Here is a 144,179-nt window from a genome sequence, read left to right as displayed (position 1 = left end):
CTTGTCTCCAAGGGTCTATTGCTGCCTCGGGCACCTTATGGTCGTTCTCCTGTGAGTCTAAATTTTCGAATCCTACGCAAAAATGATAGTTAAATGTAACGTTCAGGGCCTTGTAATGACGATGGAACACTCAAATTGCATCGAGATTCAATACATCGGCCTCCAGCCGCCTTGTCTCCAAGGGTCTATTGCTGCCTCGGGCACCACATGGTCCTTCTCCTGCGAGTCTAGATTCTCGAATCCGACGCAAAAATGATAGTGAATTGTAACGTTTAGGGCCTCCTAATGACGATGGAACACTCACATTGCGTCGAGATTCAATACATCGGCCTCCAGCCGACTTGTCTCCAAGGGTCTGTTGCTGCCTTAGGCACCTCATGGTCTTTCTCCTGTGAGTCTAAATTTTCGAATCCGACGCAAAAATGATAGTTAAATGTAACGTTCAGGGCCTTGTAATGACGATGGAACACTCAAATTGCGTCGAGATTCAATACATCGGCCTCCAGCCGACTTGTCTCCAAGCGTCTGTTGCTGCCTCGGGCAGCTTATGGTCGTTTTCCTGTGAGTCTAGATTTTCGAATCCGACGCAAAAATGATAGTTAATTGTAACGTTCAGGGCCTCCTAATGCCGATGGAACACTCAAATTGCGTCGAGATCCAATACATCGGCCTCCAGCCGACTTGTCTCCAAGGGGATATTGCTGCCTCGGGCACCACATGGTCCGTCTCCGGTGAGTCTAGATTTTCGAATCCGACGCAAAAATGATAGTTAATTGGAACGTTCAGGGCCTCCTAATGCCGATGGAAGACTCAAATTGCGTCGAGATTCAAAACATCGGCCTCCAGCCGACTTGTCTAAAAGGGTCTGTTGCTGCCTTGGGCACCACATGGTCCTTCTCCTGTGAGTCTAGATTTTCGAATCCGACGCCAAAATGATAGTGAATTGTAACGTTCAGGGCCTCCTAATGACGATGGAACTCTCAAATTGCGTCGAGATTCAATACATCGGCCTCCAGCCGACTTGTCTCCAAGGGGATATCGCTGCCTCGGGCACCACATGGTCCGTCTCCGGTGAGTCTAGATTTTCGAATCCGACGCAAAAATGATAGTTAATTGTAACGTTCAGGGCCTCCTAATGCCGATGGAAAACTCAAATTGCGTCGAGATTCAATACATCGTCCTCCAGCCGACTTGTCTCCAAGGGTCTATTGCTGCCTCGGGCACCTTATGGTCGTTCTCCTGTGAGTCTAGATTTTCGAATCCGACGCAAAAATGATAGTTAATTGTAACGTTCAGGGCCTCCTAATGACGATGGAACACTCAAATTGCGTCGAGATTCAATACATCGGCCTCCAGCCGACTTGTCTCCAAGGGTCTGTTGCTGCCTCGGCACCTTATGGTCGTTCTCCTGTGAGTTTAGATTATCGAATCCGACGCAAAAATGATAGTTAATTGTAACGTTCAGGGCCTCCTAATGCCGATGGAACACTCAAATTGCGTCGAGATTCAATACATCGGCCTCCAGCCGGCTTGTCTCCAAGGGTCTATTGCTGCCTCGGGCACCTTATGGTCGTTCTCCTGTGAGTCTAGATTTTCGAATCCGACGCAAAAATGAAAGTTAATTGTAACGTTCAGGGCCTTGTAATGACGATGGACACTCAAATTGCGTCAAGATTCAATACATCGGCCTGCAGCCGACTTGTCTCCAAGGGTCTATTGCTGCCTCGGGCACCACATGGTCCTTCTCCTGTGAGTCTAGATTATCGAATCCGACGCAAAAATGATAGTTAATTGTAACGTTCAGGGCCTCCTAATGACGATGGAACACTCAAATTGCGTCGAGGTTCAATACATCGGCCTCCAGCCGACTTGTCTCCAAGGGTCTGTTGCTGCCTCGGCACCTTAAGGTCGTTCTCCTGTGAGTTTAGATTATCGAATCCGACGCAAAAATGATAGTGAATTGTAACGTTCGGCGCCTCCTAATGACGATAGAAGACTCAAATTGCGTCGAGATTCAATACATCGACCTCCAGTCGACTTGTATCCAAGAGGATATTGCAGTCTCAGGCACCTCATGGTCGTTCTCCTGTGAGTCTAGATTTTCGAATCCGACGCAAAAATGATAGTTAATTGTAACGTTCAGGGCCTCCTAATGCCGATGGAACACTCAAATTGCGTCGAGATTCAATACATCGGCCTCCAGCCGGCTTGTCTCCAAGGGTCTATTGCTGCCTCGGGCACCTTATGGTCGTTCTCCTGTGAGTCTAAATTTTCGAATCCTACGCAAAAATGATAGTTAAATGTAACGTTCAGGGCCTTGTAATGACGATGGAACACTCAAATTGCATCGAGATTCAATACATCGGCCTCCAGCCGACTTGTCTCCAAGGGTCTATTGCTGCCTCGGGCACCACATGGTCCTTCTCCTGCGAGTCTAGATTCTCGAATCCGACGCAAAAATGATAGTGAATTGTAACGTTTAGGGCCTCCTAATGACGATGGAACACTCACATTGCGTCGAGATTCAATACATCGGCCTCCAGCCGACTTGTCTCCAAGGGTCTGTTGCTGCCTCAGGCACCTCATGGTCTTTCTCCTGTGAGTCTAAATTTTCGAATCCGACGCAAAAATGATAGTTAAATGTAACGTTCAGGGCCTTGTAATGACGATGGAACACTCAAATTGCGTCGAGATTCAATACATCGGCCTCCAGCCGACATGTCTCCAAGCGTCTGTTGCTGCCTCGGGCACCTTATGGTCGTTTTCCTGTGAGTCTAGATTTTCGAATCCGACGCAAAAATGATAGTTAATTGTAACGTTCAGGGCCTCCTAATGCCGATGGAACACTCAAATTGCGTCGAGATCCAATACATCGGCCTCCAGCCGACTTGTCTCCAAGGGGATATTGCTGCCTCGGGCACCACATGGTCCGTCTCCGGTGAGTCTAGATTTTCGAATCCGACGCAAAAATGATAGTTAATTGGAACGTTCAGGGCCTCCTAATGCCGATGGAAGACTCAAATTGCGTCGAGATTCAAAACATCGGCCTCCAGCCGACTTGTCTAAAAGGGTCTGTTGCTGCCTCGGGCACCACATGGTCCTTCTCCTGTGAGTCTAGATTTTCGAATCCGACGCCAAAATGATAGTGAATTGTAACGTTCAGGGCCTCCTAATGACGATGGAACTCTCAAATTGCGTCGAGATTCAATACATCGGCCTCCAGCCGACTTGTCTCCAAGGGGATATCGCTGCCTCGGGCACCACATGGTCCGTCTCCGGTGAGTCTAGATTTTCGAATCCGACGCAAAAATGATAGTTAATTGTAACGTTCAGGGCCTCCTAATGCCGATGGAAAACTCAAATTGCGTCGAGATTCAATACATCGTCCTCCAGCCGACTTGTCTCCAAGGGTCTATTGCTGCCTCGGGCACCTTATGGTCGTTCTCCTGTGAGTCTAGATTTTCGAATCCGACGCAAAAATGATAGTTAATTGTAACGTTCAGGGCCTCCTAATGACGATGGAACACTCAAATTGCGTCGAGATTCAATACATCGGCCTCCAGCCGACTTGTCTCCAAGGGTCTGTTGCTGCCTCGGCACCTTATGGTCGTTCTCCTGTGAGTTTAGATTATCGAATCCGACGCAAAAATGATAGTTAATTGTAACGTTCAGGGCCTCCTAATGCCGATGGAACACTCAAATTGCGTCGAGATCCAATACATCGGCCTCCAGCCGACTTGTCTCCAAGGGGATATCGCTGCCTCGGGCACCACATGGTCCGTCTCCGGTGAGTCTAGATTTTCGAATCCGACGCAAAAATGATAGTTAATTGTAACGTTCAGGGCCTCCTAATGCCGATGGAACACTCAAATTGCGTCGAGATTCAATACATCGGCCTCCAGCTGACTTGTCTAAAAGGGTCTGTTGTTTCCTCGGGCACCACATGGTCCTTTTCCTCTGAGTCTAGATTTTCGAATCCGACGCAAAAATGATAGTGAATTGTAACGTTCAGGGCCTCCTAATGTCGATGGAACTCTCAAATTGCGTCGAGATTCAATACATCGGCCCCCAGCCGACTTGTCTCCAAGGGGATATCGCTGCCTCGGGCACCACATGGTCCGTCTCCGGTGAGTCTAGATTTTCGAATCCGACTCAAAAATGATAGTTAATTGTAACGTTCAGGGCCTCCTAATGCCGATGGAACACTCAAATTGCGTCGAGATTCAATACATCGGCCTCCAGCCGGCTTGTCTCCAAGGGTCTATTGCTGCCTCGGGCACCTTATGGTCGTTCTCCTGTGGGTCTAGATTTTCAAATCCGACGCAAAAATGATTGTTAATTGTAACGTTCAGGGCCTCCTAATGACGATGGAACTCTCAAATTGCGTCGAGATTCAATACATCGGCCTCCAGCCGACTTGTCTCCAAGGGGATATCGCTGCCTCGGGCACCACATGGTCCGTCTCCGGTGAGTCTAGATTTTCGAATCCGACGCAAAAATGATAGTTAATTGTAACGTTCAGGGCCTCCTAATGCCGATGGAACACTCAAATTGCGTCGAGATTCAATACATCGGCCTCCAGCCGACTTGTCTCCTAGGGTCTATTGCTGCCTCGGGCACCACATGGTCCTTCTCCTGTGAGTCTAGATTTTCGAATCCGTCGCAAAAATGATAGTGAATTGTAACGTTTAGGGCCTCCTAATGACGATGGAACACTCAAATTGCGTCGAGATTCAATACATCGGCCTCCAGCCGACTTGTCTCCAAGGGTCTGTTGCTGCCTCGGGCACCTTATGGTCGTACTCCTGTGAGTCTAGATTTTCGAATCCGACGCAAAAATGATAGATAATTGTACGTTCATGGCCTCCTAATGCCGATGGAACACTCAAATTGCGTCGAGATTCAATACATCGGCCTCCAGCCGACTTGTCTCCAAGGGTCTGTTGCTGCCTCGGGCACCTTATGGTCGTTCTCTTGTAAGTCTAGATTATCGAATCCGACGCAAAAATGATAGTTAATTGTAACGTTTAGGGCCTCCTAATGACGATGGAACACTCAAATTGCGTCGAGATTCAATACATCGGCCTCCAGCCGACTTGTCTCCAAGGGTCTAATGCTGCCTCGGGCACCTTATGGTCGTTCTCTTGTAAGTCTAGATTTTCGAATCCGACGCAAATATGATAGTTAATTGAAACGTTGAGGGCCTCGTAATGCCGATGGAACTCTCAAATTGCGTCGAGATTCAATACATCGGCCTCCAGCCGACTTGTCTCCAAGGGGATATCGCTGCCTCGGGCACCACTTGGTCCGTCTCCGGTAGGTCTAGATTTTCGAATCCGACGCAAAAATGATAGTTAATTGTAACGTTCAGGGCCTCCTAATGCCGATGGAAAACACAAATTGCGTCGAGATTCAATACATCGGCCTCCAGCCGACTTGTCTCCAAGGGTCTATTGCTGCCTCGGGCACCTTATGGTCGTCCTCCTGTGAGTCTAGATTTTCGAATCCGACGCAAAAATGATAGTTAATTGTAACGATCAGGGCCTTGTAATGACGATGGAACACTCAAATTGCGTCAAGATTCAATACATCGGCCTGCAGCCGACTTGTCTCCAATGGTCTATTGCTGCCTCGGGCACCACATGGTCCTTCTCCTGTGAGTCTAGATTTTCGAATCCGACGCAAAAATGATAGTGAATTGTAACGTTTAGGGCCTCCTAATGACGATGGAACACTCAAATTGCGTCGAGATTCAATACATCGGCCTCCAGCCGACTTGTCTCCAAGGGTCTGTTGCTGCCTCGGGCACCTTATGGTCGTTCTCCTGTGAGTCTAGATTTTCGAATCCGACGCAAAAATGATAGTTAATTGTAACGTTCAGGGCCTTGTATTGACGATGGAACACTCAAATTGCGTCAAGATTCAATACATCGGCCTGCAGCCGACTTGTCTCCAAGGGTGTATTGCTGCCTCGGGCACCACATGGTCCTTCTCCTGAGAGTCTAGATTTTCGAATCCGACGCAAAAATGATAGTTAATTGTAACGTTCAGGGCCTCCTAATGACGTTGGAACACTCAAATTGCGTCGAGATTCAATACATCGGCCTCCAGCCGAATTGTCTCCAAGGGTCTGTTGCTGCCTCGGCACCTCATAGTCGTTCTCCTGTGAGTTTAGATTATCGAATCCGACGCAAAAATGATAGTGAATTGTAACGTTCAGCCCCTCTTAATGACGATAGAAGACTCAAATTGCGTCGAGATTCAATACATCGACCTCCAGTCGACTTGTATCCAAGAGGATATTGCAGTCTCAGGCACCTCATGGTCGTTCTCTTGTAAGTCTGGATATTCGAATCCGACGCAAAAATGATAGTTAATTGTAACGTTCAGCGCCTTGTAATGACGATGGAACACTCAAATTGCGTCTAGATTCAATACATCGGCCTGCAGCCGACTTGTCTCCAAGGGTCTATTGCTGCCTCGGGCACCACATGGTCCTTCTCCTGCGAGTCTAGATTTTCGAATCCGACGCAAAAATGATAGTGAATTGTAACGTTTAGGGCCTCCTAATGACGATGGAACACTCAAATAGCGTCGAGATTCAATACATCGGCCTCCAGCCGACTTGTCTCCAAGGGTCTGTTGCTGCCTCAGGCACCTCATGGTCTTTCTCCTGTGAGTCTAAATTTTCGAATCCGACGCAAAAATGATAGGTGATTGTAACGTTCAGGGCCTTGTAATGACGATGGAACACTCAAATTGCGTCTAGATTCAATACATCGGCCTGCAGCCGACTTGTCTCCAAGGGTCTATTGCTGCCTCGGGCACCACATGGTCCTTCTCCTGCGAGTCTAGATTTTCGAATCCGACGCAAAAATGATAGTGAATTGTAACGTTTAGGGCCTCCTAATGACGATGGAACACTCAAATTGCGTCGAGATTCAATACATCGGCCTCCAGCCGACTTGTCTCCAAGGGTCTATTGCTGCCTCGGGCACCTCGTGGTCCTTCTCCTGTGAGTCTAGATTTTCGAATCCGACGCAAAAATGATAGTTAATTGTAACGTTCAGGGCCTTGTAGTGACGATGGAACACTCAAATTGCGTCGAGATTCAATACATCGGCCTGCAGCCGACTTGTCTCCAAGGGTCTGTTGCTGCCTCGGGCACCACATGGTCCTTCTCCTGTGAGTCTAGATTTTCGAATCCGACGCAAAAATGATAGTAAATTGTAACGTTCAGGGCCTCCTAATGCCGATGGAACACTCAAATTGCGTCGAGATCCAATACATCGGAATCCAGCCGACTTGTCTCCAAGGGTCTGTTGCTGCGTCGGGCACCTTATGGTCATTCTCTTGTATGTCTAGATTATCGATTTCGACGCAAAAATGATAGTTAATTGTAACGTTTAGTGCCTCCTAATGACGATGGAACTCACAGATTGCGTCGAGATTCAATACATCGGCCTCCAGCCGACTTGTCTCCAAGGGTCTATTGCTTCCTCGGGCACCTTATGGTCGTTCTCCTGTGAGTCTAGATTTTCAAATCCGACTCAAAAATGATTGTTAATTGTAACGTTCAGGGCCTCCTAATGACGATGGAACTCTCAAATTGCGTCGAGATTCAATACATCGGCCTCCAGCCGACTTGTCTCCAAGGGGATATCGCTGCCTCGGGCACCACATGGTCCGTCTCCGGTGAGTCTAGATTTTCGAATCCGACGCAAAAATGATAGTTAATTGTAACGTTCAGGGCCTCCTAATGCCGATGGAACACTCAAATTGCGTCGAGATTCAATACATCGGCCTCCGGCCGACTTGTCTCCAGGGGTCTGTTGCTGCCTCAGGCACCTCATGGTCTTTCTCCTGTGAGTCTAAATTTTCGAATCCGACGCAAAAACGATAGTTAATTGTAACGTTCAGGGCCTTGTAATGACGATGGAACACTCAAATTGCGTCTAGATTCAATACATCGGCCTGCAGCCGACTTGTCTCCAAGTTTCTATTGCTGCCTCGGGCACCACATGGTCCTTCTCCTGTGAGTCTAGATTTTCGGATCCGACGCAAAAATGATAGTGAATTGTAACGTTTAGGGCCTCCTAATGACGATGGAACACTCAAATTGCGTCGAGATTCAATACATCGGCCTCCAGCCGACTTGTCTCCAAGGGTCTCTTGCTGCCTCGGGCACCTCGTGGTCCTTCTCCTGTGAGTCTAGATTTTCGAATCCGACGCAAAAATGATAGTTAATTGTAACGTTCAGGGCCTTGTAGTGACGATGGAACACTCAAATTGCGTCGAGATTCAATACATCGGCCTCCAGCCGACTTGTCTCCAAGGGTCTGTTGCTGCCTCGGGCACCACATGCTCCTTCTCCTGTGAGTCTAGATTTTCGAATCCGACGCAAAAATGATAGTGAATTGTAACGTTTAGGGCCTCCTAATGCCGATGGAACACTCAAATTGCGTCGAGATCCAATACATCGGCCTCCAGCCGACTTGTCTCCAAGGGTCTGTTGCTGTGTCGGGCACCTTATGGTCATTCTCTTGTATGTCTAGATTATCGATTCCGACGCAAAAATGATAGTTAATTGTAACGTTTAGGGCCTCCTAATGACGATGGAACTCTCAGATTGCGTCGAGATTCAATACATCGTCCTCCAGCCGACTTGTCTCCAAGGGTCTATTGCTTCCTCGGGCACCTTACGGTCGTTCTCCTGTGAGTCTAGATTTTCAAATCCGACGCAAAAATGATTGTTAATTGTAACGTTCAGGGCCTCCTAATGTCGATGGAACTCTCAAATTGCGTCGAGATTCAATACATCGGCCTCCAGCCGACTTGTCTCCAAGGGGATATCGCTGCCTCGGGCACCACATGGTCCGTCTCCGGTGAGTGTAGATTTTCGAATCCGACGCAAAAATGACAGTTAATTGTAACGTTCAGGGCCTCCTAATGCCGATGGAACACTCAAATTGCGTCGAGATTCAATACATCGGCCTCCAGCCGACTTGTCTCCAAGGGTCTATTGCGGCCTCGGGCACCACATGGTCCTTCTCCTGTGAGTCTAGATTTTCGAATCCGTCGCAAAAATGATAGTGAATTGCAACGTTTAGGGCCTCCTAATGACGATGGAACACTCAAATTGCGTCGAGATTCAATACATCGGCCTCCAGCCGACTTGTCTCCAAGGGTCTGTTGCTGCCTCGGGCACCTTATGGTCGTTCTCCTGTGAGTCTAGATTTTCGAATCCGACGCAAAAATGATAGTTAATTGTAACGTTCATGGCCTCCTAATGCCGATGGAACACTCAAATTGCGTCGAGATTCAATACATCGGCCTCCAGCCGACTTGTCTCCAAGGGTCTGTTGCTGCCTCGGGCACCTTATGGTCGTTCTCTTGTAAGTCTAGATTATCGAATCCGACGCAAAAATGATAGTTAATTGTAACGTTTAGGGCCGCCTAATGACGATGGAACACTCAAATTGCGTCGAGGTTCAATACATCGGCCTCCAGCCGACTTGTCTCCAAGGGTCTAATGCTGCCTCGGGCACCTTATGGTCGTTCTCTTGTAAGTCTAGATTTTCGAATCCGACGCAAAAATGATAGTTAATTGAAACGTTGAGGGCCTCGTAATGCCGATGGAACTCTCAAATTGCGTCGAGATTCAATACATCGGCCTCTAGCCGACTTGTCTCCAAGGGGATATCGCTGCCTCGGGCACCACATGGTCCGTCTCCGGTGAGTCTAGATTTTCGAATCCGACGCAAAAATGATAGTTAATTGTAACGTTCAGGGCCTCCTAATTCCGATGGAACACTCAAATTGCGTCGAGATTCAATACATCGGCCTCCAGCCGACTTGTCTCCAAGGGTCTATTGCTGCCTCGGGCACCTTATGGTCGTTCTCCTGTGAGTCTAGATTTTCGAATCCGACGCAAAAATGATAGTTAATTGTAACGTTCAGCCCCTCCTAATGACGATAGAAGACTCAAATTGCGTCGAGATTCAATACATCGACCTCCAGTCGACTTGTATCCAAGAGGATATTGCAGTCTCAGGCACCTCATGGTCGTTCTCTTGTAAGTCTAGGTTTTCGAATCCGACGCAAAAATGATAGTTAATTGTAACGTTCAGGGCCTTGTAATGACGATGGAACACTCATATTGCGTCTAGATTCAATACATCGGCCTGCAGCCGACGTGTCTCCAAGGGTCTATTGCTGCCTCGGGCACCACATGGTCCTTCTCCTGCGAGTCTAGATTTTCGAATCCGACGCAAAAATGATAGTGAATTGTAACGTTTAGGGCCTCCTAATGACGATGGAACACTCAAATTGCGTCGAGATTCAATACATCGGCCTCCAGCCGACTTGTCTCCAAGGGTCTGTTGCTGCCTCAGGCACCTCATGGTCTTTCTCCTGTGAGTCTAAATTTTCGAATCCGACGCAAAAATGATAGTTAATTGTAACGTTTAGGGCCTCCTAATAACGATGGAACACTCAAATTGCGTCGAGATTCAATACATCGGCCTCCAGCCGACTTGTCTCCATGGGTCTATTGCTGCCTCGGGCACCACATGGTCCTTCTCCTGCGAGTCTAGATTTTCGAATCCGACGCAAAAATGATAGTGAATTGTAACGTTTAGGGCCTCCTAATGACGATGGAACACTCAAATTGCGTCGAGATTCAATACATCGGCCTCCAGCCAACTTGTCTCCAAGGGTCTACTGCTGCCTGAGGCACCTCATGGTCCTTCTCCTGTGAGTCTAGATTTTCGAATCCGACGCAAAAATGATAGTTAATTGTAACGATCAGGGCCTTGTAATGACGATGGAACACTCAAATTGCGTCAAGATTCAATACATCGGCCTGCAGCCGACTTGTCTCCAATGGTCTATTGCTGCCTCGGGCACCACATGGTCCTTCTCCTGTGAGTCTAGATTTTCGAATCCGACGCAAAAATGATAGTGAATTGTAACGTTTAGGGCCTCCTAATGACGATGGAACACTCAAATTGCGTCGAGATTCAATACATCGGCCTCCAGCCGACTTGTCTCCAAGGGTCTGTTGCTGCCTCGGGCACCTTATGGTCGTTCTCCTGTGAGTCTAGATTTTCGAATCCGACGCAAAAATGATAGTTAATTGTAACGTTCAGGGCCTTGTATTGACGATGGAACACTCAAATTGCGTCAAGATTCAATACATCGGCCTGCAGCCGACTTGTCTCCAAGGGTGTATTGCTGCCTCGGGCACCACATGGTCCTTCTCCTGAGAGTCTAGATTTTCGAATCCGACGCAAAAATGATAGTTAATTGTAACGTTCAGGGCCTCCTAATGACGTTGGAACACTCAAATTGCGTCGAGATTCAATACATCGGCCTCCAGCCGAATTGTCTCCAAGGGTCTGTTGCTGCCTCGGCACCTCATAGTCGTTCTCCTGTGAGTTTAGATTATCGAATCCGACGCAAAAATGATAGTGAATTGTAACGTTCAGCCCCTCTTAATGACGATAGAAGACTCAAATTGCGTCGAGATTCAATACATCGACCTCCAGTCGACTTGTATCCAAGAGGATATTGCAGTCTCAGGCACCTCATGGTCGTTCTCTTGTAAGTCTGGATATTCGAATCCGACGCAAAAATGATAGTTAATTGTAACGTTCAGCGCCTTGTAATGACGATGGAACACTCAAATTGCGTCTAGATTCAATACATCGGCCTGCAGCCGACTTGTCTCCAAGGGTCTATTGCTGCCTCGGGCACCACATGGTCCTTCTCCTGCGAGTCTAGATTTTCGAATCCGACGCAAAAATGATAGTGAATTGTAACGTTTAGGGCCTCCTAATGACGATGGAACACTCAAATAGCGTCGAGATTCAATACATCGGCCTCCAGCCGACTTGTCTCCAAGGGTCTGTTGCTGCCTCAGGCACCTCATGGTCTTTCTCCTGTGAGTCTAAATTTTCGAATCCGACGCAAAAATGATAGGTGATTGTAACGTTCAGGGCCTTGTAATGACGATGGAACACTCAAATTGCGTCTAGATTCAATACATCGGCCTGCAGCCGACTTGTCTCCAAGGGTCTATTGCTGCCTCGGGCACCACATGGTCCTTCTCCTGCGAGTCTAGATTTTCGAATCCGACGCAAAAATGATAGTGAATTGTAACGTTTAGGGCCTCCTAATGACGATGGAACACTCAAATTGCGTCGAGATTCAATACATCGGCCTCCAGCCGACTTGTCTCCAAGGGTCTATTGCTGCCTCGGGCACCTCGTGGTCCTTCTCCTGTGAGTCTAGATTTTCGAATCCGACGCAAAAATGATAGTTAATTGTAACGTTCAGGGCCTTGTAGTGACGATGGAACACTCAAATTGCGTCGAGATTCAATACATCGGCCTGCAGCCGACTTGTCTCCAAGGGTCTGTTGCTGCCTCGGGCACCACATGGTCCTTCTCCTGTGAGTCTAGATTTTCGAATCCGACGCAAAAATGATAGTAAATTGTAACGTTCAGGGCCTCCTAATGCCGATGGAACACTCAAATTGCGTCGAGATCCAATACATCGGAATCCAGCCGACTTGTCTCCAAGGGTCTGTTGCTGCGTCGGGCACCTTATGGTCATTCTCTTGTATGTCTAGATTATCGATTTCGACGCAAAAATGATAGTTAATTGTAACGTTTAGTGCCTCCTAATGACGATGGAACTCACAGATTGCGTCGAGATTCAATACATCGGCCTCCAGCCGACTTGTCTCCAAGGGTCTATTGCTTCCTCGGGCACCTTATGGTCGTTCTCCTGTGAGTCTAGATTTTCAAATCCGACTCAAAAATGATTGTTAATTGTAACGTTCAGGGCCTCCTAATGACGATGGAACTCTCAAATTGCGTCGAGATTCAATACATCGGCCTCCAGCCGACTTGTCTCCAAGGGGATATCGCTGCCTCGGGCACCACATGGTCCGTCTCCGGTGAGTCTAGATTTTCGAATCCGACGCAAAAATGATAGTTAATTGTAACGTTCAGGGCCTCCTAATGCCGATGGAACACTCAAATTGCGTCGAGATTCAATACATCGGCCTCCGGCCGACTTGTCTCCAGGGGTCTGTTGCTGCCTCAGGCACCTCATGGTCTTTCTCCTGTGAGTCTAAATTTTCGAATCCGACGCAAAAACGATAGTTAATTGTAACGTTCAGGGCCTTGTAATGACGATGGAACACTCAAATTGCGTCTAGATTCAATACATCGGCCTGCAGCCGACTTGTCTCCAAGTTTCTATTGCTGCCTCGGGCACCACATGGTCCTTCTCCTGTGAGTCTAGATTTTCGGATCCGACGCAAAAATGATAGTGAATTGTAACGTTTAGGGCCTCCTAATGACGATGGAACACTCAAATTGCGTCGAGATTCAATACATCGGCCTCCAGCCGACTTGTCTCCAAGGGTCTCTTGCTGCCTCGGGCACCTCGTGGTCCTTCTCCTGTGAGTCTAGATTTTCGAATCCGACGCAAAAATGATAGTTAATTGTAACGTTCAGGGCCTTGTAGTGACGATGGAACACTCAAATTGCGTCGAGATTCAATACATCGGCCTCCAGCCGACTTGTCTCCAAGGGTCTGTTGCTGCCTCGGGCACCACATGCTCCTTCTCCTGTGAGTCTAGATTTTCGAATCCGACGCAAAAATGATAGTGAATTGTAACGTTTAGGGCCTCCTAATGCCGATGGAACACTCAAATTGCGTCGAGATCCAATACATCGGCCTCCAGCCGACTTGTCTCCAAGGGTCTGTTGCTGTGTCGGGCACCTTATGGTCATTCTCTTGTATGTCTAGATTATCGATTCCGACGCAAAAATGATAGTTAATTGTAACGTTTAGGGCCTCCTAATGACGATGGAACTCTCAGATTGCGTCGAGATTCAATACATCGTCCTCCAGCCGACTTGTCTCCAAGGGTCTATTGCTTCCTCGGGCACCTTACGGTCGTTCTCCTGTGAGTCTAGATTTTCAAATCCGACGCAAAAATGATTGTTAATTGTAACGTTCAGGGCCTCCTAATGTCGATGGAACTCTCAAATTGCGTCGAGATTCAATACATCGGCCTCCAGCCGACTTGTCTCCAAGGGGATATCGCTGCCTCGGGCACCACATGGTCCGTCTCCGGTGAGTGTAGATTTTCGAATCCGACGCAAAAATGACAGTTAATTGTAACGTTCAGGGCCTCCTAATGCCGATGGAACACTCAAATTGCGTCGAGATTCAATACATCGGCCTCCAGCCGACTTGTCTCCAAGGGTCTATTGCGGCCTCGGGCACCACATGGTCCTTCTCCTGTGAGTCTAGATTTTCGAATCCGTCGCAAAAATGATAGTGAATTGCAACGTTTAGGGCCTCCTAATGACGATGGAACACTCAAATTGCGTCGAGATTCAATACATCGGCCTCCAGCCGACTTGTCTCCAAGGGTCTGTTGCTGCCTCGGGCACCTTATGGTCGTTCTCCTGTGAGTCTAGATTTTCGAATCCGACGCAAAAATGATAGTTAATTGTAACGTTCATGGCCTCCTAATGCCGATGGAACACTCAAATTGCGTCGAGATTCAATACATCGGCCTCCAGCCGACTTGTCTCCAAGGGTCTGTTGCTGCCTCGGGCACCTTATGGTCGTTCTCTTGTAAGTCTAGATTATCGAATCCGACGCAAAAATGATAGTTAATTGTAACGTTTAGGGCCGCCTAATGACGATGGAACACTCAAATTGCGTCGAGGTTCAATACATCGGCCTCCAGCCGACTTGTCTCCAAGGGTCTAATGCTGCCTCGGGCACCTTATGGTCGTTCTCTTGTAAGTCTAGATTTTCGAATCCGACGCAAAAATGATAGTTAATTGAAACGTTGAGGGCCTCGTAATGCCGATGGAACTCTCAAATTGCGTCGAGATTCAATACATCGGCCTCTAGCCGACTTGTCTCCAAGGGGATATCGCTGCCTCGGGCACCACATGGTCCGTCTCCGGTGAGTCTAGATTTTCGAATCCGACGCAAAAATGATAGTTAATTGTAACGTTCAGGGCCTCCTAATTCCGATGGAACACTCAAATTGCGTCGAGATTCAATACATCGCACTCCAGCCGACTTGTCTCCAAGGGGATATCGCTGCCTCGGGCACAACATGGTCCGTCTCCGGTGAGTCTAGATTTTCGAATCCGACGCAAAAATGATAGTCTATTGTAACGTTCAGGGCCTCCTAATGCCGATGGAACACTCAAATTGCGTCGAGATTCAATACATCAGCCTCCAGCCGACTTGTCTCCAAGGGTCTATTGCTGCCTCGATCACCTTATGGTCGTTCTCCTGTGAGTCTAGATTTTCGAATCCGACGCAAAAATGATAGTTAATTGTAACGATCAGGGCCTTGTAACGACGATGGAACACTCAAATTGCGTCAAGATTCAATACATCGGCCTGCAGCCGTCTTGTCTCCAAGGGTCTATTGCTGCCTCGGGCACCGCATGGTCCTTCTCCTGTGAGGCTAGATTTTCGAATCCGACGCCAAAATGATAGTGAATTGTAACGTTAAGGGCCTCCTAATGACGATGGAACACTCAAATTGCGTCGAGATTCAATACATCGGCCTCCAGCCGACTTGTCTCCAAGGGTCTGTTGCTGCCTCGGGCACCTTATGGTCGTTCTCCTGTGAGTCTAGATTTTCGAATCCGACGCAAAAATGATAGTAAAACGTTCATGGCCTCCTAATGCCGATGGAACACTCAAATTGCGTCGAGATTCAACACATCGGCCTCCAGCCGACTTGTCTCCAAGGGTCTGTTGCTGCCTCGGGCACCTTATGGTCGTTCTCTTGTAAGTCTAGATTATCGAATCCGACGCAAAAATGATAGTTAATTGTAACGTTTAGGGCCTCCTAATGACGATGGAACACTCAAATTGCGTCGAGATTCAATACATCGGCCTCCAGCCGACTTGTCTCCAGGAGTCTATTGCTGCCTTGGGCACCACATGGTCCTTCTCCTGTGAGTCTAGATTTTCGAACCCGACGCAAAACTGATAGTGAATTGTAACGTTTAGTTCCTCCTAATGACGATGGAACACTCAAATTGCGTCGAGATTCAATACATCGGCCTCCAGCCGACTTGTCTACAAGGGTCTGTTGCTGCCTCAGGCACCTCATGGTCTTTCTCCTGTGAGTCTAAATTTTCGAATCCGACGCAAAAATGATAGATGATTGTAACGTTCAGGGCCTTGTAATGACGATGGAACACTCAAATTGCGTCTAGATTCAATACATCGGCCTGCAGCCCACTTGTCTCCAAGGGTCTATTGCTGCCTCGGGCACCACATGGTCCCTCTCCTGCGAGTCTAGATTTTCGAATCCGACGCAAAAATGATAGTGAATTGTAACGTTTAGGGCCTCCTAATGCCGATGGAACACTCAAATTGCGTCGAGATTCAATACATCGGCCTCCAGCCGACTTGTCTCCAAGGGTCTATTGCTGCCTGGGGCACCTCATGGTCCTTCTCCTGTGAGTCTAGATTTTCGAATCCGACGCAAAAATGATAGTTAATTGTAACGTTCAGGGCCTTGTAGTGACGATGGAACAGTCAAATTGCGTCTAGATTCAATACATCGGCCTGCAGCCGACTTGTCTCCAAGGGTCTATTGCTGCCTCGGGCACCACATGGTCCTTCTCCTGCGAGTCTAGATTTTCGAATCCGACGCAAAAATGATAGATGATTGTAACGATCAGGGCCTTGTAATGACGATGGAACACTCAAATTGCGTCAAGATTCAATACATCGGCCTGCAGCCGACTTGTCTCCAAGGGGATATCGCTGCCTCGGGCACCACATGGTCCGTGTCCGGTGAGTCTAGATTTTCGAATCCGACGCAAAAATGATAGTGAATTGTAACGTTTAGGGCCTCCTAATGACGATGGAACACTCAAATTGCGTCGAGATTCAATACATCGGCCTCCAGCCGACTTGTCTCCAAGGGTCTAATGCTGCCTCGGGCACCATATGGTCGTTCTCTTGTAAGTCTAGATTTTCGAATCCGACGCAAAAATGATAGTTAATTGAAACGTTGAGGGCCTCGTAATGCCGATGGAACTCTCAAATTGCGTCGACATTCAATACATCGTCCTCCAGCCGACTTGTCTCCAAGGGGATATCGCTGCCTCGGGCACCACATGGTCCGTCTCCGGTGAGTCTAGATTTTCGAATCCGACGCAAAAATGATAGTTAATTGAAACGTTCAGGGCCTCCTAATGACGATGGGACACTCAAATTGCGTCAAGATTCAATACATCGGCCTGCAGCCGACTTGTCTCCAAGGGGATATCGCTGCCTCGGGCACCACATGGTCCGTGTCCGGTGAGTCTAGATTTTCGAATCCGACGCAAAAATGATAGTGAATTGTAACGTTTAGGGCCTCCTAATGACGATGGAACACTCAAATTGCGTCGAGATTCAATACATCGGCCTCCAGCCGACTTGTCTCCAAGGGTCTGTTGCTGCCTCGGGCACCTTATGGTCGTTCTCCTGTGAGTCTAGATTTTCGAATCCGACGCAAAAATGATAGTAAATTGTAACGTTCATGGCCTCCTAATGCCGATGGAACACTCAAATTGCGTCGAGATTCAATACATCGGCCACCGGCCGACTTGTCTCCAAGGGTCTGTTGCTGCCTCGGGCACCTTATGGTCGTTCTCTTGTAAGTCTAGATTATCGAATCCGACGCAAAAATGATAGTTAATTGTAACGTTTAGGGCCTCCTAATGACGATGGAACACTCAAATTGCGTCGAGATTCAATACATCGGTCTCCAGCCGACTTGTCTCCAAGGGTCTAATGCTGCCTCGGGAACCTTAAGTTCGTTCTCTTGTAAGTCTAGATTTTCGAATCCGACGCAAAAATGATTGTTAATTGTAACGTTCAGGGCTTCCTAATGCCGATGGAACACTAAAATTGCGTCGAGATTCAATACATCGGCCTCCAGCCGACTTGTCTACAAGGGTCTGTTGCTGCCTCAGGCACCTCATGGTCTTTCTCCTGTGAGTCTAAATTTTCGAATCCGACGCAAAAATCATAGTTAATTGTAACGTTCAGGGCCTTGTAATGACGATGGAACACTCAAATTGCGTCTAGATTCAATACATCGGCCTGCAGCCGACTTGTCTCCAAGGGTCTATTGCTGCCTCGGGCACCACATGGTCCTTCTCCTGCGAGTCTAGATTTTCGAATCCGACGCAAAAATGATAGTGAATTGTAACGTTTAGGGCCTCCTAATGACGATGGAACACTCAAATTGCGTCGAGATTCAATACATCGGCCTCCAGCCGACTTGTCTCCAAGGGTCTATTGCTGCCTCGGGCACCTCATGGTCCTTCTCCTGTGAGTCTAGATTTTCGAATCCGACGCAAAAATGATAGTTAATTGTAACGTTCAGGGCCTTGTAGTGACGATGGAACACTCAAATTGCGTCGAGATTCAATACATCGGCCTGCAGCCGACTTGTCTCCAAGGGTCTGTTGCTGCCTCGGGCACCACATGGTCCTTCTCCTGTGAGTCCAGATTTTCGAATCCGACGCAAAAATGATAGTGAATTGTAACGTTTAGGGCCTCCTAATGACGATGGAACACTCAAATTGCGTCGAGATTCAATACATCGGCCTCCAGCCGACTTGTCTCCAAGGGTCTGTTGCTGCCTCGGGCACCTTATGGTCGTTCTCCTGTGAGTCTAGATTTTCGAATCCGACGCAAAAATGATAATAAATTGTAACGTTCAGGGCCTCCTAGTGCCGATGGAACACTCAAATTGCGTCGAGATCCAATACATCGGCCTCCAGCCGACTTGTCTCCAAGGGTCTGTTGCAGCGTCGGGCACCTTATGGTCACTCTCTTGTATGTCTAGATTATCGATTCCGACGCAAAAATGACAGTTAATTGTAACGTTTAGGGCCTCCTAATGACGATGGAACTCTCAGATTGCGTCGAGATTCAATACATCGGCCTCCAGCCGACTTGTCTCCAAGGGTCTATTGCTGCCTCGGGCACCTTATGGTCGTTCTCCTGTGAGTCTAGATTTTTGAATCCGACGACAAAATGGTAGTTAATTGTAACGTTCAGGGCCTCCTAATGCCGATGGAACACTCAAATTGCGTCGAGATCCAATACATCGGCCTCCAGCCGACTTGTCTCCAAGGGTCTGTTGCTGCGTCGGGCACCTTATGGTCATTCTCTTGTATGTCTAGATTATCGATTCCGTCGCAAAAATGATAGTTAATTGTAACGTTTAGGGCCTCCTAATGACGATGGAACTCTCAGATTGCGTCGAGATTCAATACATCGGCCTCCAGCCGACTTGTCTCCAATGGTCTATTGCTGCCTCAGGCACCTTATGGTCGTTCTCCTGTGAGTCTAGATTTTCGAATCCGCCGCAAAAGTGATAGTTAATTGTAACGTTCAGGGCCTCCTAATGACGATGGAACTCTCAAATTGCGTCGAGATTCAATACATCGGCCTCCAGCCGACTTGTCTCCAAGGGGATATCGCTGCCTCGGGCACCACATGGTCCGTCTCCGGTGAGTCTAGATTTTCGAATCCGACGCAAAAATGATAGTGAATTGTAACGTTTAGGGCCTCCTAATGACGATGGAACACTCAAATTGCGTCGAGATTCAACACATCGGCCTCCAGCCGACTTGTCTCCAAGGGTCTGTTGCTGCCTCGGGCACCTTATGGTCGTTCTCCTGTGAGTCTAGATTTTCGAATCCGACGCAAAAATGATAGTAAATTGTAACGTTCATGGCCTCCTAATGCCGATGGAACACTCAAATTGCGTCGAGATTCAATACATCGTCCTCCAGCCGACTTGTCTCCAAGGGTCTGTTGCTGCCTCGGGCACCTTATGGTCGTTCTCTTGTAAGTCTAGATTATCGAATCCGACGCAAAAATGATAGTTAATTGTAACGTTTAGGGCCTCCTAATGACGATGGAACACTCAAATTGCGTCGAGATTCAATACATCGGCCTCCAGCCGACTTGTCTCCAAGGGTCTAATGCTGCCTCGGGCACCATATGGTCGTTCTCTTGTAAGTCTAGATTTTCGAATCCGACGCAAAAATGATAGTGAATTGTAACGTTTAGGGCCTCCTAATGACGATGGAACACTCAAATTGCGTCGAGATTCAATACATCGGCCTCCAGCCGACTTGTCTCCAAGGGTCTATTGCTGCCTCGGGCATCTCATGGTCCTTCTCCTGTGAGTCTAGATTTTCGAATCCGACTCAAAAATGATAGTTAATTGTAACGTTCAGGGCCTTGTAGTGACGATGGGACACTCAAATTGCGTCGAGATTCAATACATCGGCCTGCAGCCGACTTGTCTCCAAGGGTCTGTTGCTGCCTCGGGCACCACATGGTCCTTCTCCTGTGAGTCTAGATTTTCGAATCCGACGCAAAAATGATAGTTAATTCTAACGTTCATGGCCTCCTAATGCCGATGGAACACTCAAATTGCGTCGAGATTCAATACATCGGCCACCGGCCGACTTGTCTCCAAGGGTCTGTTGCTGCCTCGGGCACCTTATGGTCGTTCTCTTGTAAGTCTAGATTATCGAATCCGACGCAAAAATGATAGTTAATTGTAACGTTTAGGGCCTCCTAATGACGATGGAACACTCAAATTGCGTCGAGATTCAATACATCGGTCTCCAGCCGACTTGTCTCCAAGGGTCTAATGCTGCCTCGGGAACCTTAAGTTCGTTCTCTTGTAAGTCTAGATTTTCGAATCCGACGCAAAAATGATTGTTAATTGTAACGTTCAGGGCTTCCTAATGCCGATGGAACACTAAAATTGCGTCGAGATTCAATACATCGGCCTCCAGCCGACTTGTCTACAAGGGTCTGTTGCTGCCTCAGGCACCTCATGGTCTTTCTCCTGTGAGTCTAAATTTTCGAATCCGACGCAAAAATCATAGTTAATTGTAACGTTCAGGGCCTTGTAATGACGATGGAACACTCAAATTGCGTCTAGATTCAATACATCGGCCTGCAGCCGACTTGTCTCCAAGGGTCTATTGCTGCCTCGGGCACCACATGGTCCTTCTCCTGCGAGTCTAGATTTTCGAATCCGACGCAAAAATGATAGTGAATTGTAACGTTTAGGGCCTCCTAATGACGATGGAACACTCAAATTGCGTCGAGATTCAATACATCGGCCTCCAGCCGACTTGTCTCCAAGGGTCTATTGCTGCCTCGGGCACCTCATGGTCCTTCTCCTGTGAGTCTAGATTTTCGAATCCGACGCAAAAATGATAGTTAATTGTAACGTTCAGGGCCTTGTAGTGACGATGGAACACTCAAATTGCGTCGAGATTCAATACATCGGCCTGCAGCCGACTTGTCTCCAAGGGTCTGTTGCTGCCTCGGGCACCACATGGTCCTTCTCCTGTGAGTCCAGATTTTCGAATCCGACGCAAAAATGATAGTGAATTGTAACGTTTAGGGCCTCCTAATGACGATGGAACACTCAAATTGCGTCGAGATTCAATACATCGGCCTCCAGCCGACTTGTCTCCAAGGGTCTGTTGCTGCCTCGGGCACCTTATGGTCGTTCTCCTGTGAGTCTAGATTTTCGAATCCGACGCAAAAATGATAATAAATTGTAACGTTCAGGGCCTCCTAGTGCCGATGGAACACTCAAATTGCGTCGAGATCCAATACATCGGCCTCCAGCCGACTTGTCTCCAAGGGTCAGTTGCAGCGTCGGGCACCTTATGGTCACTCTCTTGTATGTCTAGATTATCGATTCCGACGCAAAAATGACAGTTAATTGTAACGTTTAGGGCCTCCTAATGACGATGGAACTCTCAGATTGCGTCGAGATTCAATACATCGGCCTCCAGCCGACTTGTCTCCAAGGGTCTATTGCTGCCTCGGGCACCTTATGGTCGTTCTCCTGTGAGTCTAGATTTTTGAATCCGACGACAAAATGGTAGTTAATTGTAACGTTCAGGGCCTCCTAATGCCGATGGAACACTCAAATTGCGTCGAGATCCAATACATCGGCCTCCAGCCGACTTGTCTCCAAGGGTCTGTTGCTGCGTCGGGCACCTTATGGTCATTCTCTTGTATGTCTAGATTATCGATTCCGTCGCAAAAATGATAGTTAATTGTAACGTTTAGGGCCTCCTAATGACGATGGAACTCTCAGATTGCGTCGAGATTCAATACATCGGCCTCCAGCCGACTTGTCTCCAATGGTCTATTGCTGCCTCAGGCACCTTATGGTCGTTCTCCTGTGAGTCTAGATTTTCGAATCCGCCGCAAAAGTGATAGTTAATTGTAACGTTCAGGGCCTCCTAATGACGATGGAACTCTCAAATTGCGTCGAGATTCAATACATCGGCCTCCAGCCGACTTGTCTCCAAGGGGATATCGCTGCCTCGGGCACCACATGGTCCGTCTCCGGTGAGTCTAGATTTTCGAATCCGACGCAAAAATGATAGTGAATTGTAACGTTTAGGGCCTCCTAATGACGATGGAACACTCAAATTGCGTCGAGATTCAACACATCGGCCTCCAGCCGACTTGTCTCCAAGGGTCTGTTGCTGCCTCGGGCACCTTATGGTCGTTCTCCTGTGAGTCTAGATTTTCGAATCCGACGCAAAAATGATAGTAAATTGTAACGTTCATGGCCTCCTAATGCCGATGGAACACTCAAATTGCGTCGAGATTCAATACATCGTCCTCCAGCCGACTTGTCTCCAAGGGTCTGTTGCTGCCTCGGGCACCTTATGGTCGTTCTCTTGTAAGTCTAGATTATCGAATCCGACGCAAAAATGATAGTTAATTGTAACGTTTAGGGCCTCCTAATGACGATGGAACACTCAAATTGCGTCGAGATTCAATACATCGGCCTCCAGCCGACTTGTCTCCAAGGGTCTAATGCTGCCTCGGGCACCATATGGTCGTTCTCTTGTAAGTCTAGATTTTCGAATCCGACGCAAAAATGATAGTGAATTGTAACGTTTAGGGCCTCCTAATGACGATGGAACACTCAAATTGCGTCGAGATTCAATACATCGGCCTCCAGCCGACTTGTCTCCAAGGGTCTATTGCTGCCTCGGGCATCTCATGGTCCTTCTCCTGTGAGTCTAGATTTTCGAATCCGACTCAAAAATGATAGTTAATTGTAACGTTCAGGGCCTTGTAGTGACGATGGGACACTCAAATTGCGTCGAGATTCAATACATCGGCCTGCAGCCGACTTGTCTCCAAGGGTCTGTTGCTGCCTCGGGCACCACATGGTCCTTCTCCTGTGAGTCTAGATTTTCGAATCCGACGCAAAAATGATAGTTAATTCTAACGTTCAGGGCCTTGTAGTGACGATGGAACACTCAAATTGCGTCGAGATTCAATACATCGGCCTGCAGCTGACTTGTCTCCAAGGGTCTGTTGCTGCCTCGGGCACCACATGGTCCTTCTCCTGTGAGTCTAGATTTTCGAATCCGACGCAAAAATGATAGTTAATTCTAACATTCAGGGCCTTGTAGTGACGATGGAACACTCAAATTGCGTCGAGATTCAATACATCGGCCTGCAGCTGACTTGTCTCCAAGGGTCTGTTGCTGCGTCGGGCACCTTATGGTCATTCTCTTGTATGTCTAGATTATCGATTCCGACGCAAAAATGATAGTTAATTGTAACGTTTAGGGCCTCCTAATGACGATGGAACTCTCAGATTGCGTCGAGATTCAATACATCGGCCTCCAGCCGACTTGTCTCCAAGGGTCTATTGCTGATTCGGGCACCTTATGGTCGTTCTCCTGTGAGTCTAGATTTTCGAATCCGACGCAAAATGATTGTTAATTGTAACGTTCAGGGCCTCCTAATGACGATGGAACTCTCAAATAGCGTCGAGATTCAATACATCGGCCTCCAGCCGACTTGTCTCCAAGGGGATATCGCTGCCTCGGGCACCACATGGTCCGTCTCCGGTGAGTCTAGATTTTCGAAACCGACGCAAAAATGATAGTTAATTGTAACGTTCAGGGCCTCCTAATGCCGATGGAACACTCAAATTGCGTCGAGATTCAATACATCGGCCTCCAGCCTACTTGTCTCCAAGGGTCTGTTGCTGCCTCGGGCACCTTATGGTTGTTCTCCTGTGATTTTAGATTATCGAATCCGACGCAATAATGATAGTTAATTGTAACGTTTAGGGCCTCCTAATGACGATGGGACACTCAAATTGCGTCGAGATTCAATACATCGTCCTCCAGCCGACTTGTCTCCAAGGGTCTAATGCTGCCTCGGGAACCTTACGTTCGTTCTCTTGTAAGTCTAGATTTTCGAATCCGGCGCAAAAAGTATTGTTAATTGCAACGTTCAGGGTCTCCTAATGACGATGGAACTCTCAAATTGCGTCGAGATTCAATACATCGGCCTCCAGCCGACTTGTCTCTAAGGGTATATTGCTGCCTCGGGCACCACATGGTCCTTCTCCTGTGAGTCTAGATTTTCGAAATCGACGCAAAACTGATAGTGAATTGTAACGTTTAGGGCCTCCTAATGACGATGGAACACTCAAATTGCGTCGAGATTCAATACATCGGCCTCCAGCCGACTTGTCTCCAAGGGTCTATTGCTGCCTCGGGCACCACATGGTCCTTCTCCTGTGAGTCTAGATTTTCGAACCCGACGCAAAACTGATAGTGAATTGTAACGTTTAGGGCCTCCTAATGACGATGGAACACTCAAATTGCGTCGAGATTCAATACATCGGCCTCCAGCCGACTTGTCTAAAAGGGTCTGTTGCTGCCTCGGGCACCACATGGTCCTTCTCCTGTGAGTCTAGATTTTCGAATCCGACGCAAAAATGATAGTGAATTGTAACGTTCAGGGCCTCCTAATGACGATGAACTCTCAATTTGCGTCGAGATTCAATACATCGGCCTCCAGCCGACTTGTCTCCAAGGGGATATCGCTGCCTCGGGCACCACATGGTCCGCTTCCGGTGAGTCTAGATTTTCGAATCCGACGCAAAAATGATAGTTAATTGTAACGTTCAGGGCCTCCTAATGCCGATGGAACACTCAAATTGCGTCGAGATTCAATACATCGGCCTCCAGCGGACTTGTCTCCAAGGGTCTATTGCTGCCTAGGGCACCTTATGGTCGTTCTCCTGTGAGTCTAGATTTTCGAATCCGACGCCAAAATGATAGTTAATTGTAACGTTCAGGGCCTTGTAATGACGATGGAACACTCAAATTGCGTCAAGATTCAATGCATCGGCCTGCAGCCGACTTGTCTCCAAGGGTCTATTGCTGCCTCGGGCACCACATGGTCCTTCTCCTGTGAGTCTAGATTTTCAAATCCGACGCAAAAATGATAGTTAATTGTAACGTTCAGGGCCTCCTAATGACGTTGGAACACTCATGTTGCGTCGAGATTCAATACATCGGCCTCCAACCGACTTGTCTCCAAGGGTCTGTTGCTGCCTCGGCACCTTATGGTCGTTCTCCTGTGAGTTTAGATTATCGAATCCGACGCAAAAATGATAGTGAATTGTAACGTTCAGCGCCTCCTAATGACGATAGAAGACTCAAATTGCGTCGAGATTCAATACATCGAACTCCAGTCGACTTGTATCCAAGAGGATATTGCAGTCTCAGGCACCTCATGGTCATTCTCTTGTAAGTCTAGATTTTCGAATCCGACGCAAAAATGATAGTTAATTGTAACGTTTAGGGCCTCCTAATGACGATGGAACACTCAAATTGCGTCGAGATTCAATACATCGGCCTCCAGCCGACTTGTCTCCAAGGGTCTAACGCTGCCTCGGGCAACTTATGGTCGTTTTCTTGTAAGTCTAGATTTTCGAATCCGACGCAAAAATGATAGTTAATTGAAACGTTCAGGGCCCCGTAAATCCGATGGAACTCTCAAATTGCGTCGAGATTCAATACATCGTCCTCCAGCCGACTTGTCTCCAAGGGTCTATTGCTGCCTCGGGCACCTTATGGTCGTTCTCCTGTGAGTCTAGATTTTCGAATCCGACGCAAAAATGATTGTTAATTGTAACGTTCAGGGCCTCCTAATGACGATGGAACTCTCAAATTGCGTCGAGATTCAATACATCGGCCTCCAGCCGACTTGTCTCCAAGGGGATATCGCTGCCTCGGGCACCACATGGTCCGTCTCCGGTGAGTCTAGATTTTCGAATCCGACGCAAAAATGATAGTTAATTGTAACGTTCAGGGCCTTGTAACGACGATGGAACACTCAAATTGCGTCGAGATTCAATACATCGGCCTCCAGCCGACTTGTCTCCAAGGGTCTATTGCTGCCTAGGGCACCTTATGGTCGTTCTCCTGTGAGTCTAGATTTTCGAATCCGACGCCAAAATGATAGTTCAGGGCCTTGTAATGACGATGGAACACTCAAATTGCGTGAAGATTCATTGCATCGGCCTGCAGCCGACTTGTCTCCAAGGGTCTATTGCTGCCTCGGGCACCACATGGTCCTTCTCCAGTGAGTCTAGATTTTCAAATCCGACGCAAAAATGATAGTTAATTGTAACGTTCAGGGCCTCCTAATGACGTTGGAACACTCATATTGCGTCGAGATTCAATACATCGGCCTCCAGCCGACTTGTCTCCAAGGGTCTCTTGCTGCCTCGGCACCTTATGGTCGTTCTCCTGTGAGTTTAGATTATCGAATCCGACGCAAAAATGATAGTGAATTGTAACGTTCAGCGCCTCCTAATGACGATAGAAGACTCAAATTGCGTCGAGATTCAATACATCGAACTCCAGTCGACTTGTATCCAAGAGGATATTGCAGTCTCAGGCACCTCATGGTCATTCTCTTGTAAGTCTAGATTTTCGAATCCGACGCAAAAATGATAGTTAATTGTAACGTTTAGGGCCTCCTAATGACGATGGAACACTCAAATTGCGTCGAGACTCAATACATCGGCCTCCAGCCGACTTGTCTCCAAGGGTCTAATGCTGCCTCGGGCAACTTATGGTCGTTTTCTTGTAAGTCTAGATTTTCGAATCCGACGCAAAAATGATAGTTAATTGAAACGTTCAGGGCCTCTTAATGCCGATGGAACTCTCAAATTGCGTCGAGATTCAATACATCGGCCTCCAGCCGACTTGTCTCCAAGGGTCTGTTGCTGCCTCGGGCACCTTATGGTCGTTCTCCTGTGAGTCTAGATTTTTGAATCCGACGCAAAAATGGTAGTTAATTGTAACGTTCAGGCCCTCCTAATGCCGATGGAACACTCAAATTGCGTCGAGATCCAATACATCGGCCTCCAGCCGACTTGTCTCCAAGGGTCTGTTGCTGCGTCGGGCACCTTATGGTCATTCTCTTGTATGTCTAGATTATCGATTCCGACGCAAAAATGATAGTTAATTGTAACGTTTAGGGCCTCCTAATGACGATGGAACTCTCAGATTGCGTCGAGATTCAATACATCGGCCTCCAGCCGACTTGTCTCCAAGGGTCTATTGCTGCCTCGGGCACCTTATGGTCGTTCTCCTGTGAGTCTAGATTTTCGAATCCGACGCAAAAATGATAGTTAATTGTAACGTTCAGGGCCTCCTAATGACGATGGAACTCTCAAATTGCGTCGAGATTCAATACATCGGCCTCCAGCCGACTTGTCTCCAAGGGGATATCGCTGCCTCGGGCACCACATGGTCCGTCTCCGGTGAGTGTAGATTTTCGAATCCGACGCAAAAATGATAGTTAATTGTAACGTTCAGGGCCTCCTAATGACGATGGAACACTCAAATTGCGTCGAGATTCAATACATCGGCCTCCAGCCGACTTGTCTCCAAGGGATATCGCTGCCTCGGGCACCACATGGTCCGTCTCCGGTGAGTCTAGATTTTCGAATCCGACGCAAAAATGATAGTTAATTGTAACGTTCAGGGCCTCCTAATGCCGATGGAACACTCAAATTGCGTCGAGATTCAATACATCGGCCTCCAGCCGACTTGTCTCCAAGGGTCTGTTGCTGCCTCGGCACCTTATGGTCGTTCTCCTGTGAGTTTAGATTATCGAATCCGACGCAAAAATGATAGTGAATTGCAACGTTCAGTGCCTCCTAATGACGATAGAAGACTCAAATTGCGTCGAGATTCAATACATCGATCTCCAGTCGACTTGTATCCAAGAGGATATTGCAGTCTCAGGCACCTCATGGTCGTTCTCTTGTAAGTCTAGATTTTCGAATCCGACGCAAAAATGATAGTTAATTGTAACGTTCATGGCCTCCTAATGCCGATGGAACACTCAAATTGCGTCGAGATTCAATACATCGGCCTCCAGCCGACTTGTCTCCAAGGGTCTAATGCTGCCTCGGGCACCTTATGGTCGTTTTCTTGCAAGTCTAGATTTTCGAATCCGACGCAAAAATGATAGTTAATTGAAACGTTCAGGGCCTCGTAATGCCGATGGAACCCTCAAATTGCGTCGAGATTCAATACATCGTCCTCCAGCCGACTTGTCTCCAAGGGTCTATTGCTGCCTCAGGCACCTTATGGTCGTTCTCCTTTGAGTCTAGATTTTCGAATCCGACGCAAAAATGATTGTTAATTGTAACGTTCAGGGCCTCCTAATGACGATGGAACTCTCAAATTGCGTCGAGATTCAATACATCGGCCTCCAGCCGACTTGTCTCCAAGGGGATATCGCTGCCTCGGGCACCACATGGTCCGTCTCCGGTGAGTCTAGATTTTCGAATCCGACGCAAAAATGATAGTTAATTGTAACGTTCAGGGACTTGTAATGACGATGGAACACTCAAATTGCGTCGAGATTCAATACATCGGCCTCCAGCCTACTTGTCTCCAAGGGTCTGTTACTGCCTCGGGCACCTTATGGTTGTTCTCCTGTGATTTTAGATCATCGAATCCGACGCAATAATGATAGTTAATTGTAACGTTTAGGGCCTCCTAAGACGATGGGACACTCAAATTGCGTCGAGATTCAATTCATCGTCCTCCAGCCGACTTGTCTCCAAGGGTCTAATGCTGCCTCGGGAACCTTACGTTCGTTCTCTTGTAAGTCTAGATTTTCTAATCCGACGCAAAAATGATTGTTAATTGTAACGTTCAGGGCCTCCTAATGACGATGGAACTCTCAAATTGCGTCGAGATTCAATACATCGGCCTCCAGCCGACTTGTCTCCAAGGGGATATCGCTGCCTCGGGCACCACATGGTCCGTCTCCGGTGAGTCTAGATTTTCGAATCCGACGCAAAAATGATAGTTAATTGTAACGTTCAGGGCCTCCTAATGACGATGGAACACTCAAATTGCGTCGAGATTCAATACATCGGCCTCCAGCCGACTTGTCTCCAAGGGTCTATTGCTGCCTTGGGCACCACATGCTCCTTCTCCTGTGAGTTTAGATTTTCGAACCCGACGCAAAACTGATAGTGAATTGTAACGTTTAGGGCCTCCTAATGACGATGGAACACTCAAATTGCGTCGAGATTCAATACATCGGCCTCCAGCCGACTTGTCTCCAAGGGTCTGTTGCTGCCTCAGGCACCTCATGGTCTTTCTCCTGTGAGTCTAAATTTTCGAATCCGACGCAAAAATGATAGTTAATTGTAACGTTCAGGGCCTTGTAATGACGATGGAACACTCAAATTGCGTCTAGATTCAATACATCGGCCTGCAGCCGACTTGTCTCCAAGGGTCTATTGCTGCCTCGGGCACCACATGGTCCTTCTCCTGCGAGTCTAGATTTTCGAATCCGACGCAAAAATGATAGTGAATTGTAACTTTCAGGGCCTCCTAATGCCGATGGAACACTCAAATTACGTCGAGATCCAATACATCGGCCTCCAGCCGACTTGTCTCCAAGGGTCTGTTGCTGCGTCGGGCACCTTATGGTCATTCTCTTGTATGTCTAGATTATCGATTCCGACGCAAAAATGATAGTTAATTGTAACGTTTAGGGCCTCCTAATGACGATGGAACTCTCAGATTGCGTCGAGATTCAATACATCGGCCTCCAGCCGACTCGTCTCCAATGGTCTATTGCTGCCTCGGGCACCTTATGGTCGCTCTCCTGTGAGTCTAGATTTTCGAATCCGACGCAAAAATGATAGTTAATTGTAACGTTTAGGGCCTCCTAATGACGATGGAACACTCAAATTGCGTCGAGATTCAATACATCGGCCTCCAGCCGACATGTCTCCAAGGGTCTAATGCTGCCTCGGGCACCTTATGGTCGTTCTCTTGTAAGCCTAGATTTTCGAATCCGACGCAAAAATGATAGTTAATTGAAACGTTCAGGGCCTCCTAATGCCGATGGAACTCTCAAATTGCGTCGAGATTCAATACATCGTCCTCCAGCCGACTTGTCTCCAAGGGTCTATTGCTGCCTCGGGCACCTTATGGTGGTTCTCCTGTGAGTCTAGATTTTCGAATCCGACGCAAAAATGATTGTTAATTGTAACTTTCAGGGCCTCCTAATGACGATGGAACTCTCAAATTGCGTCGAGATTCAATACATCGGCCTCCAGCCGACTTGTCTCCAAGGGGATATCGCTGTCTCGGGCACCACATGGTCGTTCTCCTGTGAGTCTATATTTTGAATCCGACGCAAAAATGATAGTGAATTGTAACGTTTAGGGCCTCCTAATGACGATGGAACACTCAAATTGCGTCGAGATTCAATACATCGGCCTCCAGCCGACTTGTCTCCAAGGGTCTGTTGCTGCCTCGGCACCTTATGGTCGTTCTCCTGTGAGTTTTGATTATCGAATCCGACGCAAAAATGATAGTGAATTGTGACGTTCAGCGCCTCCTAATGACGATAGAAGACTCAAATTGCGTCGAGATTCAATACATCGTCCTCCAGTCGACTTGTATCCAAGAGGATATTGCAGTCTCGGGCACCTCATGGTCGTTCTCTTGTAAGTCTAGATTTTCGAATCCGACGCAAAAATGATAGTTAATTGTAACGTTCAGGGCCTCCTAATGACGATGGAACACTCAAATTGCGTCGAGATTCAATACATCGGCCTCCAGCCGACTTGTCTCCAAGGGTCTATTGCTGCCTTGGGCACCACATGCCTCTTCTCCTGTGAGTTTAGATTTTCGAACCCGACGCAAAACTGATAGTGAATTGTAACGTTTAGGGCCTCCTAATGACGATGGAACACTCAAATTGCGTCGAGATTCAATACATCGGCCTCCAGCCGACTTGTCTCCAAGGGTCTGTTGCTGCCTCAGGCACCTCATGGTCTTTCTCCTGTGAGTCTAAATTTTCGAATCCGACGCAAAAATAATAGTTAATTGTAACGTTCAGGGCCTTGTAATGACGATGGAACACTCAAATTGCGTCTAGATTCAATACATCGGCCTGCAGCCGACTTGTCTCCAAGGGTCTATTGCTGCCTCGGGCACCACATGGTCCTTCTCCTGCGAGTCTAGATTTTCGAATCCGACGCAAAAATGATAGTGAATTGTAACGTTTAGGGCCTCCTAATGACAATGGAACACTAAAATTGCGTCGAGATTCAATACATCGGCCTCCAGCCGACTTGTCTCCTTGGTCTGTTGCTGCCTCGGGCACCTTATGGTCGTTCTCCTGGGAGTCTAGATTTTCGAATCCGACGCAAAAATGGTAGTTAATTGTTACGTTCAGGGCCTCCTAATGCCGATGGAACACTCAAATTGCGTCGAGATCCAATACATCGGCCTCCAGCCGATTTGTCTCCAAGGGTCTGTTGCTGCGTCGGGCACCTTATGGTCATTCTCTTGTATGTCTAGATTATCGATTCCGACGCAAAAATGATAGTTAATTGTAACGTTTAGGGCCTCCCAATGACGATGGAACTCTCAGATTGCGTCGAGATTCAATACATCGGCCTTTAGCCGACTCGTCTCCAATGGTCTATTGCTGCCTCGGGCACCTTATGGTCGTTCTCCTGTGAGTCTAGATTTTCGAATCCGACCCAAAAATGATAGTTAATTGTAACGTTCAGGGCCTCCTAATGACGATGGAACTCTCAAATTGCGTCGAGATTCAATACATCGGCCTCCAGCCGACTTGTCTCCAAGGGTCTATTGCTGCCTCGGGCACCACATGGTCCTTCTCCTGTGAGGCCAGATTTTCGAATCCGACGCAAAAATGATAGTTAATTGTAACTTTCAGGGCCTCCTAATGCCGATGGAACACTCAAATTACGTCGAGATCCAATACATCGGCCTCCAGCCGACTTGTCTCCAAGGGTCTGTTGCTGCGTCGGGCACCTTATGGTCATTCTCTTGTATGTCTAGATTATCGATTCCGACGCAAAAATGATAGTTAATTGTAACGTTTAGGGCCTCCTAATGACGATGGAACTCTCAGATTGCGTCGAGATTCAATACATCGGCCTCCAGCCGACTCGTCTCCAATGGTCTATTGCTGCCTCGGGCACCTTATGGTCGTTCTCCTGTGAGTCTAGATTTTCGAATCCGACGCAAAAATGATAGTTAATTGTAACGTTTAGGGCCTCCTAATGACGATGGAACACTCAAATTGCGTCGAGATTCAATACATCGGCCTCCAGCCGACATGTCTCCAAGGGTCTAATGCTGCCTCGGGCACCTTATGGTCGTTCTCTTGTAAGCCTAGATTTTAGAATCCGACGCAAAAATGATAGTTAATTGAAACGTTCAGGGCCTCCTAATGCCGATGGAACTCTCAAATTGCGTCGAGATTCAATACATCGTCCTCCAGCCGACTTGTCTCCAAGGGTCTATTGCTGCCTCGGGCACCTTATGGTGGTTCTCCTGTGAGTCTAGATTTTCGAATCCGACGCAAAAATGATTGTTAATTGTAACTTTCAGGGCCTCCTAATGACGATGGAACTCTCAAATTGCGTCGAGATTCAATACATCGGCCTCCAGCCGACTTGTCTCCAAGGGGATATCGCTGTCTCGGGCACCACATGGTCGTTCTCCTGTGAGTCTATATTTTGAATCCGACGCAAAAATGATAGTGAATTGTAACGTTTAGGGCCTCCTAATGACGATGGAACACTCAAATTGCGTCGAGATTCAATACATCGGCCTCCAGCCGACTTGTCTCCAAGGGTCTGTTGCTGCCTCGGCACCTTATGGTCGTTCTCCTGTGAGTTTAGATTATCGAATCCGACGCAAAAATGATAGTGAATTGTGACGTTCAGCGCCTCCTAATGACGATAGAAGACTCAAATTGCGTCGAGATTCAATACATCGTCCTCCAGTCGACTTGTATCCAAGAGGATATTGCAGTCTCGGGCACCTCATGGTCGTTCTCTTGTAAGTCTAGATTTTCGAATCCGACGCAAAAATGATAGTTAATTGTAACGTTCAGGGCCTCCTAATGACGATGGAACTCTCAAATTGGGTCGAGATTCAATACATCGTCCTCCAGCCGTTTTGTCTCCAAGGGTCTGTTGCTGCCTCGGATACCTTATGGTCGTTCTCTTGTAAGTCTAGATTATCGAATCCGACGCAAAAATGATAGTTAATTGTAACGTTTAGGGTCTCCTAATGACGATGGAACACTCAAATTGCGTCGAGATTCAATACATCGACCTCCAGCCCACTTCTCTCCAAGGGTCTAATGCTGCCTCGGGAACCTTATGGTCGTTCTCTTGTAAGTCTAGATTTCCGAATCCGACGCAAAAATGATAGTTAATTGAAACGTTCAGGGCCTCCTAATGCCGATGGAACTCTCAAATTGCGTCGAGATTCAATTCATCGTCCTCCGGCCGACTTGTCTCCAAGGGTCTATTGCTGCCTCGGTCACCTTTTGGTCGTTCTCCTGTGAGTCTAGATTTTCGAATCCGACGCAAAAATGATTGTTAATTGTAACGTTCAGGGCCTCCTAATGACGATGGAACTCTCAAATTGCGTCGAGATTCAATACATCGGCCTCCAGCCGACTTGTCTCCAAGGGGATATCGCTGCCTCGGGCACCACATGGTCCTTCTCGTGTGAGTCTAGAATTTCGAATCCGACGCAAAAATGATAATTAATTGTAACGTTCAGGGCCTCCTGATGCCGATGGAACACTCAAATTGGGTCGAGATCCAATACATCGGCCTCCAGCCGACTTGTCTCCAAGGGTCTGTTGCTGCCTCGGGCACATTATGGTCATTCTCTTGTATGTCTAGATTATCGAATCCGACGCAAAAGTGATAGTTAATTGTAACGATTAGGGTCTCCTAATGACGATGGAACACTCAAATTGCGTCGAGATTCAATACATCGACCTCCAGCCCACTTGCCTCAAAGGGTCTAATGCTGCCTCGGGTACCTTATGGTCGTTCTCTTGTAAGTCTAGATTTTCGAATCCGACGCAAAAATGATAGTTAATTGTAACGTTTAGGGCCTCCTAATGACGATGGAACACTCAAATTGCGTCGAGATTCAATACATGGGCCTCCAGCCGACTTGTCTCCAAGGGTCTGTTGCTGCGTCGGGCACCATATGGTCATTCTCTTGTATGTCTAGATTATCGCTTCCGACGCAAAAATGATAGTTAATTGTAACGTTTAGGGCCTCCTAATGACGATGGAACTCTCAGATTGCGTCGAGATTCAATACATCGGCCTGCAGCCGACTCGTCTCCAATGGTCTATTGCTGCCTCGGGCACCTTATGGTCGTTCTCCTGTGAGTCTAGATTTTCGAATCCGACGCAAAAATGATAGTTAACTGTAACGTTCAGGGCCTCCTAATGACGATGGAACTCTCAAATTGCGTCGAGATTCAATACATCGGCCTCCAGCCGACTTGTCTCCAAGGGATATCGCTGCCTCGGGCACCACATGGTCCGTCTCCAGTGAGTCTAGATTTTCGAATCCGACGCAAAAATGATAGTTAATTGTAACGTTCATGGCCTCCTAATGCCGATGGAACACTCAAATTGCGCCGAGATTCAATTCATCGGCCTCCAGCCGACTTGTCTCCAAGGGTCTGTTGCTGCCTCGGGCACCTTATGGTCGTTCTCTTGTAAGTCTAGATTATCGAATCCGACGCAAAAATGATAGTTAATTGTAACGTTTAGGGCCTCCTAATGACGATGGAACACTCAAATTCCGTCGAGATTCAATACATGGGCCTCAAGCCGACATGTCTCCAAGGGTCTAATGCTGCCTCGGGCACCTTATGGTCGTTCTCTTGTAAGTCTAGATTTTCGAATCCGACGCAAAAATGATAGTTAATTGAAACGTTCAGGGCCTCCTAATGCCGATGGAACTCTCAAATTGCGTCGAGATTCAATACATCGTCCTCCAGCCGACTTGTCTCCAAGGGTCTATTGCTGCCTCGGGCACCTTATGGTCGTTCTCCTGTGAGTCTAGATTTTCGAATCCGACGCAAAAATGATTGTTAATTGTAACTTTCAGGGCCTCCTAATGACGATGGAACTCTCAAATTGCGTCGAGATTTAATACATCGGCCTCCAGCCGACTTGTCTCCAAGGGGATATCGCTGTCTCGGGCACCACATGGTCGTTCTCCTGTGAGTCTATATTTTGAATCCGACGCAAAAATGATAGTGAATTGTAACGTTTAGGGCCTCCTAATGACGATGGAACACTCAAATTGCGTCGAGATTCAATACATGGGCCTCCAGCCGACTTGTCTCCAAGGGTCTATTGCTGCCTCGGGCACCTTATGGTCGTACTCCTGTGAGTTTAGATTTTCGAATCCGACGCAAAAATGATAGTTAATTGTAACGTTCAGGGCCTTGTAGTGACGATGGAACACTCAAATTGCGTCGAGATTCAATACATCGGCCTGCAGCCGACTTGTCTCCAAGGGTCTATTGCTGCCTCGGGCACCACATGGTCCTTCTCCTGTGAGTCTAGATTTTCGAATCCGACGCGAAAATGATAGTGAATTGTAACGTTTAATGCCTCCTAATGACGATGGAACACTCAAATTGCGTCGACATTCAATACATGGGCCTCCAGGGGACTTGTCTCCAAGGGTCTGTTGCTGCCTCGGGCACCTTATGGTCGTTCTCCTGTGAGTCTTGATTTTCGAATCCGACGCAAAAATGATAATTAATTGTAACGTTCAGGGCCTCCTAATGCCGATGGAACACTCAAATTGGGTCGAGATCCAATACATCGGCCTCCAGCCGACTTGTCTCCAAGGGTCTGTTGCTGCCTCGGGCACCTTATGGTCATTCTCTTGTATGTCTAGATTATCGAATCCGACGCAAAAGTGATAGTTAATTGTAACGATTAGGGTCTCCTAATGACGATGGAACACTCAAATTGCGTCGAGATTCAATACATCGACCTCCAGCCCACTTGTCTCAAAGGGTCTAATGCTGCCTCGGAAACCTTATGGTCGTTCTCTTGTAAGTCTAGATTTTCGAATCCGACGCAAAAATGGTAGTTAGTTGAAACGTTCAGGGCCTCCTAATGACGATGGAACTCTCAGATTGCGTCGAGATTCAATACATCGGCCTCCAGAAGACTCGTCTCCAATGGTCTATTGCTGCCTCGGGCACCTTATGGTCGTTCTCCTGTGAGTCTAGATTTTCGAATCCGTCGCAAAAATGATAGTTAATTGTAACGTTCAGGGCCTCCTAATGACGATGGAACTCTCAAATTGCGTCCAGATTCAATACATCGGCCTCCAGCCGACTTGTCTCCAAGGGTCTATTGCTGCCTCGGGCACCACATGGTCCTTCTCCTGTGAGGCTAGATTTTCGAATCCGACGCAAAAATGATAGTTAATTGTAACTTTCAGGGCCTCCTAATGCCGATGGAACACTCAAATTACGTCGAGATCCAATACATCGGCCTCCAGCCGACTTGTCTCCAAGGGTCTGTTGCTGCGTCGGGCACCTTATGGTCATTCTCTTGTATGTCTAGATTATCGATTCCGACGCAAAAATGATAGTTAATTGTAACGTTTAGGGCCTCCTAATGACGATGGAACTCTCAGATTGCGTCGAGATTCAATACATCGGCCTCCAGCCGACTCGTCTCCAATGGTCTATTGCTGCCTCGGGCACCTTATGGTCGTTCTCCTGTGAGTCTAGATTTTCGAATCCGACGCAAAAATGATAGTTAATTGTAACGTTCAGGGCCTCCTAATGACGTTGGAACACTCAAATTGCGTCGCGATTCAATACATCGGCCTGCAGCCGACTTGTCTCCAAGGGTCTGTTGCTGCCTCGGCACCTTATGGTCGTTCTCCTGTGAGTTTAGATTATCGAATCCGACGCAAAAATGATAGTGAATTGTAACGTTCAGCGCCTCCTAATGACGATAGAAGACTCAAATTGCGTCGAGATTCAATACATCGATCTCCAGTCGACTTGTATCCAACATGATATTGCAGTCTCAGGCACCTCATAGTCGTTCTCTTGTAAGTCTAGATTTTCGAATCCGACGCAAAAATGTTAGTTAATTGTAACGTTTAGGGCCTCCTAATGACGATGGAACACTCAAATTGCGTCGAGATTCAATACATCGCCCTCCAGCCGACTTGTCTCCAAGGGTCTACTGCTGCCTCGGGCACCTTATGGTCGTTTTCTTGTAAGTCTAGATTTTCGAATCCGACGCAAAAATGATAGTTAATTGAAACGTTCAGGGCCTCGTAATGCCGATGGAACCCTCAAATTGCGTCGAGATTCAATACATCGTCCTCCAGCCGACTTGTCTCCAAGGGTCTATTGCTGCCTCGGGCACCTTATGGTCGTTCTCCTGTGAGTCTAGATTTTCGAATCCGACGCAAAAATGATAGTTAATTGTAACGTTTAGGGCCTCCTAATGACGATGGAACACTCAAATTGCGTCGAGATTCAATACATCGGCCTCCAGCCGACATGTCTCCAAGGGTCTAATGCTGCCTCGGGCACCTTATGGTCGTTCTCTTGTAAGTCTAGATTTTCGAATCCGACGCAAAAATGATAGTTAATTGAAACGTTCAGGGCCTCCTAATGCCGATGGTACTCTCAAATTGCGTCGAGATTCAATACATGGGCCTCCAGCCGACTTGTCTCCAAGGGTCTATTGCTGCCTCGGGCACCTTATGGTGGTTCTCCTGTGAGTCTAGATTTTCGAATCCGACGCAAAAATGATAGTGAATTGTGACGTTCAGGGCCTCCTAATGACGATAGAAGACTCAAATTGCGTCGAGATTCAATACATCGACCTCCAGTCGACTTGTATCCAAGAGGATATTGCAGTCTCGGGCACCTCATGGTCGTTCTCTTGTAAGTCTAGATTTTCGAATCCGACGCAAAAATGATAGTTAATTGTAACGTTCAGGGCCTCCTAATGACGATGGAACTCTCAAATTGGGTCGAGATTCAATACATCGTCCTCCAGCCGTTTTGTCTCCAAGGGTCTGTTGCTGCCTCGGATACCTTATGGTCGTTCTCTTGTAAGTCTAGATTATCGAATCCGACGCAAAAATGATAGTTAATTGTAACGTTTAGGGTCTCCTAATGACGATGGAACTCTCAAATTGCGTCGAGATTCAATACATCGACCTCCAGCCCACTTCTCTCCAAGGGTCTAATGCTGCCTCGGGAACCTTATGGTCGTTCACTTGTAAGTCTAGATTTTCGAATCCGACGCAAAAATGATAGTTAATTGAAACGTTCAGGGCCTCCTAATGCCGATGGAACTCTCAAATTGCGTCGAGATTCAATTCATCGTCCTCCGGCCGACTTGTCTCCAAGGGTCTATTGCTGCCTCGGTCACCTTTTGGTCGTTCTCCTGTGAGACTAGATTTTCGAATCCGACGCAAAAATGATTGTTAATTGTAACGTTCAGGGCCTCCTAATGACGATGGAACTCTCAAATTGCGTCGAGATTCAATACATCGGCCTCCAGCCGACTTGTCTCCAAGGGGATATCGCTGCCTCGGGCACCACATGGTCCGTCTCCGGTGAGTCTAGATTTTCGAATCCGACGCAAAAATGATAGTTAATTGTAACGTTTAGGGCCTGCTAATGACGATGGAACACTCAAATTGCGTCGAGATTCAATACATGGGCCTCCAGCCGACTTGTCTCCAAGGGTCTATTGCTGCCTCGGGCACCTTATGGTCGTACTCCTGTGAGTCTAGATTTTCGAATCCGACGCAAAAATGATAGTTAATTGTAACGTTCAGGGCCTTGTAGTGACGATGGAACACTCAAATTGCGTCGAGATTCAATACATCGGCCTGCAGCCGACTTGTCTCCAAGGGTCTATTGCTGCCTCGGGCACCACATGGTCCTTCTCCTGTGAGTCTAGAATTTCGAATCCGACGCGAAAATGATAGTGAATTGTAACGTTTAGGGCCTCCTAATGTCGATGGAACACTCAAATTGCGTCGACATTCAATACATCGGCCTCCAGCCGACTTGTCTCCAAGGGTCTGTTGCTGCCTCGGGCACCTTATGGTCGTTCTCCTGTGAGTCTAGATTTTCGAATCCGACGCAAAAATGATAATTAATTGTAACGTTCAGGGCCTCCTGATGCCGATGGAACACTCAAATTGGGTCGAGATCCAATACATCGGCCTCCAGCCGACTTGTCTCCAAGGGTCTGTTGCTGTCTCGGGCACCTTACGGTCATTCTCTTGTATGTCTAGATTATCGAATCCGACGCAAAAGTGATAGTTAATTGTAACGATTAGGGTCTCCTAATGACGATGGAACACTCAAATTGCGTCGAGATTCAATACATCGACCTCCAGCCCACTTGCCTCAAAGGGTCTAATGCTGCCTCGGGAACCTTATGGTCGTTCTCTTGTAAGTCTAGATTTTCGAATCCGACGCAAAAATGATAGTTAATTGAAACGTTCAGGGCCTCCTAATGACGATGGAACTCTCAAATTGCCTCGAGATTCAATTCATCGTCCTCCAGCCGACTTGTCTCCAAGGGTCTATTGCTGCCTCGGGCACCTTATGGTCGTTCTCCTGTGAGTCTAGATTTTCGAATCCGACGCAAAAATGATTGTTAATTGTAACGTTCAGGGCCTCCTAATGACGATGGAACTCTCAAATTGCGTCGAGATTTAATACATCGGCCTCCAGCCGACTTGTCTCCAAGGGGATATCGCTGCCTCGGGCACCACATGGTCCGTCTCCGGTGAGTCTAGATTTTCGAATCCGACGCAAAAATGATAGTTAATTGTAACGTTTGGGGCCTCCTAATGACGATGGAACACTCAAATTGCGTCGAGATTCAATACATGGGCCTCCAGCCGACTTGTCTCCAAGGGTCTTTTGCTGCCTCGGGCACCTTATGGTCATTCTCTTGTATGTCTAGATTATCGAATCCGACGCAAAAATGATAGTTAATTGTATCGTTTAGGGCCACCTAATGACGATGGAACACTCAAATTGCGTCGAGATTCAATACATGGGCTTCCAGCCGACTTTTCTCCAAGGGTCTGTTGCTGCCTCGGGCACCTTATGGTCGTTCTCCTGTGAGTCTAGATTTCCGAATCCGACGCAAAAATTATTGTTAATTGTAACGTTCAGGGCCTCCTAATGACGATGGAACTCTCAAATTGCGTCGAGATTCAATACATCGGCCTCCAGCCGACTTGTCTCCAAGGGTCTGTTGCTGCGTCGGGCACCATATGGTCATTCTCTTGTATGTCTAGATTATCGATTCCGACGCAAAAATGATAGTTAATTGTAACGTTTAGGGCCTCCTAATGACGATGGAACTCTCAGATTGCGTCGAGATTCAATACATCGGCCTGCAGCCGACTCGTCTCCAATGGTCTATTGCTGCCTCGGGCACCTTATGGTCGTTCTCCTGTGAGTCTAGATTTTCGAATCCGACGCAAAAATGATAGTTAATTGTAACGTTCAGGGCCTTGTAATGACGATGGAACTCTCAAATTGCGTCGAGATTCAATACATCGGCCTCCAGCCGACTTGTCTCCAAGGGGATATCGCTGCCTCGGGCACCACATGGTCGTTCTCCTGTGAGTCTATATTTTGAATCCGACGCAAAAATGATAGTGAATTGTAACGTTTAGGGCCTCTTAATGACGATGGAACACTCAAATTGCGTCGAGATTCAATACATGGGCCTCCAGCCGACTTGTCTCCAAGGGTTTATTGCTGCCTCGGGCACCTTATGGTCGTACTCCTGTGAGTTTAGATTTTCGAATCCGACGCAAAAATGATAGTTAATTGTAACGTTCAGGGCCTTGTAGTGACGATGGAACACTCAAATTGCGTCGACATTCAATACATCGGCCTCCAGCCGATTTGTCTCCAAGGGTCTGTTGCTGCCTCGGGCACCTTATGGTCGTTCTCCTGTGAGTTTAGATTTTCGAATCCGACGCAAAAATGATAATTAATTGTAACGTTCAGGGCCTCCTAATGCCGATGGAACACTCAAATTGGGTCGAGATCCAATACATCGGCCTCCAGCCGACTTGTCTCCAAGGGTCTGTTGCTGCCTCGGGCACCTTATGGTCATTCTCTTGTATGTCTAGATTATCGAATCCGACGCAAAAGTGATAGTTAATTGTAACGATTAGGGTCTCCTAATGACGATGGAACACTCAAATTGCGTCGAGATTCAATACATCGACCTCCAGCCCACTTGTTTCAAAGGGTCTAATGCTGCCTCGGGAACCTTATGGTCGTTCTCTTGTAAGTCTAGATTTTCGAATCCGACGCAAAAATGGTAGTTAGTTGAAACGTTCAGGGCCTCCTAATGACGATGGAACTCTCAAATTGCGTCGAGATTCAATACATCGGCCTCCAGCCGACTTGTCTCCAAGGGGATATCGCTGCCTCGGGCACCACATGGTCCGTCTCCGGTGAGTCTAGATTTTCGAATCCGACGCAAAAATGATTGTTAATTGTAACGTTTAGGGCCTCCTAATGACGATGGAACACTCAAATTGCGTCGAGATTCAATACGTGGGCCTCGAGCCGTCTTGTCTCCAAGGGTCTGTTGCTGCCTCGGGCACCATATGGTCGTTCTCCTGTGAGTCTGAATTTTCGAATCCGACGCAAAAATGATAGTTAGTTGTAACGTTCAGGGCCTCCTAATGCCGATGGAACACTCAAATTGCGTCGAGTTCCTATACATCGGCCTCCAGCCGACTTGTCTCCAAGGGTCTGTTGCTGCCTCAAATACCTTATGGTCATTCTCTTGTATGTCTAGATTATCGAATCCGACGCAAAAATGATAGTTAATTGTATCGTTTAGGGCCTCCTAATGACGATGGAACTCTCAGATTGCGTCGAGAATCAATACATCGGCCTCCAGCCGACTTGTCTCCAAGGGAATATCGCTGCCTCGGCCACCACATGGTCCGTCTCCGGTGTGTCTAGATTTTCGAATCAGACGCAAAAATGATAGTTAATTGTAACGTTTAGGGCCTCCTAATGACGATGGAACACTCAAATTGCGTCGAGATTCAATACATGGGCCTCGAGCCGTCTTGTCTCCAAGGGTCTGTTGCTGCCTCGGGCACCTTATGGTCGTTCTCCTGTAAGTCTGAATTTTCGAATCCGACGCAAAAATGATAGTTAGTTGTAACGTTCAGGGCCTCCTAATGCCGATGGAACACTCAAATTGCGTCGAGTTCCAATACATCGGCCTCCAGCCGACTTGTCTCCAAGGGTCTGTTGCTGCCTCGGGCACCTTATGGTCATTCTCTTGTATGTCTAGATTATCGAATCCGACGCAAAAATGATAGTTAATTGTATCGTTTAGGGCCTCCTAATGACGATGGAACACTCAAATTGCGGCGAGATTCAATACATGGGCCTCCAGCCGACTTGTCTCCAAGGGTCTGTTGCTGCCTCGGGCACCTTATGGTCGTTCTCCTGTGAGTCTAGATTTCCGAATCCGACGCAAAAATTATTGTTAATTGTAACGTTCAGGGCCTCCTAATGACGATGGAACTCTCAAATTGCGTCGAGATTCAATACATCGGCCTCCAGCCGACTTGTCTCCAAGGGAATATCGCTGCCTCGGCCACCACATGGTCCGTCTCCGGTGTGTCTAGATTTTCGAATCAGACGCAAAAATGATAGTTAATTGTAACGTTCAGGGCCTCCTAATGCCGATGGAACACTCAAATTGCGTCGAGATTCAATACATCGGTCTCCGGCCGACTTGTCTCCAATGGTCTATTGCTGCCTCGGGCACCTTATGGTCGTTCTCCTGTGAGTCTAGATTTTCGAATCCGACGCAAAAATGATAGTTAATTGTAACGTTCAGGGCCTTGTAATGACGATGGAACACTCAAATTGCGTCGAGATACAATACATCGGCCTCCAGCCGACTTGTCTCCAAGGGTCTATTGCTGCCTCGGGCAACACATGGTCCTTCTCCTGTAAGTCTAGATTTTCAAATCCGACGCAAAAATGATAGTTAACTGTAACGTTCAGGGCCTCCTAATGACGTTGGAACACTCATATTGCGTCGAGATTCAATAAATCGGCCTCCAGCCGACTTGTCTCCAAGGGTCTGTTGCTGCCTCGGCACCTTATGGTCGTTCTCCTGTGAGTTTAGATTATCGAATCCGACGCAAAAATGATAGTGAATTGTAACGTTCAGCGCCTCCTAATGACGATAGAAGACTCAAATTGCGTCGAGATTCAATACATCGAACTCCAGTCGACTTGTATCCAAGAGGATATTGCAGTCTCAGGCACCTCATGGTCGTTCTCTTGTAAGTCTAGATTTTCGAATCCGACGCAAAAAGTGATAGTTAATTGTAACGTTTAGGGCCTCCTAATGAGGATGGAACACTCAAATTGCGTCGAGATTCAATACATCGGTCTCCAGCCGACTTGTATCCAAGGGTCTAATGCTGCCTCGGGCACCTTATGCTCGTTTTCTTGTAAGTCTAGATTTTCGAATCCGACGCAAAAATGATAGTTAATTGAAACGTTCAGGGCCTCCTAATGTCGATGGAACACTCAAATTGCGTCGACATTCAATACATCGGCCTCCAGCCCACTTGTCTCCAAGGGTCTGTTGCTGCCTCGGGCACCTTATGGTCGTTCTCCTGTGAGTCTAGATTTTCGAATCCGACGCAAAAATGATAATTAATTGTAACGTTCAGGGCCTCCTAATGCCGATGGAACACTCAATATTGGGTCGAGATCCAATACATCGGCCTCCAGCCGACTTGTCTCCAAGGGTCTGTTGCTGCCTCGGGCACCTTATGGTCACTCTCTTGTATGTCTAGATTATCGAATCCGACGCAAAAGTGATAGTTAATTGTAACGATTAGGGTCTCCTAATGACGATGGAACACTCAAATTGCGTCGAGATTCAATACATCGACCTCCAGCCCACTTGCCTCAAAGGGTCTAATGCTGCCTCGGGCACCTTATGGTCGTTCTCCTGTGAGTCTAGATTTTCGAATCCGACGCAAAAATGATTGTTAATTGTAACGTTCAGGGCCTCCTAATGACGATGGAACTCTCAAATTGCGTCGAGATTTAATACATCGGCCTCCAGCCGACTTGTCTCCAAGGGGATATCGCTGCCTCGGGCACCACATGGTCCGTCTCCGGTGAGTCTAGATTTTCGAATCCGACGCAAAAATGATAGTTAATTGTAACGTTTAGGGCCTCCTAATGACGATGGAACACTCAAATTGCGTCGAGATTCAATACATCGGCCTCCAGCCGACTTGTCTCCAAGGGTCTAATGCTGCCTCGGGCACCTTATGGTCGTTTTCTTGTAAGTCTAGATTTTCGAATCCGACGCAAAAATGATAGTTAGTTGAAACGTTCAGGGCCTCGTAATGCCGATGGAACTCTAAAATTGCGTCGAGATTCAATACATCGTCCTCCAGCCGACTTGTCTCCAAGGGTCTATTGCTGCCTCGGGCACCTTATGGTCGTTCTCCTGTGAGTCTAGATTTTCGAATCCGACGCAAAAATGATTGTTAATTGTAACGTTCAGGGCCTCCTAATGACGATCGAACTCTCAAATTGCGTCGAGATTCAATACATCGGCCTCCAGCCGACTTGTCTCCAAGGGTCTATTGCTTCCTCCGGCTCCTTATGGTCGTTCTCCTGTGAGTCTATATTTTCGAATCCGACGCAAAAATGATAGTTAATTGTAACATTCAGGGCCTTGTAATGACGATGGAACACTCAAATTGCGTCGAGATACAATACATCGGGCTGCAGCCGACTTGTCTCCAAGGGTCTATTGCTGCCTCGGGCAACACATGGTCCTTCTCCTGTGAGTCTAGATTTTCAAATCCGACGCAAAAATGATGGTTAATTGTAACGTTCAGGGCCTCCTAATGACGTTAGAACACTCATATTGCGTCGAGATTCAATACATCGGCCTCCAGCCGACTTGTCTCCAAGGGTCTGTTGCTGCCTCGGCACCTTATGGTCGTTCTCCTGTGAGTTTAGATTATCGAATCCGACGCAAAAATGATAGTGAATTGTAACGTTCAGCGCCTCCTAATGACGATAGAAGACTCAAATTGCGTCGAGATTCAATACATCGAACTCCAGTCGACTTGTATCCAAGAGGATATTGCAGTCTCATTCACCTCATGGTCGTTCTCTTGTAAGTCTAGATTTTCGAATCCGACGCAAAAAGTGATAGTTAATTGTAGCGTTTAGGGCCTCCTAATGACGATGGAACACTCAAATTGCGTCGAGATTCAATACATCGGTCTCCAGCCGACTTGTATCCAAGGGTCTAATGCTGCCTCGGGCACCTTATGGTCGTTTTCTTGTATGTCTAGATTTTCGAATCCGACGCAAAAATGATAGTTAATTGAAACGTTCAGGGCCTCCTAATGTCGATGGAACACTCAAATTGCGTCGACATTCAATACATCGGCCTCCAGCCGACTTGTCTCCAAGGGTCTGTTGCTGCCTCGGGCACCTTATGGTCGTTCTCCTGTGAGTCTAGATTTTCGAATCCGACGCAAAAATGATAATTAATTGTAACGTTCAGGGCCTCCTAATGCCGATGGAACACTCAAATTGGGTCGAGATCCAATACATCGGCCTCCAGCCGACTTGTCTCCAAGGGTCTGTTGCTGCCTCGGGCACCTTATGGTCATTCTCTGGTATGTCTAGATTATCGAATCCGACGCAAAAGTGATAGTTAATTGTAACGATTAGGGTCTCCTAATGACGATGGAACACTCAAATTGCGTCGAGATTCAATACATCGACCTCCAGCCCACTTGCCTCAAAGGGTCTAATGCTGCCTCGGGAACCTTATGGTCGTTCTCTTGTAAGTCTAGATTTTCGAATCCGACGCAAAAATGATAGTTAATTGAAACGTTCAGGGCCTCCTAATGACGATGGAACTCCCAAATTGCGTCGAGATTCAATTCATCGTCCTCCAGCCGACTTGTCTCCAAGGGTCTATTGCTGCCTCGGGCACCTTATGGTCGTTCTCCTGTGAGTCTAGATTTTCGAATCCAAGGCAAAAATGATAGTTAATTGTAACGTTCAGGGCCTCCTAATGACGATGGAACTCTCAAATTGCGTCGAGATTCAATACTTCGGCCTCCAGCCGACTTGTCTCCAAGGGGATATCGCTGCCTCGGGCACCACATGGTCCGTCTCCGGTGAGTCTAGATTTTCGAATCCGACGCAAAAATGATAGTTAATTGTAACGTTCAGGGCCTCCTAATGACGATGGAACACTCAAATTGCGTCGAGATTCAATACATCGGCCTCCAGCCGACATGTCTCCAAGGGTCTAATGCTGCCTCGAGCACCTTATGGTCGTTCTCTTGTAAGTCTAGATTTTCGAATCCGACGCAAAAATGATAGTTAATTGAAACGTTGAGGGCTTCCTAATGTCGATGGAACACTCAAATTGCGTCGACATTCAATACATCGGCCTCCAGCCGACTTGTCTCCAAGGGTCTGTTGCTGCCTCGGGCACCTTATGGTCGTTCTCCTGTGAGTCTAGATTTTCGAATCCGACGCAAAAATGATAATTAATTGTAACGTTCAGGGCCTCCTAATGCCGATGGAACACTCAAATTGGGTCGAGATCCAATACATCGGCCTCCAGCCGACTTGTCTCCAAGGGTCTGTTGCTGCCTCGGGCACCTTATGGTCATTCTCTTGTATGTCTAGATTATCGAATCCGACGCAAAAGTGATAGTTAATTGTAACGATTAGGGTCTCCTAATGACGATGGAACACTCAAATTGCGTCGAGATTCAATACATCGACCTCCAGCCCACTTGCCTCAAAGGGTCTAATGCTGCCTCGGGAACCTTATGGTCGTTCTCTTGTAAGTCTAGATTTTCGAATCCGACGCAAAAATGATAGTTAATTGAAACGTTCAGGGCCTCCTAATGACGATGGAACTCTCAAATTGCGTCGAGATTCAATTCATCGTCCTCCAGCCGACTTGTCTCCAAGGGTCTATTGCTGCCTCGGGCACCTTATGGTCGTTCTCCTGTGAGTCTAGATTTTCGAATCCGACGCAAAAATGATTGTTAATTGTAACGTTCAGGGCCTCCTAATGACGATGGAACTCTCAAATTGCGTCGAGATGTAATACATCGGCCTCCAGCCGACTTGTCTCCAAGGGGATATTGCTGCCTCGGGCACCACATGGTCCGTCTCCGGTGAGTCTAGATTTTCGAATCCGACGCAAAAATGATAGTTAATTGTAACGTTTAGGGCCTCCTAATGACGATGGAACACTCAAATTGCGTCGAGATTCAATATATGGGCCTCCAGCCGACTTGTCTCCAAGGGTGTGTTGCTGCCTCGGGCACCTTATGGTCATTCTCTTGTATGTGTAGATTATCGAATCCGACGCAAAAATGATAGTTAATTGTATCGTTTAGGGCCTCCTAATGACGATGGAACACTCAAATTGCGTCGAGATTCAATACATCGGCCTCCAGCCGACTTGTCTCCAAGGGTCTGTTGCTGCCTCGGGCACCTTATGGTCGTTCTCCTGTGAGTCTAGATTTCCGAATCCGACGCAAAAATTATTGTTAATTGTAACGTTCAGGGCCTCCTAATGACGATGGAACTCTCAAATTGCGTCGAGATTCAATACATCGGCCTCCAGCCGACTTGTCTCCAAGGGGATATCGCTGCCTCGGGCACCACATGGTCCGTCTCCGGTGAGTCTAGATTTTCGAATCCGACGCAAAAATGATAGTTAATTGTAACGTTCAGGGCCTCCTAATGACGATGGAACTCTCAAATTGCGTCGAGATTCAATACATCGGCCTCCAGCCGACATGTCTCCAAGGGTCTAATGCTGCCTCGGGCACCTTATGGTCGTTCTCTTGTAAGTCTAGATTTTCGAATCCGACGCAAAAATGATAGTTAATTGAAACGTTCAGGGCCTCCTAATGCCGATGGAACTCTCAAATTGCGTCGAGATTCAATACATCGTCCTCCAGCCGACTTGTCTCCAAGGGTCTATTGCTGCCTCGGGCACCTTATGGTCGTTCTCCTGTGAGTCTAGATTTTCGAATCCGACGCAAAAATGATAGTTAGTTGTAACGTTCAGGGCCTCCTAATGCCGATGGAACACTCAAATTGCGTCGAGTTCCAATACATCGGCCTCCAGCCGACTTGTCTCCAAGGGTCTGTTGCTGCCTCGGGTACCTTATGGTCATTCTCTTGTATGTCTAGATTATCGAATCCGACGCAAAAATGATAGTTAATTGTATCGTTTAGGGCCTCCTAATGACGATGGAACACTCAAATTGCGTCGAGATTCAATACATGGGCCTCCAGCCGACTTGTCTCCAAGGGTCTGTTGCTGCCTCGGGCACCTTATGGTCGTTCTCCTGTGAGTCTAGATTTCCGAATCCGACGCAAAAATTATTGTTAATTGTAACGTTCAGGGCCTCCTAATGACGATGGAACTCTCAAATTGCGTCGAGATTCAATACATCGGCCTCCAGCCGACTTGTCTCCAAGGGAATATCGCTGCCTCGGCCACCACATGGTCCGTCTCCGGTGTGTCTAGATTTTCGAATCAGACGCAAAAATGATAGTTAATTGTAACGTTCAGGGCCTCCTAATGCCGATGGAACACTCAAATTGCGTCGAGATTCAATACATCGGTCTCCGGCCGACTTGTCTCCAATGGTCTATTGCTGCCTCGGGCACCTTATGGTCGTTCTCCTGTGAGTCTAGATTTTCGAATCCGACGCAAAAATGATAGTTAATTGTAACGTTCAGGGCCTTGTAATGACGATGGAACACTCAAATTGCGTCAAGATTCAATACATCGGCCTGCAGCCGACCTGTCTCCAAGGGTCTATTGCTGCCTCGGGCACCTTATCGTCCTTCTCCTGTGAGTCTAGATTTTCGAATCCGACGCAAAAATGATAGTTAATTGTAACGTTCAGGGAGTCCTAATGACGATGGAACACTCAAATTGCGTGGAGATTCAATACATCGGTCTCCAGCCGACTTGTCTCCAAGGGTCTATTGCTTCCTCCGGCTCCTTATGGTCGTTCTCCTGTGAGTCTATATTTTCGAATCCGACGCAAAAATGATAGTTAATTGTAACGTTCAGGGCCTTGTAATGACGATGGAACACTCAAATTGCGTCGAGATACAATACATCGGGCTGCAGCCGACTTGTCTCCAAGGGTCTATTGCTGCCTCGGGCAACACATGGTCCTTCTCCTGTAAGTCTAGATTTTCAAATCCGACGCAAAAATGATAGTTAATTGTAACGTTCAGGGCCTCCTAATGACGTTGGAACACTCATATTGCGTCGAGATTCAATACATCGGCCTCCAGCCGACTTGTCTCCCAGGGTCTGTTGCTGCCTCGGCACCTTATGGTCGTTCTCCTGTGAGTTTGGATTATCGAATCCGACGCAAAAATGATAGTGAATTGTAACGTTTAGCGCCTCCTAATGACGATAGAAGACTCAAATTGCGTCGAGATTCAATACATCGAACTCCAGTCGACTTGTATCCAAGAGGATATTGCAGTCTCAGGCACCTCATGGTCGTTCTCTTGTAAGTCTAGATTTTCGAATCCGACGCAAAAATGATAGTTAATTGTAACGTTTAGGGCCTCCTAATGACGATGGAACACTCACATTGCGTCGAGATTCAATACATCGGCCTCCAGCCGACTTGTCTCCAAGGGTCTAATGCTGCCTCGGGCACCTTATGGTCGTTTTCTTGTCTAGATTTTCGAATCCGACGCAAAAATGATAGTTAATTGAAACGTTCAGGGCCTCGTAATGCCGATGGAACTCTCAAATTGCGTCGAGATTCAATACATCGTCCTCCAGCCGACTTGTCTCCAAGGGTCTATTGCTGCCTCGGGCACCTTATGGTCGTTCTCCTGTGAGTCTAGATTTTCGAATCCGACGCAAAAATGATTGTTAATTGTAACGTTCAGGGCCTCCTAATGACGATCGAACTCTCAAATTGCGTCGAGATTCAATACATCGGCCTCCAGCCGACTTGTCTCCAAGGGTCTATTGCTTCCTCCGGCTCCTTATGGTCGTTCTCCTGTGAGTCTATATTTTCGAATCCGACGCAAAAATGATAGTTAATTGTAACGTTCAGGGCCTTGTAATGACGATGGTACACTCAAATTGCGTCGAGATACAATACATCGGGCTGCAGCCGACTTGTCTCCAAGGGTCTATTGCTGCCTCGGGCAACACATGGTCCTTCTCCTGTGAGTCTAGATTTTCAAATCCGACGCAAAAATGATGGTTAATTGTAACGTTCAGGGCCTCCTAATGACGTTGGAACACTCATATTGCGTCGAGATTCAATACATCGGCCTCCAGCCGACTTGTCTCCAAGGGTCTGTTGCTGCCTCGGCACCTTATGGTCGTTCTCCTGTGAGTTTAGATTATCGAATCCGACGCAAAAATGATAGTGAATTGTAACGTTCAGCGCCTCCTAAAGACGATAGAAGACTCAAATTGCGTCGAGATTCAATACATCGAACTCCAGTCGACTTGTATCCAAGAGGATATTGCAGTCTCAGGCACCTCATGGTCGTTCTCTTGTAAGTCTAGATTTTCGAATCCGACGCAAAAAGTGATAGTTAATTGTAACGTTTAGGGCCTCCTAATGACGATGGAACACTCAAATTGCGTCGAGATTCAATACATCGTCCTCCAGCCCACTTGCCTCAAAGGGTCTAATGCTGCCTCGGGAACCTTATGGTCGTTCTCTTGTAAGTCTAGATTTTCGAATCCGACGCAAAAATGATAGTTAATTGAAACGTTCAGGGCCTCCTAATGACGATGGAACTCTCAAATTACGTCGAGATTCAATTCATCGTCCTCCAGCCGGTTTGTCTCCAAGGGTCTATTGCTGCCTCGGGCACCTTATGGTCGTTCTCCTGTGAGTCTAGATTTTCGAATCCGACGCAAAAATGATAGTTAATTGTAACGTTCAGGGCCTCCTAATGTCGATGGAACACTCAAATTGCGTCGACATTCAATACATCGGCCTGCAGCCGACTTGTCTCCAAGGGTCTGTTGCTGCCTCGGGCACCTTATGGTCGTTCTCCTGTGAGTCTAGATTTTCGAATCCGACGCAAAAATGATAATTAATTGTAACGTTCAGGGCCTCCTAATGCCGATGGAACACTCAAATTGGGTCGAGATCCAATACATCGGCCTCCAGCCGACTTGTCTCCAAGGGTCTGTTGCTGCCTCGGGCACCTTATGGTCATTCTCTTGTATGTCTAGATTATCGAATCCGACGCAAAAGTGATAGTTAATTGTAACGATTAGGGTCTCCTAATGACGATGGAACACTCAAATTGCGTCGAGATTCAATACATCGACCTCCAGCCCACTTGCCTCAAAGGTTCTAATGCTGCCTCGGGAACCTTATGGTCGTTCTCTTGTAAGTCTAGATTTTCGAATCCGACGCAAAAATGATAGTTAATTGAAACGTTCAGGGCCTCCTAATGACGATGGAACTCTCAAATTGCGTCGAGATTCAATTCATCGTCCTCCAGCCGACTTGTCTCCAAGGGTCTATTGCTGCCTCGGGCACCTTATGGTCGTTCTCCTGTGAGTCTAGATTTTCGAATCCGACGCAAAAATGACAGTTAATTGTATCGTTTAGGGCCTCCTAATGACGATGGAACACTCAAATTGCGTCGAGATTCAATACATGGGCCTCCAGCCGACTTGTCTCCAAGGGTCTGTTGCTGCCTCGGGCACCTTATGGTCGTTCTCCTGTGAGTCTAGATTTCCGAATCCGACGCAAAAATTATTGTTAATTGTAACGTTCAGGGCCCCCTAATGACGATGGAACTCTCAAATTGCGTCGAGATTCAATACATCGGCCTCCAGCCGACTTGTCTCCAAGGGAATATCGCTGCCTCGGCCACCACATGGTCCGTCTCCGGTGTGTCTAGATTTTCGAATCTGACGCAAAAATGATAGTTAATTGTAACGTTCAGGGCCTCCTAATGACGATGGAACTCTCAGATTGCGTCGAGAATCAATACATCGGCCTCCAGCCGACTTGTCTCCAAGGGTCTGTTGCCGCCTCGGGCACCTTATGGTCATTCTCTTGAATGTCTAGATTATCGAATCCGACGCAAAAATGATAGTTAATTGTATCGTTTAGGGCCTCCTAATGACGATGGAACACTCAAATTGCGTCGAGATTCAATACATGGGCCTCCAGCCGACTTGTCTCCAAGGGTCTGTTGCTGCCTCGGGCACCTTATGGTCGTTCTCCTGCGAGTCTAGATTTCCGAATCCGACGCAAAAATTATTGTTAATTGTAACGTTCAGGGCCTCCTAATGACGATGGAACTCTCAAATTGCGTCGAGATTCAATACATCTGCCTCCAGCCGACTTGTCTCCAAGGGAATATCGCTGCCTCGGCCACCACATGGTCCGTCTCCGGTGTGTCTAGATTTTCGAATCAGACGCAAAAATGATAGTTAATTGTAACGTTCAGGGCCTCCTAATGCCGATGGAACACTCAAATTGCGTCGAGATTCAATACATCGGTCTCCGGCCGACTTGTCTCCAATGGTCTATTGCTGCCTCGGGCACCTTATGGTCGTTCTCCTGTGAGTCTAGATTTTCGAATCCGACGCAAAAATGATAGTTAATTGTAACGTTCAGGGCCTTGTAATGACGATGGAACACTCAAATTGCGTCAAGATTCAATACATCGGCCTGCAGCCGACCTGTCTCCAAGGGTCTATTGCTGCCTCGGGCACCTTATCGTCCTTCTCCTGTGAGTCTAGATTTTCGAATCCGACGCAAAAATGATAGTTAATTGTAACGTTCAGGGAGTCCTAATGACGATGGAACACTCAAATTGCGTGGAGATTCAATACATCGGTCTCCAGCCGACTTGTCTCCAAGGGTCTATTGCTTCCTCCGGCTCCTTATGGTCGTTCTCCTGTGAGTCTATATTTTCGAATCCGACGCAAAAATGATAGTTAATTGTAACGTTCAGGGCCTTGTAATGACGATGGTACACTCAAATTGCGTCGAGATACAATACATCGGGCTGCAGCCGACTTGTCTCCAAGGGTCTATTGCTGCCTCGGGCAACACATGGTCCTTCTCCTGTAAGTCTAGATTTTCAAATCCGACGCAAAAATGATAGTTAATTGTAACGTTCAGGGCCTCCTAATGACGTTGGAACACTCATATTGCGTCGAGATTCAATACATCGGCCTCCAGCCGACTTGTCTCCAAGGGTCTGTTGCTGCCTCGGCACCTTATGGTCGTTCTCCTGTGAGTTTAGATTATCGAATCCGACGCAAAAATGATAGTGAATTGTAACGTTTAGCGCCTCCTAATGACGATAGAAGACTCAAATTGCGTCGAGATTCAATACATCGAACTCCAGTCGACTTGTATCCAAGAGGATATTGCAGTCTCAGGCACCTCATGGTCGTTCTCTTGTAAGTCTAGATTTTCGAATCCGACGCAAAAATGATAGTTAATTGTAACGTTTAGGGCCTCCTAATGACGATGGAACACTCAAATTGCGTCGAGATTCAATACATCGGCCTCCAGCCGACTTGTCTCCAAGGGTCTAATGCTGCCTCGGGCACCTTATGGTCGTTTTCTTGTCTAGATTTTCGAATCCGACGCAAAAATGATAGTTAATTAAAACGTTCAGGGCCTCGTAATGCCGATGGAACTCTCAAATTGCGTCGAGATTCAATACATCGTCCTCCAGCCGACTTGTCTCCAAGGGTCTATTGCTGCCTCGGGCACCTTATGGTCGTTCTCCTGTGAGTCTAGATTTTCGAATCCGACGCAAAAATGATTGTTAATTGTAACGTTCAGGGCCTCCTAATGACGATCGAACTCTCAAATTGCGTCGAGATTCAATACATCGGCCTCCAGCCGACTTGTCTCCAAGGGTCTATTGCTTCCTCCGGCTCCTTATGGTCGTTCTCCTGTGAGTCTATATTTTCGAATCCGACGCAAAAATGATAGTTAATTGTAATGTTCAGGGCCTTGTAATGACGATGGAACACTCAAATTACATCGAGATTCAATACATCGGCCTCCAGCCGACTTGTCTCCAAGGGTCTAATGCTGTCTCGGGCACCTTATGGTCGTTCTCCTGTGAGTTTAGATTATCGAGTCCGACGCAAATATGATAGTTAAATGTAACGTTCAGGGCCTCCTAATGCCGATGGAACACTCAAATTGCGTCGAGATTCAATACATCGTGCTCCAGCCGACTTGTCTCCAAGGGTCTAATGCTGCCTCGGGCTCCTTTGGTCCGTCTCCTGTGAGTCTAGATTTTCGAATTCGACGCGAAACTGATAGTAAATTGTAACGTTCAGGGCCTTGTAATGACGATGGAACACTCAAATTGCGTCGAGATTCAATACATCGTCCTCCAGCCGACTTGTCTCCATGGGGATATTACTGCCTCCGGCCTCTTATGTTCGCTCTCATGTGAGTCTAGATTTTCGAATCCGACGCGAAACTGAATGTTAATTGTAACGTTCAGGGCTTCCTAATGACGATGGAACTCTCAAATTGCGTCGAGATTCAATACATCGTCCTCCAGCCGACTTGTCTCCAAGGGACTATTGCTGTCTCGGGCACCTTATGGTCGTTCTCTTGTAAGTCTAGATTTTCGTATCCGACGCAAAAATGATAGTTAATTGTAACGTTCAGGGCTTCCTAATGACGATGGAACTCTCAAATTGCGTCGAGATTCAATACATCGTCCTCCAGCCGACTTGTCTCCAAGGGACTATTGCTGCCTCGGGCTCCATTGGTCCGTCTCCTGTGAGTCTAGATTTTCGAATTCGACGCGAAACTGATAGTTAATTGTAACGTTCAGGGCCTTGTAATGACGATGGAACACTCAAATTGCGTCGAGATTCAATACATCGGCCTCCAGCTGAATTGTCTCCAAGGGTCTATTGCTGCCTCGGGCACCACATGGTACTTCTCCTGTGAGTCTAGATTTTCGAATCCGACGCAAAAATGATTGTGAATTGTAACGTTCAGGGCCTCCTAATGACGATGGAACACTCAAATTGCGTCAAGAATCAATACATCGGTTTCCAGCCGACTTGTCTCCAAGGGTCTATTGCTGCCTCGGGCACCGTATGGTCGTTCTCCAGTGAGTCTAGATTTTAGAATCCGACGCAAAAGTGATAGCTAAATGTAATGCTCAGGGCCTCTTAATGAGGATGGAACACTCAAATTGCGTCGAGAGTCAATACATCTTCCTCCAGCCGACTTGTCTACAAGGGGATATTGCTGCCTCGGGCTCCATGTGGTCCGTCTCCTGTGAGTCTAGATTTTCGAATCCGACGCGAAACTGATAGTTAATTGTAAGGTTCAGGGCCTCCTAATGACGATGGAACACTCAAATTACGTAGAGATTCAATACATCGGCCTCCAGCGGACTTGTCTCCAAGGGGAAATTGCTGTCTCGGGCACTATATGATCCTTCTCCTGTGAGTCTAGATTTTCGAATCCGACGCAAAAATGATAGTGAATAGTAACGTTCAGCGCCTCCTGATGACGATAGAACTCTCAGATTGCGTCGAGATTCAATACATCGTCCTCCAGCTGATTTGTTTCCAAGGGGATATTGCTGCATCGGGCACCAAATGGTCCGTCTCCTGTGAGTCTGGATTTTCGAATCCGACGCGAAACTGATAGTTAATTGTAAGGTTCAGGGCCTCTTAATGACGATGGAACACTCAAATTGCGTCAAGAATCAATACATCGGCCTCCAGCCGACTTGTCTCCAAGGGTCTGTAGCTGCCTCGGGCACCTTATGGTCGTTCTCCTGTGTGTTTAGATTTTCGAATCCGACGCGAAACTGACAGTTAATTGTAAGGTTCAGGCCCTCCTAATGACGATGGAACACTCAAATTGCGTCGAGATTCAATACATCGGCCTCCAGCCGACTTGTCTCCATGGGGATATTACTGCCTCCGGCCTCTTATGTTCGCTCTCATGTGAGTCTAGATTTTCGAATCCGACGCGAAACTGAATGTTAATTGTAACGTTTAGGGCCTCCTAATGACGATGGAACACTCATTTTGCGTCGCGATCCAATACATCGGCCTCCAGCCGACTTGTCTCCAAGGGTCTATTGCTGCCTCGGGCACCTTATGGTCGTTCTCCAGTGAGTCTAGATTTTCGAATCCGACGCGAAACTAATAGTTAATTGTAACGTTCAGGGCCTCCTAATGACGATGGAACACTCAAATTGCGTCGAGATTCAATACATCGGCCTCTAGCCAACTTGTCTCCAAGGGTAATTGCTGTCTCGGGCACAATATGATCCATCTCCTGTGAGTCTAGATTTTCGAATCCGACGCAAAAATGATAGTTAATTGTAACGTTCAGGGCCTTGTAATGACGATGGAACACTTAAATTGCGTCGAGATTTAATACATCGGCCTCCAGACGACTTGTCTCCAAGGGTCTGTTGCGGCCTCGGGCACCTTATGGTCGTTCTCCTGTGAGTTTAGATTATCGAATCAGACGCAAAAATGATAGTTAATTGTAACGTTTAGGGCCTCCTAATGACGATGAAACACTCAAATTGCGTCGAGATTCAATACATCGGCCTCCAGCCGACTTGTCTCCTATGGTCTGTTGCTGCCTCGGGCACCTTATTGTCGTTCTCCTGCGAGTCCAGATTTTCGAATCCGACGATAAAATGATAGTTAATTGTAACGTTCAGGGCCTCCTAATGACGATGGAACACTCATTTCGCGTCGCGATCCAATACATCGTCCTCCAACCGACTTGTCTCCAAGGGTCAATAGCTGCCTCGGGCACCGTATGGTCGTTCCCCTGAGAGTCAACATTTTAGAATCCGACGCAAAACTGATAGTTAAATGTAATGCTCAGGGCCTCTTAGTGACGATGAAACTCTCAAATTGCGTCGAGAGTCAATACATCTTCCTCCAGCCGACTTGTCTACAAAGGGCTATTGCTGCCTCGGGCTCCATTTGTTTCGTCTCCTATGAGTCTAGATTTTCGAATCCGACGCGAAACTGATAGTTAATTGTAACGTTCAGGGCCTTGTAATGACGATGGAACACTCAAATTGCGTCGAGATTCAATACATCGGCCTCCAGCCGACTTGTCTCCAGGGGTCGGTAGCTGCCTCGGGCACCTTATGGTCGTTCTCCTGTGAGTCTAGATTTTGCAATCCGACGCAAAAATGATGGTTAATTGTAACGTGCAGGACCTAATAACGACGATGGAACACTCAAATTGCGTCGCGATCCAACACTTCGTCCTCCAGCCGACTTGTCTCCAAGGGTCTAATGCTGCCTCGGGCACCTTATGGTCGTTCTCTTGTAAGTCTAGATTTCCGAATCCGACGCAAAAATGATAGTTAATTGTAACGTTCAGGGCCTCCTAATGCCGATGGAACACTCAAATTGCGTCGAGATTCAATACATCGGCCTCCAGCCGACTTGTCTCCAAGGGTCGGTTGCTGCCACGGGCACATTATGGTCGTTCTCCTGTGAGTTTAGATTATCGAATCCGACGGAAAAATGATAGTTAATTGTAACGTTTAGTGCCTCCTAATGACGATGGGACACTCAAATTGCGTCGAGATTCAATATATCGTCCTCCAGCCGACTTGTCTCCATGGGGATATTACTGCCTCCGGCCTATTATGTTCGCTCTCATGTGAGTCTATATTTTCGAATCCGACACGAAACTGAATGTTAATTGTAACGTTCAGGGCTTCCTAATGACGATGTAACTCTCAAATTGCGTCGAGACTCAATACATCGTCCCCCAGCCGACTTGTCTCCAAGGGTCTATTGCTGCCTCGGGCACCTTATGGTCTTTCTCCTGTGAGTTTAGATTATCGAATCCGACGATAAAATGATAGTTAATTGTAACGTTCAGGGCCTCCTAATGACGATGGAACACTCATTTTGCGTCGCGATCCAATACATCGTCCTCCAACCGACTTGTCTCCAAGGGTCAATAGCTGCCTCGGGCACCGTATGGTCGTTCCCCTGAGAGTAAAAATTTTAGAATCCGACGCAAAACTGATAGTTAAATGTAATGCTCAGGGCCTCTTAGTGACGATGGAACACTCAAATTGCGTCGAGAGTCAATACATCTTCCTCCAGCCGACTTGTCTACGAGGGGCTATTGCTGCCTCGGGCTCTATGTGGTCCGTCTCCTTTGGGTCTAGATTTTCGAATCCGACGCGAAACTGATAGTTAATTGTAACGTTCAGGGCCTTGTAATGACGATAGAACACTCAAATTGCGTCGAGATTCAATACATCGGCCTCCAGCCGACTTGTCTCCAAGGGTCTATTGCTGCCTCGGGCACCACATGGTCCTTCTCCTGTGAGTGTAGATTTTCGAATCCGACGCAAAAATGATAGTTAATTGTAACGTTAAGGGCCTTGTAATGACGATGGAACACTCAAATTGCGTCGAGATTCAATACATCGGCCTCCAGCCGACTAGTCTCCAAGGGTCTAATGCTGCCTCGGGCACCTTATGGTCGTTCTCCTGTGAGTTTAGATTATCGAATCCGACGCAAATATGATAGTTAATTGTAACGTTCAGGGCCTCCTAATGTCGATGGAACACTCAAATTGCGTCGAGATTCAATACATCGTCCTCCAGCCGACTTGTCTCCATGGGGATATTACTGCCTCCGGCCTCTTATGTTCGCTCTCATGTCAGTCTAGATTTTCGAATCCGACACGAAACTGAATGTTAATTGTAACGTTCAGGGCTTCCTAATGACGATGGAACTCTCAAATTGCGTCGAGACTCAATACATCGTCCTCCAGCCGACTTGTCTCCAAGGGTCTATTGCTGCCTCGGGCACCTTATGGTCTTTCTCCTGTGAGTTTAGATTATCGAATCCGACGATAAAATGATAGTTAATTGTAACGTTCAGGGCCTCCTAATGACGATGGAACACTCATTTTGCGTCGCGATCCAATACATCGTCCTCCAACCGACTTGCCTCCAAGGGTCAATAGCTGCCTCGGGCACCGTATGGTCGTTCCCCTGAGAGTAAAAATTTTAGAATCCGACGCAAAACTGATAGTTAAATGTAATGCTCAGGGCCTCTTAGTGACGATGGAACACTCAAATTGCGTCGAGAGTCAATACATCTTCCTCCAGCCGACTTGTCTGCAAGGGGCTATTGCTGCCTCGGGCTCCACGTGGTCCGTCTCCTGTGGGTCTAGATTCTCGAATACGACGCGAAACTGATAGTTAATTGTAACGTTCAGGGCCTTGTAATGACGATAGAACACTCAAATTGCGTCGAGATTCAATACATCGGCCTCCAGCCGACTTGTCTCCAAGGGTCTATTGCTGCCTCGGGCACCACATGGTCCTTCTCCTGTGAGTCTAGATTTTCGAATCCGACGCAAAAATGATAGTGAATTGTAACGTTCAGGGCCTCCTAATGACGATGCAACACTCAAATTGCGTCAAGAATCAATACATCGGTTTCCAGCCGACTTGTCTCCAAGGGTCTATTGCTGCCTCGGGCACCTTGTGGTCGTTCTCCTGTGAGTCTAGATTTTGCAATCCGACGCAAAAATGATAGTTAATTGTAACGTTAAGGGGCTTGTAATGACGATGGAACACTCAAATTCCGTCGAGATTCAATACATCGGCCTCCAGCCGACTAGTCTCCAAGGGTCTAAAGCTGCCTCGGGCACCTTATGGTCGTTCTCCGTGAGTTTAGTTTATCGAATCCGACGCAAATATGATAGTTAATTGTAACGTTCAGAGCCTCCTAATGCCGATGGAACACTCAAATTGCGTCGAGATTCAATACATCGTCCTCCAGCCGACTTTTCTCCAAGGGTCTAATGCTGCCTTGGGCACCTTATGGTCGTTCTCTTGTAAGTCTACATTTTCGAATCCGACGCAAAAATGATAGTTAATTGTAACGTTTAGGGCCTCCTAATGACGATGGAACTCTCAAATTGCGTCGAGATTCAATACATCGTCCTCCAGCCGACTTGTCTCCAAGGGTCTATTGCTGCCTCGGGCACCGTATGGTCGTTCTCCTGTGAGTCTTGATTTTAGAATCCGACGCAAAAGTGATAGCTAAATGTAATGCTCAGGGCCTCTTAATGAGGATGGAACACTCAAATTGCGTCGAGAGTCAATACATCTTCCTCCAGCCGACTTGTGTACAAGGGGATATTGCTGCCTCGGGCTCCATGTGGTCCGTCTCCTGTGAGTCTAGATTTTCGAATCCGACGCGAAACTGATAGTGAATAGTAACGTTCAGCGCCTCCTGATGACGATAGAACTCTCAGATTGCGTCGAGATTCAATACATCGTCCTCCAGCTGATTTGTCTCCAAGGGGATATTGCTGCATCGGGCACCAAATGGTCCGTCTCCTGTGAGTCTGGATTTTTGAATCCGACGCGAAACTGATAATTAATTGTAAGGTTCAGGGCCTCTTAATGACGATGGAACACTCAAATTGCGTCAAGAATCAATACATCGGCCTCCAGCCGACTTGTATCCAAGGGGATATTGCAGTCTCGTGCACCATATGATCCTTCTCCTGTTAGTAGATTTTCGAATCCGACGCTAAAATGATAGTTAACTGCAACGTTCAGGGCCTCCTAATGCCGATGGAACACTCAAATTGCGTCGAGATTCAATACATCGGCCTCCAGCCGACTTTTCTCAAAGGGGATATTGCTGTCTCGGGCACCTTATGGTCGTTCTCCTGTGAGTCTAGATTTTCGAATCCGACGCAAAAATGATAGTCAATAGTAACGTTCAGGGTCTCCTAATGACGATAGAAGACTCAAATTGCGTCGAGATTCAATACATCGTCCTCCAGCCGATTTGTCTCCAAGAAGATATTGCTGCCTCGGGCACCAAATGGTCCGTCTGCTGTGAGTCTAGATTTTCGAATCCGACGAAAAACTGATTGTTAATTGTAACGTTTAGGGCCTCCCAATGACGATGGGATACTCAAATTGCGTCGAGATTCAATACATCGTCCTCCAGCCGACTTGTCTCCATGGGGATATTACTGCCTCCAGCCTCTTATGTTCGCTCTCATGTGAGTCTAGATTTTCGAATCCGACGCGAAACTGAATGTTAATTGTAACGTTCAGGGCTTCCTAATGACGATGGAACTCTCAAATTGCGTCGAGATTCAATACATCGTCCTCCAGCCGACTTGTATCCAAGGGACTATTGCTGCGTCGGGCACCTTATGGTCGTTCTCCTGTGAGTTTAGATTATCGAATCCGTCGCAAATATGATAGTTAAATGTAACGTTCAGGGCCTCCTAATGCCGATGGAACAATCAAATTGCGTCGAGATTCAATACATCGTCCTCCAGCCGATTTGTCTCCAAGGGTCTAATGCTGTCTCGGGCACCTTATGGTAGTTCTCTTGTAAGTTTAGATTTTCGAATCCGACGCAAAAATGATAGTTAATTGTAACGTTCAGGGCCTCCTAATGACGATGGAACACTCAAATTGCGTCGAGAGTCAATACATCTTCCTCCAGCCGACTTTTCTACAAGGGGCTAATGCTGCCTCGGGCTCCATTGGTCCGTCTCCTGTGAGTCTAGATTTTCGAATTCGACGCGAAACTGATAGTTAATTGTAACGTTCAGGGCCTTGTAATGACGATGGAACACTCAAATTGCGTCGAGATTCAATACATCGGCCTCCAGCTGAATTGTCTCCAAGGGTCTATTGCTGCCTCGGGCACCGTATGGTCGTTCTCCAGTGAGTCTAGATTTTAGAATCCGACGCAAAAGTGATAGCTAAATGTAATGCTCAGGGCCTCTTAATGAGGATGGAACACTCAAATTGCGTCGAGAGTCAATACATCTTCCTCCAGCCGACTTGTCTACAAGGGGATATTGCTGCCTCGGGCTCCATGTGGTCCGTCTCCTGTGAGTCTAGATTTTCAAATCCGACGCGAAACTGATAGTGAATAGTAACGTTCAGCGCCTCCTGATGACGATAGAACTCTCAGATTGCGTCGAGATTCAATACATCGTCCTCCAGCTGATTTGTCTCCAAGGGGATATTGCTGCATCGGGCACCAAATGGTCCGTCTCCTGTGAGTCTGGATTTTCGAATCCGACGCGAAACTGATAGTTAATTGTAAGGTTCAGGCCCTCCTAATGACGATGGAACACTCAAATTGTGTCGAGATTCAATACATCGGCCTCCAGCCGACTTGTCTCCATGGGGATATTACTGCCTCCGGCCTCTTATGTTCGCTCTCATGTGAGTCAAGATTTTCGAATCCGACGCGAAACTGAATGTTAATTGTAACGTTCAGGGCTTCCTAATGACGATGGAACTCTCAAATTGCGTCGAGATTCAATACATCGACCTCCAGCCGACTTGTATCCAAGGGTCTGTTGCTGCCTCGGGCACCTTATGGTCGTTCTCCTGTGAGTTTAGATTATCGAATCCGACGCAAAAATGATAGTTGATTGTAACGTTTAGGGCCTCCTAATGACGATGGAACACTCAAATTGCGTCGAGATTCAACACATCGGCCTCCAGCCGACTTGTCTCCAAGGGTCTATTGCTGCCTCGGGCACCTTATGGTCGTTCTCCAGTGAGTCTAGATTTTCGAATCCGACGCGAAACTGATAGTTAATTGTAACGTTCAGGGCCTCCTAATGACGATGGAACACTCAAATTGCGTCGAGATTCAATACATCGGCCTCCAGCCAACTTGTCTCCAAGGGTAATTGCTGTCTCGGGCACAATATGATCCATCTCCTGTGAGTCTAGATTTTCGAATCCGACGCAAAAATGATAGTTAATTGTAACGTTCAGGGCCTTGTAATGACGATGGAACACTTAAATTGCGTCGAGATTTAATACATCGGCCTCCAGACGACTTGTCTCCAAGGGTCTGTTGCTGCCTCGGGCACCTTATGGTCGATCTCCTGTGAGTTTAGATTATCGAATCAAACGCAAAAATGATAGTTAATTGTAACGTTTAGGGCCTCCTAATGACGATGAAACACTCAAATTGCGTCGAGATTCAATACATCGGCCTCCAGCCGACTTGTCTCCTATGGTCTTTTGCTGCCTCGGGCACCTTATTGTCGTTCTCCTGTGAGTCCAGATTTTCGAATCCGACGATAAAATGATAGTTAATTGTAACGTTCAGGGCCTCCTAATGACGATGGAACACTCATTTCGCGTCGCGATCCAATACATCGTCCTCCAACCGACTTGTCTCCAAGGGTCAATAGCTGCCTCGGGCACCGTATGGTCGTTCCCCTGAGAGTCAACATTTTAGAATCCGACGCAAAACTGATAGTTAAATGTAATGCTCAGGGCCTCTTAGTGACGATGAAACTCTCAAATTGCGTCGAGAGTCAATACATCTTCCTCCAGTCGACTTGTCTACAAAGGGCTATTGCTGCCTCGGGCTCCATTTGTTTCGTCTCCTATGAGTCTAGATTTTCGAATCCGACGCGAAACTGATAGTTAATTGTAACGTTCAGGGCCTTGTAATGACGATGGAACACTCAAATTGCGTCGAGATTCAATACATCGGCCTCCAGCCGACTTGTCTCCAAGGGTCGGTAGCTGCCTCGGGCACCTTATGGTCGTTCTCCTGTGAGTCTAGATTTTGCAATCCGACGCAAAAATGATGGTTAATTGTAACGTGCAGGACCTAATAACGACGATGGAACACTCAAATTGCGTCGCGATCCAACACTTCGTCCTCCAGCCGACTTGTCTCCAAGGGTCTAATGCTGCCTCGGGCACCTTATGGTCGTTCTCTTGTAAGTCTAGATTTTCGAATCCGACGCGAAACAGATAGTTAATTGTAACGTTCAGGGCCTTGTAATGACGATAGAACACTCAAATTGCGTCGAGATTCAATACATCGGCCTCCAGCCGACTTGTCTCCAAGGGTCTATTGCTGCCTCGGGCACCACATGGTCCTTCTCCTCTGAGTCTAGATTTTCGAATCCGACGCAAAAATGATAGTGAATTGTAACGTTCAGGGCCTCCTAATGACGATGCAACACTCAAATTGCGTCAAGAATCAATACATCGGTATCCAGCCGACTTGTCTCCAAGGGTCTATTGCTGCCTCGGGCACCTTATGGTCGTTCTCCTGTGAGTCTAGATTTTGCAATCCGACGCAAAAATGATAGTTAATTGTAACGTTAAGGGCCTTGTAATGACGAAGGAACACTCAAATTCCGTCGAGATTCAATACATCGGCCTCCAGCCGACTGGTCTCCAAGGGTCTAATGCTGCCTCGGGCACCTTATGGTCGTTCTCCGTGAGTTTAGATTATCGAATCCGACGCAAATATGATAGTTAATTGTAACGTTCAGGGCCTTGTAATGACGATAGAACACTCAAATTTCGTCGAGATTCAATACATCGGCCTCCAGCCGACTTGTCTCCAAGGGTCTATTGCTGCCTCGGGCACCACATGGTCCTTCTCCTGTGAGTCTAGATTTTCGAATCCGACGCAAAAATGATAGTGAATTGTAACGTTCAGGGCCTCCTAATGACGATGCAACACTCAAATTGCGTCAAGAATCAATACATCGGTTTCCAGCCGACTTCTCTCCAAGGGTCTATTGCTGCCTCGGGCACCTTATGGTCGTTCTCCTGTGAGTCTAGATTTTGCAATCCGACGCAAAAATGATAGTTAATTGTAACGTTAAGGGCCTTGTAATGACGATGGAACTCTCAAATTGCGTCGAGATTCAATACATCGGCCTCCAGCCGACTAGTCTCCAAGGGTCTAATGCTGCCTCGGGCACCTTATGGTCGTTCTCCTGTGAGTTTAGATTATCGAATCCGACGCAAATATGATAGTTAATTGTAACGTTCAGGGCCTCCTAATGCCGATGGAACACTCAAATTGCGTCGAGATTCAACACATCGTCCTCCAGCCGACTTGTCTTAATGGGGATATTACTGCCTCCGGCCTCTTATGTTCGCTCTCATGTGAGTCTAGATTTTCGAATCCGACACGAAACTGAATGTTAATTGTAACGTTCAGGGCTTCCTAATGACGATGGAACTCTCAAATTGCGTCGAGACTCAATACATCGTCCTCCAGCCGACTTGTCTCCAAGGGTCTATTGCTGCCTCGGGCACCTTATGGTCTTTCTCCTGTGAGTTTAGATTATTGAATCCGACGATAAAATGATAGTTAATTGTAACGTTCAGGGCCTCCTAATGACGATGGAACACTCATTTTGCGTCGCGATCCAATACATCGTCCTCCAACCGACTTGTCTCCAAGGGTCAATAGCTGCCTCGGTCACCGTATGGTCGTTCCCCTGAGAGTAAAAATTTTAGAATCCGACGCAGAACTGATAGTTAAATGTAATGCACAGGGCCTCTTAGTGACGATGGAACACTCAAATTGCGTCGAGAGTCAATACATCTTCCTCCAGCCGACTTGTCTACAAGGGGCTATTGCTGCCTCGGGCACCACATTGTCCTTCTCCTGTGAGTCTAGATTTTCGAATCCGGCGCAAAAATGATAGTGAATTGTAACGTTCAGGGCCTCCTAATGACGATGCAACACTCAAATTGCGTCAAGAATCAATACATCGGTTTCCAGCCGACTTGTCTCCAAGGGTCTATTGCTGCCTCGGGCACCTTATGGTCGTTCTCCTGTGAGTCTGGATTTTGCAATCCGACGCAAAAATGATAGTTAATTGTAACGTTAAGGGCCTTGTAATGACGATGGAACACTCAAATTGCGTCGAGATTCAATACATCGGCCTCCAGCCGACTAGTCTCCAAGGGTCTAATGCTGCCTCGGGCACCTTATGGTCGTTCTCCTGTGAGTTTAGATTATCGAATCCGACGCAAATATGATAGTTAATTGTAACGTTCAGGGCCTCCTAATGCCGATGGAACACTCAAATTGCGTCGAGATTCAATACATCGTCCTCCAGCCGACTTGTCTCCAAGGGTCTATTGCTGCCTCGGGCACCTTATGGTCGTTCTCCTGTGAGTCTAGATTTTGCAATCTGACGCAAAAATGATAGTTAATTGTAACGCTCAGGGCCTTGTAATGACGATGGAACACTCAAATTGCGTCGAGAATCAATACATCGGCCTCCAGCTGACTTGTCTCCAAGAGTCTAATGCTGCCTCTTGCACCTTATGGTCGTTCTCTTGTAAGTCTAGATTTTCGAATCCGACGCAAAAATGATAGTTAATTGTAACGTTCAGGGCCTCCTAATGACGATGGAACACTCAAATTGCGTCGCGATCCAATACATCGTCCTCCAGCCGACTAGTCTCCAAGGGTCTAATGCAGCCTCGGGCACCTTATGGTCGTTCTTTTGTAAGTCTAGATTTTCGAATCCGACGCAAATATGATAGTTAATTGTAACGTTCAGGGCCTCCTAATGACGATGGAACTCTCAAATTGCGTCGAGATTCAATACATCATCCTCCAGCCGACTTGTCTCCAAGGGTCTATTGCTGCCTCGGGCACCGTATGGTCGTTCCCCTGAGAGTAAAAATTTTAGAATCCGACGCAAAACTGACAGTTAAATGTAATGCTCAGGGCCTCTTAGTGACGATGAAACACTCAAATTGCGTCGAGAATCAATATATCTTCCTCCAGCCGACTTGTCTACAAGGGGCTATTGCTGCCTCGGGCTCCATGTGGTCCGTCTCCTGTGGGTCTAGATTTTCGAATCCGACGCGAAACTGATAGTTAATTGTAACGTTCAGGGCCTTCTAATGACGATAGAACACTCAAATTGCGTCGAGATTCAATACATCGGCCTCCAGCCGACTTGTCTCCAAGGGTCTATTGCTGCCTCGGGCACCACATGGTCCTTCTCCTGTGAGTCTAGATTTTCGAATCCGACGCAAAAATGATAGTGAATTGTAACGTTCAGGGCCTCCTAATGACGATGCAACACTCAAATTGCGTCAAGAATCAATACATCGGTATCCAGCCGACTTGTCTCCAAGGGTCTATTGCTGCCTCGGGCACCTTATGGTCGTTCTCCTGTGAGTCTAGATTTTGCAATCCGACGCAAAAATGATAGTTAATTGTAACGTTAAGGGCCTTGTAATGACGATGGAACACTCAAATTGCGTCGAGATTCAATACATCGGCCTCCAGCCGACTAGTCTCCAAGGGTCTAATGCTGCCTCGGGCACCTTATGGTCGTTCTCCTGTGAGTTTAGATTATCGAATCCGACGCAAATATGATAGTTAATTGTAACGTTCAGGGCCTCCTAATGCCGATGGAACACTCAAATTGCGTCGAGATTCAATACATCGTCCTCCAGCCGACTTGTCTCCATGGGGATATTACTGCCTCCGGCCTCTTATGTTCGCTCTCATGTGAGTCTAGATTTTCGAATCCGACACGAAACTGAATGTTAATTGTAACGTTCAGGGCTTCCTAATGACGATGGAACTCTCAAATTGCGTCGAGACTCAATACATCGCCCTCCAGCCGACTTGTCTCCAAGGGTCTATTGCTGCCTCGGGCAACTTTTGGTCTTTCTCCTGTGAGTTTAGATTATCGAATCCGACGATAAAATGATAGTTAATTGTAACGTTCAGGGCCTCCTAATGACGATGGAACACTCATTTTGCGTCGCGATCCAATACATCGTCCTCCAACCGACTTGTCTCCAAGGGTCAATAGCTGCCTCGGGCACCGTATGGTCGTTCCCCTGAGAGTAAAAATTTTAGAATCCGACGCAGAACTGACAGTTAAATGTAATGCTCAGGGCCTCTTAGTGACGATGGAACACTCAAATTGCATCGAGAGTCAATACATCTTCCTCCAGCCGACTTGTCTACAAGGGGCTATTGCTGCCTCGGGCTCCATGTGGTCCGTCTCCTGTGGGTCTAGATTTTCGAATCCGACGCGAAACTGATAGTTAATTGTAACGTTCAGGGCCTTGTAATGACGATAGAACACTCAAATTGCGTCGAGATTCAATACATCGGCCTCCAGCCGACTTGTCTCCAAGGGTCTATTGCTGCCTCGGGCACCACATGGTCCTTCTCCTGTGAGTCTAGATTTTCGAATCCGACGCAAAAATGATAGTGAATTGTAACGTTCAGGGCCGCCTAATGACGATGCAACACTCAAATTGCGTCAAGAATTAATACATCGGTTTCCACCCGACTTGTCTCCAAGGGTCTATTGCTGCCTCGGGCACCTTATGGTCGTTCTCCTGTGAGTCTAGATTTTGCAATCCGACGCAAAAATGATAGTTAATTGTAACGTTCAGAGCCTTGTAATGACGATGGAACACTCAAATTGCGTCGAGAATCAATACATCGACCTCCAGCCGACTTGTCTCCAAGCGTCTAATGCTGCCTCTTGCACCTTATGGTCGTTCTCTTGTAAGTCTAGATTTTCGAATCCGACGCAAAAATGATAGTTAATTGTAACGTTCAGGGCCTCCTAATGAGATTCAATACATCGGCCTCCAGCCGACTAGTCTCCAAGGGTCTAATGCTGCCTCGGGCACCTTATGGTCGTTCTCCTGTGAGTTTAGATTATCGAATCCGACGCAAATATGATAGTTAATTGTAACGTTCAGGGCCTCCTAATGCCGATGGAACACTCAAATTGCGTCGAGATTCAATACATCGTCCTCCAGCCGACTTGTCTCCAAGCGTCTAATGCTGCCTCTTGCACCTTATGGTCGTTCTCTTGTAAGTCTAGATTTTCGAATCCGACGCAAAAATGATAGTTAATTGTAACGTTCAGGGCCTCCTAATGAGATTCAATACATCGGCCTCCAGCCGACTAGTCTCCAAGGGTCTAATGCTGCCTCGGGCACCTTATGGTCGCTCTCCTGTGAGTTTAGATTATCGAATCCGACGCAAATATGATAGTTAATTGTAACGTTCAGGGCCTCCTAATGCCGATGGAACACTCAAATTGCGTCGAGATTCAATACATCGTCCTCCAGCCGACTTGTCTCCATGGGGATATTACTGCCTCCGGCCTCTTATGTTCGCTCTCATGTGAGTCTAGATTTTCGAATCCGACACGAAACTGAATGTTAATTGTAACGTTCAGGGCTTCCTAATGACGATGGAACTCTCAAATTGCGTCGAGACTCAATACATCGTCCTCCAGCCGACTTGTCTCCAAGGGTCTATTGCTGCCTCGGGCACCTTATGGTCTTTCTCCTGTGAGTTTAGATTATCGAATCCGACGATAAAATGATAGTTAATTGTAACGTTCAGGGCCTCCTAATGACGATGGAACACTCATTTTGCGTCGCGATCCAATACATCGTCCTCCAACCGACTTGTCTCCAAGGGTCAATAGCTGCCTCGGTCACCGTATGGTCGTTCCCCTGAGAGTAAAAATTTTAGAATCCGACGCAGAACTGACAGTTAAATGTAATGCTCAGGGCCTCTAAGTGACGATGGAACACTCAAATTGCGTCGAGAGTCAATACATCTTCCTCCAGCCGACTTGTCTACAAGGGGCTATTGCTGCCTCGGGCTCCATGTGGTCCGTCTCCTGTGGGTCTAGATTTTCGAATCCGACGCGAAACTGATAGTTAATTGTAACGTTCAGGGCCTTGTAATGACGATAGAACACTCAAATTGCGTCGAGATTCAACACATCGGCCTCCAGCCGACTTGTCTCCAAGGGTCTATTGCTGCCTCGGGCACCACATGGTCCTCCTCCTGTGAGTCTAGATTTTCGAATCCGACGCAAAAATGATAGTGAATTGTAACGTTCAGGGCCGCCTAATGACGATGCAACACTCAAATTGCGTCAAGAATTAATACATCGGTTTCCACCCGACTTGTCTCCAAAGGTCTATTGCTGCCTCGGGCACCTTATGGTCGTTCTCCTGTGAGTCTAGATTTTGCAATCCGACGCAAAAATGATAGTTAATTGTAAAGTTCAGGGCCTTGTAATGACGATGGAACACTCAAATTGCGTCGAGATTCAATACATCGTCCTCCAGCCGACTTGTCTCCAAGAGTCTAATGCTGCCTCTTGCACCTTATGGTCGTTCTCTTGTAAGTCTAGATTTTCGAATCCGACGCAAAAATGATAGTTAATTGTAACGTTCAGGGCCTCCTAATGACGATGGAACACTTAAATTGCGTCGCGATCCAATACATCGTCCTCCAGCCGACTTGTCTCCAAGGGTCTAATGCAGCCTCGGGCACCTTATGGTCGTTCTCTTGTAAGTCTAGATTTTCGAATCCGACGCAAATATGATAGTTAATTGTAACGTTCAGGGCCTCCTAATGACGATGGAACTCTCAAATTGCGTCGAGATTCAATACTTCGTCCTCCAGCCGACTTGTCTCCAAGGGTCTATTGCTGCCTCGGGCACCGTATGGTCGTTCTCCTGTGAGTCTAGATTTTAGAATCCGACGCAAAACTGATAGTTAAATGTAAGGTTCAGGGCCTCTTAATGACGATGGAACACTCAAATTGCGTCAAGAATCAATACATCGGCCTCCAGCCGACTTGTCTCCAAGGGTCTGTTGCTGCCTCGGGCACCTTATGGTCGTTCTCCTGTGAGTCTAGATTTTGCAATCCGACGCAAAAATAATAGTTAATTGTAAAGTTCAGGGCCTTGTAATGACGAAGGAACACTCAAATTGCGTCGAGATTCAATACATCGTCCTCCAGCCGACTTGTCTCCAAGGGTCCCATGCTGCCTCGGGCACCACATTGTCCTTCTCCTGTGAGTCTAGATTTTCGAATCCGACGCAAAAATTATAGTGAATTGTAACGTTCAGGGCCTCCTAATGACGATGGAACACTCAAATTGCGTCAAGAATTATTACATCGGTTTCCAGCCGACTTGTCTCCAAGGGTCTATTGCTGCCTCGGGCACCTTATGGTCGTTCTCCTGTGAGTCTAGATTTTGCAATCCGACGCAAAAATGATAGTTAATTGTAACGTTCAGGGCCTTGTAATGACGATGGAACACTCAAATTGCGTCGAGAATCAATACATCGGCCTCCAGCCGACTTGTCTCCAAGGGTCTAATGCTGCTCTTGCACCTTATGGTCGTTCTCTTGTAAGTCTAGATTTTCGAATCCGACGCAAAAATGATAGTTAATTGTAACGTTCAGGGCCTCCTAATGACGATGGAACACTCAAATTGCGTCGCGATCCAATACATCGTCCTCCAGCCGACTTGTCTCCAAGGGTCTAATGCAGCCTCGGGCACCTTATGGTCGTTCTCTAGTAAGTCTAGATTTTCGAATCCGACGCAAATATGATAGTTAATTGTAACGTTCAGGGCCTCCTAATGACGATGGAACTCTCAAATTGCGTCGAGATTCAATACTTCGTCCTCCAGCCGACTTGTCTCCAAGGGTCTATTGCTGCCTCTGGCACCGTATGGTCGTTCTCCTGTGAGTCTAGATTTTAGAAACCGACGCAAAACTGATAGTTAAATGTAATGCTCAGGGCCTCTTAATGACGATGGAACTTTCAAATTGTGTCAAGAATCAATACATCGGCCTCCAGCCGACTTGTCTCCAAGGGTCTGTTGCTGCCTCGGGCACCTTATGGTCGTTCTCCTGTGAGTTTAGATTATCGAATCCGACGATAAAATGATAGTTAATTGTAACGTTCAGGGCCTCCTAATGACGATGGAACACTCATTTTGCGTCGCGATCCAATACATCGTCCTCCAACCGACGTGTCTCCAAGGGTCAATAGCTGCCTCGGGCACCGTATGGTCGTTCCCCTGAGAGTAAAAATTCTAGAATCCGACGCAAAACTGATAGTTAAATGTAATGCTCAGGGCCTTTTAGTGACGATGGAACACTCAAATTGCGTCGAGAGTCAATACATCTTCCTCCAGCCGTCTTGTCTACAAGGGGCTACTGCTACCTCGGGCTCCATGTGGCCCGTCTCCTGTGGGTCTAGATTTTCGAATCCGACGCGAAACTGATAGTTAATTGTAACGTTAAGGGCCTTGTAATGACGATGGAACACTCAAATTGCGTCGAGAATCAATACATCGGCCTCCAGCCGACTAGTCTCCAAGGGTCTAATGCTGCCTCGGGCACCTTATGGTCGTTCTCCTGTGAGTTTAGATTATCGAATCCGACGCAAATATGATAGTTAATTGTAACGTTCAGGGCCTCCTAATGCCGATGGAACACTCAAATTGCGTCGAGATTCAATACATCGTCCTCCAGCCGACTTGTCTCCAAGGGTCTATTGCTGCCTCGGGCACCTTATGGTCGTTCTCCTGTGAGTCTAGATTTTGCAATCCGACGCAAAACTGATAGCTAAATGTAATGCTCAGGGCCTCTTAATGACGATGGAACACTCAAATTGTGTCAAGAATCAATACATCGGCCTCCAGCCGACTTGTCTCCAAGGGTCTGTTGCTGCCTCGGGCCCCTTATGGTCGTTCTCCTGTGAGTCTAGATTTTGCAATCCGACGCAAAAATGATAGTTAATTGGAAAGTTCAGGGCCTTGTAATGACTATGGAACACTCAAATTGCGTCGAGATTCAATACATCGGCCTCCAGCCGACTTGTCTCCAAGGGTCTAATGCTGCCTCTTGCACCTTATGGTCGTTCTCTTGTAAGTCTAGATTTTCCAATCCGACGCAAAAATGATAGTTAATTGTAACGTTCAGGGCCTCCTAATAACGATGGAACACTCAAATTGCGTCGCGATCCAATACATCGTCCTCCAGCCGTCTTGTCTCCAAGGTTCTATTGCTGCCTCGGGCGCCTTATGGTCGTTCTCTTGTAAGTCTAGATTTTCGAATCCGACGCAAATATGATAGTTAATTGAAACGTTCAGGGCCTCCTAATGACGATGGAACTCTCAAATTGCGTCGAGATTCAATACATCGTCCTCCAGCCGACTTGTCTCCAAGGGTCTATATCTGCCTCGGGCACCGTATGGTCTTCTCCTGTGAGTCTAGATTTTAGAATCCGACGCAAAACTGATAGTTAAATGTAATGCTCAGGGCCTCTTAACGACGATGGAACACTCAAATTGTGTCAAGAATCAATACATCTGCCTCCAGCCGACTTGTCTCCAAGGGTCTGTTGCTGCCTCGGGCACCTTATGGTCGTTCTCCTGTGAGTCTAGATTTTGCAATCCGACGCAAAAATGATAGTTAATTGTAAAGTTCAAGGCCTTGTAATGACTATGGAACACTCAAATTGCGTCGAGATTCAATACATCGGCCTCCAGCCGACTTGTCTCCAAGGGTCTAATGCTGCCTCGGGCACCTTATGGTCGTTTTCTTGTAAGTCTAGATTTTCGAATCCGACGCAAAAATGATAGTTAATTGTAACGTTCAGGGCCTCCTTATGACGATGGAACTCTCAAATTGCGTCGACATTCAATACATCGTCCTCCATCCGACTTGACTCCAAGCGTCCATTGCTGCCTCGGGCACCTTATGGTCGTTCTCCTGTGAGTCTAGATTTTCGAATCCGACGCAAATATGATAGTTAATTGTAACGTTCAGGGCCTCCTAATGCCGATGGAACACTCAAATTGCGTCGAGATTCAATACATCGTCCTCCGGCCGACTAGTCTCCAAGGGCCTATTGCTGCCTCGGGCACCACATTGTCCTTCTCCTGTGAGTCTAGATTTTCGAATCCGACGCAAAAATGATAGTTAATTGTAACGTTCAGGGCCTTGTAATGACGATGGAACACTCAATTTGCGTCAAGAATCAATACATCGGCCTCCAGCCGACTTGTCTCCAAGGGTCTGTTGCTGCCTCGGGCACCTTATGGTCATTCTCCTGTGTGTTTAGATTTTCGAATCCGACGCGAAACTGATAGTTAATTGTAAGGTTAAGGGCCTCCTATTGACGATGGAACACTCAAATTGCGTCGAGATTCAATACATCGGCCTCCAGCCGACTTGTATCCAAGGGGATATTGCAGTCTCGTGCACCTTATGGTCGTTCTCCTGTGAGCCTAGATTTTCGAATCCGAAGCAAAAATGATAGTTAATTGTAACGTTCAGGGCCTCCTATTGGCGATGGAACACTCAAATTGCGTTGAGATTCAATACATCGGCCTCCAGGCGACTTGTCTCCTATGGTCTGTTGCTGCCTCGGGCACCTTATGGTCGTTCTCCTGTGAGTCCAGATTTTCGAATCCGACGATAAAATGATAGTTAATTGTAACGTTCAGAGCCTCCTAATGACGATGGAACACTCATTTTGCGTCGCGATCCAATACATCGTCCTCCAACCGACTTGTCTCCAAGGGTCAATAGCAGCCTCGGGCACCGTATGGTCGTTCCCCTGAGAGTCAACATTTTAGAATCCGACGCAAAACTGATAGTTAAATGTAAAGCTCAGGGCCTCTTAGTGTGGACGGAACACTCAAATTGCGTCGAGAGTCAATACATCTTCCTCCAGCCGACTTGTCTACAAGGGGCTATTGCTGCCTCGGGCTCCATGTGGTCCGTTTCCTGTGAGTCTAGATTTTCGAATCCGACGCGAAACTGATAGTTAATTGTAACGTTCAGGGGCTTGTAATGACGATGGAACACTCAAATTGCGTCGAGATTCAATACATCGGCCTCCAGCCGACTTGTCTCCATGGGTCTAATGCTGCCTCGGGCACCTTATGGTCGTTCTCCTGTGAGTTTAGATTATCGAATCCGACGCAAATATGATAGTTAATTGTAGCGTTCAGGGCCTTGTAATGACGATGGAACACTCAAATTGCGTCGAGATACAACACATCGGCCTCCAGCTGACTTGTCTCCAAGGGTCTATTGCTGCCTCGGGCACCACATGGTCCTTCTCCTGTGAGTGTAGATTATCGAATCCGACGCAAAAAAGATAGTTAATTGTAACGTTCAGGGCCTCCTAATGACGATGGAACTCTCAAATTGCGTCGAGATTCAATACATCGTCCTCCAGCCGACTTGTCTCCAAGGGTCTATTGCTGCCTCGGGCACCGTATGGTCGTTCTCCTGTGAGTCTAGATTTTAGAATCCGACACAAAACTGATAGTTAAATGTAATGCTCAGGGCCTCTTAATGACGATGGAACACTCAAATTGCGTCGAGAGTCAATACATCTTCCTCCAGCCGACTTGTCTACAAGGGGATATTGCTGCCTCGGGCTCCATGTGGTCCGTCTCTTGTGAGTCTAGATTTTCGAATCCGACGCGAAACTGATAGTTAATTGTAAGATTCAGGGCCTCCTAATGACGATGGAACACTCAAATTGCGCCGAGATTCAATACATCGGCCTCCAGCGGACTTGTCCCCAAGGGGATATTGCTGTCTCGGGCATCAAATGGTCCGCCTCCTGTGAGTCTGGATTTTTGGAACCGACGCGAATCTGATAGTTATTTGTAAGTTTCAGGGCCTCTTAATGACGATGGAACACTCAAATTGCGTCAAGAATCAATACCTCGGCCTCCAGCCGACTTGTCTCCAAGGGTCTGTTGCTGTCTCGGGCACCTTATGGTCGTTCTCCTGTGTGTTTAGATTTTCGAATCCGACGCGAAACTGATAGTTAATTGTAAGGTTCAGGGCCTCCTAATGACGAAAGAAGACTCAAATTGCGTCGAGATTCAATACGTCGTCCTCCAGCCGATTTGTCTCCAAGAGGATATTGCTGCCTCGGGCACCAAATGGTCCGTCTGCTGTGAGTCTAGATTTTCGAATCCGACGAAAAACTGATAGTTAATTGTAACGTTTAGGGCCTCCTAATGACGATGGGACACTCAAATTGCGTCGAGATTCAATACATCGTCCACCAGCCGACTTGTCTCCATGGGGATATTACTGCCTCCGGCCTCTAATGTTCGCTCTCATGTGAGTCTAGATTTTCGAATCCGACGCGAAACTGATAGTTAATTGTAAGATTCAGGGCCTCCTAATGACGATGGAACACTCAAATTGCGTCGAGATTCAATACATCGGCCTCCAGCGGACTTGTCCCCAAGGGGATATTGCTGTCTCGGGCATCAAATGGTCCGCCTCCTGTGAGTCTGGATTTTTGGAACCGACGCGAATCTGATAGTTATTTGTAAGTTTCAGGGCCTCTTAATGACGATGGAACACTCAAATTGCGTCAAGAATCAATACCTCGGCCTCCAGCCGACTTGTCTCCAAGGGTCTGTTGCTGTCTCGGGCACCTTATGGTCGTTCTATTGTGTGTTTAGATTTTCGAATCCGACGCGAAACTGATAGTTAATTGTAAGGTTCAGGGCCTCCTAATGACGAAAGAAGACTCAAATTGCGTCGAGATTCAATACGTCGTCCTCCAGCCGATTTGTCTCCAAGAGGATATTGCTGCCTCGGGCACCAAATGGTCCGTCTGCTGTGAGTCTAGATTTTCGAATCCGACGAAAAACTGATAGTTAATTGTAACGTTTAGGGCCTCCTAATGACGATGGGACACTCAAATTGCGTCGAGATTCAATACATCGTCCACCAGCCGACTTGTCTCCATGGGGATATTACTGCCTCCGGCCTCTAATGTTCGCTCTCATGTGAGTCTAGATTTTCGAATCCGACGCGAAACTGATAGTTAATTGTAAGGTTCAGGGCCTCCTAATGACGAAAGAAGACGCAAATTGCGTCGAGATCCAATACATCGTCCTCCAACCGACTTGTCTCCAAGGGTCAATAGCTGCCTCGGGCACCGTACGGTCGTTCCCCTGAGAGTCAACATTTTAGAATCCGACGCAAAACTGATAGTTAAATGTAATGCTCAGGGCCTCTTAGTGACGATGGAACACTCAAATTGCGTCGAGAGTCAATACATCTTCCTCCAGCCGACTTGTCTACAAGGGGCTATTGCTGCCTCGGGCTCCATGTGGTTCGTCCCCTGTGAGTCTAGATTTTCGAATCCGACGCGAAACTGATAGTTAATTGTAACGTTCAGGGCCTTGTAATGACGATGGAACACTCAAATTGCGTCGAGATTCAATACATCGGCCTCCAGCCGACTTGTCTTCAATGGTCTAATGCTGCCTCGGGCACCTTATGGTCGTTCTCCTGTGAGTTTAGATTATCGAATCCGTCGCAAATATGATAGTTAATTGTAACGTTCAGGGCCTCCTAATGCCGATGGAACACTCAAATTGCGTCGAGATTCAATACATCGTCCTCCAGCCGACTTGTTTCCAAGTGTCTAATGCTGCCTCGGGCACCTAATGGTCGTTCTCTTGTAAGTCTAGATTTTCGAATCCGACGCAATAATGATAGTTAATTGTAACGTTCAGGGCCTCCTAATGACGGTGGAACACTCAAATTGCGTCGTGAGTCAATACATCTTCCTCCAGCCGACTTGTCTACAAGGGGCTATTGCTGCCTCGGGCTCCATGTGGTTCGTCTCCTGTGAGTCTAGATTTTCGAATCCGACGCGAAACTGATAGTTAATTGTAACGTTCAGGGCCTTGTAATGACGATGGAACACTCAAATTGCGTCGAGATTCAATACATCGGCCTCCAGCCGACTTGTCTCCAAGGGTCTATTGCTGCCTCGGGCACCACATGGTCCTTCTCCTGTGAGTCTAGATTTTCGAATCCGACGCAAAAATGATAGTGAATTGTAACGTTCAGGGCCTCCTAATGACGATGGAACACTCAAATTGCGTCAAGAATTAATACATCGGTCTCCAGCCGACTTGTCTCCAAGGGTCTATTGCTGCCTCGGGCACCTTATGGTCGTTCTCCTGTGAGTCTAGATTTTAGAATCCGACGCAAAAATGATAGTTAATTGTAACGTTCAGGGCCTCCTAATGACGATGGAACTCTCAAATTTCGTTGAGATTCAATACATCGTCCTCCAGCCGACTTGTCTCCAAGGGTCTATTGCTGCCTCGGGCACCGTGTGGTCGTCCTCCTGTGAGTCTAGATTTTCGAATCCGACGCAAAACTGATAGTTAAATGTAATGCTCAGGGCCTCTTAATGACGATGGAACACTCAAATTGCGTCGAGAGTCAATACATCTTTCTCCAGCAGCCTTGTCTACAAGGGGATATTGCTGCCTCGGGATCCATGTGGTCTGTCTCCTGTGAGTCTAGATTTTCGAATCCGACGCGAAACTGATAGTTAATTGTAAGGTTCAGGGCCTCCTAATGACGATGGAACACTCAAATTGCGTCGAGATTCAATACATCGGCCTCCAGCCGACTTGTATCCAAGGGGATATTGCAGTCTCGTGCACCATATGATCCTTCTCCTGTTAGTAGATTTTCGAATCCGACGCTAAAATGATAGTTAACTGTAACGTTCAGGGCTTCGTAATGGCGAGGGAACACTCACATTGCGTCGAGATTCAATACATCGGCCTCCAGCCGACTTGTCTCCAAGGGTCTATTGCTGCCTCGGGCACCACATGGTCCTTCTCCTGTGAGTCTAGATTTTAGAATCCGACGCAAAACTGATAGTGAATTGTAACGTTCAGGGCCTCCTAATGACGATGGAACACTCAAATTGCGTCAAGAATTAATACATCGGTCTCCAGCCGACTTGTCTCCAAGGGTCTATTGCTGCCTCGGGCACCTTATGGTCGTTCTCCTGTGAGTCTAGATTTTAGAATCCGACGCAAAAATGATAGTTAATTGTAACGTTAAGGGCCTTGTAATGACGATGGAACACTCAAATTGCGTCGAGATTCAATACATCGGCCTCCAGCCGACTAGTCTCCAAGGGTCTAATGCTGCCTCGGGCACCTTATGGTCGTTCTCCTGTGAGTTTAGATTATCGAATCCGACGCAAATATGATAGTTAATTGTAACGTTCAGGGCCTCCTAATGCCGATGGAACACTCAAATTGCGTCGAGATTCAATACATCGTCCTCCAGCCGACTTGTCTCCAAGGGTCTATTGCTGCCTCGGGCACCACATTGTCCTTCTCCTGTGAGTCTAGATTTTCGAATCCGACGCAAAAATGATAGTGAATTGTAACGTTCAGGGCCTCCTAATGACGATGGAACACTCAAATTGCGTCAAGAATTAATACATCGGTTTCCAGCCGACTTGTCTCCAAGGGTCTATTGCTGCCTCGGGCACCTTATGGTCGTTCTCCTGTGAGTCTAGATTTTGCAATCTGACGCAAAAATGATAGTTAATTGTAACGCTCAGGGCCTTGTAATGACGATGGAACACTCAAATTGCGTCGAGAATCAATACATCGGCCTCCAGCTGACTTGTCTCCAAGGGTCTAATGCTGCCTCTTGCACCTTATGGTCGTTCTCTTGTAAGTCTAGATTTTCGAATCCGACGCAAAAATGATAGTTAATTGTAACGTTCAGGGCCTCCTAATGACGATGGAACACTCAAATTGCGTCGCGATCCAATACATCGTCCTCCAGCCGACTAGTCTCCAAGGGTCTAATGCAGCCTCGGGCACCTTATGGTCGTTCTTTTGTAAGTCTAGATTTTCGAATCCGACGCAAATATGATAGTTAATTGTAACGTTCAGGGCCTCCTAATGACGATGGAACTCTCAAATTGCGTCGAGATTCAATACATCATCCTCCAGCCGACTTGTCTCCAAGGGTCTATTGCTGCCTCGGGCACCGTATGGTCGTTCTCCTGTGAGTCTAGATTTTAGAATCCGACGCAAAACTGATAGTTAAATGTAATGCTCAGGGCCTCTTAATGACGATGGAACACTCAAATTGTGTCAAGAATCAATACATCGGCCTCCAGCCGACTTGTCTCCAAGGGTCTGTTGCTGCCTCGGGCACCTTATGGTCGTTCTCCTGTGAGTTTAGATTATCGAATCCGACGATAAAATGATAGTTAATTGTAACGTTCAGGGCCTCCTAATGACGATGGAACACTCATTTTGCGTCGCGATCCAATACATCGTCCTCCAACCGACTTGTCTCCAAGGGTCAATAGCTGCCTCGGGCACCGTATGGTCGTTCCCCTGAGAGTAAAAATTTTAGAATCCGACGCAAAACTGACAGTTAAATGTAATGCTCAGGGCCTCTTAGTGACGATGAAACACTCAAATTGCGTCGAGAATCAATATATCTTCCTCCAGCCGACTTGTCTACAAGGGGCTATTGCTGCCTCGGGCTCCATGTGGTCCGTCTCCTGTGGGTCTAGATTTTCGAATCCGACGCGAAACTGATAGTTAATTGTAACGTTCAGGGCCTTCTAATGACGATAGAACACTCAAATTGCGTCGAGATTCAATACATCGGCCTCTAGCCGACTTGTCTCCAAGGGTCTATTGCTGCCTCGGGCACCACATGGTCCTTCTCCTGTGAGTCTAGATTTTCGAATCCGACGCAAAAATGATAGTGAATTGTAACGTTCAGGGCCTCCTAATGACGATGCAACACTCAAATTGCGTCAAGAATCAATACATCGGTATCCAGCCGACTTGTCTCCAAGGGTCTATTGCTGCCTCGGGCACCTTACGGTCGTTCTCCTGTGAGTCTAGATTTTGCAATCCGACGCAAAAATGATAGTTAATTGTAACGTTAAGGGCCTTGTAATGACGATGGAACACTCAAATTGCGTCGAGATTCAATACATCGGCCTCCAGCCGACTAGTCTCCAAGGGTCTAATGCTGCCTCGGGCACCTTATGGTCGTTCTCCTGTGAGTTTAGATTATCGAATCCGACGCAAATATGATAGTTAATTGTAACGTTCAGGGCCTCCTAATGCCGATGGAACACTCAAATTGCGTCGAGATTCAATACATCGTCCTCCAGCCGACTTGTCTCCAAGGGTCTATTGCTGCCTCGGGCAACTTTTGGTCTTTCTCCTGTGAGTTTAGATTATCGAATCCGACGATAAAATGATAGTTAATTGTAACGTTCAGGGCCTCCTAATGACGATGGAACACTCATTTTGCGTCGCGATCCAATACATCGTCCTCCAACCGACTTGTCTCCAAGGGTCAATAGCTGCCTCGGGCACCGTATGGTCGTTCCCCTGAGAGTAAAAATTTTAGAATCCGACGCAGAACTGACAGTTAAATGTAATGCTCAGGGCCTCTTAGTGGCGATGGAACACACAAATTGCATCGAGAGTCAATACATCTTCCTCCAGCCGACTTGTCTACAAGGGGCTATTGCTGCCTCGGGCTCCATGTGGTCCGTCTCCTGTGGGTCTAGATTTTCGAATCCGACGCGAAACTGATAGTTAATTGCAACGTTCAGGGCCTTGTAATGACGATAGAACACTCAAATTGCGTCGAGATTCAATACATCGGCCTCCAGCCGACTTGTCTCCAAGGGCCTATTGCTGCCTCGGGCACCACATGGTCCTTCTCCTGTGAGTCTAGATTTTCGAATCCGACGCAAAAATGATAGTGAATTGTAACGTTCAGGGCCGCCTAATGACGATGCAACACTCAAATTGCGTCAAGAATTAATACATCGGTTTCCACCCGACTTGTCTCCAAGGGTCTATTGCTGCCTCGGGCACCTTATGGTCGTTCTCCTGTGAGTCTAGATTTTGCAATCCGACGCAAAAATGATAGTTAATTGTAACGTTCAGGGCCTTGTAATGACGATGGAACACTCAAATTGCGTCGAGAATCAATACATCGACCTCCAGCCGACTTGTCTCCAAGCGTCTAATGCTGCCTCTTGCACGTTATGGTCGTTCTCTTGTAAGTCTAGATTTTCGAATCCGACGCAAAAATGATAGTTAATTGTAACGTTCAGGGCCTCCTAATGAGATTCAATACATCGGCCTCCAGCCGACTAGTCTCCAAGGGTCTAATGCTGCCTCGGGCACCTTATGGTCGTTCTCCTGTGAGTTTAGATTATCGAATCCGACGCAAATATGATAGTTAATTGTAACGTTCAGGGCCTCCTAATGCCGATGGAACACTCAAATTGCGTCGAGATTCAATACATCGTCCTCCAGCCGACTTGTCTCCAAGCGTCTAATGCTGCCTCTTGCACCTTATGGTCGTTCTCTTGTAAGTCTAGATTTTCGAATCCGACGCAAAAATGATAGTTAATTGTAACGTTCAGGGCCTCCTAATGAGATTCAATACATCGGCCTCCAGCCGACTTGTCTCCAAGGGTCTATTGCTGCCTCGGGCACCTTATGGTCTTTCTCCTGTGAGTTTAGATTATCGAATCCGACGATAAAATGATAGTTAATTGTAACGTTCAGGGCCTCCTAATGACGATGGAACACTCATTTTGCGTCGCGATCCAATACATCGTCCTCCAACCGACTTGTCTCCAAGGGTCAATAGCTGCCTCGGTCACCGTATGGTCGTTCCCCTGAGAGTAAAAATTTTAGAATCCGACGCAGAACTGACAGTTAAATGTAATGCTCAGGGCCTCTTAGTGACGATGGAACACTCAAATTGCGTCGAGAGTCAATACATCTTCCTCCAGCCGACTTGTCTACAAGGAGCTATTGCTGCCTCGGGCTCCATGTGGTCCGTCTCCTGTGGGTCTAGATTTTCGAATCCGACGCGAAACTGATAGTTAATTGTAACGTTCAGGGCCTTGTAATGACGATAGAACACTCAAATTGCGTCGAGATTCAACACATCGGCCTCCAGCCGACTTGTCTCCAAGGGTCTATTGCTGCCTCGGGCACCACATGGTCCACCTCCTGTGAGTCTAGATTTTCGAATCCGACGCAAAAGTGATAGTGAATTGTAACGTTCAGGGCCGCCTAATGACGATGCAACACTCAAATTGCGTCAAGAATTAATACATCGGTTTCCACCCGACTTGTCTCCAAAGGTCTATTGCTGCCTCGGGCACCTTATGGTCGTTCTCCTGTGAGTCTAGATTTTGCAATCCGACGCAAAAATGATAGTTAATTGTAAAGTTCAGGGCCTTGTAATGACGATGGAACACTCAAATTGCGTCGAGATTCAATACATCGTCCTCCAGCCGACTTGTCTCCAAGCGTCTAATGCTGCCTCTTGCACCTTATGGTCGTTCTCTTGTAAGTCTAGATTTTCGAATCCGACGCAAAAATGATAGTTAATTGTAACGTTCAGGGCCTCCTAATGACGATGGAACACTCAAATTGCGTCGCGATCCAATACATCGTCCTCCAGCCGACTTGTCTCCAAGGGTCTAATGCAGCCTCGGGCACCTTATGGTCGTTCTCTTGTAAGTCTAGATTTTCGAATCCGACGCAAATATGATAGTTAATTGTAACGTTCAGGGCCTCCTAATGACGATGGAACTCTCAAATTGCGTCGAGATTCAATACTTCGTCCTCCAGCCGACTTGTTTCCAAGGGTCTATTGCTGCCTCGGGCACCGTATGGTCGTTCTCCTGTGAGTCTAGATTTTAGAATCCGACGCAAAACTGATAGTTAAATGTAATGCTCAGGGCTTCTTAATGACGATGGAACACTCAAATTGTGTCAAGAATCAATACATCGGCCTCCAGCCGACTTGTCTCCAAGGGTCTGTTGCTGCCTCGGGCACCTTATGGTCGTTCTCCTGTGAGTCTAGATTTTGCAATCCGACGCAAAAATGATAGTTAATTGGAAAGTTCAGGGCCTTGTAATGACTATGGAACACTTAATTTGCGTCGAGATTCAATACATCGGCCACCAGCGGACTTGTCTCCACGGGGATATTGCTGTCTCGGGCACCATATGATCCTTCTCCTGTGAGTCTAGATTTTCGAATCCGACGCAAAAATGATAGTGAATAGTAACGTTCAGCGCCTCCTGATGACGATAGAACTCTCAAATTGCGTCGAGAATCAATACATCGTCCTCCAGCTGATTTGTCTCCAAGGGGATATTACTGCATCGGGCACCAAATGGTCCGTCTCCTGTGAGTCTGGATTTTTGAATCCGACGCGAAACTGATAGTTAATTGTAAGGTTCAGGGCCTCTTAATGACGATGGAACACTCAAATTGCGTCAAGAATCAATACATCGGCCTCCAGCCGACTTGTCTCCAAGGGTCTGTTGCTGCCTCGGGCACCTTATGGTCGTTCTCCTGTGAGTCTAGATTTTGCAATCCGACGCAAAAATGATAGTTAATTGTAAAGTTCAGGGCCTTGTAATGACGATGGAACACTCAAATTGCGTCGAGATTCAATACATCGTCCTCCAGCCGACTTGTCTCCAAGGGTCCCATGCTGCCTCGGGCACCACATTGTCCTTCTCCTGTGAGTCTAGATTTTCGAATCCGACGCAAAAATTATAGTGAATTGTAACGTTCAGGGCCTCCTAATGACGATGGAACACTCAAATTGCGTCAAGAATTATTACATCGGTTTCCAGCCGACTTGTCTCCAAGGGTCTATTGCTGCCTCGGGCACCTTATGGTCGTTCTCCTGTGAGTCTAGATTTTGCAATCCGACGCAAAAATGATAGTTAATTGTAACGTTCAGGGCCTTGTAATGACGATGGAACACTCAAATTGCGTCGAGAATCAATACATCGGCCTCCAGCCGACTTGTCTCCAAGGGTCTAATGCTGCTCTTGCACCTTATGGTCGTTCTCTAGTAAGTCTAGATTTTCGAATCCGACGCAAATATGATAGTTAATTTTAACGTTCAGGGCCTCCTAATGACGATGGAACTCTCAAATTGCGTCGAGATTCAATACTTCGTCCTCCAGCCGACTTGTCTCCAAGGGTCTATTGCTGCCTCTGGCACCGTATGGTCGTTCTCCTGTGAGTCTAGATTTTAGAATCCGACGCAAAACTGATAGTTAAATGTAATGCTCAGGGCCTCTTAATGACGATGGAACTTTCAAATTGTGTCAAGAATCAATACATCGGCCTCCAGCCGACTTGTCTCCAAGGGTCTGTTGCTGCCTCGGGCACCTTATGGTCGTTCTCCTGTGAGTTTAGATTATCGAATCCGACGATAAAATGATAGTTAATTGTAACGTTCAGGGCCTCCTAATGACGATGGAACGCTCATTTTGCGTCGCGATCCAATACATCGTCCTCCAACCGACGTGTCTCCAAGGGTCAATAGCTGCCTCGGGCACCGTATGGTCGTTCCCCTGAGAGTAAAAATTCTAGAATCCGACGCAAAACTGATAGTTAAATGTAATGCTCAGGGCCTCTTAGTGACGATGGAACACTCAAATTGCGTCGAGAGTCAATACATCTTCCTCCAGCCGTCTTGTCTACAAGGGGCTATTGCTACCTCGGGCTCCATGTGGTCCGTCTCCTGTGGGTCTAGATTTTCGAATCCGACGCGAAACTGATAGTTAATTGTAACGTTAAGGGCCTTGTAATGACGATGGAACACTCAAATTGCGTCGAGAATCAATACATCGGCCTCCAGCCGACTAGTCTCCAAGGGTCTAATGCTGCCTCGGGCACCTTATGGTCGTTCTCCTGTGAGTTTAGATTATCGAATCCGACGCAAATATGATAGTTAATTGTAACGTTCAGGGCCTCCTAATGCCGATGGAACACTCAAATTGCGTCGAGATTCAATACATCGTCCTCCAGCCGACTTGTCTCCAAGGGTCTATTGCTGCCTCGGGCACCACATTGTCCTTCTCCTGTGAGTCTAGATTTTCAAATCCGACGCAAAAATGATAGTGAATTGTAACGTTCAGGGCCTCCTAATGACGATGGAACACTCAAATTGCGTCAAGAATTATTACATCGGTTTCCAGCCGACTTGTCTCCAAGGGTCTATTGCTGCCTCGGGCACCTTATGGTCGTTCTCCTGTGAGTCTAGATTTTCCAATCCGACGCAAAACTGATAGTTAAATGTAATGCTCAGGGCCTCTTAATGACGATGGAACACTCAAATTGTGTCAAGAATCAATACATCGGCCTCCAGCCGACTTGTCTCCAAGGGTCTGTTGCTGCCTCGGGCCCCTTATGGTCGTTCTCCTGTGAGTCTAGATTTTGCAATCCGACGCAAAAATGATAGTTAATTGGAAAGTTCAGGGCCTTTTAATGACTATGGAACACTCAAATTGCGTCGAGATTCAATACATCGGCCTCCAGCCGACTTGTCTCCAAGGGTCTAATGCTGCCTCTTGCACCTTATGGTCGTTCTCTTGTAAGTCTAGATTTTCCAATCCGACGCAAAAATGATAGTTAATTGTAACGTTCAGGGCCTCCTAATAACGATGGAACACTCAAATTGCGTCGCGATCCAATACATCGTCCTCCAGCCGTCTTGTCTCCAAGGTTCTATTGCTGCCTCGGGCGCCTTATGGTCGTTCTCTTGTAAGTCTAGATTTTCGAATCCGACGCAAATATGATAGTTAATTGAAACGTTCAGGGCCTCCTAATGACGATGGAACTCTCAAATTGCGTCGAGATTCAATACATCGTGCTCCAGCCGACTTGTCTCCAAGGGTCAATATCTGCCTCGGGCACCGTATGGTCTTCTCCTGTGAGTCTAGATTTTAGAATCCGACGCAAAACTGATAGTTAAATGTAATGCTCAGGGCCTCTTAACGACGATGGAACACTCAAATTGTGTCAAGAATCAATACATCTGCCTCCAGCCGACTTGTCTCCAAGGGTCTGTTGCTGCCTCGGGCACCTTATGGTCGTTCTCCTGTGAGTCTAGATTTTGCAATCCGACGCAAAAATGATAGTTAATTGTAAAGTTCAAGGCCTTGTAATGACTATGGAACACTCAAATTGCGTCGAGATTCAATACATCGGCCTCCAGCCGACTTGTCTCCAAGGATCTAATGCTGCCCCAGGCACCTTATGGTCGTTCTCCTGTGAGTTTAGATTATCGAGTCCGACGCAAATATGATAGTTAATTGTAACGTTCAGGGCCTCCTAATGCCGATGGAACACTCAAATTGCGTCGAGATTCAATACATCGTCCTCCAGCCGACTTGTCTCCAAGGGCCTATTGCTGCCTCGGGCACCACATTGTCCTTCTCCTGTGAGTCTAGATTTTCGAATCCGACGCAAAAATGATAGTTAATTGTAACGTTCAGGGCCTTGTAATGACGATGGAACACTCAATTTGCGTCAAGAATCAATACATCGGCCTCCAGCCGACTTGTCTCCAAGGGTCTGTTGCTGCCTCGGGCACCTTATGGTCGTTCTCCTGTGTGTTTAGATTTTCGAATCCGACGCGAAACTGATAGTTAATTGTAAGGTTAAGGGCCTCCTAATGACGATGGAACACTCAAATTGCGTCGAGATTCAATACATCGGCCTCCAGCCGACTTGTATCCAAGGGGATATTGCAGTCTCGTGCACCTTATGGTCGTTCTCCTGTGAGCCTAGATTTTCGAATCCGAAGCAAAAATGATAGTTAATTGTAACGTTCAGGGCCTCCTATTGGCGATGGAACACTCAAAATGCGGTTAGATTCAATACATCGGCCTCCAGGCGACTTGTCTCCTATGGTCTGTTGCTGCCTCGGGCACCTTATGGTCGTTCTCCTGTGAGTCCAGATTTTCGAATCCGACGATAAAATGATAGTTAATTGTAACGTTCAGAGCCTCCTAATGACGATGGAACACTCATTTTGCGTCGCGATCCAATACATCGTCCTCCAACCGACTTGTCTCCAAGGGTCAATAGCAGCCTCGGGCACCGTATGGTCGTTCCCCTGAGAGTCAACATTTTAGAATCCGACGCAAAACTGATAATTAAATGTAAAGCTCAGGGCCTCTTAGTGTGGACGGAACACTCAAATTGCGTCGAGAGTCAATACATCTTCCTCCAGCCGACTTGTCTACAAGGGGCTATTGCTGCCTCGGGCTCCATGTGGTCCGTTTCCTGTGAGTCTAGATTTTCGAATCCGACGCGAAACTGATAGTTAATTGTAACGTTCAGGGGCTTGTAATGACGATGGAACACTCAAATTGCGTCGAGATTCAATACATCGGCCTCCAGCCGACTTGTCTCCATGGGTCTAATGCTGCCTCGGGCACCTTATGGTCGTTCTCCTGTGAGTTTAGATTATCGAATCCGACGCAAATATGATAGTTAATTGTAGCGTTCAGGGACTTGTAATGACGATGGAACACTCAAATTGCGTCGAGATACAACACATCGGCCTCCAGCTGACTTGTCTCCAAGGGTCTATTGCTGCCTCGGGCACCACATGGTCCTTCTCCTGTGAGTCTAGATTATCGAATCCGACGCAAAAAAGATAGTTAATTGTAACGTTCAGGGCCTCCTAATGACGATGGAACTCTCAAATTGCGTCGAGATTCAATACATCGTCCTCCAGCCGACTTGTCTCCAAGGGTCTATTGCTGCCTCGGGCACCGTATGGTCGTTCTCCTGTGAGTCTAGATTTTAGAATCCGACACAAAACTGATAGTTAAATGTAATGCTCAGGGCCTCTTAATGACGATGGAACACTCAAATTGCGTCGAGAGTCAATACATCTTCCTCCAGCCGACTTGTCTACAAGGGGATATTGCTGCCTCGGGCTCCATGTGGTCCGTCTCTTGTGAGTCTAGATTTTCGAATCCGACGCGAAACTGATAGTTAATTGTAAGATTCAGGGCCTCCTAATGACGATGGAACACTCAAATTGCGTCGAGATTCAATACATCGGCCTCCAGCGGACTTGTCCCCAAGGGGATATTGCTGTCTCGGTCATCAAATGGTCCGTCTCCTGTGAGTCTGGATTTTTGGAACCGACGCGAATCTGATAGTTATTTGTAAGTTTCAGGGCCTCTTAATGACGATGGAACACTCAAATTGCGTCAAGAATCAATACCTCGGCCTCCAGCCGACTTGTCTCCAAGGGTCTGTTGCTGTCTCGGGCACCTTATGGTCGTTCTCCTGTGTGTTTAGATTTTCGAATCCGACGCGAAACTGATAGTTAATTGTAAGGTTCAGGGCCTCCTAATGACGAAAGAAGACTCAAATTGCGTCGAGATTCAGTACGTCGTCCTCCAGCCGATTTGTCTCCAAGAGGATATTGCTGCCTCGGGCACCAAATGGTCCGTCTGCTGTGAGTCTAGATTTTCGAATCCGACGAAAAACTGATAGTTAATTGTAACGTTTAGGGCCTCCTAATGACGATGGGACACTCAAATTGCGTCGAGATTCAATACATCGTCCACCAGCCGACTTGTCTCCATGGGGATATTACTGCCTCCGGCCTCTAATGTTCGCTCTCATGTGAGTCTAGATTTTCGAATCCGACGCGAAACTGATAGTTAATTGTAAGGTTCAGGGCCTCCTAATGACGAAAGAAGACTCAAATTGCGTCGAGATTCAATACATCGTCCTCCAGCCGACTTGTCTCCAAGGGTCTATTGCTGCCTCGGGCACCTTATGGTCTCTCTCCTGTGAGTTTAGATTATCGAATCCGACGCAAGAATGATAGTTGATTGTAACGTTTAGGGCCTCCTAATGACGATGGAACACTCAAATTGCGTCGACATTCAACACATCGGCCTCAAGCCGACTTGTCTCCAAGGGTCTATTGCTGCCTCGGGCACCTTATGGTCGTTCTCCTGTGAGTCTAGATTTTCGAATCCGACGTGAAACTGATAGTTAATTGAAACGTTCAGGGCCTCCTAATGACGATGGAACACTTAAATTGCGTCGAGATTCAATACATCGGCCTCCAGCCGACTTGTCTCCAAGGGTCTGTTGCTGCCTCGGGCACCTTACGGTCGTTCTCCTGTGAGTTTAGATTATCGAATCAGACGCAAAAATGATAGTTAATTGTAACGTTTAGGGCCTCCTAATGACGATGGAACACTCAAATTGCGTGGAGATTCAATTCATCGGCCTCCAGCCGACTTGTCTCCTATGGTCTGTTGCTGCCTCGGGCACCTTATTGTCGTTCTCCTGTGAGTCCTGATTTTCGAATCCGACGATAAAATGATAGTAAATTGTAACGTTCAGTTCCTCCTAATGACGATGGAACACTCATTTTGCGTCGCGATCCAATACATCGTCCTCCAACCGACTTGTCTCCAAGGGTCAATAGCTGCCTCGGGCACCGTACGGTCGTTCCCCTGAGAGTCAACATTTTAGAATCCGACGCAAAACTGATAGTTAAATGTAATGCTCAGGGCCTCTTAGTGACGATGGAACACTCAAACTGCGTCGAGAGTCAATACATCTTCCTCCAGCCGACTTGTCTACAAGGGGCTATTGCTGCCTCGGGCTCCATGTGGTTCGTCCCCTGTGAGTCTAGATTTTCGAATCCGACGCGAAACTGATAGTTAATTGTAACGTTCAGGGCCTTGTAATGACGATGGAACACTCAAATTGCGTCGAGATTCAATACATCGGCCTCCAGCCGACTTGTCTTCAATGGTCTAATGCTGCCTCGGGCACCTTATGGTCGTTCTCCTGTGAGTTTAGATTATCGAATCCGTCGCAAATATGATAGTTAATTGTAACGTTCAGGGCCTCCTAATGCCGATGGAACACTCAAATTGCGTCGAGATTCAATACATCGTCCTCCAGCCGACTTGTTTCCAAGTGTCTAATGCTGCCTCGGGCACCTAATGGTCGTTCTCTTGTAAGTCTAGATTTTCGAATCCGACGCAATAATGATAGTTAATTGTAACGTTCAGGGCCTCCTAATGACGGTGGAACACTCAAATTGCGTCGTGAGTCAATACATCTTCCTCCAGCCGACTTGTCTAAAAGGGGCTATTGCTGCCTCGGGCTCCATGTGGTTCGTCTCCTGTGAGTCTAGATTTTCGAATCCGACGCGAAACTGATAGTTAATTGTAACGTTCAGGGCCTTGTAATGACGATGGAACACTCAAATTGCGTCGAGATTCAATACATCGGCCTCCAGCCGACTTGTCTCCAAGGGTCTATTGCTGCCTCGGGCACCACATGGTCCTTCTCCTGTGAGTCTAGATTTTCGAATCCGACGCAAAAATGATAGTGAATTGTAACGTTCAGGGCCTCCTAATGACGATGGAACACTCAAATTGCGTCAAGAATTAATACATCGGTCTCCAGCCGACTTGTCTCCAAGGGTCTATTGCTGCCTCGGGCACCTTATGGTCGTTCTCCTGTGAGTCTAGATTTTAGAATCCGACGCAAAAATGATAGTTAATTGTAACGTTCAGGGCCTCCTAACGACGATGGAACTCTCAAATTTCGTCGAGATTCAATACATCGGCCTCCAGCCGACTTTTCTCCAAGGTTCTATTGCTGCCTCGGGCACCTTATGGTCGTTCTCCTGTGAGTCTAGATTTTCGAATCCGACGCAAAAATGATAGCTAATTGTAACGTTCAGGGCCCTGTAATGACGATGGAACACTCAAATTGCGTCGAGATTCAATACATCGGCCTCAAGCCGACTTGTCTCCAAGGGTCTAATGCTGCGTCGGGCACCTTATGGTCGTTCTCCTGTGAGTTTAGATTATCGAATCCGACGCAAAAATGATAGTTAATTGTAACGTCCAGGGCCTCCTAATGCCGATGGAACACTCAAATTTCGTTGAGATTCAATACATCGTCCTCCAGCCGACTTGTCTCCAAGGGTCTATTGCTGCCTCGGGCACCGTGTGGTCGTCCTCCTGTGAGTCTAGATTTTCGAATCCGACGCAAAACTGATAGTTAAATGTAATGCTCAGGGCCTCTTAATGACGATGGAACACTCAAATTGCGTCGAGAGTCAATACATCTTTCTCCAGCAGCCTTGTCTACAAGGGGATATTGCTGCCTCGGGATCCATGTGGTCTGTCTCCTGTGAGTCTAGATTTTCGAATCCGACGCGAAACTGATAGTTAATTGTAAGGTTCAGGGCCTCCTAATGACGATGGAACACTCAAATTGCGTCGAGATTCAATACATCGATCTCCAGCCGACTTGTATCCAAGGGGATATTGCAGTCTCGTGCACCATATGATCCTTCTCCTGTTAGTAGATTTTCGAATCCGACGCTAAAATGATAGTTAACTGTAACGTTCAGGGCTTCGTAATGGCGATGGAACACTCACATTGCGTCGAGATTCAATACATCGGCCTCCAGCCGACTTGTCTCCAAGGGTCTATTGCTGCCTCGGGCACCACATGGTCCTTCTCCTGTGAGTCTAGATTTTAGAATCCGACGCAAAACTGATAGTGAATTGTAACGTTCAGGGCCTCCTAATGACGATGGAACACTCAAATTGCGTCAAGAATTAATACATCGGTCTCCAGCCGACTTGTCTCCAAGGGTCTATTGCTGCCTCGGGCACCTTATGGTCGTTCTCCTGTGAGTCTAGATTTTAGAATCCGACGCAAAAATGATAGTTAATTGTAACGTTCAGGGCCTCCTAACGACGATGGAACTCTCAAATTTCGTCGAGATTCAATACATCGGCCTCCAGCCGACTTTTCTCCAAGGTTCTATTGCTGCCTCGGGCACCTTATGGTCGTTCTCCTGTGAGTCTAGATTTTCGAATCCGACGCAAAAATGATAGCTAATTGTAACGTTCAGGGCCCTGTAATGACGATGGAACACTCAAATTGCGTCGAGATTCAATACATCGGCCTCAAGCCGACTTGTCTCCAAGGGTCTAATGCTGCGTCGGGCACCTTATGGTCGTTCTCCTGTGAGTTTAGATTATCGAATCCGACGCAAAAATGATAGTTAATTGTAACGTCCAGGGCCTCCTAATGCCGATGGAACACTCAAATTGCGTCGAGATTCAATACATCGGCCTCCAGCCGACTTGTCTCCAAGCGTCGGTTGCTGCAACGGGCACCTTATGGTCGTTCTCCTGTGAGTTTAGATTATCGAATCCGACGAAAAAATGATAGTTAATTGTAACGTTTAGGGCCTCCTAATGACGATGGGACACTCAAATTGCGTCGAGATTCAATACATCGTCCTCCAGCCGACTTGTCTCCATGGGGATATTACTGCCTCCGGCCTCTTATGTTCGCTCTCATGTGAGTCTAGATTTTCGAATCCGACGCGAGACTGAATGTTAATTGTAACGTTCAGGGCTTCCTAATGACGATGGAACTCTCAAATTGCGTCGAGATTCAATACATCGTCCTCCAGCCAACTTGTCTCCAAGGGTCTATTGCTGCCTCGGGCACCTTATGGTCTTTCTCCTGTGAGTTTAGATTATCGAATCCGACGATAAAATGATAGTTAATTGTAACGTTCAGGGCCTCCTAATGACGATGGAACACTCATTTTGCGTCGCGATCCAATACATCGTCCTCCAACCGACTTGTCTCCAAGGGTCCATAGCTGCCTCGGTCACCGTATGGTCGTTCCCCTGAGAGTCAAAATTTTAGAATCCGACGCAAAACTGATAGTTAAATGTAATGCTCAGGGCCTCTTAGTGACGATGGAACACTCAAATTGCGTCGAGAGTCAATACATCTTCCTCCAGCCGACTTGTCCACAAGGGGCTATTGCTGCCTCGGGCTCCATGTGGTCCGTCTCCTGTGGGTCTAGATTTTCGATTCCGACGCGAAACTGATAGTTAATTGTAACGTTCAGGGCCTTGTAATGACGATGGAACACTCAAATTGCGTCGAGATTCAATACATCGGCCTCTAGCCGACTTGTCTCCAAGGGTCTATTGCTGCCTCGGGCACCACATGGTCCTTCTCCTGTGAGTCTAGATTTTCGAATCCGACGCAAAAATGATTGTGAATTGTAACGTTCAGGGCCTCCTAATGACGATGCAACACGCAAATTGCGTCAACAATCAATACATCGGTTTCCAGCCGACTTGTCTCCAAGGGTCTATTGCTGCCTCGGGCACCTTATGGTCGTTCTCCTGTGAGTCTACATTTTGCAATCCGACGCAAAAATGATAGTTAATTGTAACGTTAAGGGCCTTGTAATGACGATGGAACACTCAAATTCGTCGAGATTCAATACATCGGCCTCCAGCCGACTAGTCTCCAAGGGACTAATGCTGCCTCGGGCACCTTATGGTCGTTCTCCTGTGAGTTTACATTATGGAATCAACGCAAATATGATTGTTAATTGTAACGTTCAGGGCCTCCTAATGCCGATGGAACACTCAAATTGCGTCGAGATTCAATACATCGTCCTCCAGCCGACTTGTCTCCAATTGTCTAATGCTGCCACGGGCACCTTATGGTCGTTCCCTTGTAAGTCTAGATTTTCGAATCCGACGCAAAAATGATAGTTAATTGTAACGTTCAGGGCCTCCTAATGACGATGGGACACTCAAATTGCGTCGAGAGTCAATATATCTTCCTCCAGCCGACTTGTCTACAAGGGGCTATTGCTGCCTCGGGCTCCATGTAGTCCGTATCCAGTGAGTCTAGATTTTCGAATCCGACGCGAAACTGATAGTTAATTGTAACGTTCAGGGCCTTGTAATGACGATGGAAAACTCAAATTGCGTCGAGATTCAATACATCGGCCTTCAGCCGACTTGTCTCCAAGGGTCTATTGCTGCCTCGGGCACCACATTGTCCTTCTCCTGTGAGTCTAGATTTTCGAATCCGACGCAAAAATTATAGTGAATTGCAACGTTCAGGGCCTCCTAATGACGATGGAACACTCAAATTGCGTCAAGAATCAATACATCGGTTTCCAGCCGACTTGTCTCCAAGGGTCTATTGCTGCCTCGGGCACCTTATGGTCGTTCTCCTGTGAGTCTAGATTTTGCAATCCGACGAAAAATGATAGTTAATTGTAACGTTCAGGGCCTTGTAATGACGATGGAACACTCAAATTGCGTCGAGATTCAATACATCGGCCTCCAGGCGACTTGTCTCCAAGGGTCTAATGCTGCCTCTTGCACCTTATGGTCGTTCCCTTGTAAGTCTAGATTTTCGAATCCGACGCAAAAATGATAGTTAATTGTAACGTTCAGGGCCTCCTAATGACGATGGAACACTCAAATTGCGTCGCGATCCAATACATCGTCCTCCAGCCGACTTGTGTCCAAGGGTCTATTGCTGCCTCGGGCACCTTATGGTCGTTCTCTTGTAAGTCTAGACTTTCGAATCCGACGCAAATATGATAGTTAATTGTAACGTTCAGGGCCTTCTAATGACGATGGAACTCTCAAATTGCGTCGAGATTCAATACATCGTCCTCCAGCTGACTTGTCTCCAAGGGTCTATTGCTGCCTCGGGCACCGTATGGTCGTTCTCCTGTGAGTCTAGATTTTAGAATCCGACGCAAAACTGATAGTTAAATGTAATGCTCAGGGCCTCTTAATGACGATGGAACACTCAAATTGTGTCAAGAATCAATACATCGGTTTCCAGCCGACTTGTCTCCAAGGGTCTATTGCTGCCTCGGGCACCTTATGGTCGTTCTCCTGTGAGTTTAGATTATCGAATCCGACGCAAAAATGATAGTTAATTGTAACGTTTAGGGCCTCCTAATGACGATGGGACACTCAAATTGCGTCGAGATTCAATACATCGTCCACCAGCCGACTTGTCTCCATGGGGATATTACTGCCTCCGGCCTCTTATGTTCGCTGTTATGTGAGTCTAGATTTTCGAATCCGACGCGAAACTGAATGTTAATTGTAACGTTCAGGGCCTCCTAATGACGATGGAACACTCAAATTGCGTCGAGAGTCAATATATCTTCCTCCAGCCGACTTGTCTACAAGGGGCTATTGCTGCCTCGGGCTCCATGTGGTCCGTATCCTGTGAGTCTAGATTTTCGAATCCGACGCGAAACTGATAGTTAATAGTAACGTTCAGGGCCTTGTAATGACGATGGAACACTCAAATTGCTTCGAGATTCAATACATCGGCCTCCAGCCGACTTGTCTCCAAGGGTCTATTGCTGCCTCGGGCACCACATTGTCCTTCTCCTGTGAGTCTAGATTTTCGAATCCGACGCAAAAATGATAGTGAATTGTAACGTTCAGGGCCTCCTAATGACGATGGAACACTCAAATTGCGTCAAGAATCAATACATCGGTTTCCAGCCGGCTTGTCTCCAAGGGTCTATTGCTGCCTCGGGCACCTTATGGTCGTTCTCCTGTGAGTCTAGATTTTGCAATCCACGCAAAAATGATAGTTAATTGTAACGTTCAGGGCCTTGTAATGACGATGGAACACTCAAATTGCGTCGAGATTCAATACATCGGCCTCCAGCCGACTTGTCTCCAAGGGTCTAATGCTGCCTCTTGCACCTTATGGTCGTTCCCTTGTAAGTCTAGATTTTCGAATCCGACGCAAAAATGATAGTTAATTGTAACGTTCAGGGCCTCCTAATGACGATGGAACTCTCAAATTGCGTCGAGATTCAATACATCGTCCTCCAGCCGACTTGTCTCCTAGGGTCTATTGCTGCCTCGGGAACCGTATGTTCGTTCTCCTGTGAGTCTAGATTTTAGAATCCGACGCAAAACTGATAGTTAAATGTAATGCTCAGGGCCTCTTAATGACGATGGAACACTCAAATTGTGTCAAGAATCAATACATCGGCCTCCAGCCGACTTGTCTCCAAGGGTCTGTTGCTGCCTCGGGCACCTTATGGTCGTTCTCCTGTGTGTTTAGATTTTCGAATTCGACGCGAAACTTAAAGTTAATTGTAAGGTTCAGGGCCTCCTAATGACGATGGAAAACTCAAATTGCGTCGAGATTCAATACATCGGCCTTAAGCCGACTTGTATCCTAGGGGATATTGCAGTCTCGTGCACCATATGATCCTTCTCCTGTTAGTAGATTTTCGAATCCGACGCTAAAATGATAGTTAACTGTAACGTTCAGGGCCTCCTAATGCCGATGGAACACTCAAATTGCGTCGAGATTCAATACATCGGCCTCCAGCCGACTTGTCTCAAAGGGGATATTGCTGTCTCGGGCACCTAATGGTCGTTCTCCTGTGAGTCTAGATTTTCGAATCCGACGCAAAAATGATAGTGAATAGTAACGTTCAGGGCCTCCTAATGCCGATGGAACACTCAAATTGCGTCGAGATTCAGTACATCGGCCTGCAGCCGACTTGTCTCCAAAGGTCTATTGCTGCCTCGGGCACCACATTGTCCTTCTCCTGTGAGTCTAGATTTTCGAATCCGACGCAAAAATGATAGTGAATTGCAACGTTCAGGGCCTCCTAATGACGATGGAACACTCAAATTGCGTCAAGAATCAATACATCGGTTTCCAGCCAACTTGTCTCCAAGGGTCTATTGCTGCCTCGGGCACCTTATGGTCGTTCTCCTGTGAGTCTAGATTTTGCAATCCGACGCAAAAATGATAGTTAATTGTAACGTACAGGGCCTTGTAATGACGATGGAACACTCAAATTGCGTCGAGATTCAATACATCGGCCTCCAGGCGACTTGTCTCCAAGGGTCTAATGCTGCCTCTTGCAGCTTATGGTCGTTCTCTTGTAAGTCTAGATTTTCGAATCCGACGCAAAAATGATAGTTAATTGTAACGTTCAGGGCCTCCTAATGACGATGGAACACTCAAATTGCGTCGCGATCCAATACATCGTCCTCCAGCCGACTTGTGTCCAAGGGTCTAATGCTGCCTCGGGCACCTTATGGTCGTTCTCTTGTAAGTCTAGACTTTCGAATCCGACGCAAATATGATAGTTAATTGTAACGTTCAGGGCCTTCTAATGACGATGGAACTCTCAAATTGCGTCGAGATTCAATACATCGTCCTCCAGCCGACTTGTCTCCAAGGGTCTGTTGCTGCCTCGGGCACCGTATGGTCGTTCTCCTGTGAGTCTAGATTTTAGAATCCGACGCAAAACTGATAGTTAAATGTAATGCTCAGGGCCTCTTAATGACGATGGAACACTCAAATTGCGTCGAGATTCAATACATCGGCCTCCAGCCGACTTGTCTCCAAGGGTTGGTTGCTGCAACGGGCACCTTATGGTCGTTCTCCTGTGAGTTTAGATTATCGAATCCGACGCAAAAATGATAGTTAATTGTAACGTTTAGGGCCTTGTAATGACGATGGAACACTCAAATTGCGTCGAGAGTCAATATATCTTCCTCCAGCCGACTTGTCTACAAGGGGCTATTGCTGCCTCGGGCTCCATGTGGTCCGTATCCTGTGAGTCTAGATTTTCGAATCCGACGCGAAACTGATAGTTAATTGTAACGTTCAGGGCCTTGTAATGACGATGGAACACTCAAATTGCGTCGAGATTCAATACATCGGCCTCCAACCGACTTGTCTCCAAGGGTCTATTGCTGCCTCGGGCACCACATTGTCCTTCTCCTGTGAGTCTAGATTTTCGAATCCGACGCAAAAATGATAGTGAATTGTAACGTTCAGGGCCTCCTAATGACGATGGAACACTCAAATTGCGTCAAGAATCAATACATCGGTTTCCAGCCGGCTTGTCTCCAAGGGTCTATTGCTGCCTCGGGCACCTTATGGTCGTTCTCCTGTGAGTCTAGATTTTGCAATCCGACGCAAAAATGATAGTTAATTGTAACGTTCAGGGCCTTGTAATGACGATGGAACACTCAAATTGCGTCGAGATTCAATACATCGGCCACCAGCCGACTTGTCTCCAAAGGTCTAATGCTGCCTCTTGCACCTTATGGTCGTTCTCTTGTAAGTCTAGATTTTCGAATCCGACGCAAAAATGATAGTTAATTGTAACGTTCAGGGCCTCCTAATGACGATGGAACTCTCAAATTGCGTCGAGATTCAATGCATCGTCCTCCAGCCGACTTGTCTCCAAGGGTCTATTGCTGCCTCGGGAACCGTATGGACGTTCTCCTGTGAGTCTAGATTTTAGAATCCGACGCAGAACTGATAGTTAAATGTAATGCTCAAGGCCTCTTAATGACGATGGAACACTCAAATTGTGTCAAGAATCAATACATCGGCCTCCACCCGACTTGTCTCCAAGGGTCTGTTGCTGCCTCGGGCACCTTATGGTCGTTCTCCTGTGTGTTTAGATTTTCGAATCCGACGCGAAACTGATAGTTAATTGTAAGATTCAGGGTCTCCTAATGACGATGGAACACTCAAATTGCGTCGAGATTCAATACATCGGCCTTAAGCCGACTTGTATCCAAGGGGATATTGCAGTCTCGTGCACCATATGATCCTTCTCCTGTTAGTAGATTTTCGAATCCGACGCTAAAATGATAGTTAACTGTAACGTTCAGGGCCTCCTAATGCCGATGGAACACTCAAATTGCGTCGAGATTCAATACATCGGCCTCCAGCCGACTTGTCTCAAAGGGGATATTGCTGTCTCGGGCACCTTATGGTCGTTCTCCTGTGAGTCTAGATTTTCGAATCCGACGCAAAAATGATAGTGAATAGTAACGTTCAGGGCCTCCTAATGACGATAGAAGACTCAAATTGCGTCGAGATTCAATACATCGACCTCTAGCCGATTTGTCTCCAAGGGGATATTGCTGCCTCGGGCACCAAATGGTCCGTCTGCTGTGAGTCTAGATTTTCGAATCCGACGAAAAACTGATAGTTAATTGTAACATTCAGGGCCTCCTAATGACGATGGAACACTCAAATTGCGCCGCGACTAATACATCGACCTCCAGCCGACTTTTCTCCAAGGGTCTATTGCTGCCTCGGGCACCTTATGGTCGTTCTCCTGTGAGTCTATATTTTCGAATCCGACGCAAAAATGATAGTTAATTGTAACGGTCAGGGCCCTGTAATGACGACGGAACACCCAAATTGCGTCGAGATCCAATACATCGCCCTCCAACCGACTTGTCTCCAAGGGTCAATAGCTGCCTCGGGCACCGTATGGTCGTTCCCCTGAGAGTCAAAATTTTAGAATCCGACGCAAAACTGGAAGTTAAATGTAATGCTCAGGGCCTCTTAGTGACGATGGAACACTCAAATTGCGTCGAGAGTCAATACATCTTCCTCCAGCCGACTTGTCTCCGAGGGTCTATTGCTGCCTCGGGCACCGTATGGTCGTCCTCCTGTGAGTTTAGATTATCGAATACGACGCAAAAATGATAGTTAATTGTAACGTTTAGGGCCTCCTAATGCCGATGGAACACTCAAATTGCGTCGAGATTCAGTACATCGGCCTCCAGCCGACTTGTCTCCAAGGGTCGGTTGCTGCCTCGGGCACCTTATGGTCGTTCTCCTGTGAGTTTAGATGATCGAATACGACGCAAAAATGATAGTTAATTGTAACGTTCAGGGCCTCCTAATGCCGATAGAACACTCTAATTGCGTCGAGATTCAATACATCGGCCTCCAGCCGACTTGTATCAAAGGGGATATTGCAGTCTCGTGCACCATATGATCCTTCTCCTGCTAGTAGATTTTCGAATCCGACGCAAAAATGATAGTTAATTGTAACGTCCAGGGCCCTGTAATGACGATGGAACACCCAAATTGCGTCGAGATTTAATACATCGGCCTCCAGCCGACTTGTCTCCAATGGTTTAATGCTGCCCCGGGCACCTTATGGTCGTTCTCCTGTGAGTTTAGATTATCGAATCCGACGCAAAAATGATAGTTAATTGTAACGTTCAGGGCCTCCTAATGCCGATGGAACACTCAAATTGCGTCGAGATTCAATACATCGGCCTCCAGCCGACTTGTCTCCAAGGGTCGGTTGCTGCCTCGGGCTTCTTATGGTCGTTCTCCTGTGAGTTTAGATTATCGAATCCGACGCAAAAATGATAGTCAATCGTAACGTTTTGGGCCTCCTAATGACGATGGAACACTCAAATTGAGTCGAGATTCAATACATCGGCCTCCAGCCGACTTGTCTCCAAGGGGATATTGCTGCCTCGGGCACCTTATGGTCGTTCTCCTGTGAGTCTAGATTTTCGAATCCGACGCAAAAATGATAGTTAATTGTAACGTTCAGAGCCACCTAATGACGATGGGACACTCAAATTGCGTCGAGATTCAATACATCGTCCTCCAGCCGACTTGTCTCCATGGGGATATTACTGCCTCCGGCCTCTTATGTTCGCTCTCATGTGAGTTCAGATATTCGAATCCGACGCGAAACTGAATGTTAATTGTAACGTTCAGGGCTTCCTAATGACGATGGAACTCTCAAATTGCGTCGAGATTCAATACATCGTCCTCCAGCCGACTACTCTCCAAGGGTCCATTGCTGCCTCGGGCCCCTTATGGTCTTTCTCCTGTGAGTTTAGATTATCGAATCCGACGCAAATATGATAGTTAATTGTAACGTTTAGGGCCTCCTAATGACGATGAAACACTCAAATTGCGTCGAGATTCAATACATCGGCCTCCAGCCGACTTGTCTCCAAAGGTGTATTGCTGCTTCGGGCACCTTATGGTCCTTCTCCTGTGAGTCTAGATTTTCGATTCCGACGCGAAACTGATAGTTAATTGTAACGTTCAGGGCCTCCTAATGACGATGGAACACTCAAATTGCGTCGAGATTCAGTACATCGGCCTCCAGCCGACTTGTCTCCAAGGGTAATTGCTGTCTCGGGCACAATATAATCCTTCTCCTGTGAGTCTAGATTTTCGAATCCGACGCAAAAATGATAGTTAATTGTAACGTTCAGGGCCCTGTAATGACGATGGAACACTCAAATTGCGTCGAGATTCATTACATCGGCCTCCAGCCGACTTGTCTCCAAGTGTCTGTTGCCGCCTCGGGCACCTTATGGTCGTTCTCCTGTGAGTTTAGATTATCGAATCCGACGCAAAAATGATAGTTAATTGTAACGTTTAGGGCCTCCTAATGACGATAGAAGACTCAAATTGCGTCGAGATTCAATACATCGGCCTCCAGCCGACTTGTCTCCAAGGGTAATTGCCGACTCGGGCACAATATGATCCTTCTCCTGTGAGTCTAGATTTTCGAATCCGACCAAAAATGATAGTTAATTGTAACGTTTAGGGCCTCCTAATGACGATGGGACACTCAAATTGCTTCGAGATTCAATACATCGTCCTCCAGCCGACTTGTCTCCATGGGGATATTACTGCCTCCGGCCTCTTATGTTCGCTCTCATGTGAGTCTAGATTTTCGAATCCGACGCGAAACTGATAGTTAATTGTAACGTTCAGGGCCTCCTAATGGCGATGGAACACTCAAATTGCGTCGAGATTCAATACATCGGCCTCCAGCCGACTTGTCTCCAAGGGTAATTGCTGTCTCGGGCAGAATATGATCCTTCTCCTGTGAGTCTAGATTTTCGAATCCGACCAAAAATGATAGTTAATTGTAACGTTCAGGGCCTTGTAATGACGAAGGAACACTCAAATTGCGTCGAGATTCAATACATCGGCCTCCAGCCGACTTGTCTCCAAGGGTCTGTTGCTGCCTCGGGCACCTTATGGTCGTTCTCCTGTGAGTTTAGATTATCGAATCCGACGCAAAAATGATAGTTAATTGTAACGTTTAGGGCCTCCTAATGACGATGGAACACTCAAATTGCGTCGAGATTCAATACATCGGCCTCCAGCCGACTTGTCTCCAAGGGTCTAATGATGCCTCGGGCACCTTATGGTCGTTGTCTTGTAAGTCTAGATTTTCGAATCCGACGCAAAAATGATAGTTAATTGTAACGATCAGGGCCTCCTAGTGACGGTGGAACACTCAAATTGCGTCGGGAGTCAATACATCTTCCTCCAGCCGACTTGTCTACAAGGGGCTATTGCTGCCTCGGGCTCCATGTGGTCCGTCTCCTGTGAGTCTAGATTTTCGAATCCGACGCGAAACTGATAGATAATTGTATCGTTCAGGGCCTTGTAATGACGATGAAACACTCAAATTGCGTCGAGATTCAATACATCGGTCTCCAGCCGACTTGTCTCCAAGGCTCTATTGCTGCCTCGGGCACCACATGGTCCTTCTCCTGTGAGTCTAGATTTTCGAATCCGACGCAAAAATGATAGTGAATTGTAACGTTCAGGGCCTCCTAATGACGATGGAACACTCAAATTGCGTCGAGATTCAATACATCGGCCTCCAGCCGATTTGTCTCCAAGGGTCTAATGCTGCCTCTTGCACCTTATGGTCGTTCTCTTGTAAGTGTAGATTTTCGAATCCGACGCAAAAATGATAGTTAATTGTAACGTTCAGGGCCTCCTAATGACGATGGAACTCTCAAATTGCGTCGAGATTCAATACATCGGCCTCCAGCCGACTTGTCTCCAAGGGTCTATTGCTGCCTCTGGCACCGTATGGTCGTTCTCCTGTGAGTCTTGATTTTAGAATCCGACGCAAAACTGATAGTTAAATGTAATGCTCAGGGCCTCTTAATGACGATGGAACACTCAAATTGCGTCGAGAGTCAATACATCGGCCTCCAGCGGACTTGTCTCCAAGGGGATATTGCTGTCTCGGGCACCACATGATCCTTCTCCTGTGAGTCTAGATTTTCGAATCCGACGCAAAAATGATAGTGAATAGTAACGTTCAGCGCCTCCTGATGACGATAGAACTCTCAAATTGCGTCAAGATTCAATACATCGTCCTCCAGCTGATTTGCCTCCAAGGGGATATTGCTGCCTCGGGCACCAAATGGTCCGTCTCCTGTGAGTCTGGATTTTTGAAACCGACGCGAAACTGATAGTTAATTGTGACGTTCAGGGCCTCCTAATGACGATGGAACACACAAATTGCGTCGAGATTCATACATCGGCCTCCAGCGGACTTGTCTCTAAGGGGATATTGCTGTCTCGAGCACCGTAAGAACTTCTCCTGTGAGTAGATTATCGAATCCGACGCAAAAATGATAGTTAATTGTAACGTTTAGGGCATCCTAATGACGATGGGACACTCAAATTGCGTCGAGATTCAATACATCGGCCTCCAGCCGACTTGTCTCCAAGGGTCTATTGCTGCCTCGGGCACCTTATGGTCGTTCTCCTGTGAGTTTAGATTATCGAATCCGACTCAAAAATGATAGTTAATTGTAACGTTTAGGGCCTCCTATTGGCGATGGAATACTCAAATTGCGTCGAGATTCAATACATCGGCCTCCAGCCGACTTGTCTCCTATGGTCTGTTGCTGATTGGGACACCTTATGGTCGTTCTCCTGTGAGTCCAGATTTTCGAATCCGACGATAAAATGATAATTAATTGTAACGTTCAGGGCCTCCTAATGACGATGGAACATTCATTTTGCGTCGCGTTCCAATACATCGTCCTCCAACCGACTTGTCTCCAAGGGTCAATAGCAGCCTCGGGCACTGTATGGTCGTTCCCCTGAGAGTCAACATTTTAGAATCCGATGCAAAACTGATAGTTAAATGTAATTCTCAGGGCCTCTTAGTGACGATGGAACACTCAAATTGCGTCGAGAGTCAATACATCTTCCCCCAGCCGACTTGTCTACAAAGGTAATTGCTGTCTCGGGCACAATATGATCCTTCTCCTGTGAGTCTAGATTTTCGAATCCGACGCAAAAATGATAGTGAATTGTAACGTTCAGGGCCTCCTAATGACGATGTAACACTCAAATTCCGTCAAGAATCAATACATCGGTTCCCAGCCGACTTGTCTCCAAGGGTCTATTGCTACCTCGGGCACCTTATGGTCGTTGTCCTGTGAGTCTAGATTTTGCAATCCGACGCAAAAATGATAGTTAATTGTAACGTTCAGGGCCTTGTAATGACGATGGAACACTCAAATTGCGTCGAGATTCATTACATCGGCCTCCAGCCGACTTGTCTCTAAGGGTCTAATGCTGCCTCGGGCACCTTATGGTCGTTCTCTTGTAACTCTAGATTTTCGAATCCGACGCAAAAATGATAGTTAATTGTAACGTTCAGGGCCTCCTAGTGACGATGGAACACTCAAATTGCGTCGGGAGTCAATACATCTTCCTCCAGCCGACTTGTCTACAAGGGGCTATTGCTGCCTCGGGCTCCATGTGGTCCGTCTCCTGTGAGTCTAGATTTTCGAATCCGACGCGAAACTGATAGTTAATTGTAACGTTCAGGGCCTTGTAATGACGATGGAACACTTAAATTGCGTCGAGATTCAATACATCGGCCTCCAGCCGACTTGTCTCCAAGGGTCTATTGCTGCCTCGGGCACCACATGGTCCTTCTCCTGTGAGTCTAGATTTTCGAATCCGACGCAAAAATGATAGTGAATTGTAACGCTCAGGGCCACCTAATGACGATGGAACGCTCAAATTCCGTCGAGATTCAATACATCGGCCTCCAGCCGACTTGTCTCCGAAGGGTCTAATGCTGCCTCGGGCACCTTATTGTCGTTCTCTTGTAAGTCTAAATTTTCGAATCCGACGCAAAAATGATAGTTAATTGTAACGTTCAGGGCCTTGTAATGACGATGGAACACTCAAATTGCGTCGAGATTTAATACATCGGCCTCCAGACGACTTGTCTCCAAGGGTAATTGCTGTCTCGGGCACAATATGATCCTTCTCCTGTGCGTCTAGATTTTCGAATCCGACGCAAAAATGATAGTTAATTGTAACGTTCAGGGCCTTGTAAGGACGATGGAACACTCAAATTGCGTCGAGAGTCAATACATCGACCTCCAGTCGACTTGTATCCAAGGGGATATTGCAGTCTCGGGCACAATAAGATCTTTCTCCTGTGAGTCTAGATTTTCGAATCCGACGCAAAAAAGATAGTGAATTGTAACGTTCAGGGACTCCTAAAGACGATGGAACACTCAAATTGCGTCGAGAGTCAATACATCGATCTCCAGTCGACTTGTATCCAAGGGGATATTGCAGTCTCGTGCACCATATGATCCTACTCCTGTTAGTAGATGTCGAATCCGACGCTAAAATGATAGTTAACTGTAACGTTCAGGGCCTCCTAATGCCGATGGAACACACTAATTGCGTCGAGATTCAATACATCCGCCTCGAGCCGACTTGTCTCCAAGGGTCTATTGCTACCTCGGGCACCTTATGGTCGTTGTTCTGTGAGTCTAGATTTTGCAATCCGACGCAAAAATGATAGTTAATTGTAACGTTCAGGGCCTTGTAATGACGATGGAACACTCAAATTGCGTCGAGATTCATTACATCGGCCTCCAGCCGACTTGTCTCTAAGGGTCTAATGCTGCCTCGGGCACCTTATGGTCGTTCTCTTGTAACTCTAGATTTTCGAATCCGACGCAAAAATGATAGTTAATTGTAACGTTCAGGGCCTCCTAGTGACGATGGAACACTCAAATTGCGTCGGGAGTCAATACAACTTCCTCCAGCCGACTTGTCTACAAGGGGCTATTGCTGCCTCGGGCTCCATGTGGTCCGTCTCCTGTGAGTCTAGATTTTCGAATCCGACGCGAAACTGATAGTTAATTGTAACGTTCAGGGCCTTGTAATGACGATGGAACACTCAAATTGCGTCGTGATTCAATACATCGGCCTCCAGCCGACTTGTTTCCAAGGGTCTATTGCTGCCTCGGGCACCATATGGTCCTTCTCCTGTGAGTCTAGATTTTCGAATCCGACGCAAAAATGATAATGAATTGTAACGTTCAGGGCCACCTAATGACGATGGAACACTCAAATTCCGTCGAGATTCAATACATCGGCCTCCAGCCGACTTGTCTCCAAGGGTCTAATGCTGCCTCGGGCACCTTATTGTCGTTCTCTTGTAAGTCTAAATTTTCGAATCCGACACAAAAATGATAGTTAATTGTAACGTTCAGGGCCTCCTAGTGACGATGGAACACTCAAATTGCGTCGGGAGTCTATACATCTTCCTCCAGCCGACATGTCTACAAGGGGCTATTGCTGCCTCGGGCTCCATGTGGTCCGTCTCCTGTGAGTCTAGATTTTCGAATCCGACGCGAAACTGATAGTTAATTGTAAGATTCAGGGCCTTGTAATGACGATGGAACACTCAAATTGCGTCGAGAGTTAATACATCTTCCTCCAGCCGACTTGTCTACAAGGGGATATTGCTGCCTCGGGTTCCATGTGGTCCGTCTCCTGTGAGTCTAGATTTTCGAATACGACGCGAAACTGGTAGTTAATTGTAAGATTCAGGGCCTCCTAATGACGATGGAACACTCAAATTGCGTCGAGATTCAATACATCGGTTCCCAGCCGACTTGTCTCCAAGGGCCTATTGCTGCCTCGGGCACCTTATGGTCGTTCTCCTGTGAGTCTAGATTTTGCAATCCGACGCAAAAATGATAGTTAATTGTAGCGTTCAGGGCCTTGTAATGACGATGGAACACTCAAATTGCGTCGAGATTCATTACATCGGCCTCCAGCCGACTTGTCTTCAAGGGTCTAATGCTGCCTCGGGCACCTTATGGTCGTTCTGCTGTGAGTTTAGATTATCGAATCCGACGCAAATATGATAGTTAACTGTAACGTTCAGGGCCTCGTAATGCCGATGGAATACACTAATTGCGTCGAGATTCAATACATCCGCCTCGAGCCGACTTGTCTCCAAGGGTCTATTGCTGCCTCGGGCACCTTATGGTCGTTCTCCTGTGAGTCTAGATTTTCGAATCCGACGCAAAAATGATAGTTAATTGTAACGTTCAGGGCCTTGTAATGACGATGGAACACTCAAATTGCGTCGAGATTCATTACATCGGCCTCCAGTCGACTTGTCTCCAAGGGTCTAATGCTGCCTCGGGCACCGTATGGTCGTTCTCCTGTGAGTCTAGATTTTAGAATCCGACGGAAACTGATAGTTAAATGTAATGCTCAGGGAATCTTAATGACGATGGAACACTCAAATTGCGTCGAGAGTCAATACATCTTCCTCCAGCCGACTTGTCTACAAGGGGATATTGCTGCCTCGGGTTCCATGTGGTCCGTCTCCTGTGAGTCTAGGTTTTCGAATACGACGCGAAACTGGTAGTTAATTGTAAGATTCAGGGCCTCCTAATGACGATGGAACACTCAAATTGCGTCGAGATTCAATACATCGGCCTCCAGCGGACTTGTCTCCAAGGGGATATTGCTGTCTCGGGCACCATATGATCCTTCTCCTGTGAGTCTAGATTTTCGAATCCGACGCAAAAATGATAGTTAATTGTAACGTTCAGGGCCTTGTAATGACGATGGAACACTCAAATTGCGTCGAGAGTCAATACATCGACCTCCAGTCGACTTGTATCCAAGGGGATACTGCAGTCTCGTGCACCATATGATCCTTCTCCTGTTAGTAGATGTCGAATCCGACGCTAAAATGATAGTTAACTGTAACGTTCAGGGCCTCCTAATGCCGATGGAACACTCTAATTGCGTCGAGATTCAATACATCGGCCTCGAGCCGACTTGTCTCCAAGGGTCTATTGCTGCCTCGGGCACCTTATGGTCGTTCTCCTGTGAGTCTAGATTTTCGAATCCGACGCAAAAATGATAGTTAATTGTAACGTTCAGGGCCTCCTATTGGCGATGGAACACTCATTTTGCGTCGCGATCCAATACATCGTCCTCCAACCGACTTGTCTCCAAAGGTCAATAGCTGCCTCGGGCACCGTATGGTCGTTCCCCTGAGAGTCAACATTTTAGAATCCGACGCAAAACTGATAGGTAAATGTAATGCTCAGGGCCTCTTAGTGACGATGGAACACTCAAATTGCGTCGAGAGTCAATACATCTTCCTCCAGCCGACTTGTCTACAAGGGGCTATTGCTACCTCGGGCTCCATGTGGTCCGTCTCCTGTGAGTCTAGATTTTCGAATCCGACGCGAAACTGATAGTTAATTGTAACGTTCAGGGCCTTGTAATGACGATGGAACACTCAAATTGCGTCGAGATTCAATACATCGGCCTCCAGCCGACTTGTCTCCAAGGGTCTATTGCTGCCTCGGGCACCACAGGGTCCTTCTCCTGTGAGTCTAGATTTTCGAATCGGACGCAAAACTGATAGTGAATTGTAACGTTCAGGGCCTCCTAATGACGATGTAACACTCAAATTCCGTCAAGAATCAGTACATCGGTTCCCAGCCGACTTGTCTCCAAGGGTCTAATGTTGCCTCGGGCACCTTATGGTCGTTCTCTTGTAAGTCTAGATTTTCGAATCCGACGCAAAAATGATAGTTAATTGTAACGGTCAATGCCTCCTAGTGACGATGGAACACTCAAATTGCGTCGGGAGTCAATACATCTTCCTCCAGCCGACTTGTCTACAAGGGGCTATTGCTGCCTCGGGCTCCATGTGGTCCGTCTCCTGTGAGTCTAGATTTTCGAATCCGACGCAAAAATGATAGTGAATTGTAACGTTCAGGGCCTCCTAATGACGATGGAACACTCCAATTGCGTCGAGATTCAATACATCGGCCTCCAGCCGATTTGTCTCCAAGGGTCTAATGCTGCCTCTTGCACCTTATGGTCGATCTCTTGTAAGTCTAGATTTTCGAATCCGACGCAAAAATGATAGTTAATTGTAACGTTCAGGGCCTCCTAATGACGATGGAACTCTCAAATTGCGTCGAGATTCAATACATCGTCCTCCAGCCGACTTGTCTCCAAGGGGATAAGCTGTCTCGAGCACCGTATGAACTTCTCCTGTGAGTAGATTATCGAATCCGACGGAAAAATGATAGTTAATTGTAACGTTTAGGGCCTCCTAATGACGATGGGACACTCAAATAGCGTCGAGATTCAATACATCGGCCTCCAGCCGACTTGTCTCCAAGGGTCTATTGCTGCCTCGGGCACCTTATGGTCGTTCTCCTGTGAGTTTAGATTATCGAATCCGACGCAAAAATGATAGTTAATTGTAACGTTCAGGGCCTCCTAATGCCGATGGAACACTCAAATTGCGTCGAGATTCAATACATCGGCCTCCAGCCGACTTCTCTCCAAGGGTCTATTGCTGCCTCGGGCACCTTATGGTCGTTCTCCTGTGAGTCTAGATATTCGAATCCGACTCGAAACTGATAGTTAATTGTAACGTTCAGGGCCTCCTAATGCCGATGGAACACTCAAATTGCGTCGAGATTCAATACATCGTCCTCCAGCCGACTTGTCTCCAAGGGTCTAATGCTGCCTCGGGCACCTTATGGTCGTTCTCTTGTAAGTCTAGATTTTCGAATCCGACGGAAAAATGATAGTTAATTGTAACGTTCAGGGCCTCCTAATGACGAAGGAACACTCAAATTGCGTCGAGATTCAATACATCTTCCTCCTGCCGACTTGTCTCCTAGGGTCTACTGCTGCCTCAGGCACCACATGGTCCTTCTCCTGTGAGTCTAGATTTTCGAATCCGACGCAAAAATGATAGTGAATTGTAACGTTCAGGGCCTCCTAATAACGATGGGACACTCAAAATGCATCGAGATTCAATTCATCGGCCTCCAGCCGACTTGTCTCCAAGGGTCTAATGCTGCCTCTTGCACCTTATGGTCGTTCTCTTGTAAGTCTAGATTTTCGAATCCGACGCAAAAATGATAGTTAATTGTAACGTTTAGGGCCTCCTAATGACGATGGAACTCTCAAATTGCGTCGAGATTCAATACATCGTCCTCCAGCCGACTTGTCTCCAAGGGTCTATTGCTGCCTCGGGCACCGTATGGTCGTTCTCCTGTGAGTCTAGATTTTAGAATCCGACGCAAAACTGATAGTTAAACGTAATGCTCAGGGCCCCTTAATGACGATGGAACACTCAAATTGCGTCGAGAGTCAATACATCTTCCTCCAGCCGTCTTGTCTACAAGGGGATATTGCTGCCTCGGGCTCAATGTGGTCCGTCTCCTGTGAGTCTAGATTTTCGAATCCGACGCGAAACTGATAGTTAATTGTAAGGTTCAGGGCCTCCTAATGACGATGGAACACTCAAATTGCGTCGAGATTCAATACATCGGCCTCCAGCGGACTTGTCTCCAAGGGGATATTGCTGTCTCGGGCACCATTTGATCCTTCTCCTGTCAGTCTAGATTTTCGAATCCAACGCAAAAATGATAGTGAATAGTAACGTTCAGCGCCTCCTGATGACGATAAAACTCTCAAATTGCTTCGAGATTCAATACATCGTCCTCCAGCTGATTTGTCTCCAAGGGGATATTGCTGCCTCGGGCACCAAATGGTCCGTCTCCTGTGAGTCTAGATTTTCGAATCCGACGCAAAAATGATAGTTAATTGTAACGTTCAGGGCCTTGTAATGACGATGGAACAATTAAATTGCGTCGAGATGTAATACATCGGCCTCCAGCCGACTTGTCTCCAAGGGTCTAATGCTGCCTCTTCCACCTTATGGTCGTTCTCTTGTAAGTCTAGATTTTCCAATCCGACGCAAAAATGATAGTTAATTGTAACGTTCAGGGCCTCCTAATAACGATGGGACACTCAAATAGCGTCGAGATTCAATACATCGGCCTCCAGCCGACTTGTCTCCAAGGGTCTGTTGCTGCCTCGGGCACCTTATGGTCGTTCTCCTGTGAGTTTAGATTATCGAATCCGACGCAAAAATGATAGTTAATTCTAAGGATTAGGACCTCCTAATGACGATGGAACACTCAAATTGCGTCGAGATTCAATACATTGGCCTCCAGCCGACTTGTATCCAAGTGGTTATTGCAGTCTCGTGCACCATATGATCCTTCTCCTGTTAGTAGATTTTCGATTCCGACGCTAAAATGATAGTTAACTGTAACGTTCAGGGCCTCCTAATGCCGATGGAACACTCAAATTGCGTCGAGATTCAATACATCTTCCTCCAGCCGACTTGTCTACAAGGGGCTATTGCTGCCTCGGGCTCCATGTGGTCCGTCTCCTGTGAGTCTAGATTTTCGAATCCGACGCGAAACTGATAGTTAATTGTAACGTTCAGGGCCTTGTAATGACGATGGAACACTCAAATTGCGTCGAGATTCAATACATCGGTTCCCAGCCGACTTGTCTCCAAGGGTCTATTGCTGGCTCGGGCACCTTATGGTCGTTCTCCTGTGAGTCTAGATTTTGCAATCCGACGCAAAAATGATAGTTAATTGTAACGTTCAGGGCCTTGTAATGACGATGGAACACTCAAATTGCGTCGAGATTCAATACATCGGCCTCCAGCCGACTTGTCTCCAAGGGTCTATTGCTGCCTCGGGCACCACATGGTCCTTCTCCTGTGAGTCTAGATTTTCGAATCCGACGTAAAAATGATAGTGAATTGTAACGTTCAGGGCCTCCTAATGACGATGGAACACTCAAATTGCGTCGAGACTCAATACATCGGCCTCCAGCCGACTTGTCTCCAAGGGTCTAATGCTGCCTCTTGCACCTTATGGTCGTTCTCTTGTAAGGCTAGATTTTCGAATCCGACGCAAAAATGATAGTTAATTGTAACGTTCAGGGCCTCCTAATGACGATGGAACACTCAAATTGCGTCGCGATCCAATACATCGTCCTCCAGCCGATGTGTCTACAAGGGTCTAATGCTGCCTCGGGCACCTTATGGTCGTTCTCTTGTAAGACTAGATTTTCGAATCCGACGCAAAAATGATAGTTAATTGTAACGTTCAGGGCCTCCTAATGACGATGGAACTCTCAAATTGCGTCGAGATTCAATACATCGTCCTCCAGCCGACTTGTCTCCAAGGGTCTATTGCTGCCTCGGGCACCGTATGGTCGTTCTCCTGAGAGTCAACATTTTAGAATCCGACGCAAAACTGATTGTTAAATGTAATGCTCAGGGCCCCTTAGTGACGATGGAACACTCAAATTGCGTCGAGAGTCAATACATCGTCCTCCAGCCAACTTGTCTCCAAGGGTCTATTGCTGCCTCGGGTACCGTATGGTCGTTCTCCTGTGAGTCTAGATTTTAGAATCCGACGCAAAACTGATAGTTAAACGTAATGCTCAGGGCCCCTTAATGACGATGGAACACTCAAATTGCGTCGAGAGTCAATACATCTTCCTCCAGCCGTCTTGTCTACAAGGGGATATTGCTGCCTCGGGCTCAATGTGGTCCGTCTCCTGTGAGTCTAGATTTTCGAATCCGACGCGAAACTGATAGTTAATTGTAAGGTTCAGGGCCTCCTAATGACGATGGAACACTCAAATTGCGTCAAGAATCAATACATCGGCCTCAAGCCGACTTGTCTCCAAGGGTCTGTTGCTGCCAAGGGCACCTTATGGTCGTTCTCCTGTGAGTTTAGATTATCGAATCCGACGCGAAACTGATAGTTAATTGTAACGTTCAGGGCCTCCTAATGACGATGGAACACTCAAATTGCGTCGAGTTTCAATACATCGGCCTCCAGCCGACTTGTCTCCAAGGGTAATTGCTGTCTCGGGCACAATATGATCCTTCTCCTGTGAGTCTAGATTTTCGAATCCGACGCAAAAATGATAGTTAATTGTAACGTTCAGGGCCTTGTAATGACGATGGAACACTTAAATTGCGGCGAGATTTAATACATCGGCCTCCAGCCGACTTGTCTCCAAGGGTCTAATGCTGCCTCTTGCACCTTATGGTCGTTCTCTTGTAAGTCTAGATTTTCCAATCCGACGCAAAAATGATAGTTAATTGTAACGTTCAGGGCCTCCTAATGACGATGGAACACTCAAATTGCGTCGCGATCCAATACATCGTCCTCCAGCCGACTTGTTTCCAAGGGTCTAATGCTGCCTCGGGCACCTTATGGTCGTTCTCTTGTAAGTCTAGATTTTCGAATCCGACGCAAAAATGATAGTTAATTGTAACGTTCAGGGCCTCCTAATGACGATGGAACACTCAAATTGCGTCGCGATCCAATACATCGTCCTCCAGGAGACTTGTCTCCAAGGGTCTATTGCTGCCTCGGGCACGGATATGGTCGTTCCCCTGAGAGTCAACATTTTAGAATCCGACGCAAAACTGATAGTTAAATGTAATGCTCAAATCCTCTTAGTGACGATGGAACACTCAAATTGCGTCGAGAGTCAATACATCTTCCTCCAGCCGACTTGTCTACAAGGGGCTATTGCTGCCTCGGGCTCCACGTGGTCCGTCTCCTGTGAGTCTAGACTTTCGAATCCGACGCGAAACTGATAGTTAATTGTAACGTTCAGGGCCTTGTAATGACGATGGAACACTCAAATTGCGTCGAGATTCAATACATCGGCCTCCAGCCGACTTGTCTCCAAGGGCTCTATTGCTGCCTCTTGCACCACATGGTCCTTCTCCTGTGAGTCTAGATTTTCGAATCCGACGCAAAAATGATAGTGAATTGTAACGTTCAGGGCCTCCTAATGACGATGGCACACTCAAATTGCGTCAAGAATCAATGCATCGGTTCCCAGCCGACTTGTCTCCAAGGGACTATTGCTGCCTCGTGCTCCTTATGGTCGTTCTCCTGTGAGTCTAGATTTTGCAAACCGACGCAAAAATGATCGTTAATTGTAACGTTCAGGGCCTTGTAATGACGATGGAACACTCAAATTGCGTCGAGATTCAATACATCGGCCTCCAGCCGACTTGTCTCCAAGGGTCTAATGCTGCCTCGGGCACCTTTTGGTCCTTCTCCTGTGAGTCTAGATTTTCGAATCCGACGCAAAAAGTGATAGTGAATTGTAACGTTCAGGGCCTCCTAATGCCGATGGAACACTCAAATTGCGTCGAGATTCAATACATCGTCCTCCAGTCGACTTGTCTCCATGGGGATATTACTGCCTCCGGCCTCTTATGTTCGCTCTCATGTGAGTATAGATTTTCGAATCCGACGCGAAACTGATAGTTAATTGTAACGTTCAGGGCATCCTAATGTCGAAGGAACACTCAAATTGCGTCGAGATTCAATACATCGGCCTCCAGCCGACTTGTCTCCAAGGGTAATTGCTATCTCGGGCACAATATGATCCTTCTCCTGTGAGTCTAGATTTTCGAATCCGACGCAAAAATGATAGTTAATTGTAACGTTCAGGGCCTTGTAATGAAGATGGAACACTCAAATAGCGTCGAGATTCAATACATCGGCCTCCAGCCGACTTGTCTCCAAGGGTCTGTTGCTGCCTCGGGCACCTTATGGTCGTTCTCCTGTGAGTTTAGATTATCGAATGCGACGCAAAAATGATAGTTAATTCTAAGGATGAGGACCTCCTAATGACGATGGAACACTCAAATTGCGTCGAGATTCAATACATCGGCCTCCAGCCGACTTGTATCCAAGTGGTTATTGCAGTCTCGTGCACCATATGATCCTTCTCCTGTTAGTAGATTTTCGAATCCGACGCTAAAATGATAGTTAACTGTAATGTTCAGGGCCTCCTAATGCCGATGGAACACTCAAATTGCGTCGAGAGTCAATACGTCGACCTCCAGTCGACTTGTATCCAAGGGGATATTGAAGTCTCGGGCACAATATGATCATTTTCCTGTGAGTCTAGATTTTCGAATCCGACGCAAAAATGATAGTGAATTGTAACGTTCAGGGACTCCTAAAGACGAAGGAACACTCAAATTGCGTCGAGAGTCAATACATCGACCTCCAGTCGACTTGTATCCAAGGGAATATTGCAGACTCGTGCACCATATGATCCTTCTCCTGTTAGTAGATTTTTGATTCCGACGCTAAAATGATAGTTAACTGTAACGTTCAGGGCCTCCTAATGCCGATGGAACACTCAAATTGCGTCGAGATTCAATACATTTTCCTCCAGCCGACTTGTCTCCAAGGGGCTATTGCTGCCTCGGGCTCCATGTGGTCCGTCTCCTGTGAGTCTAGATTTTCGAATCCGACGCGAAACTGATAGTTAATTGTAACGTTCAGGGCCTTGTAATGACGATGGAACACTCAAATTGCGTCGAGATTCAATACATCGGTTCCCAGCCGACTTGTCTCCAAGGGACTATTGCTGCCTCGGGCACCTTATGGTCGTTCTCCTGTGAGTCTAGATTTTGCAATCCGACGCAAAAATGATAGTTAATTGTAACGTTCAGGGCCTTGTAATGACGATGGAACACTCAAATTGCGTCGAGATTCAATACATCGGCCTCCAGCCGACTTGTCTCCAAGGGTCTACTGCTGCCTCAGGCACCACATGGTCCTTCTCCTGTGAGTCTAGATTTTCGAATCCGACGCAAAAATGATAGTGAATTGTAACGTTCAGGGCCTCCTAATAACGATGGAACACTCAAAATGCATCGAGATTCAATACATCGGCCTCCAGCCGACTTGTCTCCAAGGGTCTAATGCTGCCTCTTGCACCTTATGGTCGTTCTCTTGTAAGTCTAGATTTTCGAATCCGACGCAAAAATGATAGTTAATTGTGACGTTCAGGGCCTCCTAATCACGATGGAACACTCAAATTGCGTCGCGATCCAATACATCGTCCTCCAGCCGACTTGTCTCCAAGGGTCTAATGCTGCCTCGGGCACCGTATGGTCGTTCCCCTGAGAGTCAACATTTTAGAATCCGACGCAAAACTGATAGTTAAACGTAATGCTCAGGGCCCCTTAATGACGATGGAACACTCAAATTGCGTCGAGAGTCAATATATCTTCCTCCAGCCGTCTTGTCTACAAGGGGATATTGCTGCCTCGGGCTCAATGTGGTCCGTCTCCTGTGAGTCTAGATTTTCGAATCCGACGTGAAACTGATAGTTAAATGTAAGGTTTAGGGCCTCCTAATGACGATGGAACACTCAAATTGCGTCAAGAATCAATACATCGGCCTCCAGCCGACTTGTCTCCAAGGGTCTGTTGCTGCCTCGGGCACCTTATGGTCGTTCTCCTGTGAGTTTAGATTATCGAATCCGACGCGAAACTGATAGTTAATTGTAACGTTCAGGGCCTCCTAATGACGATGGAACACTCAAATTGCGTCGAGTTTCAATACATCGGCCTCCAGCCGACTTGTCTCCAAGGGTAATTGATGTCTCGGGCACAATATGATCCTTCTCCTGTGAGTCTAGATTTTCGAATCCGACGCAAAAATGATAGTTAATTGTAACGTTCAGGGCCTTGTAATGACGATGGAACACTTAAATTGCGGCGAGATTTAATACATCGGCCTCCAGCCGACTTGTCTCCAAGGGTCTAATGCTGCCTCTTGCACCTTATGGTCGTTCTCTTGTAAGTCTAGATTTTCCAATCCGACGCAAAAATGATAGTTAATTGTAACGTTCAGGGCCTCTAAATGACGATGGAACACTCAAATTGCGTCGAGATTCAATACATCGACCTCCAGTCGACTTGTATCCAAGGGAATATTGCAGACTCGTGCACCATATGATCCTTCTCCTGTTAGTAGATTTTTGATTCCGACGCTAAAATGATAGTTAACTGTAACGTTCAGGGCCTCCTAATGCCGATGGAACACTCAAATTGCGTCGAGATTCAATACATCTTCCTCCAGCCGACTTGTCTACAAGGGGCTATTGCTGCCTCGGGCTCCATGTGGTCCGTCTCCTGTGAGTCTAGATTTTCGAATCCGACGCGAAACTGATAGTTAATTGTAACGTTCAGGGCCTTGTAATGACGATGGAACACTCAAATTGCGTCGAGATTCAATACATCGGTTCCCAGCCGACTTGTCTCCAAGGGACTATTGCTGCCTCGGGCACCTTATGGTCGTTCTCCTGTGAGTCTAGATTTTGCAATCCGACGCAAAAATGATAGTTAATTGTAACGTTCAGGGCCTTGTAATGACGATGGAACACTCAAATTGCGTCGAGATTCAATACATCGGCCTCCAGCCGACTTGTCTCCAAGGGTCTACTGCTGCCTCAGGCACCACATGGTCCTTCTCCTGTGAGTCTAGATTTTCGAATCCGACGCAAAAATGATAGTGAATTGTAACGTTCAGGGCCTCCTAATAACGATGGAACACTCAAAATGCATCGAGATTCAATACATCGGCCTCCAGCCGACTTGTCTCCAAGGGTCTAATGCTGCCTCTTGCACCTTATGGTCGTTCTCTTGTAAGTCTAGATTTTCGAATCCGACGCAAAAATGATAGTTAATTGTAACGTTCAGGGCCTCCTAATGACGATGGAACACTCAAATTGCGTCGCGATCCAATACATCGTCCTCCAGCCGAGTTGTCTCCAAGGGTCTATTGCTGCCTCGGGCACCGTATGGTCGTTCTCCTGTGAGTCTAGATTTTAGAATCCGACGCAAAACTGATAGTTAAACGTAATGCTCAGGGCCCCTTAATGACGATGGAACACTCAAATTGCGTCGAGAGTCAATACATCTTCCTCCAGCCGTCTTGTCTACAAGGGGATATTGCTGCCTCGGGCTCAATGTGGTCCGTCTCCTGTGAATCTAGATTTTCGAATCCGACGTGAAACTGATAGTTAATTGTAAGGTTCAGGGCCTCCTAATGACGATGGAACACTCAAATTGCGTCAAGAATCAATACATCGGCCTCCAGCCGACTTGTCTCCAAGGGTCTGTTGCTGCCTCGGGCACCTTATGGTCGTTCTCCTGTGAGTTTAGATTATCGAATCCGACGCGAAACTGATAGTTAATTGTAACGTTCAGGGCCTCCTAATGACGATGGAACACTCAAATTGCGTCGAGTTTCAATACATCGGCCTCCAGCCGACTTGTCTCCAAGGGTAATTGATGTCTCGGGCACAATATGATCCTTCTCCTGTGAGTCTAGATTTTCGAATCCGACGCAAAAATGATAGTTAATTGTAACGTTCAGGGCCTTGTAATGACGATGGAACACTTAAATTGCGGCGAGATTTAATACATCGGCCTCCAGCCGACTTGTCTCCAAGGGTCTAATGCTGCCTCTTGCACCTTATGGTCGTTCTCTTGTAAGTCTAGATTTTCCAATCCGACGCAAAAATGATAGTTAATTGTAACGTTCAGGGCCTCTAAATGACGATGGAACACTCAAATTGCGTCGCGATCCAATACATCGTCCTCCAGCCGACTTGTTTCCAAGGGTCTAATGCTGCCTCGGGCACCTTATGGTCGTTCTCTTGTAAGTTTAGATTTTCGAATCCGACGCAAAAATGATAGTTAATTGTAACGTTCAGGGCCTCCTAATGACGATGGAACACTCAAATTGCGTCGCGATCCAATACATCGTCTTCCAGCCGACTTGTCTCCAAGGGTCTATTGCTGCCTCGGGCACCGTATGGTCGTTCCCCTGAGAGTCAACATTTTAGAATCCGACGCAAAACTGATAGTTAAATGTAATGCTCAGATCCTCTTAGTGACGATGGAACACTCAAATTGCGTCGAGAGTCAATACATCTTCCTCCAGCCGACTTGTCTACAAGGGGCTTATTGCTGCCTCGGGCTCCATGTGGTCCGTCTCCTGTGAGTCTAGACTTTCGAATCCGACGCGTAACTGATAGTTAATTGTAACGTTCAGGGCCTTGTAATGACGATGGATCACTCAAATTGCGTCGAGATTCAATACATCGGCCTCCAGCCGACTTGTCTCCAAGGGCTCTATTGCTGCCTCGGGCACCACATGGTCCTTCTCCTGTGAGTCTAGATTTTCGAATCCGACGCAAAAATGATAGTGATTTGTAACGTTCAGGGCCTCCTAATGACGATGGAACACTCAAATTGCGTCAAGAATCAATGCATCGGTTCCCAGCCGACTTGTCTCCAAGGGACTATTGCTGCCTCGTGCTCCTTATGGTCGTTCTCCTGTGAGTCTAGATTTTGCAATCCGACGCAAAAATGATCGTTAATTGTAACGTTCAGGGCCTTGTAATGACGATGGAACACTCAAATTGCGTCGAGATTCAATACATCGGCCTCCAGCCGACTTGTGTCCAAGGGTCTAATGCTGCCTCGGGCACCTTATGGTCCTTCTCCTGTGAGTCTAGATTTTCGAATCCGACGCAAAAAGTGATAGTGAATTGTAACGTTCAGGGCCTCCTAACGCCGATGGAACACTCAAATTGCGTCGAGATTCAATACATCGTCCTCCAGCCGACTTGTCTCCATGGGCATATTACTGCCTCCGGCCTCTTATGTTCGCTCTCATGTGAGTCTAGATTTTCGAATCCGACGCGAAACTGATAGTTAATTGAAACGTTCAGGGCCTCCTAATGTCGAAGGAACACTCAAATTGCGTCGAGATTCAATACATCGGCCTCCAGCCGACTTGTCTCCAAGGGTAATTGCTGTCTCGGGCACAATATGATCCTTCTCCTGTGAGTCTAGATTGTCGAATCCGACGCAAAAATGATAGTTAATTGTAACGTTCAGGGCCTTGTAATGAAGATGGAACACTCAAATAGCGTCGAGATTCAATACATCGGCCTCCAGCCGACTTGTCTCCAAGGGTCTGTTGCTGCCTCGGGCACCTGATGGTCGTTCTCCTGTGAGTTTAGATTATCGAATCCGACGCAAAAATGATAGTTAATTATAAGGATTAGGACCTCCTAATGACGATGGAACACTCAAATTGCGTCGAGATTCAATACATCGGCCTCCAGCCGACTTGTATCCAAGTGGTTATTGCAGTCTCGTGCACCATATGATCCTTCTCCTGTTAGTAGATTTTCGAATCCGACGCTAAAATGATAGTTAACTGTAATGTTCAGGGCCTCCTAATGCCGATGGAACACTCAAATTGCGTCGAGAGTCAATACGTCGACCTCCAGTCGACTTGTATCCAAGGGGATATTGCAGTCTCGGGCACAATATGATCATTCTCCTGTGAGTCTAGATTTTCGAATCCGACGCAAAAATGATAGTGAATTGTAACGTTCAGGGACTCCTAAAGACGAAGGAACACTCAAATTGCGTCGAGAGTCAATACATCGACCTCCAGTCGACTTGTATCCAAGGGAATATTGCAGACTCGTGCACCATATGATCCTTCTCCTGTTAGTAGATTTTCGATTCCGACGCTAAAATGATAGTTAACTGTAACGTTCAGGGCCTCCTAATGCCGATGGAACACTCAAATTGCGTCGAGATTCAATACATCTTCCTCCAGCCGACTTGTCTACAAGGGGCTATTGCTGCCTCGGGCTCCATGTGGTCCGTCTCCTGTGAGTCTAGATTTTCGAATCCGACGCGAAACTGATAGTTAATTGTAACGTTCAGGGCCTTGTAATGACGATGGAACACTCAAATTGCGTCGAGATTCAATACATCGGCCTCCAGCCGACTTGTCTCCAAGGGTCTATTGCTGCCTCGGGCACCACATTGTCCTTCTCCTGTGAGTCTAGATTTTCGAATCCGACGCAAAAAGTGATAGTGAATTGTAACGTTCAGGGCCTCCTAATGTCGATGGAACTCTCAAATTGCGTCGAGATTCAATACATCATCCTCCAGCCGACTTGTCTCCAAGGGTCTATCGCTGCCTCGGGCACCACATGGTCCTTCTCCTGTGAGTCTAGATTTTCGAATCCGACGCAAAAATGATAGTGATATGTAACGTTCAGGGCCTCCTAATGACGATGGAACACTCAAATTGCGTCAAGAATCAATGCATCGGTTCCCAGCCGACTTGTCTCCAAGGGACTATTGCTGCCTCGTGCTCCTTATGGTCGTTCTCCTGTGAGTCTAGATTTTGCAATCCGACGCAAAAATGATAGTTAATTGTAACGTTCAGGGCCTTGTAATGACGATGGAACACTCAAATTGCGTCGAGATTCAATACATCGGCCTCCAGCCGACTTGTCTCCAAGGGTCTAATGCTGCCTCGGGCACCTTATGGTCCTTCTCCTGTGAGTCTAGATTTTCGAATCCGACGCAAAAAGTGATAGTGAATTGTAACGTTCAGGGCCTCCTAATGCCGATGGAACACTCAAATTGCGTCGAGATTCAATACATCGTCCTCCAGCCGACTTGTCTCCATGGGGATATTACTGCCTCCGGCCTCTTATGTTCGCTCTCATGTGAGTCTAGATTTTCTAATCCGACGCGAAACTGATACTTAATTGTAACGTTCAGGGCCTCCTAATGACGAAGGAACACTCAAATTGCGTCGAGATTCAATACATCGGCCTCCAGCCGACTTGTCTCCAAGGCTCTAATGCTGCCTCGGGCACCTTATGGTCGTTGTCTTGTAAGTCTAGATTTTCGAATCCGACGCAAAAATGATAGTTAATTGTAACGTTCAGGGCCTCCTAGTGACGATGGAACACTCAAATTGCGTCGAGAGTCAATACATCTTCCTCCAGCCGACTTGTCTACAAGGGGCTATTGCTGCCTCGGTCTCCATGTGGTCCGTCTCCTGTGAGACTAGATTTTCGAATCCGACGCGAAACTGATAGTTAATTGTAACGTTCAGGGCCCTGTAATGACGATGGAACACTCAAATTGCGTCGAGATTCAATACATCGGCCTCCAGCCGACTTGTCTCCAAGGGTCTAATGCTGCCTCTTGCACCTTCTGGTCGTTCTCTTGTAAGTCTAGATTTTCGAATCCGACGCAAAGATGATAGTTAATTGTAACGTTCTGGGCCTACTAATGACGATGGAACTCTCAAATTGCGTCGAGATTCAATACATCGTCCTCCAGCCGACTTGTCTCCAAGGGTCTATTGCTGCCGCGGGCACCGTATGGTCGTTCTCCTGAGAGTCAACATTTTAGAATCCGACGCAAAACTGATTGTTAAATGTAATGCTCAGGGCCCCTTAGTGACGATGGAACACTCAAATTGCGTCGAGAGTCAATAAATCTTCCTCCAGCCGACTTGTCTACAAGGGGCTATTGCTGCCTCGGGCTCCATGTGGTCCGTCTCCTGTGAGTCTAGATTTTCGAATCCGACGCGAAACTGATAGTTAATTGTAACGTTCAGGGCTTTGTAATGACGATGGAACACTCAAATTGCGTCGAGATTCAATACATCGGCCTCCAGCCGACTTGTCTCCAAGGGTCTAATGCTGCTTCGGGCACCTTATGGTCGTTCTCTTGTAATTCTAGATTTTGCAATCCGACGCAAAAATGATAGTTAATTGTAACGTTCAGGGCCTTGTAATGACGATGGAACATTCAAATTGCGACGAGATTCAATTCATCGGCCTCCAGCCGACTTGTCTCCAAGGGTCTAATGCTGCCTCGGGCACCTTATGGTCGTTTTCTTGTAAGTCTACATTTTCGAATCCGACGCACAAATGATAGTTAATTGTAACGTTCAGGGCCTCCTAATGACGATGGAACACTCAAATTGCGTCGAGAGTCAATACATCTTCCTCCAGCCGACTTGTCTACTAGGAGCTATTGCTGCCTCGGGCTCCATGTGGTCCGTCTCCTGTGAGCCTAGATTTTCGAATCCGACGCGAAACTGATAGTTAATTGTAACGTTCAGGGCCTTGTAATGACGGTGGAACAATCAAATTGCGTCGAGATTCAATACATCGGCCTCCAGCCGACTTGTCTCCAAGGGTCTATTGCTGCCTCAGGCACCACATGGCCCTTCTCCTGTGAGTCTAGATTTTCGAATCCGACGCAAAAATGATAGTGAATTGTAACGTTCAGGGCCTCCTATTGACGATGGAACACTCAAATTGCGTCTAGATTCAATACATTGGCCTCCAGCCGACTTGTCTCCAAGGGTCTAATGCTGCCTCTTGCACCTTATGGTCGTTCTCTTGTAAGTCTAGATTTTCGAATCCGACGCAAAAATGATAGTTAATTGTAACGTTCAGGGCCTCCTAATGACGATGGAACACTCAAATTGCGTCGCGACCCAATACATCGTCCTCCAGCCGACGTGTCTCCAAGGGTCTAATGCTGCTTCGGGCACCTTATGGTCGTTCTCTTGTAAGTCTAGATTTTCGAATCCGACGCAAAAATGATAGTGAATTGTAACGTTCAGGGCCTCATAATAACGATGGAACTCTCAAATTGCGTCGAGATTCAATACATCGGCCTCCAGCGGACATGTCTCCAATGGGATATTGCTGTCTCCTGTGAGTCTAGATTTTCGAATCCGACGCAAAGATGATAGTGAATAGTAACGTTCAGCGCCTCCTGATGACGATAGAACTCTCAAATTGCGTCGAGATTCAATACATCGTCCTGCAGCTGATTTGTCTCCAAAGGTCTATTGCTGCCTCGGGCACCTTATGGTCGTTCTCCTGTATGTTTAGATTTTCGAATCCGACGTGGAACTGATAGTTAATTGTGAGGTTCAGGGCCTCCTAATGACGATGGAACACTCAAATTGCGTCGAGATTCAATACATCGGCCTCCAGCGGACTTGTCTCCAAGGGGATATTGCTGTCTCGAGCACCGTATGAACTTCTCCTGTGAGTAGATTATCGAATCCGACGCAAAAATGATAGTTAATTGTAACGTTTAGGGCCTCCTAATGACGATGGGACACTCAAATTGCGTCGAGATTCAATACATCGGCCTCCAGCCGACTTGTCTCCAAGGGTCTATTGCTGCCTCGGGCACCTTATGGTCGTTCTCCTGTGAGTCTTGATTTTGGAATCCGACGCAAAAATGATAGTTAATTGTAACGTTCAGGGCCTTGTAATGACGATGGAACACTCAAATTGCGTCGAGATTCAGTACATCGGCCTCCAGCCGACTTGTCTCCAAGTTTCTGATGCTGCCTCGGGCACCTTATGGTAGTTCTCCAGTGAGGTAAGATTGTCGAATCCGACGCAAAAATGATAGTTAATTGTAACGTTTAGGGCCTCCTAATGACGATGGGACACTCAAATTGCGTCGAGATTCAATACATCGTCCTCCAGCTGATTTGTCTCCAAGGGGATATTGCTGCCTCGGGCACCAAATGGTCCGTTTCCTGTGAGTCTGGATTTTTGAATCCGATTCGAAACTGATAGTTAATTGTAAGGTTCAGGGCCTCCTAATGACGATGGAACACTCAAATTGCGTCAAGAATCAATACATCGGCCTCCAGCTGACTTGTCTCCAAGGGTCTGTTGCTGTCTCGGGCACCATATGATCCTTCTCCTGTGAGTCTAGATTTTCGAATCCGACGCAAAAATGATAGTGAATAGTAACGTTCAGCGCCTCCTGATGGAGATAGAACTCTCAAATTGCGTCGAGATTCAATACATCGTCCTCCAGCTGATTTGTCTCCAAGGGATATTGCTGCCTCGGGCACCAAATGGTCCGTCTCCTGTGAGTCTGGATTTTTGAATCCGACGCGAAACTGATAGGTAATTGTAAGGTTCAGGGCCTCCTAATGACGATGGAACACTAGAATTGCGTCAAGAATCAATACATCGGCCTCCAGCCGACTTGTCTCCAAGGGTCTGTTGCTGCCTCGGGCACCTTATGGTCGTTCTCCTGTGAATTTAGATTTTCGAATCCGACGCGAAACTGATAGTTAATTGTAAGGTTCAGGGCCTCCTAATGACGATGGAACACTCAAATTGCGTCGAGATTCAATACATCGGCCTCCAGCGGACTTGTCTCCAAGGGGATATTGCTGTCTCGGGAACCATATGATCCTTCTCCTGTGAGTCTAGATTTTCGAATCCGCCGCATAAATGATAGTGAATAGTAACGTTCAGCGCCTCCTGAAGACGATAGAACTCTCAAATTGCGTCGAGATTCAATACATCGTCCTCCAGCTGACTTGTATCCACGGGGATATTGCTGCCTCTGGCACCAAATGGTCCTTCTCCTGTGAGTCTAGATTTTCGAATCCGACGCAAAAATGATAGTGAATTGTAACGTTCAGGGCCTCCTAATGACGATGGAACACTCAAATTGCGTCGAGATTCAATACATCGGCCTCCAGCCGACTTGTCTCCAAGGGTCTATTGCTGCCTCGGGCACCATATGGTCGTTCTCCTGTGAGTTTAGATTATCGAATCCGACGCAAAAATGATAGTTAATTGTAACGTTCAGGGCCTCCTAACGACGATGGAACTCTCAAATTGCGTCGAGATTCAATACGTCGGCCTCCAGCCGACTTGTCTCCAAGGGTCTATTGCTGCCTCGGGCACCTTATGGTCGTTTTCCTGTGAGTCTAGATTTTCGAATCCGACGCAAAAATGATAGTTAATTGTAACGTTCAGGGCCTTGTAATGACGATGGAACACTCAAATTGCGTCGAGATTCAGTACATCGGCCTCCAGCCGACTTGTCTCCATGTTTCTGTTGCTGCCTCGGGCACCTTATGGTAGTTCTCCAGTGAGGTAAGATTATCGAATCCGACGCAAAAATGATATTGAATAGTAACGTTCAGCGCCTCCTGATGACGATAGAACTCTCAAATTGCGTCGAGATTCAATACTTCGTCCTACAGCTGATTTGTCTCCACGGGGATATTGCTGCCTCTGGCACCAAATGGTCCTTCTCCTGTGAGTCTAGATTTTCGAATCCGACGCAAAAATGATAGTGAATTGTAACGTTCAGGGCCTCCTAATGACGATGGAACACTCAAATTGCGTCGAGATTCAATACATCGGCCTCCAGCGGACTTGTCTCCAAGGGTCTATTGCTGTCACGGGCACCATATGATCCTTCTCCTGTGAGTCTAGATTTTCGAATCCGACGCAAAAATGATAGTGAATAGTAACGTTCAGCGCCTCCTGATGACGATAGAACTCTCAAATTGCGTCGAGATTCAATACATCGTCCTCCAGCTGATTTGTCTCCAAGGGATATTGCTGCCTCGGGCACCAAATGGTCCGTCTCCTGTGAGTCTGGATTTTTGAATCCGACGCGAAACTGATAGTTAATTGTAAGGTTCAGGGCCTCCTAATGACGATGGAACACTAGAATTGCGTCAAGAATCAATACATCGGCCTCCAGCCGACTTGTCTCCAAGGGTCTGTTGCTGCCTCGGGCACCTTACGGTCGTTCTCCTGTGAGTAGATTTTCGAATCCGACGCTTAAATGATAGTTAATTGTAACGTTCAGGGCCTTCTAATGACGATGGGACACTGAAATTACGTCGAGATTCAATACATCGGCCTCCAGCCGACTTGTCTCCAAGGGTCTATTGCTGCCTCGGGCACCTTGTGGTCGTTCTTCTGTGAGTTCAGATTATCGAATCCGACGCAAAAATGATAGTTAATTGTAACGTTCAGGGCGACCTAATGACGATGTAACACTGAAATTGCGTCGATATTCAATACATCGGCCTCCAGTCGATTTGTCTCCAAGGGGTATATTGCTGTCTCGAGCACCGTATGAACTTCTCCTGTGAGTAGATTTTCGAATCCGACGCGAAACTGATAGTTAATTGCAAGGTTCTGGGCCTCCTAATGACGGTGGAACACTCAAATTGCGTCAAGATTCAATACATCGGCCTCCAGCCGACTTGTCTCCAAGGGTCTGTTGCTGCCTCGGGCACCTTATGGTCGTTCTCCTGTGAGTTTAGATTTTCGAATCCGACGCGAAACTGATAGTTAATTGTAAGGTTCAGGGCCTCCTAATGACGATGGAACACTCAAATTGCGTCGAGATTCAATACATCGGCCTCCAGCGGACTTGTATCCAAGGGTCAATTGCTACTCGTGCACCATATGATCCTTCTTCTGTGAGTCTAGATTTTCGAATCCGACGCAAAAATGATAGTGAATAGTAACGTTCAGCGCCTCCTGATGACGATAGAACTCTCAAATTGCGTCCAGATTCAATACATCGTCCTCCAGCTGATTTGTCTCCACGGGGATATTGCTGCCTCTGGCACCAAATGGTCCTTCTCCTGTGAGTCTAGATTTTCGAATCCGACGCAAAAATGATAGTGAATTGTAACGTTCAGGGCCTCCTAATGACGATGGAACACTCAAATTGCGTCGAGATTCAAAACATCGGCCTCCAGCCGACTTGTCTCCAAGGGTCTATTGCTGCCTCGGGCACCTTATGGTCGTTCTCCTGTGAGGTAAGATTATCGAATCCGACGCAAAAATGATAGTTAATTGTAACGTTTAGGGCCTCCTAATGACGATGGGACACTCAAATTGCGTCGAGATTCAATACATCGTCCTCCAGCTGATTTGTCTCCAAGGGGATATTGCTGCCTCGGGCACCAAATAGTCCGTTTCCTGTGAGTCTGGATTTTTGAATCCGACGCGAAACTGATAGTTAATTGTAAGGTTCAGGGCCTCCTAATGACGATGGAACACTCAAATTGCGTCAAGAATCAATACATCGGCCTCCAGCCGACTTGTCTCCAAGGGTCTATTGCTGCCTCGGGCACCTTATGGTCGTTCTCCTGTGAGTTTAGATTATCGAATCCGACGCAAAAATGATAGTTAATTGTAACGTTCAGCGCCTCCTGATGACGATAGAACTCTCAAATTGCGTCGAGATTCAATACATCGGCCTCCAGCCGACTTGTCTCCAAGGGTCTATTGCTGCCTCGGGCACCTTATGGTCGTTCTCCTGTGAGTTTAGATTATCGAATCCGACGCAAAAATGATAGTTAATTGTAACGTTCAGGGCCTCCTAACGACGATGGAACTCTCAAATTGCGTCGAGATTCAATACGTCGGCCTCCAGCCGACTTGTCTCCAAGGGTCTATTGCTGCCTCGGGCACCTTATGGTCGTTTTCCTGTGAGTCTAGATTTTTGAATCCGACGCAAAAATGATAGTTAATTGTAACGTTCAGGGCCTTGTAATGACGATGGAACACTCAAATTGCGTCGAGATTCAGTACATCGGCCTCCAGCCGACTTGTCTCCATGTTTCTGTTGCTGCCTCGGGCACCTTATGGTAGTTCTCCAGTGAGGTAAGATTATCGAATCCGACGCAAAAATGATATTGAATAGTAACGTTCAGCGCCTCCTGATGACGATAGAACTCTCAAATTGCGTCGAGATTCAATACTTCGTCCTACAGCTGATTTGTCTCCACGGGGATATTGCTGCCTCTGGCACCAAATGGTCCTTCTCCTGTGAGTCTAGATTTTCGAATCCGACGCAAAAATGATAGTGAATTGTAACGTTCAGGGCCTCCTAATGACGATGGAACACTCAAATTGCGTCGAGATTCAATACATCGGCCTCCAGCGGACTTGTCTCCAAGGGTCTATTGCTGTCACGGGCACCATATGATCCTTCTCCTGTGAGTCTAGATTTTCGAATCCGACGCAAAAATGATAGTGAATAGTAACGTTCAGCGCCTCCTGATGACGATAGAACTCTCAAATTGCGTCGAGATTCAATACATCGTCCTCCAGCTGATTTGTCTCCAAGGGATATTGCTGCCTCGGGCACCAAATGGTCCGTCTCCTGTGAGTCTGGATTTTTGAATCCGACGCGAAACTGATAGTTAATTGTAAGGTTCAGGGCCTCCTAATGACGATGGAACACTAGAATTGCGTCAAGAATCAATACATCGGCCTCCAGCCGACTTGTCTCCAAGGGTCTGTTGCTGCCTCGGGCACCTTACGGTCGTTCTCCTGTGAGTAGATTTTCGAATCCGACGCTTAAATGATAGTTAATTGTAACGTTCAGGGCCTTCTAATGACGATGGGACACTGAAATTACGTCGAGATTCAATACATCGGCCTCCAGCCGACTTGTCTCCAAGGGTCTATTGCTGCCTCGGGCACCTTGTGGTCGTTCTTCTGTGAGTTCAGATTATCGAATCCGACGCAAAAATGATAGTTAATTGTAACGTTCAGGGCGACCTAATGACGATGGAACACTGAAATTGCGTCGATATTCAATACATCGGCCTCCAGTCGATTTGTCTCCAAGGGGTATATTGCTGTCTCGAGCACCGTATGAACTTCTCCTGTGAGTAGATTTTCGAATCCGACGCGAAACTGATAGTTAATTGCAAGGTTCTGGGCCTCCTAATGACGGTGGAACACTCAAATTGCGTCAAGATTCAATACATCGGCCTCCAGCCGACTTGTCTCCAAGGGTCTGCTGCTGCCTCGGGCACCTTATGGTCGTTCTCCTGTGAGTTTAGATTTTCGAATCCGACGCGAAACTGATAGTTAATTGTAAGGTTCAGGGCCTCCTAATGACGATGGAACACTCAAATTGCGTCGAGATTCAATACATCGGCCTCCAGCGGACTTGTATCCAAGGGTCAATTGCTACTCGTGCACCATATGATCCTTCTCCTGTGAGTCTAGATTTTCGAATCCGACGCAAAAATGATAGTGAATAGTAACGTTCAGCGCCTCCTGATGACGATAGAACTCTCAAATTGCGTCCAGATTCAATACATCGTCCTCCAGCTGATTTGTCTCCACGGGGATATTGCTGCCTCTGGCACCAAATGGTCCTTCTCCTGTGAGTCTAGATTTTCGAATCCGACGCAAAAATGATAGTGAATTGTAACGTTCAGGGCCTCCTAATGACGATGGAACACTCAAATTGCGTCGAGATTCAATACATCGGCCTCCAGCCGACTTGTCTCCAAGGGTCTATTGCTGCCTCGGGCACCTTATGGTCGTTCTCCTGTGAGGTAAGATTATCGAATCCGACGCAAAAATGATAGTTAATTGTAACGTTTAGGGCCTCCTAATGACGATGGGACACTCAAATTGCGTCGAGATTCAATACATCGTCCTCCAGCTGATTTGTCTCCAAGGGGATATTGCTGCCTCGGGCACCAAATAGTCCGTTTCCTGTGAGTCTGGATTTTTGAATCCGACGCGAAACTGATAGTTAATTGTAAGGTTCAGGGCCTCCTAATGACGATGGAACACTCAAATTGCGTCAAGAATCAATACATCGGCCTCCAGCCGACTTGTCTCCAAGGGTCTATTGCTGCCTCGGGCACCTTATGGTCGTTCTCCTGTGAGTTTAGATTATCGAATCCGACGCAAAAATGATAGTTAATTGTAACGTTCAGCGCCTCCTGATGACGATAGAACTCTCAAATTGCGTCGAGATTCAATACATCGGCCTCCAGCCGACTTGTCTCCAAGGGTCTATTGCTGCCTCGGGCACCTTATGGTCGTTCTCCTGTGAGTTTAGATTATCGAATCCGACGCAAAAATGATAGTTAATTGTAACGTTCAGGGCCTCCTAATGCCGATGGAACACTCAAATTGCGTCGAGATTCAATACGTCGGCCTCCAGCCGACTTGTCTCCAAGGGTCTATTGCTGCCTCGGGCACCTTATGGTCGTTTTCCTGTGAGACTAGATTTTCGAATCCGACGAAAAAATGATAGTTAATTGTAACGTTCAGGGCCTTGTAATGACGATGGAACACTCAAATTGCGTCGAGATTCAGTACATCGGCCTCCAGCCGACTTGTCTCCAAGTTTCTGTTGCTGCCTCGGGCACCTTAGGGTAGTTCTCCAGTGAGGTAAGATTATCGAATCCGTCGCAAAAATGATAGTTAATTGTAACGTTTAGGGCCTCCTAATGACGATGGGACACTCAAATTGCGTCGAGATTCAATACATCGTCCTCCAGCTGATTTGTCTCCAAGGGGATATTGCTGCCTCGGGCACCAAATGGTCCGTTTATTGTGAGTCTGGATTTTTGAATCCGACGCGAAACTGATTGTTAATTGTAAGGTTCAGGGCCTCCTAATGACGATGGAACACTCAAATTGCGTCAAGAATCAATACATCGGCCTCCAGCCGACTTGTCTCCAAGGGTCTGTTGCTGCCTCGGGCACCTTATGGTCGTTCTCCTGTGAATTTAGATTTTCGAATCCGACGCGAAACTGATAATTAATTGTAAGGTTCAGGGCCTCCTAATGACGATGGAACACTCAAATTGCGTCGATATTCAATACATCGGCCTCCAGTCGATTTGTCTCCAAGGGGTATATTGCTGTCTCGAGCACCGTATGAACTTCTCCTGTGAGTAGATTTTCGAATCCGACGCGAAACTGATTGTTAATTGTAAGGTTCTGGGCCTCCTAATGACGGTGGAACACTCAAATTGCGTCGAGATTCAATACATCGGCCTCCAGCGGACTTGTCTCCAAGGGTCTATTGCTGTCTCGGGCACCATATGATCCTTTTCCTGTGAGTCTAGATTTTCGAATCCGACGCAAAAATGATAGTGAATAGTAACGTTCAGCGCCTCCTGATGACGATAGAACTCTCAAATTGCGTCGAGATTCAATACATCGTCCTCCAGCTGATTTGTCTCCAAGGGATATTGCTGCCTCGGGCACCAAATGGTGCGTCTCCTGTGAGTCTGGATTTTTGAATCCGACGCGAAACTGATAGTTAATTGTAAGGTTCAGGGCCTCCTAATGACGATGGAACACTAGAATTGCGTCAAGAATCAATACATCGGCCTCCAGCCGACTTGTCTCCAAGGGTCTGTTGCTGCCTCGGGCACCTTTCGCTCGTTCTCCTGTGAGTAGATTTTCGAATCCGACGCTTAAATGATAGTTAATTGTAACGTTCATGGCCTTCTAATGACGATGGGACACTGAAATTACGTCGAGATTCAATACATCGGCCTCCAGCCGACTTGTCTCCAAGGGTCTATTGCTGCCTCGGGCACCTTGTGGTCGTTCTTCTGTGAGTTTAGATTATCGAATCCGACGCAAAAATGATAGTTAATTGTAACGTTCAGGGCGACCTAATGACGATGGAACACTCAAATTGCGTCGATATTCAATACATCGGCCTCCAGTCGATTTGTCTCCAAGGGGAATATTGCTGTCTCGAGCACCGTATGAACTTCTCCTGTGAGTAGATTTTCGAATCCGACGCGAAACTGATAGTTAATTGTAAGGTTCTGGGCCTCCTAATGACGGTGGAACACTGAAATTGCGTCAAGATTCAATACATCGGCCTCCAGCCGACTTGTCTCCAAGGGTCTGTTGCTGCCTCTGGCACCTTATGGTCGTTCTCCTGTGAGTTTAGATTTTCGAATCCGACGCGAAACTGATAGTTAATTGTAAGGTTCAGGGCCTCCTAATGACGATGGAACACTCAAATTGCGTCGAGATTCAATACATCGGCCTCCAGCGGACTTGTCTCCAAGGGGATATTGCTATCTCGGGCACCATATGATCCTTCTCCTGTGAGTCTAGATTTTCGAATCCGCCGCATAAATGATAGTGAATAGTAACGTTCAGCGCCTCCTGATGACGATAGAACTCTCAAACTGCGTCGAAATTCAATACATCGTCCTCCAGCTGATTTGTCTCCATTGGTCTGTTGCTGCCTCGGGCACCTTATGGTCGTTCTCTTGTAAGTCTAGATTTTCGAAACCGACGCAAAAATGATAGTTAATTGTAACGTTCAGGGCATCCTAATGACGATGGAACACTCAAATTGCGTCGCGATCAAATACATCGTCCTCCAGCCGACTTGTCTCCAAGGGTCTAATGCTGCCTCGGGCACCTTATGGTCGTTCTCTTCTAAGTCTAGATTTTCGAATCCGACGCAAAAATGATAGTTAATTGTAACGTTCAGGGCCTCCTAACGACGATGGAACTCTCAAATTGCGTCGACATTCAATACATCGTCATCCAGCCGAGTTGTCTCCAAGGGTCTATTGCTGCTTCGGGCACCGTATGGTCGTTCTCCTGTGAGTCTAGATTTTAGAATCCGACGCAAAACTGATAGTTAAATGTAATGCTCAGGGACTCTTAATGACGATGGAACACTCAAATTGCGTCGAGAGTAAATACATCTTCCTCCAGCCGACCTGTCTACAAGGGGTGTTGCTGCCTCGGGCCCCGTGTGGTCCGCCTTCTGTGAGTCTAGATTTTCGAATCCGACGCGAAATTGATATTAATTGTAAGGTTCAGGGCCTCCTAATGACGATGGAACACTCAAATTGCGTCGAGATTTAATACATCGGTCTCCAGCGGACTTGTCTCCAAGGGTCTATTGCTGCTCGTGCACCATATGATCCTTCTCCTGTGAGTCTAGATTTTCGAATCCGACGCAAAAATGATAGTGACTAGTAACGTTCAGCGCCTCCTGATGACGATAGAACTCTCAAATTGCGTCGAGATTCAATACATCGTCCTCCAGCTGATTTGTCTCCACCTGACTCTGGCACCAAATGGTCCTTCTCCTGTGAGTCTAGATTTTCGAATCCGACGCAAAAATGATAGTGAATTGTAACGTTCAGGGCCTCCTAATGACGATGGAACACTCAAATTGCGGCGTGATTCAATACATCGGCCTCCAGCCGACTTGTCTCCAAGGGTCTATTGCTGCCTCAGGCACTACATGGTCCTTCTCCTGTGAGTCTAAATTTTCGAATCCGACGCAAAAATGATAGTGAATTGTAACGTTCAGGGCCTCCTAATGACAATGGAACACTCAAATTGCGTCGAGATTCAATACATCGTCCTCCAGCCGACTTGTCTCCAAGGGTCTAATGCTGCCTCTTGCACCTTATGGTCGTTCTCTTGTAAGTCTAGATTTTCGAATCACACGCAAAAATGATAGTTAATTGTAACGTTCAGGGCCTCCTAATGACGATGGATTACTCAAATTGCGTCGCGAACCAATACATCGTCCTCCAGCCGACTTGTCTCCAAGGGTCTAATGCTGCTTCGGGCACCTTATGGTCGTTCTCTTGTAAGTCTAGATTTTCGAATCCGACGCAAAAATGATAGTTAATTGTAACGTTCAGGGCCTCCTAATAACGATGGAACTCTCAAATTGCGTCGAGATTCAATACATCGACCTCCAGCCGACTTGTCTCCAAGGGTCTATTGCTGCCTCGGGCACCGTATGGTCGTTCTCCTGTGAGTCTAGATTTTAGAATCCGACGCAAAACTGATAGTTAAATGTAATGCTCAGGGCCTCTTAATGACGATGGAACACTCACATTGCGTCGAGAGTTAATACATCTTCCTCCAGCCGACTTGTCTACAAGGGGATATTGCTGCTTCGGGTTCCATGTGGTCCGTCTCCTGTGAGTCTAGATTTTCGAATCCGACGCGAAACTGGTAGTTAATTGTAACATTCAGGGCCTCCTAATGACGATGGAACACTCAAATTGCGTCGAGATTCAATACATCGGCCTCCAGCGGACATGTCTCCAATGGGATATTGCTGTCTCCTGTGAGTCTAGATTTTCGAATCCGACGCAAAAATGATAGTTAATAGTAACGTTCAGCGCCTCCTGATGACGATAGAACTCTCAAATTGCGTCGAGATTCAATACATCGTCCTCCAGCTGATTTGTCTCCAAGGGTCTATTGCTGCCTCGGGCACCTTATGGTCGTTCTCCTGTATGTTTAGATTTTCGAATCCGACGTGAAACTGATAGTTAATTGTGAGGTTCAGGGCCTCCTATTGGCGATGGAACACTGAAATTGCGTCGAGATTCAATACATCGGCCTCCAGCCGACTTGTCTCCAAGGGGTATATTGCCGTCTCGAGCACGGTATGAACTTCTCCTGTGAGTAGATTTTCGAATCCGACGCTAAAATGATTGTTAATTGTAACGTTCAGGGCCTCCTAATGACGATGGAACACTCAAATTGCGTCGAGATTCAATACATCGGCCTCCAGCCGACTTGACTCCAAAAGTCTGTTGCTGCCTCGGGCACCTTATGGTCGTTCTCCTGTGAGTTTCGATTATCGAATCCGACGCAAAAATGATAGTTAATTGTAACGTTTAGGGCCTCCTAATGACGATGGAACACTCAAATTGCGTCGATATTCAATACATCGGCCTCCAGTCGATTTGTCTCCAAGGGGTATATTGCTGTCTCGAGCACCGTATGAACTTCTCCTGTGAGTAGATTTTCGAATCCGACGCTAAAATGATAGTTAATTGTAACGTTCAGGATCTTGTAATGTCGATGGAACACTCAAATTGCGTCGAGATTCAATACATCGGCCTCCAGCCGACTTGTCTCCAAGGGTCTAATGCTGCCTCGGGCACCTTATGGTCGTTCTCCTGTGAGTTTAGATTATCGAATCCGACGCAAATATGATAGTTAATTGTAACGTTCAGGGCCTCCTAACGACGATGGAACTCTCAAACTCAAATTGCGTCGAGATTCAATACATCGTCCTCCAGCCGACTTGTCTCCAAGGGTCTATTGCTGCCTCGGGCACCGTATGGTCGTTCTCCTGTGAGTCTAGATTTTAGAATCCGACGCAAAACTGATAGTTAAATGTAATGCTCAGGGCCTCTTAATACCGATGGAACACTCAAATTGCGTCGAGAGAAAATACATCGTCCTCCAGCCGACTTGTCTACAAGGGGATATTGCTGCCTCGGGCACCAAATGGTCCGTCTCCTGTGAGTCTGGATTTTTGAATCCGACGCGAAACTGATAGTAAATTGTAAGGTTCAGGGCCTCCTAATGACGATGGAACACTAAAATTGCGTCAAGAATCAATACATCGGCCTCCTCCCGACTTGTCTCCAAGGGTCTGTTGCTGCCTCGGGCACCTTATGGTCGTTCTCCTGTGAGTTTAGATTATCGAATCCGACGCAAAAATGATAGTTAATTGTAACGTTTAGGGCCTCCTAATGACGATAGAACACTCATTTTGCGTCACGATCCAATACATCGTCCTCCAACCGACTTGTCTCCAAGGGTCAATAGCTGCCACGGGCACCTTGTGATCGTTCTGCTGTGAGTCTAGATTTTCGAACCCGACGCAAAACTGATTGTTAATTGTAACGTTCAGGGCCACCTAATGACGATGGAACACTCAAATTGCGTCGAGATTCAATACATCGGCCTCCAGCCGACTTGACTCCAAGGGTCTGTTGCTGCCTCGGGCACCTTATGGTCGTTCTCCTGTGAGTTTAGATTATCGAATCCGACGCAAAAATGATAGTTAATTGTAACGTTTAGGGCCACCTAATGACAATGGAACACTCAAATTGCGTCGATATTCAATAAATCGGCCTCCAGTCGATTTGTCTCCAAGGGGTATATTGCTGTCTCGAGCACCGTATGAACTTCTCCTGTGAGTAGATTTTCGAATCCGACGCTAAAATGATAGTTAATTGTAACGTTCAGGGCCTTGTAATGACGATGGAACACTCAAATTGCGTCGAGATTCAATACATCGGGCTCCAGCTGACTTGTCTCCAAGGGTCTGTTGCTGCCACGGGCACCTATTGGTCGTTCTCCTGTGATTTTAGATTATCGAATCCGACGCAAAAATGATAGTTAATCGTAACGTTTTGGGCCTCCTAATGAAGATGGAACGCTCAAATTGAGTCGTGATTCAATACATCGGCCTCCAGCCGACTTGTCTCCAAGGGGATATTGCTGCCTCGGGCACCTTATGGTCGTTCTCCTGTGAGTCTAGATTTTCGAATCCGACGCAAAAATGATTGTTAATTGTAACGTTCAGGGCCTCCTAATGACGATGGAACACTCAAATTGCGTCGAGATTCAATACATCGGCCTCCAGCCGACTTGTCTCCAAGGGTCTATTGCTGCCTCGGGCACCTTATGGTCGTTCTCCTGTGAGTCTAGATTTTCGAATCCGACGCAAAAATGATTGTTAATTGTAATGTTCAGGGCCTCCTAATGACGATGGAACACTCAAATTGCGTCGAGATTCAATACATCGGCCTCCAGCGGACTTGTCTCCAAGCGGATATTGCTGTCTCGAGCAACGTATGAATTTCTCCTGTGAGTAGATTTTCGAATCCGACGCTTAAATGATAGTTAATTGTAACGTTTAGGGCCTTCTAATGACGATGGGACACTGAAATTGCGTCGAGATTCAATACATCGGCCTCCAGCCGACTTGTCTCCAAGGGTCTATTGCTGCCTCGGGCATCTTATGGTCGTTCTTCTGTGAGTTTAGATTATCGAATCCGACGCAAAAATGATAGTTAATTGTAACGTTCAGGGCCTCCTAATGACGATGAAACACTCAAATTGCGTCGCGATCCAATACATCGTCCTCCAGCCGACTTGTCTCCAAGGGTCTAATGCTGCCTCGGGCACCTTATGGTCGTTCTCTTGTAAGTCTAGATTTTCGAATCCGACGCAAATATGATAGTTAATTGTAACGTTCAGGGCCTCCTAACGACGATGGAACTCTCAAATTGCGTCGAGATACAATACATCGTCCTCCAGCCGACTTATCTCCAAGGGTCTAGTGCTGCCTCGGGCACCGTATGGTCGTTCTCCTGTGAGTCTAGATTTTAGAATCCGACGCAAAACTGATAGTTAAATGTAATGCTCAGGGCCTCTTAATACCGATGGAACACTCAAATTGCGTCGAGAGAAAATACATCGTCCTCCAGCCGACTTGTCTACAAGGGGATATTGCTGCCTCGGGCACCAAATGGTCCGTCTCCTGTGAGTCTGGATTTTTTAATCCGACGCGAAACTGATAGTTAATTGTAAGGTTCAGGGCCTCCTAATGACGATGGAACACTAAAATTGCATCAAGAATCAGTACATCGGCCTCCAGCCGACTTGTCTCCAAGGGTCTGTTGCTGCCTCGGGCACCTAATGGTCGTTCTCCTGTGAGTTTAGATTATCGAATCCGACGCAAAAATGATAGTTAATTGTAACGTTTAGGGCCTCCTAATGACGATAGAACACTCATTTTGCGTCACGATCCAATACATCGTCCTCCAACCGACTTGTCTCCAAGGGTCAATAGCTGCCACGGGCACCTTGTGATCGTTCTGCTGTGAGTCTAGATTTTCGAACCCGACGCAAAACTGATTGTTAATTGTAACGTTCAGGGCCACCTAATGACGATGGAACACTCAAATTGCGTCGAGATTCAATACATCGGCCTCCAGCCGACTTGTCTCCAAGGGTCTGTTGCTGCCTCGGGCACCTATTGGTCGTTCTCCTGTGAGTTTAGATTATCGAATCCGACGCAAAAATGATAGTTAATCGTAACGTTTTGGGCCTCCTAATGACGATGGAACGCTCAAATTGAGTCGAGATTCAATACATCGGCCTCCAGCCGACTTGTCTCCAAGGGGATATTGCTGCCTCGGGCACCTTATGGTCGTTCTCCTGTGAGTCTAGATTTTCGAATCCGACGCAAAAATGATAGTTAATTGTAACGTTCAGAGCCACCTAATGACGATGGAACACTCAAATTGAGTCGAGATTCAATACATCGTCCTCCAGTCGATTTGTCTCCAAGGGGATATCGCTGCCTCGTGCACCACATGGTCCGTCTCCGGTGATTCTACGTTTTCGAATCCGACGCAAAACTCATAGTGAATTGTAACGATCAGGGCCTCCTATTGGCGATGGAACACTGAAATTGCGTCGAGATTCAATACATCGGCCTCCAGCCGACTTGTCTCCAAGGGGTATATTGCCGTCTCGAGCACGGTATGAACTTCTCCTGTGAGTAGATTTTCGAATCCGACGCTAAAATGATTGTTAATTGTAACGTTCAGGGCCTCCTAATGACGATGGAACACTCAAATTGCGTCGAGATTCAATACATCGGCCTCCAGCCGACTTGACTCCAAAAGTCTGTTGCTGCCTCGGGCACCTTATGGTCGTTCTCCTGTGAGTTTCGATTATCGAATCCGACGCAAAAATGATAGTTAATTGTAACGTTTAGGGCCTCCTAATGACGATGGAACACTCAAATTGCGTCGATATTCAATACATCGGCCTCCAGTCGATTTGTCTCCAAGGGGTATATTGCTGTCTCGAGCACCGTATGAACTTCTCCTGTGAGTAGATTTTCGAATCCGACGCTAAAATGATAGTTAATTGTAACGTTCAGGATCTTGTAATGTCGATGGAACACTCAAATTGCGTCGAGATTCAATACATCGGCCTCCAGCCGACTTGTCTCCAAGGGTCTATTGCTGCCTCGGGCACCTTATGGTCGTTCTCCTGTGAGTTTAGATTATCGAATCCGACGCAAAAATGATAGTTAATCGTAACGTTTGGGGCCACCTAATGACGATGGAACACTCAAATTGAGTCGAGATTCAATACATCGGCCTCCAGCCGACTTGTCTCCAAGGGGATATTGCTGCCTCGGGCACCTTATGGTCGTTCTCCTGTGAGTCTAGATTTTCGAATCCGACGCAAAAATGATAGTTAATTGTAACGTTCAGAGCCACCTAATGACGATGGAACACTCAAATTGAGTCGAGATTCAATACATCGACCTCCAGCCGACTTGTCTCCAAGGGCTCCATGTGGTCCGTCTCCTGTGAGTCTAGATTTTTGAATCCGACGCGAAACTGATAGTTAATTGTAACGTTCAGGGCCTCCTAATGACGATGGAACACTCATATTGCGTCGAGATTCAATACATCGGCCTCCAGCCGACTTGTCTCCAAGGGGATATTGCTGTCTCGGGCACTATATGATCCTTCTCCTGTGAGTCTAGATTTTCGAATCCGACGCAAAAATGATAGTGAATTGTAACGTTCAGCGCCTCCTAACGACGATAGAAGACTCAAATTGCGTAGAGATTCAATACATCGTCCTCCAGCAGATTTGTCTCCAAGGGGATATTGCTGCGTCGGGCACCAAATGGTCCGTCTGCTGTGAGTCTAGATTTTCGAATCCGACGCAAAAATGATAGTTAATTGTAACGTTCAGGGCCTCCTTATGACGATGGAACTCTCAAATTGCGTCGAGATTCAATACATCGTCCTCCAGCCGACTTGTCTCAAAGGGTCCATTGCTGCCTCGGGCACCTTATGGTCGTTCTCCTGGGAGTCTAGATTTTCGAATCCGACGCAAAAGTGATAGTTAATTGTAACGTTCAGGGCCTCCTTATGACGATGGAACTCTCAAATTGCGTCGACATTCAATACATCGTCCTCCATCCGACTTGTCTCCAAGGGTCCATTGCTGCCTCGGGCACCTTATGGTCGTTCTCCTGTGAGTCTAGATTTTCGAATCCGACGCAAAAGTGATAGTTAATTGTAACGTTCAGGGCCTTCTAATGACGATGGAACACTCAAATTGCGTCGAGATTCAATACATCGGCCTCCAGCCGACTTGTCTCCAAGGGGATATCGCTGCCTCGTGCACCACATGGTCCGTCTCCGGTGATTCAACGTTTTCGAATCCGACGCAAAACTCATAGTGAATTGTAACGATCAGGGCCTCCTATTGGCGATAGAACACTGAAATTGCGTCGAGATTCAATACGTCGACCTCCAGCCGACTTGTCTCCAAGGGTCTATTGCTGCCTCGGGCACCTTATGGTCGTTTTCCTGTGAGTCTAGATTTTTGAATCCGACGCAAAAATGATAGTTAATTGTAACGTTCAGCGCCTCCTAATGACGATGGAACACTCAAATTGCGTCGAGATTCAATACATCGGCCTCCAGCCGACTTGTCTCCAAGGGGTATATTGCCGTCTCGAGCACGGTATGAACTTCTCCTGTGAGTAGATTTTCGAATCCGACGCTAAAATGATTGTTAATTGTAACGTTCAGGGCCTCCTAATGACGATGGAACACTCAAATTGCGTCTAGATTCAATACATCGGCCTCCAGCCGACTTGTCTCCAAGGGTCTGTTGCTGCCTCGGGCACCTCATGGTCGTTCTCCTGTGAGTTTAGATTATCGAATCCGACGCAAAAATGATAGTTAATTGTAACGATTAGGGCCACCTAATGACGATGGAACACTCAAATTGCGTCGATATTCAATACATCGGCCTCCAGTCGATTTGTCTCCAAGGGGTATATTGCTGTCTCGAGCACCGTATGAACTTCTCCTGTGAGTAGATTTTCGAATCCGACGCTAAAATGATAGTTAATTGTAACGTTCAGGATCTTGTAATGACGATGGAACACTCAAATTGCGTCGAGATTCAATACATCGGCCTCCAGCCGACTTGTCTCCAAGGGTCTATTGCTGCCTCGGGCACCTTATGTTCGTTCTCCTGTGAGTTTAGATTATCGAATCCGACGCAAAAATGATAGTCAATCGTAACGTTTTGGGCCTCCTAATGACGATGGAACACTCAAATTGAGTCGAGATTCAATACATCGGCCTCCAGCCGACTTGTCTCCAAGGGGATATTGCTGCCTCGGGCACCTTATGGTCGTTCTCCTGTGAGTCTAGATTTTCGAATCCGACGCAAAAATGATAGTTAATTGTAACGTTCAGAGCCACCTAATGACGATGGAACACTCAAATTGAGTCGAGATTCAATACATCGACCTCCAGCCGACTTGTCTCCAAGGGGTTATTGCTGCCTCGGGCTCCATGTGGTCCGTCTCCTGTGAGTCTAGATTTTCGAATCCGACGCGAAACTGATAGATAATTGTAACATTCAGGGCCTCCTAATGACGATGGAACACTCATATTGCGTCGAGATTCAATACATCGGCCTCCAGCCGACTTGTCTCCAAGGGGATATTGCTGTCTCGGGCACTATATGATCCTTCTCGTGTGAGTCTAGATTTTCGAATCCGACGCAAAAATGATGGTGAATTGTAACGTTCAGCGCCTCCTAACGACGATAGAAGACTCAAATTGCGTCGAGATTCAATACATCGTCCTCCAGCCGATTTGTCTCCAAGGGGATATTGCTGCGTCGGGCACCAAATGGTCCGTCTGCTGTGAGTCTAGATTTTCCAATCCGACGAAAAACTGATAGTTAATTGTAACATTCAGGGCCTCCTAAAGACGATGGAACACTCAAATTGCGTCGAGATTCAATACATCGTCCTCCAGCCGACTTGTCTCCAAGGGTCCATTGCTGCCTCGGGCACCTTATGGTCGTTCTCCTGGGAGTCTAGATTTTCGAATCCGACGCAAAAGTGATAGTTAATTGTAACGTTCAGGGCCTTCTAATGACGATGGAACACTCAAATTGCGTCGAGATTCAATACATCGGCCTCCAGCCGACTTGTCTCCAAGGGGATATCGCTGCCTCGTGCACCACATGGTCCGTCTCCGGTGATTCTACGTTTTCGAATCCGACGCAAAACTCATAGTTAATTGTAACGTTCAGGGCCTCCTATTGGCGATGGAACACTGAAATTGCGTCGAGATTCAATACGTCGACCTCCAGCCGACTTGTCTCCAAGGGTCTATTGCTGCCTCGGGCACCTTATGGTCGTTCTCCTGTGAGTCCAGATTTTTGAATCCGACGCAAAAATGATAGTTAATTGTAGCGTTTTGGGCCTCCTAATGACGATGGAACACTCAAATTGAGTCGAGATTCAATACATCTTCCTCCAGCCGACTTGTCTCCAAGGGGATATTGCTGCCTCGGGCACCTTATGGTCGTTCTCCTGTGAGTCTAGATTTTCGAATCCGACGCAAAAATGATAGTTAATTGTAACGTTCAGAGCCACCTAATGACGATGGAACACTCAAATTGAGTCGAGATTCAATACATCGACCTCCAGCCGACTTGTCTCCAAGGGTCCATTGCTGCCTCGGGCACCTTATGGTCGTTCTCCTGGGAGTCTAGATCTTCGAATCCGACGCAAAAGTGATAGTTAATTGTAACGTTCAGGGCCTTCTAATGACGATGGAACACTCATATTGCGTCGAGATTCAATACATCGGCCTCCAGCCGACTAGTCTCCAAGGGGATAGTGCTGTCTCGGGCACTATATGATCCTTCTCCTGTGAGTCTAGATTTTCGAATCCGACGCAAAAATGATAGTGAATTGTAACGTTCAGCGCCTCCTAACGACGATAGAAGACTCAAATTGCGTCGAGATTCAATACATCGTCCTCCAGCCGATTTGTCTCCAAGGGGATATTGCTGCGTCGGGCACCAAATGGTCTGTCTGCTGTGAGTCTAGATTTTCGAATCCGGCGAAAAACTGATAGTTAATTGTAACATTCAGGGCCTCCTAATGACGATGGAACACTCAAATTGCGTCGCGATCTATTACATCGTCCTCCAGCCGACTTGTCTCCAAGGGTCTAATGCTGCCTCGGGCACCTTATGGTCGTTTTCTTGTAAGTCTAGATTTTCGAATCCGACGCAAAAATGATAGTTAATTGTAACGTTCAGGGCCCCCTTATGACGATGGAACTCTCAAATTGCGTCGACATTCAATACATCGTCCTCCAACCGACTTGTCTCCAAGGGTCCATTGCTGCCTCGGGCACCTTATGGTCGTTCTCCTGTGAGTCTAGATTTTCCAATCCGACGCAAAAGTGATAGTTAATTGTAACGTTCAGGGCCTTCTAATGACGATGGAACACTCAAATTGCGTCGAGATTCAATACATCGGCCTCCAGCCGACTTGTCTCCAAGGGGATATCGCTGCCTCGTGCACCACATGGTCCGTCTCCGGTGATTCATCGTTTTCGAATCCGACGCAAAACTCATAGTGAATTGTAACGATCAGGGCCTCCTATTGGCGATGGAACACTGAAATTGCGTCGAGATTCAATACGTCGACCT

Source organism: Schistocerca americana, chromosome 5 (assembly GCF_021461395.2).
Source record: "Schistocerca americana isolate TAMUIC-IGC-003095 chromosome 5, iqSchAmer2.1, whole genome shotgun sequence".
Taxonomy (NCBI): Eukaryota; Metazoa; Arthropoda; class Insecta; order Orthoptera; family Acrididae; genus Schistocerca; species Schistocerca americana.
The sequence above is the reverse complement of the archived record's forward strand: the minus strand, read 5'-3'. Positions refer to the sequence as shown.